This window comes from Plectrocnemia conspersa, unplaced genomic scaffold, assembly GCF_051122295.1.
Source record: "Plectrocnemia conspersa isolate PC_06_02 unplaced genomic scaffold, ASM5112229v1 ptg000005l, whole genome shotgun sequence".
Taxonomy (NCBI): Eukaryota; Metazoa; Arthropoda; class Insecta; order Trichoptera; family Polycentropodidae; genus Plectrocnemia; species Plectrocnemia conspersa.
In genome coordinates, this window is record NW_028277169.1 from 6,173,407 (window position 1) to 6,311,122 (window position 137,716).

At 35.9% G+C, this 137,716-nt stretch overlaps 15 protein-coding genes across 20 annotated transcripts; 10 read left to right on the plus strand and 5 right to left on the minus strand.

Moving 5' to 3' along the window:
* Positions 1-1,004: 1,004 nt before the first annotated feature.
* LOC148234696 (uncharacterized) lies at positions 1,005-2,912 on the plus strand. 2 transcript variants are annotated; one of them, XM_088186997.1, is made up of 6 exons: positions 1,005-1,065; positions 1,187-1,245; positions 1,309-1,387; positions 1,448-1,512; positions 1,582-1,606; positions 2,621-2,912. In XM_088186997.1, exons 1-6 carry the CDS (start codon positions 1,047-1,049, stop codon positions 2,653-2,655), a joined length of 282 nt encoding a protein of 93 aa, XP_088043123.1. In that variant the 5' UTR covers positions 1,005-1,046; the 3' UTR covers positions 2,656-2,912. The 2 variants fall into 2 exon arrangements, with proteins under 2 accessions (XP_088043123.1, XP_088043122.1); XM_088186996.1 differs by lacking the exon at positions 2,621-2,912 and having other exon boundaries at positions 1,582-2,609.
* A 3,336-nt stretch (positions 2,913-6,248) lies between these two features.
* On the minus strand, positions 6,249-10,446 carry LOC148234697 (uncharacterized). Its single transcript, XM_088187000.1, has 2 exons — positions 10,243-10,446; positions 6,249-6,729 (listed from the first exon to the last, which is right to left on the minus strand). Exons 1-2 carry the CDS (start codon positions 10,373-10,375, stop codon positions 6,269-6,271), a joined length of 594 nt encoding a protein of 197 aa, XP_088043126.1. The 5' UTR covers positions 10,376-10,446; the 3' UTR covers positions 6,249-6,268.
* A 1,731-nt stretch (positions 10,447-12,177) lies between these two features.
* LOC148234698 (uncharacterized) lies at positions 12,178-25,906 on the plus strand. Its single transcript, XM_088186994.1, has 10 exons — positions 12,178-13,090; positions 13,147-13,521; positions 14,451-16,489; positions 16,567-16,700; positions 16,776-17,088; positions 17,152-17,198; positions 17,266-17,519; positions 17,586-17,719; positions 22,392-22,552; positions 22,618-25,906. Exons 1-10 carry the CDS (start codon positions 12,539-12,541, stop codon positions 25,602-25,604), a joined length of 6,996 nt encoding a protein of 2,331 aa, XP_088043120.1. The 5' UTR covers positions 12,178-12,538; the 3' UTR covers positions 25,605-25,906.
* A 2,698-nt stretch (positions 25,907-28,604) lies between these two features.
* LOC148234699 (uncharacterized) lies at positions 28,605-31,016 on the plus strand. 2 transcript variants are annotated; one of them, XM_088186998.1, is made up of 5 exons: positions 28,605-28,667; positions 28,798-28,841; positions 28,905-28,983; positions 29,044-29,108; positions 29,177-31,016. In XM_088186998.1, the coding sequence occupies exons 1-5, from the start codon at positions 28,649-28,651 to the stop codon at positions 29,969-29,971; spliced, it is 1,002 nt and encodes a 333-aa protein (XP_088043124.1). In that variant the 5' UTR covers positions 28,605-28,648; the 3' UTR covers positions 29,972-31,016. The 2 variants fall into 2 exon arrangements, with proteins under 2 accessions (XP_088043124.1, XP_088043125.1); XM_088186999.1 differs by having other exon boundaries at positions 28,616-28,667; positions 28,768-28,841.
* A 1,718-nt stretch (positions 31,017-32,734) lies between these two features.
* LOC148234700 (uncharacterized) lies at positions 32,735-37,752 on the plus strand. 2 transcript variants are annotated; one of them, XM_088185512.1, is made up of 5 exons: positions 32,735-33,194; positions 35,254-35,403; positions 35,459-35,626; positions 35,886-36,050; positions 36,884-37,752. In XM_088185512.1, the coding sequence occupies exons 2-5, from the start codon at positions 35,295-35,297 to the stop codon at positions 37,462-37,464; spliced, it is 1,023 nt and encodes a 340-aa protein (XP_088041638.1). In that variant the 5' UTR covers positions 32,735-33,194; positions 35,254-35,294; the 3' UTR covers positions 37,465-37,752. The 2 variants fall into 2 exon arrangements, with proteins under 2 accessions (XP_088041638.1, XP_088041637.1); XM_088185511.1 differs by having other exon boundaries at positions 35,271-35,403.
* A 130-nt stretch (positions 37,753-37,882) lies between these two features.
* On the plus strand, positions 37,883-39,979 carry LOC148234701 (uncharacterized). The gene is made up of 2 exons (XM_088185513.1): positions 37,883-38,120; positions 38,498-39,979. Exons 1-2 carry the CDS (start codon positions 37,883-37,885, stop codon positions 38,860-38,862), a joined length of 603 nt encoding a protein of 200 aa, XP_088041639.1. The 3' UTR covers positions 38,863-39,979.
* Positions 38,875-42,541, minus strand: LOC148234702 (uncharacterized). Of its 2 annotated transcripts, none has more exons than XM_088185509.1 (3): positions 42,165-42,541; positions 41,400-42,102; positions 38,875-39,864 (listed from the first exon to the last, which is right to left on the minus strand). In XM_088185509.1, exons 1-3 carry the CDS (start codon positions 42,534-42,536, stop codon positions 38,900-38,902), a joined length of 2,040 nt encoding a protein of 679 aa, XP_088041635.1. In that variant the 5' UTR covers positions 42,537-42,541; the 3' UTR covers positions 38,875-38,899. The 2 variants fall into 2 exon arrangements, with proteins under 2 accessions (XP_088041635.1, XP_088041636.1); XM_088185510.1 differs by having other exon boundaries at positions 40,359-42,102.
* Positions 42,542-43,320: 779 nt separating this feature from the next.
* kud (oligosaccharyltransferase subunit 5 kud) lies at positions 43,321-43,896 on the plus strand. Its single transcript, XM_088185514.1, has 2 exons — positions 43,321-43,479; positions 43,551-43,896. Exons 1-2 carry the CDS (start codon positions 43,408-43,410, stop codon positions 43,788-43,790), a joined length of 312 nt encoding a protein of 103 aa, XP_088041640.1. The 5' UTR covers positions 43,321-43,407; the 3' UTR covers positions 43,791-43,896.
* Positions 43,897-47,281: 3,385 nt separating this feature from the next.
* Positions 47,282-69,163, minus strand: LOC148234704 (cadherin-AgCad1-like). Its single transcript, XM_088185840.1, has 29 exons — positions 69,010-69,163; positions 66,117-66,275; positions 65,819-66,054; positions 63,354-63,584; positions 62,041-62,236; positions 61,897-61,973; positions 60,881-61,078; positions 60,553-60,726; positions 60,305-60,498; positions 59,525-59,744; positions 58,926-59,095; positions 58,424-58,596; positions 58,191-58,365; positions 56,922-57,102; positions 56,714-56,855; positions 56,456-56,650; positions 56,273-56,397; positions 55,135-55,368; positions 54,832-55,078; positions 52,999-53,096; positions 52,709-52,841; positions 52,496-52,606; positions 52,164-52,432; positions 49,257-49,446; positions 48,876-48,985; positions 48,362-48,516; positions 48,090-48,299; positions 47,484-47,654; positions 47,282-47,423 (listed from the first exon to the last, which is right to left on the minus strand). Exons 1-29 carry the CDS (start codon positions 69,080-69,082, stop codon positions 47,354-47,356), a joined length of 4,917 nt encoding a protein of 1,638 aa, XP_088041966.1. The 5' UTR covers positions 69,083-69,163; the 3' UTR covers positions 47,282-47,353.
* Positions 69,164-74,732: 5,569 nt separating this feature from the next.
* Pxt (chorion peroxidase) lies at positions 74,733-81,795 on the minus strand. The gene is made up of 16 exons (XM_088185960.1): positions 81,734-81,795; positions 81,541-81,673; positions 81,319-81,477; positions 80,543-80,721; positions 80,331-80,475; positions 80,122-80,265; positions 79,409-79,588; positions 79,141-79,334; positions 77,962-78,154; positions 77,328-77,525; positions 77,119-77,269; positions 76,900-77,053; positions 76,675-76,833; positions 76,055-76,259; positions 75,865-75,979; positions 74,733-74,808 (listed from the first exon to the last, which is right to left on the minus strand). Exons 2-16 carry the CDS (start codon positions 81,668-81,670, stop codon positions 74,733-74,735), a joined length of 2,382 nt encoding a protein of 793 aa, XP_088042086.1. The 5' UTR covers positions 81,671-81,673; positions 81,734-81,795.
* A 1,975-nt stretch (positions 81,796-83,770) lies between these two features.
* LOC148234706 (synaptic vesicle glycoprotein 2B-like) lies at positions 83,771-88,532 on the plus strand. Its single transcript, XM_088185961.1, has 11 exons — positions 83,771-83,774; positions 84,376-84,426; positions 84,493-84,654; positions 84,711-84,855; positions 86,434-86,573; positions 86,633-86,868; positions 86,931-87,154; positions 87,213-87,336; positions 87,396-87,525; positions 87,596-87,883; positions 88,417-88,532. The coding sequence occupies exons 1-11, from the start codon at positions 83,771-83,773 to the stop codon at positions 88,467-88,469; spliced, it is 1,557 nt and encodes a 518-aa protein (XP_088042087.1). The 3' UTR covers positions 88,470-88,532.
* Positions 88,533-95,061: 6,529 nt separating this feature from the next.
* Positions 95,062-100,919, plus strand: LOC148234707 (synaptic vesicle glycoprotein 2B-like). Its single transcript, XM_088185800.1, has 10 exons — positions 95,062-95,222; positions 95,287-95,487; positions 97,652-97,814; positions 97,879-98,060; positions 98,123-98,307; positions 98,369-98,526; positions 98,692-98,848; positions 98,909-99,183; positions 100,574-100,701; positions 100,787-100,919. The coding sequence occupies exons 1-10, from the start codon at positions 95,168-95,170 to the stop codon at positions 100,840-100,842; spliced, it is 1,560 nt and encodes a 519-aa protein (XP_088041926.1). The 5' UTR covers positions 95,062-95,167; the 3' UTR covers positions 100,843-100,919.
* Positions 100,920-103,204: 2,285 nt separating this feature from the next.
* On the plus strand, positions 103,205-112,546 carry LOC148234708 (uncharacterized). Its single transcript, XM_088185798.1, has 10 exons — positions 103,205-103,389; positions 106,296-106,505; positions 106,674-106,836; positions 107,374-107,552; positions 107,885-108,069; positions 108,133-108,320; positions 108,386-108,536; positions 108,595-108,869; positions 111,347-111,474; positions 111,533-112,546. The coding sequence occupies exons 1-10, from the start codon at positions 103,314-103,316 to the stop codon at positions 111,604-111,606; spliced, it is 1,629 nt and encodes a 542-aa protein (XP_088041924.1). The 5' UTR covers positions 103,205-103,313; the 3' UTR covers positions 111,607-112,546.
* On the minus strand, positions 111,876-124,642 carry Dad (Daughters against dpp). The gene is made up of 5 exons (XM_088185801.1): positions 124,511-124,642; positions 115,054-115,606; positions 114,816-114,941; positions 112,758-112,955; positions 111,876-112,234 (listed from the first exon to the last, which is right to left on the minus strand). The coding sequence occupies exons 2-5, from the start codon at positions 115,388-115,390 to the stop codon at positions 111,909-111,911; spliced, it is 987 nt and encodes a 328-aa protein (XP_088041927.1). The 5' UTR covers positions 115,391-115,606; positions 124,511-124,642; the 3' UTR covers positions 111,876-111,908.
* Positions 124,643-130,751: 6,109 nt separating this feature from the next.
* put (activin A receptor type 2 punt) lies at positions 130,752-136,012 on the plus strand. 2 transcript variants are annotated; one of them, XM_088186584.1, is made up of 6 exons: positions 130,752-130,906; positions 131,169-131,968; positions 134,580-134,843; positions 134,906-135,027; positions 135,149-135,293; positions 135,382-136,012. In XM_088186584.1, exons 1-6 carry the CDS (start codon positions 130,843-130,845, stop codon positions 135,583-135,585), a joined length of 1,599 nt encoding a protein of 532 aa, XP_088042710.1. In that variant the 5' UTR covers positions 130,752-130,842; the 3' UTR covers positions 135,586-136,012. The 2 variants fall into 2 exon arrangements, with proteins under 2 accessions (XP_088042710.1, XP_088042711.1); XM_088186585.1 differs by having other exon boundaries at positions 135,397-136,012.
* The last annotated feature ends 1,704 nt before the right edge of the window (positions 136,013-137,716 follow it).

Genomic DNA, 137,716 nt, shown 5'->3' on the forward strand with positions numbered 1-137,716 from the left:
TCCATTATGAGCTAAAATGCACGAATGCTTATTTTAGCATAGACAGTGGGAACTGAGATATCTTTAAATATAGTACACGCTGGTCCCATTAAGTCCCATCAGTAGATTTTTTGATCAAATTGTTCACATTATAAGATATATTAAAAATGTCCATGTCATTTTCGCTTTCAGAGTTTTAAAAAATACGCTTACTTTTTCTAGTGAAACGTGTAAAAATATTGAAGAACAAATATGATATGAAGCTTCGTTTTGGAAAATGTAATTATTTTAACGATCATTTAATAAATTCTACTGCATCGGCTAACTCGGTGTGTATTTGTCACTCGTCGGGCAAAAACTGATGCTAATCGTACAATATCAAAACTTATTTTATAGTTATGACGCGTTGATCTAGCATTAATAGGGCACTGTACACAGTGGCGTAGCTACTATGCTAATATTAAGGATTGCAAAATATGTATATATTAATAACTAATTGTTGAAAGAAATGATCTAAGCAAAGATATTTTTTGCAACTTAGGTAGTACTGTATAAAAGTATTTCTTATTTAATTATATAGCAAGTACACATTTAGAACGTTGTTTCCTTGCTTTTAAGCTTGCAAAGTTTTTAATCTCCGATACGTCTAGTTTTGGGTTATATCATTTTCTATAAATAAAATTGTTCATTTCCCTTTTCTTATACAAGCTTTTATTACCACGTTGAACAGGGTTAAAAAATAAAATCGTTCGTGTTTTCCACATTTTTTCAATAAATTGATTAATTTTACTTAAAACTAACCGAGGATGAGTAAATAGCGCTCCTCTTTAAAGTTGGCCCCCCATTTCAGGCCTAGCTGGGTGAAAGCAAGGAGTTAGCAGCCTTTATAAAAGGGTCATGATTTGGTGCCGAACGAAATCGCCTTTCAACTACGAGGTTATTGAAAAGGAGGTTTCTTTTTTTAATTTAAATGAAGCGTTTCAAATTAACCCATTTATTGCCATGCACGAAATTTTTTTGTATTTAGACCAAACGTTGGTTTCAAACTGTCAGCCAATTCGTTTAGAATGGCGATCATCAAAACTGGTACGATATATTTAATTTTTGCTATTTAACCGATCGCATGACTTGAATACATGAATTTAAGTTAAAATCAAAACCATTTGTATTAGATATTCCCTTGAAGTAATCAACTTAATCTTTACAGAAATAGACATGGAAGACGACAAGACGACAGAAACTGACAGGATTTATTGTAAAGTAGAGGTATTGAAACGTAACATTAAAACTGTTAATGCATATAACCTTAAATTGTGTTTTTTATTCAAGTTTTTAGACGTAAAAGACGAATACGACGCCAGCGAGGATACTGCGAGGATAGGCGACGTAAACGACATGTTCGAAATAGGTTAAACAAATATAATACAACATATTGATATACTTTTTAATTAATTTTAATCGATTTCAGAAATGCACGACGTTAAAGATATACTTAAGGCGAATACTATTCAACAAATTGACAATGTGACCAAAGTAATAGTCCAAATATATATTCAAATTTCAATCTATAATATAATATTAACGAATTAAACTTATTTTTAGAAGTCAGAAAAAGCAAAACTTATAAGTAAGTGTGAAAAATGTGGAAAAACGTTTAAACGTAAAACAGGCCTTACACGTCATATGATAACTCATAGTGATGTTTATGACTTTGAATGTGACAAATGTGGAAAAGCATTCAAAACCAAAATATTACTTTCGAGTCATACGCTAACTCATAAAAGTGTTTATGATTTTGAATGTGAGCACTGTGGAAAAGCATTCAAAACTAAACCCGTACTTAAAGCGCATATTCTAATTCATAGCGATGTTTGTAACTTTAAATGTGAAAAATGTGGGAAAGCATTTAAATCTAAATATTTACTATTAAATCATATGATAACTCATAGCGATGATTTTAAATGTGAAAAATGTGGAAAAACATTCACAGCTAAACGTTTACTTTTAAATCATACGATAATTCATAGCGATGTTTATAATTTTAAATGTGAAAAATGTGGAAAAGCGTTTAAATTCAAAAGAATACTTGCGCGTCATATGATTACTCATTATAATATTTATGAGTTTGAATGTGAAAAATGTGGAAAGGCATTTAAAACTAGATATGCACTTTTTACTCATATGACAACTCACAGTAATATTTGTAACTTTGAATGTCAGAAATGTGGAAAAGCATTCAAATCCAAAAAAAGACTCACAAGTCACATGGTTACCCATAGCAATTTTTATCAATTTGAATGTGATAAATGTGGAAGAGCATTCAAAACTAAACCCATACTTAAAGGGCATATGAAAATTCATAGCGATGTTTGTAACTTTAAATGCGGAAAATGTGAAAAAGCATTCAAATATAAAAAATTACTTTTACAGCATATGATAATTCATAGGAATGTTTGTGAATTACATAAATAAATAATTGTTTTCGTTTTCGAACATTTGGCTTCATTAAATTATATTTTGAAAGTCGTTATTGTAAAACACAATGTAACATGCAGTATACCTACTATTTTATTGTGTAAAGAACAGTTTGTATCTATACGCGGAGACCAAATAAAGTGTTTTATTATTAATCTCGCTACAGATGCGCAATGTTCATCGTCACCGACTCCTGTCTGATTGTATTCACTGAGACTGGTAATCGTCTACGTAAAACGGTCGCTTTCCCTCTGTCGACAGAAAGAACTCACCACTATTCCTCAAATGCATCGTCCCCTGCCTTCTCAACACCTTACCAGATAGACCTTCGAGATACAAATCTACATCAACGGTGAAATCTTCAGTGCTACGACCAACTGTAATCTATTAAAAACACGTCGTTTTCATTTCAATCTTGGATAATAATTCAAATAAAAACAACACTCCTTTGGATCTAATCAGATATCTTACTAATCGTCCCCTTGAGTATACCATCTGATACAAAATATTAATAAATAAAACTCAAATGTTTCATAATTCAGTTATAATATATAATGCTCATCAGCCAGTTCAGTATCTAAAGCTTCGTCATGAGAATCTTGAAGTTCAGAGTCGTTAACCATATCTTCGGCGTCTGAGAAATTAAGTGCAGTGTCTGCTAAAAATAAATATTTAAATTAATTAATAGTTATAACTCCAAATTCTCATAAATTATAGTTACCTCTAGCAAGAGACTGAACCGATTGATCTGACAAGAGACAGTATTGTTTCAGGAGTTACCAATGTTTCATCAAAGATTTAATCGTTCTCGTCGGATAAAATATTGTTGGATTCTGTTCTAGTAATTCTTGAAATTTTTCAATAGTTGGTTTTGATGACCAAAAAAATATTAAATATACCCCAAAAGTAAGTGCAATATGTCATAGTCAGTATAATAAATCTGATTCATTTAATCACTAAAGAAATAGATTGATTGTTCTTCAACCCTATTTTCTATACATTTGCGTTACAGCAGCAGTGGGAAGACTGCGATTGGTTAAAAAATCAACTTGAATTGTCTTAGGATCTTTATATTTTAAATATATAATAATATGATTACTTTCATTTAAACTACAGCTGCTTTTCGGTGTGAATGTATGGCAATTTTAGAAAAGCAATAAAAATACACCTGCATATGCAAAACATTTCCAGTTGTCAATGAGAATTTTTTGCCATTACTAATTTTTAAAATGTCTGATGGATCAAGTTTCGGTAAGTTATCCAAGTGAAAAGAATGTTTTGGTTCAAAGAACTCTTTCCATCATCCAACGCCAGAGATACCGGCGATTCGAGCCATGATCGCCAATAGTTTGTTCGTCATCGAAGAACGGTGGACAATTGGGTTCAACGCTGGGGCATTGTCCATGGCTAGAAGAATTGCGTCTCCTTCGGCCCACCTACATATAATCTCGAAATACTTTCATTTTATAAATATTAAAATACTATATCAGGGAGCTTCAGAAAATTTGCAACAACCTTCGTAATCACTTCATATTAATCTATCTAGCCATCAGCTGGCCACACACGTACGGATTTGCCCGACGTACACCCGGACAGATCCGGGCTTCGCCTCCCATTATTATTGGCTGGTATCTTTTTATTTTTAAGTTGTTAGAACATTCGCTTCATAATCATTTTATTACATCAATTGATGTCTGAATTCACAAAAGTCATTTTTAAAGAAAAACCACCATAACCTTATACGCAGTGTTAAAAGGTTATAGCAGTGAACGTCACAGCTTCCACTTTTTATCCAAAACACACATACATATATTATGTTTTTATTTATTTTGTGCGAAAAGAGACGAAATATTTATTTTATAGCCGGAAGTGACAGACGAAAAACCTTAAAATGAGCAGTGCCGCTTCAACAACAACAAGCGAGACAACGAATATTCTTACGCGCATGTATCGCTTCTCCCTCGCATACATCTGTATACGTAAACAATGCATTCACAAAAAGAATGCCGATGCACTATTGCAGTGCGAATTTTTAATGTATCACGCCGAAAACATTGAAGCTACTACCTACGACCAGAACGCTTCAATTGTTTGCTTAATATTTTTTTGTAGATTTTCATATAACATACTCGTACAAAAATAATAATAATATTCTAAATGCTTAGCAATCCAGGCACTTTATTACTTTGTGTATTTTTTACACAGCTATGTGACAAACAAAACATAATAAACGCGTAATTTTCAGAACAAAAGTTACACGCACGTCTTCGTCCAATATTATGAGTAGTACTGGGCAAAGACAATGTAGGAAGACCTTCGGAGGCAAAAGTCTTCACGAATAATTCTATCGTTGACTTTTGTGGTTTATGCAAATAAACGTTTTCCTATCGTGCAATTACACTTTTTTTTACCGAATCTACCGATAGGAGGCGTTTCGAACATTGCAATCACGTTTTTGTTATCCAAGAGAAATTCTACACCTTCAAATTCGAGATCGTATTCATCGGAATCATTATATCTTTTAGCCATCGCTATAAATATTATTTAAACTTAAGTTAGTTTATATCAAAATTATTTAACGAAGTAAAAATATTGAAGCGCAGGAATATTCTGAGCTAACAAATACTGACGCATGATTGAAACGCCGTTTGATGCGTGCGTCAGAGCGTGAGGCACCTTGCTCTAGCTGTCACACGCACTTGTGCATATCGCTCGTACACGCACAAGCGAATCCGTACGAGAGAAAAGGGAATATACTCACTGTCTGATATACTCACCCATCTCTCTTTTGCGAAATTTTCTGACAAAGTTGCATAACATGGGCGCATAAAAGTTAAAAAGACATGGCATATGCGTTTACTACCGTTAAATCGATACCATTAATAAAAAATGGAAAATACCTATTTTTATTGAATTTTTATCCTATATTTATTTATGCTCCAATATAGTTTATACACACCTCCCATTTATTTATTAAAGTGGTTTAAACAGCAAGGCTACGGGATTTCTTCTCAGTGTTCTACTTACTTTTTCTAATGGATACCTTCATACCTTCAAGTCGATAACATTTTATACATAATTATTGTCATTCCATACTACAAAAAATCTGAGAGTCAAATTTATTTCTTCATACTCTTGGCATCTTTTATTTGACAGTTATTCATTCGATTATATCGCACTGTGCTATAGTATATTTATTTTCAAGAGTCGTGTGATTGGTCGATTCATTGGGAACGACCAGTCACAAGGCAGAAATTTAAGAACACATTATGATTACATTTTAATCTACTCGAAAAATGTAAAAAAGTTATCGAAATTGAATATATGGTTGGTTGAATTATATTTCTTATTAATCTCTTGGTAATCCCCCTCTTGTCTCCCTTAATATAGTTAAGCATTTTAGCAATATCCAGTTTCGATACAACATATTGCCCATTGCTTAAATTCAAAACGTATTAGTTTTCCCTTTATAAATTGTTTGAGATAATGATGGCCATAATATCAAATTATTTATTCATCGATACTGATAATTTCTGAAAAAACTCAAAATTTCATGAAATGTTTGTTCATCCTATCAAGTAATGGAGTCTATTGATTAATTCGGCATGGTCATAAAAACAAGGAAGATTGAACGCATCCCTGCCGGACTCCGCGAAATATATCTAATTATATCTGTTATCAATTCGTCATTTACACAAAAAGTCGAATCTCTCGCATTTCTTAACTCGTAAACCTAGAGAATGAGACTTTAGTTTTCGCAGGAATGTGACGGGAGTTGGAAAATAAAAGGCGTATTAATTCGCAAAAAGTTCATTTATTCAGGATCGTTGACCTCGCACTTGATGTCGTCGAGCGGCGAGAAAAGTTCAGGGGAGAGGGAATCGACGGCGGGGCTCGTCGCGAGTCGAACTTCGGCCTCGCTTATCGCCGTGTGCAAGTCCATCTTGATCCGCGCCCTCTCCGCCGCTGGCAGTTTCTTCAGCGACTTGCTCATGCTCAGGAAGAACAGGTCGACTTCGTCCGCCACTAGCCGGTCGGACGCCAGCTCCGCCGGCTTCGACCTCTCGATCTCTTCGCGAGCTTCACCAAAGAGATCCACCTCTTCTCTTGCCGTCGACGGGACGCTGTGAACGAAGGGCGAGAGGAAAGACATCTGCTTCTCGTATTTCCACGGCGCGATCTTCTTACTTGTTTTGCCTCTCTTGTTGCGGCGTCTTTTCAGCGCGTTCGTGTAGCAGTTGCGCAGTTTCGCCCACGTCTCCTTGCATTGCGCCGCTGAAAATATAAACGTCCTGATTCAAGTCGATCGGCTGCATTATTAGCTATTATTGGGCATCCCGGAAAAGACTGAAGGATATAAAATATAAATAACTTAAGCAATTATTTTCAGTTGTGAACCATACACATAAGGCGATTTTTACGGAAACCTGAAATAATACATGAAAGTGTCGTTGTGAACAGAAAGTTCCAGAGTGAATGGGAAACAAAGACATTGCAAATGTCTTTGTTTCCCATTATATATGTATATATATATATATATATATATATATATATATATATATATATATATATATATATATATATATATATATATATATATATATATATATATATATATATATATATATATATATATATGTGTGTATATATAATAACATAGAGAATTACATTTTTAAGATATATTTAGATTATTATTATTCTCAAAAAATACTGCAATAAAAAATATCTATAAATTTTGTTTAAATTTTTATTGAAAAAAACTACAAAAATCGTCCCACGTGTGTACATAAAATAGAGTTTTTTTAATTTATTATTTTATTTATAAATTTAAACACATTGAAAGGTTCCTCCGGTTTTAATTGTGAACATTTCAGCACTTTATAGCATAGTCCTGAAAAGACGAGCAGAATAATCGTCGTTACAATGACTTTCAAATATTCTCCGGATAGTTCAACTTCTTCGATCTGGGGTTGAGATTCCGTTTCAGGTTTTGCTAAACTTCTACGTCCTTCTTCCGACAGCGGGCATACTATCAACGGAGGCATTTGGAGCTCTTGAGATTTTTCTTTCTTTTGTTCTGATTTTGGCTTAGTTTTTATTTGGACTTTGGATTTTTTCTGAACGGGCTTCATCTCGATAAAACAATATAGATGATCGGCGACGAAAATTTCCACTGACGTTTGATTGTTAATTAACGGTAAGAATAAAAAACAAACGAACGCCGATAATAACCCAACAAACAAAACAAAATGGACGCCGTGTTCGAATTAGCTCAAATAAAATTCACGTTTAAAAAAATATAAATAACAACAATTTAACAATGTTTTTAAATGCTATTTTCTGAAACGCGCTGTTTCGATAAAATAAAATATTGTAATATGTTTAACGTTGTAGAACGAATGTGCACAATGATTTTTTTGTATAAATTCATATTAAAAAAAAATAATCGTCAAAGTTTATTAGGACGCGCGGCGAAAATCAGTTAATTGTTTTTTGTATAAACTGCTATCTGAGCTATATATATATATATTAGGAACTGTGAAAAATCGTTAATTTTAGATCTAAGAAAATTCTGGAAATTCGTGAAACAACATAAATTTTGAAGGTTCTGAAGAGATTGCCTATGGGTTTGCTAGATATTTTCAAACCGCTGTCAAATATCATGACGCTGGGTCACATTCGGATTTTACTTCTAATAATGGTGAGACACAACGTTCATGGTCATCTACGGAATACGGATTTAGCAGGCTGAAATCCATTTTTTATTCAGGACCAGATTTTATCCCAGACTACATTCTTAAAGGATGCAAGTACATATTGTATTTTGAACCCTCTTCGGTTTATATTTAATTTAATTTTGAGATCCTTCTGTTTTCCAGAGTTGTGGAAATGCTCTAAGGTCACCCCGATTTATAAAAAGGGTGTCAATTCTCAAATTGATAATTACAGGCCAATAGCGTTGCTCTCAGCACCTGCAAAATTATTTGAAATTATATTACATAAATACATTTTTAACCATAGCAGGTGTATGCTTCTCGAGCAACAACATGGTTTCCGTCAATCTCGATCCACTGTTACTAATCCTATGTTTTTTTTCTAACATTGTTTCAAGATCATTGGACTCTGGTGTACAAATGGACGTCATATACGCATATTACGAAAAGGCATTCGATATAGTTAATCATGACTTACTTGTGAAAAAATGATCAAATTTCGTGTTTTCTGGAGGTCTTATAAACCTATTCTCAAATTACTTAAACAATAGATATCAGTTCGTCGAGTTTGAAAACTCAATTTCAGAACGATATAAGACCTCTACTAGAGTACCTCAAGGATCCAACTTGGGTCCATTGCTGTTTCTATTGTTCATTAATGACATAGAAACAGCAATGCATCGTTCAATTTTTTTTATTATATGCAGATGACTTGAAATTTTTCAGGAAAATGCAGTCGATTTCCAATTTCCTCGACCTGCAGGAGGTAAAGAAATGTCACAAACATTTATTTTCGAGGTCGTCGATACCGGCGGAATATTCCTACCATCTCGGTCGATATATTCTAGACAAGTCTTCTTTTACTAAGAATTTAGGTGTGATTTTCGAAGAACGTTGGAAATTTACCCAGCACATTGTAGAGACTCACAGCAGATTTTTGAAGTATGTTACAAAACAAATTATTTCTTGCTGGTACATTGAGGGCCAACAAAGGGCTTATTGGGTCTTGAGTAGGAAATGCGTTTGTGTGCGTGCATAAACAATGACAAAAAGGCATAGCACGATTAAAAATATTTCGGTTTCTCTCAACAGTTAATGCGTTTGATAGCCATTCAAACATTATTTATCTCCTTAAATGAGCTCTACTTTTTCTACTTAATATTTTTCGTCCTCTAAGTTCATTTAAAGAAATGGATTTTTTGTTTTTCTGATGTTAAGTTGCGTATGGTAGGAAAAAATGGATATTTATTATACGCGAGGATCCGGCTATTACTCATGGGACACGTTCAGGTACATACATACACGTCAGACATACCAATTGATTGTGATTGATAAAAAAAACAATCCCGAAAGTTTCGGGATTATATTTACTAATTCCGGGATTCGTAGGTATCGGGATTGGAATCCCTAAGCGTATTGCTTGCTCTTGTTGACGCACAATCAAGATTTATTATGATAAGACGTTGGGGCACTTAAAAGGCGTAGAAGTAAAATAAGTTCAAAAATCATTCATAAACAGTGCAAATTTTGAACCTTTTTAATGACTTTTTTTATTTTATGTATGTATGTATGTTAATAAATAATCTAATCAAATAAAAAACTTACATTAAGCGTACAAATTTCGCATGTATTTTTTCAATCATAGAATGTAAATATTTTGGTCATTCTGAAATAAGGATGGAATCTTTCATCTTCGCTCTCCAGTTCTTTCATTAGTTAATAGAATTCGCCTCTACTTCCTCTTAACTTATTAATCGAATATATTTTCCTTTTTGAGTAGTTTAAACATAATATTTTGTTCAAAAACACTATCCGAGTTGGAGGAAAACATTTTATACGCGAAGGCCACGGCCGTATTGACCGACGCGACATTAGTATGCACACTCGCCAACACGTCAGAACGCGTCACGACAATATACGCCTCGATAATGTAATTCCGCCTTTAGTTGCGTGTTGCGTTTGAAATTGGATAAATTCGTAACAAATTTACGATAGATTCGCGAATCGATAATACACAGACGGAAAAAAAACCGCGCTAGATTCGCCGACCCACGTCACGCGACGCCGCGCTCACCGGAGACGCCGAGCTTCCTCGAGATCTGCTCCCAAGCTTCGTTCCTGGCCGAGTGGTCTCTGTAGCCCGCCGACTCGGCGTCGTACAGCGCCGAGTGCCTACGAATCAGCTCTACGAGGCGCTCATTAGACATGGCCCCACGCGACGACACGCGCCCATGCTTTCGCGCATCGCGCGTGCGCAAACGCGATACTTTTCAATTCCGGTGTGAAAATAAACGCTTCGATTATGCGATCGAATTTTAATTTTCTTACTGCACATAATATCTTTTTTTTACTTACTAATTCTAAGCCAGAAATTCTCGGGTTATCCCTCAAATAAAATCTAAAAAAAACAGTCACGGATCTATTGCAAAAATATTTTTTAAATATGTCATTACAGTGAAACCATATCGGAATTAATTTTCAACTTAAGATATACAGGAGTGAGACAAAATAATCAGACCGAACGTTATGCTTCATATTTTTGTAGTTTCCACATACTTGAACGAAATTTAAGAAATAAAAGCAATATTTTTACACAAACAATATATTTTCACACATTTTTAATTTAAAAAAATATTATCTAGTAACTCCTTTCTCGTTTATTACTAAGAGTACTCTCTATATTCGCCATTACAGTTTTTCTTTATTTTTGGGTCGTTTAGCCGCACGTTTTCAATGTATTTTTTTTAAATATCTAATTTTATATTTGTTTACGATGGATTTAATAACTGCTCGGTAGTTTTCTATTGAATTTAAATTAGGTGAATTACCTGGAAAAAGGTAAAATTGTATAATTTTTGGTTGTTAAATATTTTTTTTATGATTTTTTCCGTGTAGCAGAGAGCTTCATCGTGCATAAATATAAAATTATTGTTTTTAATGGTTTTGTCAATAAAATATGAGTAAAAATATCTATCTAAAACGTTTTTATGAAAATCTTGATTCATCGTTCCTCAAGAAAAAATAACGGGAAATATCGCCGCTAATAACAGACCGTAACATCCCTGAACGAGAAAATTTCACGACTCTTTTTATACATTCTTCCTTATATTTCTCCGAAGGTTGCCTATGCTATAATCGCATTGTCTAAATTATTTACCATGAACATTTGATTATTTACCATAGTGTGAATTGAAAAAAATTAAAAAAAATCATTTTACAGCATAATTTAAAGTTATATTTTTTCTATTCATTAGCAGTTTAATCTCGGCGTTGCTTGGCATATTCGAAACGTTTGTTTTTCATCGCGTTCGTTAGTCGTGACTTTTTCACTGCGAAGCTGCTTTTAACATCCACCTAGCGCAGGGGTCGGCAACCCTTTGAGACGGAAGAGCCAAAAGTTACAATTTATAAAAATTCCCAGTTTTTAAAGAGCCACTAACAGGTCGCAGGTTGCCGACCCCTGACCTAGCGTAATCGACTTTATAAAGTTATCTTAGATATTTCGCTTCCTTTCTCATTTAAAATAACCATTACACCTTCGTTTGTAACCCGCTTGTTTCGAAATTCAATAGAAACAATTTTTCTGTCTGTCCAAAGGGTCGTTTTAAATTTTGGTCCACATTTATGTCGTTGTGACGTATAGGTAACAGTTTTTTTTTATTCTCATCACTGATTGATGAGACACGTTGAATTTTTAAGCTCTTTCTCGATAAGCATGAGTTTCTTTACTAAGTAAAGTACAAGTAGAATTTTTTTGTTTGAGCAATTTTATAAAATTCACTGTTTTATACAAAAAAATATATTATTTAATACTATGGTAACTTGGCGGCATTCTGGTAACACTGGCGTGACGGATTTCTCTCGACTGACAACCCTCGGCGCTTTCGTGCCCCGTAATTGTATAAATAACCATGTAAACAACTTTAATTCTCAATAGAACACTACTGCAGCGGCTGAATCTGTGTCTAATTGCCACCCGTCATCACCCGGTGCCAAACTATCAAATTAATCCACAATTTTTTTTTGTAATATAAAACATGTTACTTCATATACTTTGAATAAAATACTACTAAACAGTAAAAATTGCTGCACAACTAATAGTCTTTTTTGTTCAATCTGTTCAATGAAATGTTGGAGTGTAATTTTAACTTTTTATAAATGTATTTTTTTCAGTAAAGTTATATTTCAGTAGATACCTACAATATATATTGTATACATGTTTGTACTACTACCTAGTAGCGAATGGAAAAAGCATTTGTTTAGTGATTTGTAACGGCTGTGGTGCGGTCGGTCGCATTGTGGAGGCTTCGACTGTTGGCGGCGCATGCGCGGTGGCAGTGCGTCAGCTTTCTCTTCGGAGATGGAGTAAGATGTCGGCGCTGCCGCTGGGCCGCTACCGGCAGCTGTTGCATCAGCTGCTGGAGCTGAACGAGCAGGCGGCGGCGCTGCGACGCGAGCTGACGGCCATGGTGGACGCCGACCGGCGCACGCCCACCCCGGAGCCGCCGCGCCACTTCCTGGACGGAGCGGAAGAGGGCGAGGGGGAGGGTGAGGGCGAGGGGGCGGAGGAGGGCGAGGAGGCCGGAGGCTTTGGCACCCCGTGCGACGTGGCGAGCGTGCGCAGCTTCTCGTCGGCGGGGTCTTCCGCGAGCGTCCGGCGGTCCGGCGCCTCGTCCGGCGGTCGCTCGCTGCTGGAGCTGCTGTCCCGCTGCGACGCGGACGCCGACGCCGACGTGAGCGACTGCTTGCTCGAGATGTCGGCGTCGGCGTCCGACTGCGAGGCGATGCGGCGCGCCGGCTGCGTGCGTCTGCTGGTGCGGCTGGTGCACTCGAAGCGCTCGGCAGCCTCCAGGGCGAAGGCTTCTCGCGCGCTCCGCAACCTGGTGTGCTCGCAGCCCGACGACAAGGCGGGGCGTCGCGAGGTAATTGTTTGTTGCTTTTTCTTTTTACATTATATTTTACTAAATGGCGATTTAAGGTGCGCGTGCTGCGGCTGCTGGAGACGGTCGGCGAGTACTGCCGCGAGCTGGAAGAAGCGACCGAGGCGCCTCCGGAGCACCCGGCCGCGAGCGTGGCCGCGCTCATGAAGCTGTCGTTCGACGAGGAGCACCGCCACGCCATGTGTCGGCTGGGGGCGCTGCAGGCGCTGGCCGCCCTCGTGGCCGCCGACCAGAAGGCGCACGGCAACAACGACGCCGACCCGCAGTGCGTCACCGTGCGCAAGTATTCGGGCATGGCACTCACCAACCTCACGTTCGGCGACGGTGACAACAAGGCGCTGCTTTGCTCCTTCCGGGACTTCATGCTGGCGCTCGTCGACCAGCTGCGCTCGCAGGACGACGACATGAGACAGGCGAGTGGATGAAATGTTTCCGACTCAAAAAAGTTCAATTTTATCAGCATCAGCTTGTTATTAATTATTTATTTTAATTTATTCATAAAAACAACATTGCTTCTATTAAATCTGTATTCATAGAAGCTTGGCTTGGCGGCAATGCTGTAACGGTATTGCCATTTTAACATTTTCAGTAATATTCATTTTTAAATTTTGTCTACTAGATTGGGACTCAAACGAGGACGTTTTATTTCCTCTTGTTCATTGAGATATTTTTCAAAATCGTCTTCAGATTCAGCGGTTTCGAATGAAGATGTTTCCCACTAGAAGGCCTTTAATACGATTGGTTAATTCAAACAAATTTGTTCTTCCGTCAATATGGATCGAACCATAGGGTCAACATAAATCCTAGCCAATAGAATATCATTGTCCAGTAAATGTTTTTCTCTGCATAGCATGGCGTTTTTTATTCCTTCAGTAGTATTACTCTGAATTTTAGACAAATAAAAAATAATGCTCTTCCACTCATTGAAAAATTTACCAGGAGTTTTCTGCTTGCAACACTTTTGTAACGATATAAGGATAGCGAAGCAAGACTTCAAGTTCCTCTACTTTTTTCCATTGCATTTCAGTCAGGTAAAATTTAAGTTCAATAAGTCGCTGAATCATTAAGTATGTACCCCATCTAGTAGCTTGATCCAAAATCGCCACCTTTCCAGCTTTTCGCTTTATTATGGCATGTATTTTTGGTGTTCTTCTGCATGTTTAATATTCATACGCTATACACATTTATTATTACGCAATTAAAATTTCATAAATTTCGTAATTGAAAAAATGGTCGGAGTCGCTCATTTTTCCCGACTGGCCAAAACACCACGATTCCGACTCTGACTCACAACCCTGGTTATTACTTATTTTTTATATCAAAAAATCATTTTAACCTCCAGGTGACGGCGGCCGTGCTGCGCAACCTGTCATGGCGCGCCGACTCCGCCAGCAAGCAGATGCTGAGAGAGGCGGGGGCCGTGAAGGGACTGACTCTGGCCGCCATGTCGAGTCGCAAGGAGGCCACTCTCAAATCGGTGCTTTCTGCTCTCTGGAACCTGACCGCGCACTGTTCGCTCAACAAGGTGGACATCTGCTCGGTGGACGGCGCACTGGCTTTCCTGGTGCGGATGCTCGCGTACGACGCGCCGAGCAAGACGCTGGCTATAGTCGAAAACGCGGGTGGCATTCTACGCAACGTGTCCAGCCACATTGCTGTGCGCGAGGACTACAGGCAGATCCTGCGCGAGCGCGACTGCCTCAAGGTGCTACTGCGCCAGCTCGAGTCGCCCAGCCTCACCGTCGTGAGCAACTCTTGCGGCACCCTGTGGAACCTGTCGGCCAGATGCGAACGTGATCAGCGCTTCCTTTGGGACCGCGGCGCGGTGCCCCTGCTCAGGAGCCTCGTGCGCTCCAAGCACAAGATGATCGCCATGGGCTCCGGCGCCGCCCTCAAGAACCTGCTCAACTCCGAGCCGGGGAAAGACCGGTTGGGGACGTACGGTGGCGTCGCGTGTCCCTCCCTTCCGACGCTGGGCGTCAGAAAGCGCAGAGCGCTCGAACACGAGATCGACCCCGGTCTGTCCGAAACGTGCGAGAACATCGAACCCAACGCCTCGCCCGCGACCAAAGAGCGCGACGAGAGGATGCTGCTGACGGCCGCCGAGAGGCGTCTCTCCGCCGGTCGCATGTCGTCTAGCTCCCCGCTGATCGGACAGCTCGACTCTCGGGCGCACCGGAGCCGGAGCGGCCGCTTCGACGATCGCTCCGGATTCGGGAGCGGGTTTTCGAGAAACTTCGCCGCGAAAGCGCACGTCGGCGGATGCGGCTCGGCGATCAGCGCGCAGTCCGACACCGCCTACGAGAAGGCGTCGAGACGAGACGGCCGCGGCTCGGACGACTCGGTGGCCTTCGAGCCCGAGACGCGCGCCGCGAGCGAGATTCGAGCTTCTCCCGAAGTAGGTGCGACCGTAAGCGACTTCGCCGACGAGGCGGAACGGTACGTTCGCGACAGACCGATCGACTATAGCAAAAAATACGCCGAAACGCGAGTTGTCGCCGAGATCGTAGTCGAACCGGACCGCACCGCAGGAAGTCCCTTTCTCGACGAGGAGGCTTCCGGAGACGACCCGATAGCGACGTACGGCGACTATCGAGAGACCGATCTGGACCAACCGACGGACTACTCGTTGAGATACTGCGAGGAGCACTCGGATACGGCATCGTCCGCGTCCGAGAGCCGACCGCCGTCCGTTCACCAAGACACCATTAAACACTTTTGCACGGAGGGCACTCCTTACGAGACTCCGCTAAACTTCTCGACCGCCACCTCCGTGTCCGATCTCAGGGGGATCGGGACGACCCCGGACAAGTCCGACGTCAAACCCGCCGAGGGAGAAGTCGACCGGCGGCGCAAGGAGGCCGTCGAGATCATGTCCGGATCGGACGAAAAGGACTCTTGCTCTTTGGAAGAGCGCGACGACGCTCCGAAAGTCGTCCGTCCGAGCGAGCCGAAAGCGGTCCAGTTCGACGGAGCGGACCCAGTCGCCTACGACTCCGAGTACGCGTCCGGCGTCTCGAGTCCGGAGAAGCCGACCAACTACTGCGAGGAAGGCACCCCCGGTTACTTCTCCAGAGTTAGCTCTCTGAGCAGTCTGGAGGGCGTGGGAGACGTGAATTTGAGCGAATTCGAAAAAGAGCCAGAGTCCGCCAAGTCCGTCGACTCTTCCGAAAAGGTCGACGACGAAGAAGACGCAAAAACTGATCTTCCGCCGGAAGCTACGGCGCTGGAAGCGACGACGGAGACCCCTCCGCCTCCGTCGGCGCAATACGCCGAAGAAACCCCGCTGATGTTCTCCAGATGCAGCTCGCTCGGTTCGTTATCCGAGTGCAGCGTGCCCGAGCCCGCAGACGATGTTGGATCGGTCCTTTCCGAATTCAGGTGAGTGTTTTGCGCTCGGGGTAGCGTCGGTAACTCGACGATGGCGTTATTTTGTTTTTATGTTATTATTATTTCAGTCGTCTACCTTCCGGCGTCGTGTCTCCGTCCGAACTGCCGGACTCGCCGACGCAGCCTCTGTGCTCCAAGACGGAGAATCCTAACTTGCCCTGTCGGAGCGTCAAGATTTTTAAAACGCAGATTCAATCGACGAGTGAGTTAGATCTAGACCTAGATATATGACGAAAATCGAAATTAGCGCCTTCTATAGGAACCCATCCCATTTTAGATAAACTGCGCTCCGTTTTCGAAGACGAGGTGGCGACGTTCCACTTCGACCACACGCCGGCGGGCCTCTCGAGCGGAACCAGTCTGAGTTCGCTGACGATAGACGACGATCCGACCGCTAGAGCGTCGACGTCGAGACGTTTTTCTTCCGGCGAGAGATCGGAGGGCGTGGGATGCAGCCATCCGGTCGAATTCGGTCGGAGCGACGACCGAGCCGAAGCGAGAAAAGATGACCTTCAGCCTTTTCCGAGCGTGCGGAATTACAACACCGATCGCATATTCAAAGAATGCATAAAGGCCGGAGTTCAGTCGAGGTTAATTCTTTATTTTTTATTTATATATTATTTTATTTTACTATGTTTTTGTTACGATTTCAGAATTAAAGCGAAGGTCGACGACGAACGTTTAAATCCTGCGACGTCAGGTAAGACACTGACGAAATTGACTATCGTAATTACTAACTAATCTCGTTTGTATGACTTTTCCCGTAGGCGGCAGGGTTCACGAAGACGCGTGTCTGACGTACTGTACGGAAGATACTCCGGCCCAGCTTTCGAAAGCCGGGAGTCGATCGGATCTGTCGGTTCTGTCTGTTCCCGAAATGGACGACATTGCCGTGTGCGTCACGGGGGAACCCGACTTCCGTAAAAACGACACCGTCCCGCAAGAGAAGAAAAAACCCGATACCGGCTCGCGCGTCGGCGACGATCTTTTAGCAGGGTGCATACGATCCGGAATTCACAAGGTAAACTCGATAATTACGCTTCTGAATGAATTTATTTCGCTAACGAACAAATATTGCTCTACCCAGACCCCTTACCTGCCGGCCGTCGACGAATTCGAGAACTACGCCATCGAAGGAAGTCCCTTCCGACACTCGCTGTGTTCCAGCCTGTCCGATTTGACCGTCGCGAGTGGAGATCAAAAAGCCAGATTAGTTCGCAGGTAAATATATTTTCTTTGTGTAGGTTACCATATAATAACGCTTAACCGGTAAATCGGATTTCTGCGTGTTATGTTCGCCGATTGTAATCCACAGAATTTTTTTTTAAACGGTGGATTCTGTTGTATCTATCCGTAAAAACTGCCATCTACGAAATTATCGTTTATACTGTACGAAAGAAAACATTACGACTTTATTTTATTTTTTCAGTGCGACAAAGACGATAATATGTAACAAATTTAATTTGACTCGCATTAGCTCTGTTCTAACTCACCGAGGGCCGAAGTTTGAGAGGCTACCAAATTTCTTCGTACACAATCCGTTGATTGAAAATGATGTACCGATGCATAAACAAAATATCATTTTGAGCAAATTTTCGGGGGCTGGTGGCCAGATCATTTTATTGGCTGTACTAAATCACTCAATTTTCCACCTCCATTTTTTTGACGAAATACTTTGTTCCAACTTTACGGCTTCTTGAAATCTGTGCACTTTTCAAACAGCTTGACAAACTTATTCTCAACGTCGTGTCGCAGCCTATAAATGCAATTAAAAACAAGACGCGTTCTTTACTCGTAGGTTTTATTTTTTGCGCTTTAGAAAATGTATTTCTCTGTCGGTAGGGGTTAAAGCTGTTAATAAAACTAAAACGTCGATATCTTCGCCAATGACGTTATATTTATCAATTCGATATTAATTGCCGTTTGTACAATTAACCCTTTCCACTCGTAAGGTGCGTGGGACTCACCAGCGCTTGGCTTTATATTACTCGTATGGTGCGTCAGGCGCATTAATGATATATAACGTCGATTTTTGGGTAATTCCTATGCATGTTTTGAATGGCGTTTTTGCAGCGTTGTAGACAAGAGTTTCAAGAAGCATATCTTATCAAAAAAATATAATTTTTATTTGAACCAAGTCAGGGAGAGCTCATTTATCACGATAAGTCGGGGTTTTTTTGATGACTAAATTTAAAGGCAGATGTGCCGTAGATTTCTCCCGTAGACAATTAAGAATTATTAGCTTGAATATATAAAATCACAAACAAATATGTACCATAAAGCTGCTCATTAAAAGTTTTGTCTATTTTTAATTAAGAAATATATAAAATAATAACTGCAACGTTTCATTTGACCTTCGATGGGATGTATTTTAGTTTTTAAAAATATACCTAACTTCAGTTTATATAAACTTAGATATACCTTGTGGATTTTTTAACGGTTGAAAAACGGTAAAATTTTGTATTTCTGCGATCAATGTAAGCTTTATTCGTTCGCAGGTAGATATATCTAAAAATGAGCGGCATGTCTTTGTTATTTGTGTATATTTATTTATTTATAGTTAAAACATTTTTTGGTTCCATAAATATTTTGAAATGGGTCGTCGCCCTATTGTGTTAATTTATTGTTATGGATCGTCAACCAATGGTACTTGAGTGAACAAAAAAAATTAAAATGTAATCTAGAGAAATACAAGTATTTGTTCTTCGTTTTCGGTATTAGTTTATTAATATTTATGCTCTACATATATAATTTTAATTTTTAAAAAGAATTTACCATTTTTAGTTTTTCCCGAGCTGGCGACTTACCTAGTAAGAAAACGATTACGAGTGCAAAGGGTTAACACGTCGGCATCGCTTTCCGCTTGATAGCTAAAAATATTATTCTCAATAAGATGTTTTCTATAAGCATTTGAATTAATCTATTTTTATTGTTGCTATTCGAATGAAATTGTTCTTAAAGAATTTTCAGATGTATGACTTCTTGAAATATCAAATCGGTTTAGTACATCCTTTAAGGCCTATCCAAACAGAGAGCGAAGCGAAGGCGTGGCGAGGCCTTTTTATTTTGTAATACACCGAGTCCTTCGAGTCTCATTCATAAGATTCAATTATGCAGCCTATGATACTCTCCATAGTCTTCCCGGGTTTTATTTATGCCGTGTACCCAAATTCTTTGCCCTTTTTCTTATTTTTTAATAATAAAACAGTCAAAAATAAAATATCGTCATGCCTTCGCTTCGCCGCGAAAACGCCGTGAAAATGCCTCGGAACGCTTCGCGTCCGCTTTCTGTGTGACGAAACTCGAAGGACTCGATATATTACAAAATAAAAACGCCTCGGAACGCTTCGCGTTTGCTTTCTGTGTGACGAGACTCGAAGGACTCGGTGTATTACAAAATAAAAATGCCTCGCCACGCCTTCGCTTCGCTCTCTGTTTGGAAAGGCCTTTATTGTAGCCATCAAACACTACAAAAACATTATTGTCGTAATTATTTCTCAAGTATTGTACGTAGCGGTTACATATCGTCCCAAAGTTTTCTTCCAGTTGCCATTCGCAACTGTGCAATAGCATTCCTCCATCGATAACATCTTAATTCGCATTAACCACTTGACAGTTTTGCCCGAGCGTGACTCGGGCGCGGAGTTTGATCGTGTATTGACTAGCCCGAGCGACGCTCGGGCTAAACTTGTTTTGACTTGTTTGTTAGTGATTTCCCCGAATGACGTTCGGGCTCATCATGTTTTGACTTGTTTTAGTGGTGGGGATGTCCCTAAGCGGAAAAATATGTGCATACCAGAGAGGGAAAGTTTCTATAATGAAGTGGAAGGATAAAAAGGACGTAAAATTATTATCAACAGTACACAATCCAAAAATGGTAGAAATCGAGAGAAGGGGAGATTCGAAAAGAATTCCGAAACTTGTTGGGGGACTACAATTTCATGGGTGGTGTTTACAGAATTGATCAATTTAAAAAGAGAGTAGATATTATTACCCGGATTGTGATGTAGGGTTGTGTATTGAATGTTTTAAAATTTATCATACAAAAAAAAAATATTGAATAAATTGTAACTTTTTGGATTTTTTGGTAATTATTTTCCCTAAAAAATTTTTTTTTTTTTTAAAAAAAACCTGACAATTTATGGACACTCTTTTTTACCAAAAACCAACTGTTAAGTGGTTAAACACTGCTCGAAGAAGGCTAACTCATATTTAATTTAAATTTGCAGTTCTTCAGATTTTTTTAATACGCAAATAAGTTGGAAAAGTAATAATGGATCTACTGGAACCGGTTCATCGTTAATTCTGATTTTGCTGTTTTCTTTTCTTGATAATTTTAATTGCTTAAGATTTTGTCCTTTTATTTTTTGCATGGTTTTTAATACCTTCTTCACAAGCATTGTAGCAATTACCTTCTTCACCACCAGTTATTCTGGTTGCAATTGACACAATAGCGTCTACATCAGGGAAAGGGTCGTGTTGAATGAAAAATTCTTTGATCCATTTATAGACAATACTTGCTGTAACGCCACACTCGAGGATTTCATCATTATTTGTTCAATCGTTACGGGGATACCAGCAAAAAATTGCCACTATATATGCGAGTATATTCTATGTTTATAAAAAATGTGTAAATTAAAATATTTATACTTTTTTGGTAAAAATTCTTTCTTTTGTTTGTGTATTTAACACATTGTTGTCGGGACACGGATTTTTCCGTTTTTGCGGAACTGCTGCTGGATTGCGGGACCCGTAAAAATCCGTTTTTTGTAGTCTGTTGCTAGAAGTCGGCTCATGTGTTTATCCGTGTAATTTGAACTGCATTTTTTTTTGTTGTCAGCAGCTAGATATCACTGCTTTGATATTCAATAAAGACATTATTTTATTCGTCATCGCATTTATTACAATTCCACCAAATGTATTGTACTAATTTTGATATTGATTTTTCATACCGTACAAAAAGTTAAATAACGAACTATAAAAAATTCCTGTTATCCCAAATATCTTCCATTATGTCACAAATCTATTCAAGATGCTTCGAAGAATTACTTTCTACCTGATGTAAAAGAAGGGATGGTCGGGAGTGAGAAAAAATAACAAATTCCAATGAAACTTGACCTGGGGTAGATAACAAGCAACGGTCATTGCGACATCTGTGACTTGTTATAAAAAAAATACATCATTACAGTTACGCGTAAATGTTCGGTTGTCTAAAAAATAGTTTTACACCCCGAAATGTTTTCACCCGATGAAAAGAAATCTGACGATGAATTTGTGTGGATAATTTATCTGATTATTGATGATTGGACCAAAAGTGTGGTTATGTACCTTTTGACATACCTCTACACAGAGGTACGTGTTTTTAGAGATATCATACTTTGAAAAACTATTCATAAAAACAAATTGTGACATATTTTAGTTTTATTTAGTGTTTAATTCGATTTTTTATTACATACATTTTTATAGTACTTTTATGTGCAAAATAAACGCAAGTTTCCAGTGAATATAGAAGTGTCAACCTCCATGTTTCTTCTTTATTTGATAGTACTGTTTATGGTTAGTCTGGGTTTAAAATTTCATAATTTTATATTGTATAGTATAAAAGTTATGGCGAGTTTCCGAAAAAAAAACGCGGAAATTCTTCGTTTCCGATTAATTCCGCGGCTGCTAAAAAATGGCCCGCGTCAGGCTTAAGACAATGCGCGAAATCACCCGACAACAATGTGTTAATAAAAACAACAAATTAAAAACATATCAACTTGATTGTGAAAAATAACAAAAAAACTTTTCGTCGTGAAGTAGGTGGCGATCGATTAAGCGTTAAAAACTAAACCTCAGATTCTTAGTAAAAAAATCCTTGGTTCGATATTGACTACTGAATCGACTTTTTTAGATTCGATACTGAAGCGTTCGTCGAGAAGGAGACCGAGAAGGAGTCGAATTCGCCCCGGCGACAGAGATCGCCGGCCGGCTCTCTCAGCTCCGTGTCTATATGTTCGGACGACGATCGCTTACTGAACATGGCGATTCAAGCCGGTGTGCCCCGACCGAATGGTATTAAATCACTTCTGCGTAATTTACGTTTCGATTCGTTTTTTCTCATTTTTCGATATTTTCAGGTCACCCGATGGAAAACGCGGACCGAAGCGAGGACGAGTGCGACGGAAACGACTCTCTCAGCTCTCTCAGCGTGGACTCTGCAGAGTCTGACGACTGCGAGGAGGCACTGTTCGAACAGTGCATAATGTCGGGTCTGCCCAGGATCGACCTCGACAAGTGGGATGGGGTTCGTTCCAAAACCCTCGACAAGAACTACAAGACGGGGTCTCGGCCCGCACCGCCGGACGAGCCGCGAGACTCGGCCGAGAGTCGCTCTCTCGAGAAGTGCGACGACGAATTCGAGAGTTTAGTCGCGACGGGAGCTTTCGGAAAGTGCCCCGCGAGCGAAACAATACCGAAAAAGCAACGGACCGAGATCGACTCGAACGCGGGTTCAAAAAACGGCACGGCGACGTCTGTAGTTGCGACCGACATTTGCAGTGCCACCGAAGGCACCCAAATTGCAACTTCAGACGTAAACGCGACGAAAGAAAGCGAGGAGACGCGGGACACTCCCGGCGAGTCCCTTCGATCGAACGTCGACGCGTCCCCGAATTTGTCGTTCGGTACGACGAATGGGTGTGAGGGACTCGAAGCGGAGAGATCCGCTCTCGGGTTCGCTTCGCAGCGGGACGTCGATCTGACGGTTTCGAGCGTTTCCGCCGGCGAGAGGCCGAATGACACCTGGAACGGTAGTGCGCTCTCCGATGACGCCGCTTTCCCGACTGTCAGCGGGTCCGCACCTGCCGTGCCGTCCTTTCGAAGCGATGTGATCTTTCCCGACGACGAAGTGGAAAATCTCGGGAATCGGTTCTTTCGGTTTGAGCCCTTTCGGGGGGCAGCCGAAGACGATCGACTGCGGTGCGCTTCCATCGACTCCGCCGTTATCGAGGACGAAGCCAACAGGCTGGCGACGCTGATGGACGAGTGTCGCCTGGAAGAGAGCGGACACTCTTTGCTCTCGCTGGACTTTGACAGTGCGAAGCTGCCCTCGCTCGCCGACAGCTCGACATCCCCTCCGCGCGGAACCCTCGACTGGGACGACGGTTCCGATAGCGACAGGCTACCCGGTCGCAGAAAAAAATCTCTGCCGCGCTGCATCGTCGCCAGAAAAGCGCTGGGTCTGTCTCTCTCTCAGGGGCGCTTTTTCGAAAGCGACAACTTGGAGAGCGTGAGGCCTCCCTCGGAAATGGACGACATGGAGAGCAGCATGCTGTCGGTGGCGAGCATAGCGTCCGAAGCGGCCGAAGCCCCTTCCGTCGAGGAGAGGACCACGCCCGAGAAGGAGAAAAAGAGTCCGCTGACGCCGAGGCAGAAACGACAGGTCTCCGGCGAACGTTACAAAACTTACACCATCGCCCTCGAGCCCGGTGCGGAAAACGGCGGAACGGAGATCCCTCCGAGGGAAGATAAGAAGTCGAGTCCCAAACAGAAGCGCCAAGAAGACAAAGCCAGGTATCAAACTAGAACCGTGACCGCAGAGGACTTGCCTTCCGCTGTAATGTGTGAAAGTCCGTCGTCTAGAAAGTCTCTCAAGCAGAAGAGGATCGAGAACTCCGATCGCTACCGAACGCAAGTGCTGGAGGCCGACTGCCGATCTGCTCTCGAGGCGCAGCGTCGGTCAGATTCGCCCATAGAAACCGACTACTTTCGATCCGAGCTGATGAGAGACGCCGCCGAGGCTCTACTCGCGCTGCGGATTTTGCCAGCGGACGAATCGTCGACGGTAGATCTCGACTGCGAGACGATCAGTCTCGTGTCGGAGGACGACTCCGAGTTGAACTCTCTCCGCATGAAAACGTTCACGAGGAGCTTCCGTAACTATCTGCCGGTCATAGAGAGCCCCACGTCCGTCGACAGGTGCATCGAGAAGAACCTGAAAAACATCGACATCTGCGCGCTCGCCGATCGTGTGGAGATCGAGCGGCCCGAAGACTTCAACAGCCTGGAGTGCGATCAAAACTCGGGAACGGAGAGCGCGGATCAATACCAGAACTCCGACTCGGACCCCGAGGCGTCAAAAGTTAAAGGAAAGCCTGCAATCCGCAAGCCGGAGAACGTCAAGAGCTCCGAGGGATCCGTCGACTCCGAAGAAGGGGTCCCCAAGGGGATCAGAGGCCGACGGAGAGCGCCATACGTTTCGCCCTACAAGCGCACCGGCGTTCCGACAAAGAAGAGTCCCGCTAGGAACGGTGCTGTCGCATCGAAGCATTCCAAAATCGGTGCGATTCCCGCTAGAAGCCTCAACGGCTTTGCGAGAAAGCTCGTCGACCCGGTTGCGGAGATCGACCAGATTCTGTCAAAACGCAACGCAGCAATTCCGCAGAAACCGGCGACTCGGCCGAAACCACCGCCGCTGGTTAGACAGGGTACATTCACCAAAGAAAATCACTCTATTCCGGCGTCGCCCGACGCCCCGGAACCAGCGGGTCTCCCGATAAACATCGTTCCGAAAGTGTCTCAGTTGCAAAAACCCGCTTCGGTCAAGAGCTACGTCAGCAAATTGAACAAGCGGACGATAGAAACCGGCGCGGCTAAAGTCAGGAACGGAAGAGGGCCGGCGACCCCGGACCCGAAGAGGACTCTCTGCGACCCGAAGCCCTCTTCTTCCGAACACAGTCTTCACAGCGACGACAGCGTTAAAACTGTGATGCCGTCTCGGAAAAATCTCAGCGCGGACCCTCCTAAATCCATAGCTAAGAAGGACGCGACCAGCAAAGTGGCCAGCCTATGGAAGCGAGTGGAAGAGAGCAAGAGAGCGCAGCCCAAACGGGACGCGAGGGTTTGGATAAAAGGTGCAGTGGACGAAGTCGCAGCCTCGCCGGCGACGTGCGTGAGGTCCAAGCTGATCAGGAGCTCGACCTTCGAGGGCTCCAAGTCGTCAGCGATACCGACTCCCCTCAAGCAGAAGTCCAGCATCAGCATAAAGGAGACTCAGCAGACGTCTCCTCCCTACAAGTACGGCTCTAGAGTGCCCGTGATGAAGTCGCTGTCGAAAGTCAGCTAGACCGATTCGGTTATAGACTGGTAGGTTATTGTCGGCTTCCGGTATTTTCTACTTATTTTCTTACGCTTTAACGAAGATCGAAATAGACACTCGGATGCCTGTGTATATTAGGTTAGTTTATGTATGTACGCGCGTACATTACGTACGTATTTATGTGAGGGTGCTAAGCTTATTGTTATCATATTAAACAAATATATCGTTATGTACATCTCCTCGAAAATCTTCTAGTCATAATCCATTATGTACCTATACAATGTAACGAATATTATCTTAAATATATTTACAATCATTCTATATAGCAAGCGTTGTTTTATTTTATGGCTGCTCTAACATTTCACACCCGAATGAAACATATTTACTCAACCGTATGCTTCTGCTGCATATCTGCGCTTAAAAAAGCCTTCGCGTTCAGAGGGCATTTCACGAAATTTAAAAAGTACAATTTCAAAGGAGCGAACAGTTGTAGGAAATGTTTTATAGTAGGTATCAATAACAGTATTTTCATTTGAGTTTTGCTTAATTAAATTATTTATTCGGTAGAACAGTATCGACAGATCCGTCTGTTCGTCTTCGCTACTGTCGCATACTGGAAGCTGGTTCTCGTAAACCGGCTGTTAAAAAATTGGGAATTCGTAGAACCTGTTAGATTGGTTAATAATTCAAGTTGTATTGATTAATGTCAGATTAACAACATATTAAAACACGGGTTATTTTATTTCAGCAGAGATAGCTTACAAAGTATATTTATGTTATGTCGAGCCATTAAGATTCAAATTTTGTTTTACAACCTGAACATTTCTACTTCGTCAAACGTTTTTATAGGCTTAAAAGTTTTTTATTCGACAAATGCGGTCGCTTTTGTTTCAAATCCGTTCAACAGCTCTGCATAATATACTCCTGTGATCGTTTTCTCTTTTCAAGGTAACCGATGTGTATTATACCATTCGCATCCTAAAAAACTGTGGCCATGATTTTGTTGGCCGACAATCATACTGCTTACAAATCTGCCCACTGTTTCGACTGCTCCTTGGTCTCTGGTGTGTTATGATGTATCCATGTTTCGTCCACGGCTACGAAACAGCATAAAAAGTTCTTATTGCGGTTGAACCTGACCAAACACTCCTTCGAAATGGTCAGACGATCGCGTTTGCTGTCAACAGAGAGTAAATGCGGCACCCATCTGGCAGAGAGCTTCCGCATTCCCAAATATGTATGCAAAATGTTGAGTACCCATCAAGTACGCGCGGCTTCTCAAACGTTGACAATAAAACTAAAACATACATCTATTAACATATAATATTCAAAAATATTAAAAAAAAAAATTTATGCCTAACCAGGCATTTTAATTATTTTATGCGTTTGACACACAGCTCGGTGACAAGCAACAAACAATACACGCGTTTTATTTGATTACCAAAACAAAAGTTACACGTACGTCTTCCCCCAGTATTACGAGTACTACTGGGGGAAGACGATGTAGAAAGATCTTCGGGGGCAAGAGTCTTCACGAATACTTCTATCACTGACTTTTGCGGTTTATACAAATAAACGTTCTCATAATTATAATTTTTTTCACTTAATCTACCGATATAAAGCGTATGAAATACTTTCGACGGCGTCGATCGTTGATTCGCCTCTCAGAATATTTATGGATCCATATCTTATAGAGCATATATAAAAAGCCATAATATCGATGAGCTCCATAAACATTCTGAATGACCACCACCGTGTCGCCCGTACGCAAAAATATTCATGAGCATTTTGAGCATGCTCATATTCATGAGCAATTTTCATTACACTCCGATGAAGCTGACATATTTAATATGAATAATAATGAAAATTTATTATTATTGCTTTTATTATAAATAATAATTTTAAATGTAAATGTGAAAAGTACTTACTTCGTAATTGAATTGCAATAATTTTCGTCTGATTCCGATTCGAATATTATCCGAGAGAATTACGTTATTTAAAAGAAATTATATACCTTCAAACTCGAGATCCGATTTATCGGAATCATTATATCTTTGGGCCATCGCTATAAATATTATTTAAACTAAAGTTAGTTTGTATTAAAATTATTTAACGAAGTAAAAATAATAAATATACTCGTCAAGTCGAAAAATAATTTAACAGTGCAGGAATATTCTGCGCTTTGACGTAAATCTCCCGACGATAGACAAACAAATACTGACGCACGTTTGAAACGCCGTCGGATGCGTGCGCCAGACAGGGCAAGTCAGAGCGTGGGGCACCTTGCCCTAGCTCTCACACGCCCTTGTGCATCTAACTCGCACGCGTACAAGCGAATCCGTGCGAGAGAAAAGGGGATATACTCACCCTTCTCTCTCGGCGCCAATCGACCACACGCTGGAGTTCGCCGTTAACAGTGTGGGAGAGCGAGGGACCTATTTGGAGCTTGAATTCCCAACCTCCTTAGAAGAAGTAAAACTCTTTGAACACCCAACCTAGGTAGTGTCCTTTGGACTACCAATGACGAGCAAAGCATTGCATTTCAACACCAGTTGGCCAATAAGGGCTCGGCTCTTAGAGACCGAGGGCTAAAGCTGGAACTGAGGCATCACGTAAAGTGATGTACAAGGATGAAGCGCGGAAATTCAATAGCATGCAAAGTTAATGCTATGCAATAGATTTGCAGGTGGTCAGGAGAGACTCTAACAAAGAATGTGGTACTACTGAGACTCTTAACAAATAATGTAGTACTACGGGGGGGGGGGGTAGATCCCTCTCATCCGGCCCTTAAAAGCCGGATGCCGCCTATTGGGTTGGTCTCGTAGGGCCCTAGTACTGGTAACGGCAGTGGTTCTTGCAATGGAATAGGTAGCACAAGGTCTCTCACCCATCTCTCTTGCGAAATTCTCTGGACAAAACGGAATAGCATAGGCGAGTGAAAGTTAAACTACGAGGTTAAAGGAATATACACATAAATATAAAATTTCTTAAATTTAAATTATTTTTTGTCATGCACGATAATTTTTTGTATTTGGACCGAACGTTGTTGCTAAGCTGTCAATTCGCTTAGAATGGCGCTCATCAAAACTGGTACGATATATTTATATTTTAGTCATTATCCGATCGCAATTAACATATGAATTTTAATTAAAAACAAAACCATTTGTATTTTCATCAATTTGTTTGTTAGTTAATTAAGTTATCAACTTGATCTTTACAGAAATAGACATGGAAGACGACATGGCAACTTATTGTAAAGTAAAGGTATTGAAATGTAACATTATAACTGTTGATGCATATAACCCTAAATTGTGTTTTCTATTCAAGTTGTTAGACGTGAAAGACGAATACGACGCCAGCGATGATACAGCGAGAATAGAAGACGTTAACGACATGTTCGAAATAGGTTAAGCATACATAATACAACATATTGATATACTTTTTAATTAATTTTAAATGATTTCAGATATGCACGACGTTAAAGATATACTTAAGGCGAATACTATTCAACAAATTGACAATGTGACCAAAGTAATAGTCCAACATATTCAAATTTCAATCTATACAATATAATATTAACGAATAAAATTTATTTTTAGAAGTCAGAAACGAAGTCAAAAGTTATAAGTAAGTGTGAAAAATGTGGAAAAACGTTTAAACATAAAACAAACCTTACACGTCATATGATAACTCATAGCGATGTTTATAATTTTAAATGTGAAAAATGTGAAAAAGCGTTTAAATTGAAAAGAATACTTGTGCGTCATATGCTTACTCATTATAATATTTATGAATTTGAATGTGAAAAATGTGGAAAGGCATTTAAAACTAGATATGCACTTTTTACCCATATGACAACTCATAGTAATATTTGTAACTTTGAATGTCAGAAATGTGGAAAAGCATTCAAATCCAAAAGAAGACTCACGTGTCACATGGTTACCCATAGCAATTTTTATCAATTTGAATGTGATAAATGTGGAAGAGCATTCAAAATTAAACCCATACTTAAAAGGCATATTCTAATTCATAGCGATGTTTGTAACTTTAAATGCGGAAAATGTGAAAAAGCATTCAAATATAAAAAATTACTTTTACAGCATATGATAACTCATAGTGATGTTTATGACTTTGAATGTGACAAATGTGGAAAAGCATTCAAAACCAAAATATTACTTTCGAGTCATACGCTGACTCATAAAAGCATTTATGATTTTGAGTGTGAACTTTGTGGAAAAGCATTCAAAACTAAACCCGTACTTAAAGCGCATATTCTAATTCATAACGATGTTTGTAACTTTAAATGCGGAAAATGTGAAAAAGCATTCAAATATAAAAAATTACTTTTACAGCACATGATAACTCATAGGAATGTTTGTGAATTAAATAAATGAGTAATTGTTTTCATTTTCGTACATTTAGATTTATTAAATTATATTTTAAAAGTTGTTATTGTAAAACACAATGTAACATTTTATTGTGTAAAGATAGTTTGTATTTGTACTCAAAGACAAGATAAAGTGTTCTTCTAGTATTAAACTCGCTACAGACGCGCACTGTACATCTTCACTGACTCCTGTGTAATTGCATTCACCAAAACTAATGACGGTCGCAGTTTCCACCTGCCTACAGAAAGAAGTCGCCACTCAAATCTACCTGATGAGTCCCGGGATTATAAAACATAATCCCGAAATTTTCGCGATTGATTGATTGATTTATCAAGCACAATCGAATTATTATTAACAAAATCGTTATATTTCGTGTACATTCTTGCGCGAATTGCACGTGCCTTCTGTGGAATACCGGATGCTCGCGGATAATAAATTATTTACTGCATTAGGCATTGATGATAACATCGAATATAAAAAATCATTGTATTTAAATAATTTCAAGGGTGAAAAATTTAAAATAGCAAAACTAGAGCTCATTTAAGTTGATAAATAATGTTTTAATCAAAAGAAAAGAAAAGAAAATTCCAACTAAATCTTTGGAATCATGCTATGAAAAAAATGAGCCACTAATAACGTCATCAATCGAATTTACTTCAACGCAGTCGTCCCACATAAAACCCCCATCAATTGAACAAGAAACAATAGTTACAGGATGAAATAGCAAAAAGTTTGAAATTTCACTAGCCTCATGTCCATTATAAACCAAGAAATGATGTTATTTGAAAATGGAGGATCACATCGAACTGGTATATAAATATTTAATGACAATACCCCCAACAAGTGTAGAGGCTAAACGTGCTTTTTCAGCAGCAGGCTGCTTAGGAACCAAAATCAGATCTAGGCTAAATGAAACGCTTGATGCTTTGATGTTACATCGTGCAATGTATTAAAAATAATGTTTTCCATTAATTATGTCTATGAATGTACATATGTACATACATTGTCAAATGTTCATTTTTTAAGTTCTCAAATAAATATATAAAACTGTTTCACTTTTTTATTTTCTATTTTAAACCCAAATCTAAAATTATACGTACTTTATAAAAACATATATTTTATACATTTTAAATTATTTTTATCGATAAAATTACATAGCTAATATTAAATAAATATGAAAATTATCCCGGGATCAAAATTTTGGCCCGGGACTGGAGAATCCCTAGTCCCAACTATAATCTATTGAAAACACATCTTTTTCATTTCAATCTTCGATTATAATTAAATTAAAACAATACCTCTTTGGATCGCATCAGATATCTCGCGATCTCCTCACAGTATACCTAAAATTTGTTTGTCAAAATCCGGTGAACTTCCACTTACAATAGATATGACCAATATCTTCCATCTACCCGTCAAATTCTTCATTAATCTGTTATTTTTTTAGTCCATATATTAATAAATAAAACTCAATTGTTTCATAATTCAGTTATATACAATATAGTACATATCGGCTATGGCCAATTCAATATTTAAAGTGTCGTCATGAGGATCTTGAAATTCAGAGTTGTTAATCATATCTTCGGCGTCTGAGAAATTAAGAGCACTGTCCGCTAAAAACAAACGCTTAAATTAATTCATAGTTATAACTGCAAATAATTGTAAATTATATTTAACTCTAGTAAAAGGCTGAACTAATTGATTAGGCAAGAAACGGTATTGTTTCAGGAGTTGTCAATGTTTCATCAAAGATTTAGTCGTTCGTGTCGAATAAAATATTGTAGGATTCTGTTCTAGTAATTCTTGAAATTTTTCAATAGGTTTGATGGCTAAAAAATTTTTATTAAATATTAATACCCAAAAGTAAGTACAATATGTCAATAGTCAATCATAATCTGATAAAATACAATTAAAAATGAATGTTACCGATTATATAAATACAAGAATTGAATTAGTAAATCCATCAGACAAGAAAATTTTAAATGATATTTACTAAATGTTTGTACATATTCACAAAATATAGTAAATAAGCGCACTGGTTTTAAAACTTCTTCTTTCATCAGAACGAGGTTTAGTGGTATTTTGTCGCTTGCCTTTAAAATAAACTAGGGGGCCTATTTATACATGTATTTACTTAGGTTTATTATTGCCAAAACTTGGTGGCACTTCGTGACGGCCGCTCTTCTCGTGTTGACTCTGGCGGTCTCGCACGCCGGTGCGGGCCCCGCGCACCGTTCACTATATGTTTATAAATAACATGTAACTTCAAATCTTAAATAAAATACTACTGTAGCGGCTCAATATGTGTCTAATTGTCTCCTGTCCCCAAAGTAGCATATAATATTCTTATTTTATGATTTTTTGTTCGCTTATTTCTATGTATTATTTTGTTGTGTATTAATGTCTTTAAATGAACAAATTCCATATTTTTTAATCGTCCCGCATTCTAACAGCAAATCTAATCACAAAATTCCCCCTCAAAATAAGGGCTGATTTACACGCTGCCAGTTGCTGGCATGCCAGCTAGAAATTGACTGGCGGGTCTTAAACAAATATTAATTTATAAGCATAACAAATATTTTTGTTTTGCTGGCACGTCAGCTCCCCTTTCCACCACACTACCGTACTGGCGCAAGGTGAGTAGTGCTTTTTCGCAACAATAATTCTTTCAGTTGCTGGCACTGTGAAAACGGTAAGACAGGGCAAAATTTCAAAGTTTCTTCGTGTTCGGAAAGTTATGACATGAGCGGCGTCGCGTGCGTTATGGCCAACTTAAAACGCGATAAATTATTTTGACAGGTGTCATCTCGATGGCAAGATGGATCACAAAGTCTGTTTTCAATGTCAGAAAATGACCAACAGCACTTACAACAGGCTGATATGCGACAGCTGCGGCCACTACAAGTGTCGACTTTGCCTGCTGCAGGAGCTCGATCGTTGCAAAGCGTGCGCGACCGAAAAGGGCGATACGCCGGAGATTTATTCCCAGCCGTTGAGGTTTTTCTCCCGGAGCATCGAGCAGAACGCCAATCATCAACAGCAAACGGACGTCGCTCCCGCCGACCTTTCCATTAAAAAGAGCAGCGCGGAGAACGAGAGGATGCAACTTTACGTAGACATTTCCGATCCTCCGTCTCGCTGTTCCAAATGCGACGAGAGAGTTGCGTCCGATTCTCCCCACGTTTGCGATTCTCTCAACGCACCCAAGAAATGTCCCCTGTGTGAAAACGTAAGTCGTCGACTACTGAAATTCTCTACCAAATAAAGCCTTTCAGTCGATTTTCGAACTTCGATTTACTTTTTTCTTATTCGCTTACGATCGCAACTTAGATATTGGGTTAAGTCAAAGAGAGCAAATATCGAAGTTATATGAGCACTTATTTATAACAGTGATTCACATATGTCCCGGAAGATTAATTTAGTTAGTCCCTCCCCCTGGAAAAAAGATTCTAAACCAAAAATTCTCGGATTATTTCTCAAGGAAAATCTAAATATAAAAAAACAGTCGTATCTCTCTTGATAATATTTTACCAGTAGATATATAATTCTTCTGGTAGTTGCTAGTAAAATTATATGACTCCAACTTTTCCATATGTAGTAATAAATATATATTTACATACTTATCAATGTTTATTTACATGCAATTTATAAATGTGATGTCCCGTCCTTTGCGCGAATTAATAAAATAATATATATATATATATATATATAGTATATTTGTTATTAATTCGTTTTAAAATCTTATTAAATATTTTCAAATCAGACTAATATTTCAGTACTTATATATTAAATGATTTTGGTTAGTTAGAAAGGTTTTGGGATTTTCTAATGTCAGTACGACGTTTCTTAAAAACTATTATTTCATCGTTATATTTTAATCCCCATTGGTTCTTCTTCACTTTCATCCTCATTCTCTTTCTCTTCTGGTTGAATGATATTTGAAATTACATCTGTATCACTCACCGATCACACAAATCGTATATTAACCACTCCTTAATGTTTTATTAATAAAAATTTTAAGTCTTGTAAATTTTTTATTAGTTCATATGTTTTACGTATTCGTTATAAACAAAAAAACTTTTTACCCACAATTTAGTACTCAAAATTGAAATGAAATAGTTATATTCATACGAAATATTTTTCTAAATTAGATAATTTTGATGATTAACTGAATTAACATTATTATTCAACATCATTTGTAAATTCGGTTTTCATTATATATTTTTAAAACCTTAACTACCCTTAAATATATAGTTCCAACTTTGTTTTATATTTTTCATTTTTAATATATCTTATACTATCATATATAATATAATAATACTTTTCTCGACAAAAATAATATATTTTATAAATATTTCATTTATAATTCTGATAAAAAAATAAAATATGGTGCAGGGCACATATGAACTAGGATCGCATTTGATTAATGTGTTTTTTAACATTGAAAACCAGATTATTAAATCGCATCTAAATCTTGTTATTTGTGAAACATCCATTTGCTGTTCATACCCAAACCTAACCTAATGAAAGTTATAAAACTATAATTTTTTAGAACCCATTAGATTAGGTTTGGGTTTGAACAGCAAATGGACGTTTCGCAACCGTCAAATTGCATTTCATAGACATTTAAAAGCAGCATATAATTTCACTAGCGCCTATAATTTCATTGGCGTCAAATCCAAAACACAAACTAAGCCAACTCATCTCTCAGGGGAAAATAAGCGGAAGAAAAAGTACAGACGTCGCATTTCACATATTGCTCCATAGTTTGTCTGCACTTGGATATTCCACTTGTGTTTTAGAAATATGATTACTATTATTATTACGGACTTCTGATATGAGAGAATTTGTCAAAGTGTATTCAAACCGAATTTTGACCAGTAGGGGGGGTTTGGTTTAGATTTGTTTCATGCGATTCTCACAATGTTAATATAAACGCTAGATAATTGAGCTTTTTTACTGTGACGGCGACGGCTCCATTTTATTGCTTTTGACGTGTATTTTTGACTTCTGAGAAGGGATAATTGTTTTTTGCGCTCTCCTATTGGTCAAAATTTGGTTTAGATATGTTACATTCGATTCTCACTTATTGCTAGTCGTAATATTATTATAAAGAACGTTAAATAAACGAGCGTTTCTATTGCAATAGCACGATTTTATTACTTTTGGCGTAGATTCTAAACAAGTTATAAAAATGCATGTCATTTAATAAAATAAAATATTATAAATTTTAATGAAATGAAAATATTAAAAAATAACCACTGACTAGCCAACTTTATTTATGATAGACAAATATTGTCTTCAGATCTTCGACAGACTCTCTTCTTTCATGAAACACATCTCAGAACACAGCGATCGAAAAGCTTATTTCTGCAATGTCTGCGGAGCTTACTTCGGCACAAAATCGAAGCTTACCAGACACCTGCTGACGCATTCGGGTAAAATTGACTGTTCTTTATCGTATCGTAAAGATCTTAACTGACAATATTGCAGGTGTCAAATCGTACGGATGTTCTCTCTGCGATGCCAAGTTTAACAACGCTCATTCGCTGCGGAAGCACGGTTTAATTCACTCCGGCCTCAAACCTCATAAATGCGAGACTTGCGGAAAGGAGTTTCGCGACTCGTCCAACTTGAAGAAACACGAGCTGAAGCACAAAGGTATACTAATGCAGAGGAGAGATAGAATACATAAAAAATGCAATAAGTACTGTAACTTAAGGTGACTAGAGTCCTCAAAAATTTTGTCCATTGTCCTCCTTGAACAAAAATTTCCATGATGACCATATTTTTTAGTCATTATTTCCAATATGGCATTTTTATTTTTTGTGTCCTTTGATATTTTCAAAATCTGGTCACCTTATGCTACACTTTTGCTTTTTTTTATCTCGCTTTTTTAACAACGATTCTTTATGAGCAGGTTTTAAATACACTTGTACTGATTGTGGCAAGCAATATAAAATGCGATGGTCGCTGGTGATCCACGCCAAGAGTCACGTCAACGATGCTCCTTGGACTTGCTCCAAATGTCCCAAGTCTTTCTATACCAAGAAAGACAGAAACCGACACGAGATCACTCACACGGGTATGAAGTTTAGCGAGTTTAATGATTTCGGCTCTTTAAAATGTAATATTATATATAGTGATCAAAAATATTACACAAATGCAGCTGTATAAATTATAATACTAAAATCGACAACTGTGCAACCTCTGTATATGTTACAATTCGATCATCTCGATACGCATATTTATAAAATCCCACTGTGACGAAACCCATATTTGAAGTTAGATATAAACCTATAAATTGTAATAAAAGATATGGAAGTAATAACTGGAAACATAGTTTTTGATAAAAAAAATGTTGTAACTTGCTATTTCACTTCTGTTGAATTATCATTAATTCAACAGAATTAATAACTATTATTCTGGCTCTTGTTGAAAAAAATGTAAATTTCTTTATAAAGATGTAAAGCTAATTCTTTGATAGAACTCATATCATAACTTATTCTTCGTTTCGTGTGACTAAAAACTTAACCAGTTCTTCTACCATATAGACTGTATTTATTATTTAATTCACACTTACCAAGTTTCCATCTGGCCGCTTAGAAATGCTTTAAGCTTATGTCTATTCTTTGTAAATCTTTATAGCCGGTACTTATCAAAAACGTAAACTTTTTATTTCGCTCAACGTCCAAAGGATTTTTCAGTAATGAAAAATAAAAATAAATTGTATTTAAAAAATTGCGTTTAACTTGACATACTTTTTTTTAGTTTACTAAACTTTATAAAAATATTTGTAAGACGTTTATTTATTTCATGATGAACTTGAAGTTTGTTTTATTAACGTCATAGCATGATTTAAAATAATTAAAAAAATATTCGACGTCACCGATAATGCTTAAATTTGTTTGATTTCAGATTTGAAGCAGTTTACATGCCCGTGGTGCAAACCTGCGACGCATTTTAGAAGAAAAGACAATTTGGATAGGCATGTTCGCAATGCGCACGCTAACGCTGAAAGCCAGCCGACGAGCGTTCCCGAGGAAGAGCGTCCCTCGCAAGTCAGATCAGCGTGCCGAGTGGACGGTAGCGCCGAAGAGAACAGATTGAAGATCCTGGAGGCAAACAACGGGCGGGAATCCGTGATAATCAAGTCACGGTCGGACGATAAAAGAGCCGAGACTGCGAAAGTCGAACCTTGTCCCGTGAATTTGGTCCTAGTTCCCGAGACGGAGTTCATTCCCAAGACGTTCGCTAGCTCCGCTTCGAGATTCGACTCGGACACTCGGTACATACATAAAAAGGTGCATTACGACATCAAAAAGTCGCTGCCGTTTTCCAAATATTCGGACTTTGATGACGAAAAGGCCAGGAGGTGCATCGATAGATTTTCGTCCAACAACAAAAGCGACGGCGGCGACGCCAAAGTTTCCTTTTCGCCGGACACCATCGAGCTCTATAAGAAGATATTGTGTCCGAGTTATAAAAACGATGGTTGATATATTTAGAACGTTTGAGAACCGGCGTCGCGGAACAAAGTAGAAAAGTCAATTTATATGCGTCAAATTTAGACGGAAACAAATGACCTAGGTATGGATATATTTATAGTCGGTCGAGCCTTGAATATTAGCCAAAGATAGTTTCCCAAATTCTTTCTCGGAGGCGGATTGAAAAAATAGGCCAATTATAATACGAGAAATTTATTATTAAGACTGGAATTTTTACGAGCGACGCGAGACGATAGACTGATACGTGTATAAAAAAATAAAATCCGATTTCGACGAATATATTTTTGTATTATTTTTTAAGTAGTTTTTTTCGAGAAGACTACTCGTATGACCCTCTCCTTGTCGTCTGGCGAATTTAAATTCCTTTCTTTGCCATTTTACTTTGTCGAAGTGCAAAAGCTAGACTACTATGGACGTCTCGAGCGATATGACGAGCGACGTGAGTCGATTATATAAAGAAGGAAATTGGAGGGAGATCGTCGAAAAGTATCACAACGCTCCAGATAGAAGCAAACTGCTTTGGGTGTTTCTGAGCGAAGAGAACCTCGGCTTCATAGACGACGTGTTGAAGATCAACAATCTGAAGAGCATCTTGAGCATCGGTTGCGGCAGCGGACTGCTCGAATGGATTATATCGCAGGCGTTAGGTTAGTCATCGTTCTTCGATAAAATAAAATAATATTTTGCCATAAAGATAAAAATAGTTCATGCTCGATAACATTTTTTTTTAATAATACGCATTAACATGGGTGCGTTTTAACAGAAAATAATTTTAAGAGATAAATATGTACATTTAAATAAATACTTTGTTCCATAAAACGAATTGTTTGTGCATTTATATAAGATAAATATTTTAAATATGGCTCATTTGACATGTGGATGATAAGGGATATTAAATTTTTCTACGGTGTTGAAAATCAGACGAGATTTCTCCTTGTACGTTTGGCGAATTTGGCGAAGCGCATCCGACTTCCTTACATTTGAGAAAGGGAAACTTCATATGATATTTTTCATGTTTTTTCAGACGTTCCAGTATTAGGCGTCGAAGTAGACGACGCTTGGTGGAACTGTAAATATGCGCCTCCTACGTTCATTCCTCTCCATATGGCGAAACTGTCGTTAAACGACGACGACGCTACGAAGAAACTTCTAGAAAACGACAGTGCGGCTTTGATGTTCTGCTACTTCAACAACCGTACGGCGTTTTTGAACTATTTAGACAATTACAGAGGCTCAACGTTGATCATAATCGGGCCGGGAGAAGGCAGAAACACTCACACGGATCCGACGCCCTTCGAACCCGAGATCGACGAGTCGTGGACGCTGTCGTCATACTGCGAAGTTCGCAGCTCCAAAGACTATGTCGCCGTTTACGCGAAAACATCATAGAAACGAAAAGGCGAGAGTTGCGATAATTTTTATTTATTTATAATGCATAATTGCCGAAAAAAGACGATTTGATATCGCACGAGGTGTCGTCTACGATGATGATCTTGGGCAGCTCGACGTCCTGCGCGAATTTGCCACGATCAGGTCGGATGGTCTCGTAGATCGGAAGACCGAACTCGCGCTGGATCGGATCGTTGGAAAAGTCGAACTCGGGCGAATTCGACTCGCCCGATCTAGTGTCGTTCATCTTGTTCTCGCACTTTAAAAACGCTTCGGAGTAATCGTCCGAGTAAGCCTTGTCTTCGTTTTTGGCGTACGTTGGCGCGAGGAATTCTTCCGTGACCGCGAAGGCCGCGTCCGAGTAATTATCGTTGAACGCCAAATAGGGAGATCTACCGTCGAAGAACACCATCTCCGACTGAGACGAACTACCCGAGTCGACGGTGACGATCGGCAGGAAATTGGATCCGGACTGCTGCAAATTGGGATCGACGAACAGAGACGAGACGTCGCAGTAGTCCAAGTTGCAGTCCGCAGTCGGCGACCCTTCGGACGGATCGAACAAGGGATAGATGTCGAATTGTTGCAGATCGTTGGAGCCTTTCAGTATCAGATTGCTCTTGACCGATATCTTGGGAGTTTTCTCGGGCTTGGGATCGTCGGGAGAATCCGGCTTGTTGAGGTCGACCATGCTCTTTACGGATATGATCTTGGCGCCGCCGGATTCCGCCGTTTGATTTTTGTGCGTCGATAAATGGACGTTGTAGTTCTTCTCGCTGACCGAAACGTACGAGCAGACAGAGCATGCGTGCAGAGAATTCATCTTCAGTCCGGGGTGCTTCAACTTAACGTGCGCTTTGATGGACGACGCTTGGATACATTCGTAGGAGCAATGGTCGCATTTGTAGGGTTTCCGTTCGGTGTGCTGCATCAGGTGGCGTCTGAGAGTGCTCTTGTTGGAGAACTTAGAGTTGCACTCGGAGCACTGATACGGCTTTTCGCCTGAAATTAAACAAAAAATGCATAAAAAAATATTATTAACAACTAATAAAAATCTAACAATGTATAAATAAATACTATTCGTGTCGTAACTTTCTAATATAATTTATTAATCTTTTTTAATGTTTTTCTTTTAATATATAATCACATCGATCATCAAACGGCAATTGTCATTTGGATGAAACATTTGTTTTTGTGTACTTTATAGTTTTGTGATGCAAACATATTTTAAATAATTCAATTTTTAAAGGAGACACTAAAAATATTTTTACATATATGCAGGAACAGCATTAATGGGGGAGGGGGGGTGGGCAGGTGAATGCATTTGCCTCTCATTGAATTTGGTCAAAAAAATGCATGTCATTTAGTGAAATACTATGAATCTTAATGAAATATTTAAAAAAACAATCACTGACGGTCGAAACTGAAATGCCATCTTGTGAAAAATTATTTCTATTACACTTTTTTATCTATACTATAAAATAGAAAATACGTACGTTCGTCTGTCGTGATGACAGAATGATGAACAGTAGCGACGTGACATTTGCACATGTCACTTTGGCTGCCGTCAACTGTACTATTTTCAACTTTTAAGTTAAAAGTTTAGCTACTGCAATACGCGAAGACAAGGACTAAAAATATTGTATATACAGGGACGTCATTTGGGGGGGAGGAGCATTTGCCCCCCCCCTTGAATTTGGCCTGAAAAATGAATGTAATTTAATGAAATACTATGAATCTTAATGAAATCGAAATGTTAATCAACGACAACTGACTGGCTAAATTTTGCCCCCCCTCCTTCTGGAAAAAGCTGAAATTATCGGATTATCCTCTAAAGGAAATATAAGACAAATCAGTTTCGAATCTATTTCGAAAATATTCTTTTAAAATATGTAATATCCATGAAATCATATCAGAAAACATTTGTTAGACAAACAGTATTATACTGTAAATGTAAAAATAGATGGGATTTAAAAAAAGTTAAAATTTTAAAATAGCAAGTGCTACCTATGAGCAGACATTTAAACATGCCAGGTTTTATTTAATGAATAGTTAAAGCCGTTGTTATCCAATAAGGGTAAATTTTTTGATGGAAAGGCAATTAAATGATTTTTTGTTACAAAAATACTATTTAAAATTGTAATTTTAAGTTTAATGATAAATATGTATTTCATTTATGTAATTTATATTAGGAATATCAAGAAAAATAGTTTGGTCTTTAGCTTTTGACCAGTAGAGTACATTAAAAAAAATTTAAATTCATATTCTCTAAAAAATACACATGTCTTTTGTTTGATCTATTTAAATATTACATGTGATTAACTTTAGAATTACAAAAGACGCATAAGTGCGTCAATAAAATATTTATTTAATTGTAATTTAATAAGTAACACTCAATTACAACAATGTAATAATCAAATTGTCGCTTTATGTTGATCGCTTTCTTAATGCGTTGTTACTTTAGGATATATATACCGTTGGAATTGACCGCTCACAAGTCGCGAGTCATTATAAGAGGCGCGATACTTGCGTAGTACCTGTGTGCGATCTGACATGCAGCAGAAGGGAGCTCTTGGTGTAGGACGAATATTGGCATTGGTTGCAGTCGAACAGCTTGACTTTGTCGTGGACGTTCCTCTTGTGCGTTTCCAGGTGTCTCGGTGTGCTCAGTTCCAATTTGCAGACGTCGCAGGGATACTTTTTTAATACGCCTTCTTTCTTTTTGTGTCTGTTCCGGTGGTTGGCCAGCTGCTTGCTGTTCTTGAAGGCCATGGAGCAGGCGTCGCATTCGTAGTTCTTCTCGTCCGAATGTATCTTCTTGTGGATGTTGTTGAGCCGGTTGAGGCTGTACGCTCTGTAGGGGCATCGGTCGCACTTGTGGAGCTCCACGTCGATCCGATGTTCCTTCCACAGGTGATTGTGCAACGTCTCCAGGTTGACGAAGCGCCGTTCGCATTCGCGACAGCGCAGCTCTTTGGTGCCGCCGACGTGACACGCCTCGTGATACTCGACGCTCTCGGGCAGGTTCAGTCTCACTCCGCAGTCTCGGACGGAGCATTTGTAGCCGAAGTTTCGAGCGACGAAATTATCGTCGGACGCGTTTCTGTATTTCGAGATGCCCGAACTCCTGGCTCCGTTCGGCCGGCCTGTTTTGGAGTACGAAGTCTTCGAGGACGCTTTTTTCTTCTCGTCTCCGTCGGGCGTTTGATCTCGGACGTTTAAGGAAGCGTCGCCGTTCACCTGCCGATAGTGAAAAATAAGTTATCGATTCGGTCCACGGTGGCGGAAGAAAACGGCGGTACCTCGCTCGCTTCGGGGGGGCGATCGCTCGCCGCTTCGGAGGGGGTCTTCCTTCGGAGCTCGTCGACGAACAGGGCGAGCAGCAGCCGGGCGTCCGCGGGTGTGGCTCTGTGGTGATAGTGGAGGTGCGACTGGAAGAAGTCGACCGTGAAGAATCGGTCCGGACAGGCGGGGCAAGACAGAAGGGCGTCGGCCGCGGTGAAGGGGGCCTTCGAGTGCACGGAGGTCGAGTGGCACTTCATGTCGTCGACGGACAGGCAAAGAAACGGGCAGCGATGACACTTGTGCAGGTCGAGGCCTCCGAACTTTTCCGACGAGAAACTGAGGGTCTCCATTTCGGTGACATTTCTCATTTGACGTTTGACGTTTGACATAACGTAAATAAGTTGCCATAACGAAAATGTGCAATTCGAATCGAAAACATTTCGACTGAAAAACATCTTTCTAGTGCTAAAGTAAAAATCTATAGGTGTTAAATATTTTATAGCGACCCCAAGACGCAGCACACGCGAAAGTGATGTCGTGTGATGAAGTGTGGGCCTATGCGCACCCGAGCCATCTTAACAGACTGCAGGTTGCACAAAACAAGATGCCCCGTGGTTCGTCAGAAACGTTGACATCCGCAAGGACACCAACACTAGGCTGATCATGGAGTTCGTGAAAGGGCTTTCCGTCAAGTTCCATAAGACACTACCCTTCGTACCGAACGAGACCATACAGAGGTTAAGCAGCACTGGCGACCCTTACGATGGACATCCTGAAGTTCAAACCGCCGCACACCAGCTAAGCAACGATTCAAACATGACAAGACAAACACATACCTCAAACAATTTTTTTTTTCATTTCAGGCAGCACAGCTGACGACCATCAGACGTTCTTGAATTTTCTAGGATTTACTTTAAAAAGAAAGATAACAATATTTTTATGAAAATGAAATTTATTGTATTATTGTGTTTCGAATAATGTCTAAACTCGGAAAAAAAACCACTTTCCGACCAATTCAAAGAAATAAAATATAATGTCTAACAAAAATAAATAATATTCTGAGCGAAATTGTTTTGACCCACAATATATACTGTACACTTTTTACATAATTTAACAATACAACATTGTTCGATGTTACCCCGTATAATGATAAATAAAAATAATTGAGACAGATTAAACATAAAAGAGATTTGCAAAGTTGATTTAAAAGAACGTTGGATCAAAACGAACGATTTATAATTATTTTTGGGGTGCGGCAACATGGCAACATGGCAGCACCAACGCCGAATAAACGTCAGTAGACATTGCGTGGCACCGGCCGGCATCATGGGGGTGAGGCGAAGTTAATGCGAACGGAAATTGTCGATTTGTACGCGCCCTGAACGGATTCTTTCGCTTTTCAGATCGAAGTAGAGTCTATGTCTCGTTACGTGTCGCCGGTGAACCCGGCGGTGTTTCCGCACCTGGCTCTGCTGCTGCTGGCCATCGGCGTCTTCTTCACCGCGTGGTTTTTCGTCTACGAGGTGACCGCCACCAAGAACTCGAGGGACGTCTTCAAGGAGCTGCTCGTGTCGCTGGTCGCCGCTATATTCTCCGGCTTCGGAGTTCTGTTCCTACTACTCTGGGTCGGCATATATGTGTGACGGACTCGAACTTATTCATAGGTCACAAATTGTACATGTATCGTTAAGAATATACTTATAGTTTTTTTTTGTTATTCGTTTCAATAAATTACAAACCTAATTCTAACTCCTGGTTGTGATCTTTTGTATCGTAGGTTGGGAAAGTCTCCGCGAATTATAACCATATAGAGATCATTCGAAGGTCAAATAATACAGAGTTGCATATTAAGTATTTTTTCTGTTCAAAGGTTCATTCAGTGTCAGTTTATTGTGTTGTCGTTTTGTCAAGATACATCTAGTAGCAAGTTTGAAAATAAAACAACTTAGAATTAAAATTATATAATAAAATAAAAACAATACTTATTTTTGTTATTATTAATAGTTGCTATTTATAAAATAATAAATGCTACTTATAAAAGTAATCTTATCCATTCATCCGAGTTCAAAGGTGCTATATAAAAAAACCTATAATATAAGTTGAAAATCTTAGGGGATAAAATTTAATAATCTTATCTCACTCCTTTGTATTTCCTTATCTTTTAATGATTCGTAGATTAATCTATCTTTTTGTTACCAGTACAAATTCGCAATAATTCCGAGATCCTCACTGTCTATTTGGTAAATTTCAGTATTTTCATTATTCTTCCATGTCAGACTTTGTCTACGTTATTATCGTGACAACATTGTATCGAAACTAATGCATCAAAAAGAGTTATTACCATTCCCAAACCTTTGCGGGTAATTTAATATTATTATTTACTTAATCTTTTATTTATAATAAATTTGTGCAAAAGGCAATTTATTTCCCAGTACCATGTCAGCAAAACGGCAATATACCTCACCCGAAGAAAAGCCACATGGTGTTCTTCACAATATACCCCCGCCCTATATTTGAATATACTTACAAAGTTTAGTATGAAGCAATGTATGCTCGAATTTAAACAATAGACGACAGGTCGAGCATATTAGGATATTGAGGAAAGTCATGGACATAGTTTGTCAGTAACGTTGATTCACACTCAAGGGACATCCTAAACTACAAACCGTATTAAAACTTCATTTCACGTAAACGCCAACATTAATACAACTTAAAAGGACTTCTCCAATCGTGGATTTTGACCTCGCCTAAGAAAAGACACCGTAACATCTACCAGCAACTTCTTTAATTATTTTTGGCTCTATTCCAACTTTAAAGTTTGAAAATCATGCATATATATGTATGTACATATATGAAAATTCATTATGAAAGATTTTGGGTTGTGTAAAAGGAGACATCCCTGCGATACCAAAAAATGGTCAATATAAATATATTTTTGGTTAGTGTAAATATATAAAGGTTAGTATTTTTTTTAAACTTGGTTAATAGCCATGATTATAATGTCATAAAGGAGCAAAAATAATGTTCTAATTCACTTATTGTAATTATTTTATTTTTTTCATTTGTTGTCTAATAAATATTTGAATTAATTATTTACAGTCGAAGCAACGTCTAGCGTTCGGCCTCCGTTCACAAATCCCACTCTGATTCTCCTTCTTACCAGTGGGTCGGGCCTATTTATACGGTTACATAAAAATTGAGAAATATCCAACGATAACATAAACAATAATATATATAAAAGGATATTTAAGTGATAACATTATCTGTATATTTATAACAATAATATAATAAATATTTATAATACTTGCACTTAGTACAACCTAAACTTAAATGATTATATATTTTTTGAAGTTTGGTTTATATGTTTAGGTAAGGTTTTGGTTTGAACATAAGATAGACGTTTCGCAACTGTCAACATGATAATGTTTGTTCAGTGTTGAATTATTTTTTTAGTGTCGAATAATAGTGGAGTATTTTATTTTTCGTGTAATATTGTTACAAGGTATTTAAATTGAATAGTAGTAGTCGTCGCGTCGTTCGTCAGGTTAGCTACTGCTCAGGCACCGGCCAAAAGCGCGAGTGTTGCCACTCTCTGCATTGCGGATTAGGGGGCTTAACAATATACTTGTGATTAGGGCACGTTATTTTTTATTAAAGTTAATATGATCTAAACTAAAATGCAATTAATTGATAATGTAATTCTAACAATGTTGCCAGTCAATTAAATTAGTCAAAAAAGTATTTGATCTTCTGTCAAAATAAAACTGATAAAATATCGATCATTTAAAATAAATACTAATCAATTATTATTTGTATCAACCAACCAACCAACCTTTAAATATAAAAACTTACCATTTAATAAAAAATACTTTGGCGTCGGGTGGCAATTAGACACAAATTGTGCCTGCAGTAGTATTTTATTGACGATTATTACAATTACATGTTAAAACTTGTGTGAGCGGACAGTGCACGAGGCCCGCACCGGCCGTGCGAGCCCGTCGAAGTAGTCAAGAGAACAATGTCCGCCACGCCAGTGTTACTAGAGTGCCACAAAGTTTTGGCCATAATAACCCTAAATAAATAAATATATGTATAAATAGTCCCCCTACAATATATTGACTATCTATATCAAAATACCGACCAAAAATGTATTAAAATAATGACCCAGCAAAGACAAACAAAAAAGAATGCGTGTAAGTATCATACTATTTAAAGAAAATTTAAGTGATCGCTAATATTATTTGATCCAATTTTCTTAAATGCTCGAAAATAAGACACATATTTTTTATCAGCATGAACTTATGTAAAACGTTCTTAGGATTCATTCGTTTATTTATATTTTTGATATCTAAAGCATATTTTTATTTCATAATAATTTATAAAATAATAAATCTGTTTTTATACTTGAGGAACTATACTTAATGTATATTATATGTAATAGAAGAACATTATGCGATCAGTTAGGTTGCCTCGTTCGTTTCAAACCACTTTTTGGGGGTTTCTTGGATAATAGTCGTTTATATCTAATATTTATCTCCATTACATATAATTTGTAGCTATAAAATACAGTTTTGATTTATTTAGGACTAGCCCATTACAAACTTTGTTATGGCCAAGTAATGCTCGGACCAAACTGAGCAGGTGACAGTCCTTCTTATACTGTTGGCTTCCGTAATGCGTGGACGCGGTGGGGAGATCACGTTACATAAAAGATAAAATAAACTTATTATAACCATCCTAAGAATTTTGATGATCGTTCGATCCTCAATAATGATAAGACGGCCTTCTCGCATGCATAAACAATCGCTGGCTTCTCGAGGGAAGAAGTTAAACACACTCTGTGAAAGCCCCTTCAATAAATATGTCAAATTCTTTTCAGGTTTTTTATTTCTTTGCGTCTCTGTTTTAACAGTTCCCTCTATGTCCCCTATATAAATACATATATTACTTTTCAAAAACTGCTTAAAACTTTATCAGATCTACAATTGTAACGCCATATATAATATGAGTTGAAAAGCTAAGAGATGTGCTTTTTATTTGTTATATATTATGAAGACTGAATGTTGCTAAAATAAATTAATGTGCATTATTTCTTTCTATTTATAATCGGCCCTCAAAAAATAAACACAGAAAATAAATTGAAAAATATTTATTACGAGTACAAATAATAACCAATAAATAACTATACAAACATAACTATTAAACTCTACTTATTTTCGTATCTGAACTGAGGATCATCTTCGATGCCGATGAGGTCGGAGTCACCGGACGCGATGCTGCAATAGGCGATTCGTTAAAAAAAAACACAATTAAAAACGAGTCGAGAGATAGCTCACCTGACAACGTCTAAGTTGTTGGTCTTATTGTCGTCGTTCCACACCGGATTTGAGCCTTCGATAGCATGCTTGTTGGTTCCGGGAACGCCGGCTCCGAGGCCTATCCGGTTCATGTTCGAATCCATAGATCCGAAGTTGGCTTCGGATATCACTTTCAAACGGTTTGACAAACTGAAATAACGCAAAGTGTCAGTAGTTACCAGGGGACAGAAAATGGCTACAGAAATCATTTAGCTTCAATAAACAGATTATGTAATAAAGGGGGAAAAAATTAATGACATAATATTAATCTTAATGAAATCGAAATATTAAATAAACGATAACTGACCGGAAAACTTTTGCCACCTCTGGAAAAAATTGAAATTACATTCCTGACAAGTACGACCGTTATCTAGTGGGATTTAGGTTAGGCCCGACCTCCTACCCGGGTTGTCGCGAGTGACAGACGAGGTCGGGTAAACCGTAGCAAACTATTAACAGTATTCAACGTCATTATTAAATTTAAAGAAACGGATAGGTAGTGTACTGAATAAATATTTGTGAATTTTAGACAACGAATACAATTTTTAACTGCTCAAGCGTGATAATTTTATCAAAGTGATTCACCTCTTAGTCCTAAAATAGTAAGCCAGTAAGAGCGCCAAGCACATGACGGTGAGCACAGTAGAGACGACGATGAGCGCGATCTTGAGCATCTTCTCCGCGGACTCCGTCAGCGAGGGGCCCGGGCTGTTCGACGAAAAACCCTCCAGCTTCAAATCTTGCTTTTGGAATTCTGCCTCCATCGCCTTCATCAAGAGCATGTCCGCCTTTTTCCTGTGAGCGCACATTTTTGTTTAAAAATCAAGACAGGAGATAGTAGGAAAATTGCGCCTCACTCTTCAATGACTTCCGGTTGCACTGGCAGGTCTACGTCCATGAAGTAAACCAACACTTCCGTCTTGTCTTCCAGGGACGGGCCGTCTTTGTCTGCTTTCAGCACATCGTCCACGTGGCAGGTGTACTCGAACGTTCGTGTAAGCACGGAAGCGATCTGAAAGAATACTGCTGTGATTCTGTTTGATTGCTATATAAAGCGCGACTTTAAACAGGCATTTCCTAATTGGGGTAGTCCGATAAATCTCTTTTAATTTTTAATAAGATTGTTCTCACTTGAAAAATTATAATGTTTCACATTTCGACATTATTAAATTTATATTTGTGACATATTTTTTGTTTTTAATTTTATTTCAAATTTGCTAGAGAGGGAGTCCATACCGCACGCTTAGCGATTCTTCACGTCAGAGAGAGAGAGAGAGTTTATTTAAAAATATTTAGAGGTTGTAAAATGTATGAGTTCATAAGTTCGTTAATTAAATTTAATCGTAAAACGCTGCTTTAAGCTATACTAACGTATTCCTCTTTTTCCTCCACTTCTTGCACGTTGTTGTTGAACGTGAACAATATCTTGATGTTTTCAGCTTTAAGGAAAATTTTCACCTCAGTCTCGTCCGACTCGCCCTCTGAAAAGCAAAACAATGATTAAATTAACTTACGGACACAGATTATATTAAATTTGAAAAAGTTCTTTTGACGTGTTGATTGATAACGGATGTTTTTATTACATCTTTCTGCGTCATTAACGTTACTCCATTGCTTTATCTCAGATCGCACATTAAAGCAGTTGGAGCAAAGCAATCAGTACTCGAAACGAACGTCTAGTTCGAATGTCACAAAGCGAAAGCAAAACGTTAGACCTCTAAATATGACGAAAATGAATGAAAACGAACTAACCGTTGTCAGTCGCCGAAGCGTTGAATTCTATCATTCCTTCCATGGAAGCTTTGGGCTTGAAATTTAATAAGAGTTCTCCGGAGATATTGTTCAAAATGAAGGGTTCCTTGATGCCCTCCATGCTCGGGTCAGCTTTCATGGTATCCGTTAAGATGTTGTAAGCGATGGGCAAGTCCTCAGTGTGACTGGCCTAAAATAAATAATTTATTATAAATACAATTAATGTGTGAATCGACTGAAAATTTTAATTAAAGCTTACTTAAACTTACACGAATTGACTATAAACTGACTGACCTATACTTGTTGTCTGGCAGCACATATGTGTAATATGTGTCACTGTCAGATTCAAACGGACAAGATCAAAAATTTTGCCATCCAACAAAATAAAACTCAACCTATATACAAGCTGCACCCTACCTTTTATCATTTCAATCGATTAAGCTACAACTATATTAACGCGAAACTAAGCGGGGTACATTTGTACCCCAAGATTCTTGATATTTCAAACAGTTGTTAAATAATAATAATGCCTATCTGATATATATTGTTTTCTATGAAAATATCATAATTAATGGAACACGAAAAAAATTAAAATGTGCTAAAAAGTAAAAATGATCGAAATTTTGAGATTATATATAACTTTGTATTTATTTTAATTTTTTTACGTTTCAATGTTTACCCTTGATAATTAATTTTAATTTATAGTTTGATTCGAATATAAAATATTATAAAAAATTGTATTATTTTGCGTTGTAACTTGTCGAACACTCGCTGATTAATTGGCACATACTGAACGCATCGTAAGATTCCCTATCAAGCTCGACGGTTTACCGTTACATTCTAATTAGAATCCAATACTATTTGCCTCTCAGCCATACACCGTGGGGGTGTTACCCTGCGCTTCTAAAGAAATATTCACCATTTTATTTTTATTATATAATAATGCTCTTTTCTTATAATAAATACAAATATTTTATTGCTTTTGGAAACAAAGTAAGAACACAAATAGTAGGAAAACATTTAATAATGACTATAATAATTATATTTATTTAAAAGATCGTTGAAATTCTGCGCAAAATTAAAAAATCAGATACATAAGTAGTAAAATTATGGAATGAAGTTAGTGGTATTGTTGGTTAACCAAATTTATTCATTTAACAATCCAGAACTGACGCCGATCCCTTAGAAATAAAAGTGGGAGGGGTATCGCACGCAACGAAGAAAGAGATAAAGCATGCTATTTCGTGTAATAGACGACATGGAAATCATATGAAGCAAACCGGACGATGCACAAGAATACATCAGTTGGCTACTGCAGTTAGGGATTGCAATAACGGTAGTACAAAATTTACATCTTTTTTTTTAAATCCGTACATATTATTTGCTGAAAACGATATCTATATGAAAATAACGACGCCCATATTGCTTGAAAGAAAAGGGTAGTGTAAAATGATGCTTATTTTATCGGGGTAGGATATACAACTAAAATATGTAAAATAGACCTACCCTAACTATGCAAAAAAACCACCGGCTTATATTTAGGTACAAATTTAAAAAAAAAAATTTAACATGTTCGATATTTTTGTATATGCGCGACGCGTCAACATTTGCTTTATCTCAGGAAAATCTATCAGTATCTAGCAGTGCTCAGTAATTCTGTTGTGTAACAGAAATGACCACGCCTTTTTATGATAGGGATGGCTGGTGAAGTTAAAACAAATCAGGTATTTTACGATTTTTTTTCTACTATTTGTTAAATCTTATCTCCATTCAGAAATATTTTTACTCAAATAGTCTACGTATTAAGTATTAGAAATAAGTTAGTTGCAATATTATATTTTAACAAAAAACGTATTCGAAAAAAAATTGAGCGAAATATGTGATTTAAAAAAAAAACTTTTTCATAGAAAAATAATGCAATGATATATATTTTCTGTTACCAACTAAAGATAAGTTGTACTAAACGATATACAATAATTAAAATAAGTAATAATTAATATGTGTAGATGGGTTTTTTAAAATCACGAGTGAGTCCACGGTCGTTAAGTAAATAAATATGATTTTTTTATTTTATTGTTGTAACAACTAAATATTATGGCTTTTTATCACCTTACATCATTGAGAGTACACAAAAAAGTTTTAAATTTTTAAAACACATGTATAATAAAATTTATTTAAAAATGCAAATCAATTGTGGTATTTACAAAAAAAAATATTCAAATATGTTAGCCCAAATTGTTCTATCCCTCCACAGTGGGAACGCTCATTACCGAGCGTTCCCATTGCAACGGCACCGATACGATTTTATTGCTTTTGCAGTGAAATTTTGACTACTGAGAAGTGATAATTGTTTTTGCGCACTTCTATTGCCCAAAATTCGGTTTGCATACTCTTTTAATATTTTTCTGCTTAGTTCTCTATTTTTTATTAATTTTAATAATAATATTAAGCATGATTAAAATTATTTCTTTACTGCATTTTTTTACTGATATTTACCGGTAAAATTATCTGTTATTAGGCAGTTCATAAGTTAAGCTACATAAACTGCTCTTGTTTAAAATTGAGGTTAATACAAAATAAATGTACATAAGATATGTTGGGATTCGAATCTCTCGAGTCGCGTTGACGCGTATAGCTAGAAAAGTACTTATTTTAGCTGCCAATTGAGATTTAAAAAATTCAGAGATCTAGAAAGAACTCTGATTTGTATGCACAATAGCGTTTTAAAATATCGTCTGGGAGTATAAGATAATTCTCAGATAAGCACAGCTATCTAACTTTTTAATCAATTATCAAATAGTGTTAATCCGCTATGAACCGGACATATTTTATTTTAGATTTGTAATTTTATTATTATTATTATTTATCAGTAGATCGGGGCACCTGTGACGTCACATAAAAGCTTACCTTCAAAACAAGCAGCGGTTTGCCTAAGTAATCGACGGTAGAGATACCGTCCGCGTAGAGTGGTTTGGCGAAGACGGGCTTGGGATGCGCCTCCCTGACGTGCACCGTCACCGTCAATACGGTGTCATCTGCGATGACCTCTGGTTTTGAAAGTTTATTCGAAGCCACGATCTTCAAAGTGTGCGTTTGTTGCTCGGTTCTGTTCAACGCGCTGCGCAAGCTCAGAACGTTTTTTCTTACATCCACGTCGAACAGGTCGTCGTCTCCTTCTAAACTCAATTCAGATCTCTGAATCTCAAGATTCCGGTCGAACTAAAAACAAAAATTCTCACCCATCAAATGGTAGAAGATGTCGAAGCAGTTTTCGTTCGGTGTGCAACCGTCGTTTTTGTAATCTATGGCTTCCTTCAACGGGAACGATTCCTGGAGGCCTTGGTCGAACTCTGAGGACCAACGATACCAAGTACAATTAATATATATAAGTCAAATAATAACTATGGCTTTTTTATCTGGAATTTTTAAGGCAATCTATCCGTCGAGCTTACCTTTGAACCTAGCGGTGTCTGTCTTTTCTGGGAACGTCGGATTACCGGAGGTGGAGACGAAGGACACAGTAAATGTCACATTCGAACTCAGCGGTCCAGGGTCAGTTCCCTTATCGGTAGCTAAAGCAATGATCTAAAACAAAGATGGATAATGTTTAGCGAAGTCGTAATTTCGGAACATATAAGCAACAGTATTGAAAAAATGACATAAGAAACGAGACCTTTTGAAAAACAAAATGATACAAATTGAACGTGTATTTTTATCTATCTTATCTTTGTGGCGAACGTACCTCAAACTCTCTCTTCTCTCCAATTGGTTTCAGAAGCAAAAGTTGCGCCTTATTGTCACCCAAATTATTCAACAGCGTAAAGTACTCCACTGCCTCCTCTGGAAATGGAAATTAATTTTACTCAAACTCCAGATTAGTTGGAAGTAAGTAAGTCCCTGGACTAACAAACCCAGAGGGCATGGGCTCAGATCACCGCAGCAGACTAAATTTTTGATTAATAAAAATGCGCTACTATTGTAAACCGAACCATATCTATTAATTGTAAATTATAATACCTGATATTTTTTAATTAATTAAATTTTAATTATTTACGCCTCTCAGGTAACAACAAAATATTATAAAAAATAGGGTATTTATAATATGTTCATGGCCCTCACAATAAAGTTGGGGGGGGGGGGGATAAAAAATATAAATCGATTTATAAAATTATTTTTTCACTATTTTTAGTTTGTTTGTCTTCGTACTACGCAGATAATTCGACTTTGGTAACTTGTCGTTGTACCTGCTATGACCAAACTTCATAGAATTTTTTGCCGCAATTTCAAAAAGGTTTGCCTATATATAGTATTGTCAATATTTTAACGCTTATTTATTGTTTTGTGTCGCAAGTTTGTATTACATTGTAAACTTAAGATGATTTTATTTTGTTATTTTTTCAATAACAATAATTTTAACCTGAATTTAAAAACTTAATTTTCTTAACGAATACAAATGTGCACTTTCGGTGAAACCTAACTATGGGAATAATTCATAATTAATAATTCATAAACCATGTAAAATATTTTGCAATCAAAATAATACGAATTTAAGCAATTTAGCTAAAGATGGATTTTCACACAGAAATAAACAAGTTGTACGATATTTTGCCATTTCACGAAAAAGTGCTGATCATAAAAAATAATATTTAAATTAGAAATTTCTTTATGGAATCACTAAAAAGACGTGGTATCTTTAAACATTTACAATTGCAAATTCAGTGTGAGATGACCAAATGGAAAGCAATTTTACAAAGTATTTTAGACGTAGTATGATTTTTATCATTTAGAGGTCTAGCATTAAAAACTTGCTAAAATACAAAAATATCAATTTGAAGATGTGGAGTCATGCTCTTGACACTCGCGTTAACGACTGTGACCAAAAATTATCATTCATCAATAAGGATAAACTAGACAATAATCTAAAGAATGGGACCACACAAAAGCCCTCGTTACGACTAGAAAAAAAGGGTTTCACATAAATAACACACAAGTATTCTCCGGTGCATTGAATAAATATTTTTTTTTGTTACGAAAGTAAGCTTTGTAAGCTTTGCAGCTCTGAATACTTAAGACTGGTTTCCAATGAGGAGAGGGCAGACACTAGCAGACACTGGCAGATTCGCCCCGCTCGATTCGAAGGCACTGTCCGCTCGTGGACAACATACGGTCAAAGACGCTCACATCCTGAGAGGAAATCCACCATACGAGCACCGCAGCAGAGAGGGATCAACCTCTGCTATACTGTCGCTACCATACCAATCAGAACTCAGAAAGGATTTTTCACTGACATCATGCCTCCGCCAGCTTCTCCAGCAACGCTTGGAAAATAAGGTCTCGTCCATCATAGTAACTCAATATATGTAAATTTAACCAATAACATTCTTACTAGTCTCCAACTGCGTCTTTCTGGCTGCAAAGTCTCACCCCTTAGGGTAAGAAAACCCGAAAAAAATATTAAAAGACAAGCACATTATTTGTCGTGTGATTCTCAAAATGAGTTTATTAGTCTATGTGCTGAAAAAGTACTTCAAATTATTCTATTACAAAGAAAAAAAGCGAGTATCATAAATAGTACCTGGACCGTATATTTGAAAAGTCACTACCCCTGCGTCCAGCCCGTCATCGTCTTCGGCACTGAATAAATCCAACGTTTCTTGGTTAGCGTACAGCAGGTTCACGCCGGGTAAGGCAAATTCCTTGGAGAGACGAAGCTTGGCTCCGGCGGTGGGAAACATGATACGCGGCTCCATGTAGTTGTAAGGGGTCACCGTGAGATCGTAAGTATTCGTAGTGTTCATCGAAGGCACGCCGTGATCTATGGCCTGAAAGCAATGTTGGTCAATGGAGGGACAGAACATCTCGCGTGCAGAAAACTCACCATCAGCTCAATCTTGTAGGACCCATAGTGTCCCTTCAAGTCTTCGGCTACGATCAAGATTCCGGAAACGTTGTCTGGCGATTCTATATCGATTATGAACTTAGAAAAATATTTTCCTGAGAACATGGGCGGATCTGTGATGCTTAGGCTCAGAACTTCGTAGCGAACTTTGGCGTTGTCCGTCGTAGGATCGTCTTTGTCTGGCGCTGTGATGTTTGGAAGTATAACGAATCCCTAAAAAGAAACAGAATTTGGAATCATATGTTCAAGACGATATGCAGACATACCGTCTTGAACATATGAATATGTATATATATATGTATATGTGTGTATGTGTATGTGTATGTATATATATATATATATATATATATATATATATATATATATATATATATATATATATATATATATATATACATACATACATATAAAATGAAAAAAAATTGAGGCTTGGGAAAATAATGCAAGGTGCTCAAGATGTGCAGGTACTTTGTGGGAAATATCTCAATCTATCATGTGTCATTGAACCAGTTATGTCTGTTGTGCTTTTGTTAATTTAACCGTTGTCTTAAGCTATTAGTATTGAATACTAAATGGCGTTGTAAATCAGCCTTACGAAAATGAACGAGCACTTTGGAAAAGCTCTTTGTTCCAACATAAAAACAGAAACGATGTCCATGTCGTATGGTTACGGATAGAAAGTAATTTAAAAGATGGAACTAAACCTATCATGGAATTAAAAAAGATAAACGAGAACTTAATGTCAGACACACAGCAAAGTAAAAAAAAACGGATTCTATAAAAACGAGTAATGGCGATTCGGACCGACACACACCATGAGAATTTTTTGGTGCGGGGTGCGATCATTTGCACATACCTCGACAGGCGTGGCCTGTGCTAAGACAGGCCGTGGAACTCAAGCTGTCACGGCGGCTTCGGCGATAGCTAGAATGAGCTAAAACCATTCGTGTGACATGCTACAGAAAAAAGTAAAATGCCTCCGATTGGGTACTCCAAGAGTCGAAGGCGAAGATAAACCGGCGCGGTGATAGAGACAGCCGATAAATGAACGTTATATTTGAAACATAAGTAATAAAAGATTATTGTATCAGTTACATAGCGTCGCAGTAGTCCATACCTTTTTTTCGTTCTCCGACACTTTCCATGAGGTAGCATCGGACGGCGGAGGCAGCTGCGGAGCATTGTTATTGATGTCCTTTATGATGATTTCGATCACTGTGACGTTAGTTTTGACGACCCGATCTAATTGAAAACTTCGTTAATCTGCTCATATCTGGTAACGGTAACTAATAGATCTCACCTCCCAGCAGGTTGTAGTTATCCGAGAGAGTGACGTAAATTGTGTACATGTTGCTTTTGTCTATGTCCCATTCCAGCATCTGTTCCGTCGCGTAGTCGATATACAAAGAACCGTTATAGAAGTCGATTTTGAAAAACTTGCGCAATTCTTGGTCTCTTTCGTGGTCGATCGCGTATGAGACGTTATGGTAGATTTCTGAAAAGTATTATTCGGCTGCTTAGTCGTTTAGTTTTTAAGGAAAAACGGATTGAGACCCACCGTCCCTATCTAAGTCCTTGCTCCTAACGTTCACGATTGTATAGCCGTCCTGCTCCCATTCCCACACTGGTATTGGGTCCGCGGACGGTTCTCCTACGACGAACGGAACCTTATTGTTGGTATCCGTGATGTTGATTGCGATCTGTCAAAGAAATTTGTATTATGAAAGGGTTTGAATGCCATATTTAAAGGTTTAATTATGACTTACGGAGCCGGGAGTGTTGAAGCAGGGAACCCCTGGGTCCAGTCCTTCGCAGTCGGTCGCCGTCACTTCGTAATACAAAAAGTACAACGGAATGTCGGCATCTATCGCCTCGTTGGCGTCAACAGTAATTTGACCAGAATTCTTGTCGATCTTTACCAAGTCTTTAAAAGTCCCATCGATCGGACTGCAAAAGCGGGAATAAAAAATCAATAACTGTAGGATCGACACATTCGGGCGATTGACAGATTAATTTATGTGTCACTGGATCGCTTAAGACATCGAAACGGTATTTAAATTAGGTTTATTTGTTCCTTATTTAATTTGTAATATTATTTTAAAAGTTGTAGTGTGAACGCCAGGTTTGCTTTTGCCGTGAATTTTTGACTTCTGTGAAAGGATAATTAATTTTTTGCGCTCTTATATTAGTCAAAATTTGGTTTAGATATGCTTCATTTGATTCTCACTTGATATTGTTATAACACTAAATAACCCGATATAATGTGGTGAAAGTTGTGACTGCTGTTGTGAACTTTATTTGGAGCCAGTCATCGTTAATTTGTATAATTCTTAGATGATATTGAATCTTCATGCGAAGATTTAAAAAAATTGAAAATGTGTTGTTAAAAATATACTATTTTCATACAACGTGGAAAAACCTTCAGCAAAAATTTAATTAGAAATGATTTATTGCAATGCTAATTTTAATGATGACAGATTTGAGTATTTAAGAAACCAAGCAAAAACATGTTTTGTTTCACGTACCAATGCGAAACATTTTTTTCTGTAATGAATTATAAAAAAATCAAGATAACACTGATGAAAAGTTACACTAAAATTTATTCATTTAAACCAGCGACTTGCTTCGGATTTTAAAGAAATGATTAAAAATTGACATTTACTGAATTTTCATGAATAATTGAATTTTTTGCGCTAATTATGGTATAATTGCCATAATTACTTAATGTAAATTACAGAAAATTCTTATTAATTTATAACTTACTTTTATTCAAAATAAAATTGAGATTTTACGATCAGACTCGTAAAACGTCTACCGTCAGGGCTTCGCCCTTGGCATTCAGACTAATTATTTTATCAATTTTTAAATACCAATGATTGAATGGGAGCACGCGAGCCATAGTGGAACTGATATTCTGAGTAAAATGAGCGTTTTAATATGCTATAAATTTTGTTCTCGCGTTTCGATCGCGTGTATATGAACATTTATTTTATTTTTGAAAGGCTCGGAACGCCCTGCGTTAGATTCTCACTCACTCTATGCGATATGTGACTCTGTTGAAATCCGGTCCGTCGTCATCTGTGGCCAGAACGTTTCCGATTACGGTGTCCGTCGAAGCCTCCTCTCGCACGTACCGCAAAGTTTCCAGCGTTCCAGTCACCCACTGCGGAGCGTTGTCGTTCAAATCCACGATCGTGATGGTGACGGTTCCTGGAATTAATCAGGTCAAGCAATCTAATAAGACGAAGAGCGTCAGATGTCGACTGACCTTTTACGAAACCGTCGCCGATCTCTTGCTTGGTGTCAGTCAAACCCACGGCGAGATACAATACTTCGAATTTCTCGAAGTCGATCGTGACGTTGTGCCTTATCTCTTTGGCTTTTATCACTCCTTTGGCAACTCTAAACTCTTCGGTGTATTCTGTTTCGATTTCTACGCACCTGAAAACGCAAAAATAACTCAAGTTAAATGCTGATTTTAACAACGTGATTTTCGATACGCAGGATTCCGCTTAGGTTTGGATACAAGAGTAGCTACAACGTTGTCGAAATAGTAACTTTATGTTTCATCGACTTTGAAAAAGTTCAATATGAGAGAACGATGAAAATAAAAACTGTTCGTCAACGAAAGAATTCAGAAAACTGATATGCGACGCTGTCCCTATCTACCGAGTGCGATTTACTATTAACTTTTAGCAATATGCAATTCTTGTTGAAGTTTTGCTACTGTGTTGTTACTTCGTAAAGGGCGAGATAGTAGCGCAACTTACCCTACGTATTCGTGCGTATCAGTGCGGCGTCCTTGTTTGGTAGCATACGATTCATCCCAGTCGATGGAGAATACGATAACAGCATTCGAGTCCGGATCGCTGCCTATTATCTCATCCGTGATCGTATATCCTTCGGGAACGTTTTCATCCACCGACGGCGTCATTTTGGGCTGTCAAAGTTCACAAAATAAAAATCAACGTACTGAAAAAGAACTTTACCGAAAACATATTATTTTGTAAATATGTATTAAAATATAAATATAATATTATTTATGTTAACAATTGACTCAATAATAAAATATATTAATTTATGGTATTGCAATTCATATTAATTTCACTACTGTCACGCAACAGACGTGTGCATACGAAGAAATACTTTTACGAAGATTTCATGTAAAAATATATCATTAGGACTAACGTACGAGGCGCAGCGGCACATAAAAAATGATATTGCATGGAATTTCACCCCTAGAAGCAAAACAAAAGTCGAGTATAACACTGTAAGAGGCGCTATGATAGATCCATCGGTAAACAAGCAATACAGAAAAATAGTCCATTCTCACATTTTTATTATTATTACATAATTGAAATAACTATACCATTCTGATTTCGGGCGGTTTGTTGTTGACTTCAAAGAGTTGGATAGTGAGCTGCGCGTAAACGACGTTAAAGGGAAATCCCAAGGTGTCCTCGGCTTTGACCTGTACCATAATTTCTCTCTGTCGTTGGTAGTCGAAAGCGTCGTCTTTGGCTACGACGATCTCACCGGTCGAACTGTTAATGGACAAAATACTTTCGGCCCCTCCGGCCAAGGAATGCCTGCAAGTACATCATCGAGTAGTTATTACAATTTCAATTTCGATCTCGCGAATTACGAGATGTGATAAAAAAAATACGATGAATGATTTTTTATGGCAACACCTGCTGACGCTACATTCATTTGAAATAATAAGTTCGATTGCCTGATCCGTTAAGATAGTCAGTGTCAAGTTTGAATACGTTGTGACTTGTCAGCAGGCTTCCAGAGCTAGGTCGTGCTTACAATGTCTGTCGCATTAACATTAAATTTTATTTTAAATTACAAAAGATTTCAGTCTGTCCACATCCACCTTACTCTCCGGATTTAGCACCATGCGACTTCTGGTTATTCCCAAAAATAAAAACCGCACTAAAAGACAAACGTTTTGCTACCATTACCGACATTGAGAGCAATTAAAGGCCCTTCCAGAAATGCTTCTAATCATGGAATCAACGTTGAGATAAGTGGATTGCTATCTTTGAAGAAGATTAGTTCAAATTTGATGTAAGCTTATTACTTAGTTCATAATAAAATTATTCACCGTATTTTTTATCACATCTCGTATGCTACGATTACTCACACGACTCTGTCGCCTACGTCTCGATCGTTGGCAATCATCGTGGCGACGGGATAGCCTTTTTCTACGGTTTCGTTGAATTTAACCGTGATGGAATTTTCCTCAAATATAGGCAGCTCGTCGTTCCAATTGTTCAGATTTATCGTGATCGTAGCTTTTCCGGTGTGACTAGGCTCGTAGATCTCCGTCGCTACGATCTTAAATCATAAACGTGAATCACTCGCACATAAATCGAAGAAAAAAGTGAATACCTCTAATCTGACGACTTCCCAGCCTTTGGTGTCAAAGTCCAACATAGAAGCGTTCATGATGGTTATTTGAAAGGTTTGATTTTGGTATCCTTCTCGCGGAACCACCAAGAAGGCGTCTTTGGCTTCCGGTGGCGATACGCTCCTCAATTCGACCGTGTACTGTGCGTTTTCTCCCTGTTGAAACGTACACCGACACACAATGAGAGCCTTTTGTTTATTATAATTTATCAGTAAGCTTAGTCTATAAATAAAGAGTTCGTCTGACGAGCTGGGACGCGGTATCGTTTCGTTAAAAGTTTTTAGTAAATATATTATATACTATACGTACTAAATCAATGTCTTCGATAATTATCTCCGGGTGAAAATCTAGAGACACGTATTTCTCTTCGTCGATGGTCAGCGAGAACGCTTTAGACTTGACTATCGGCGAGTTGTCGTTCAAGTCTTTGACTATTATAACGACGCTCGTCATTTCTTGAGAGCTGTGGTTGTTCGCTTTGTATGCGACGATGTCGAAGTTGAAAACCTAATATCAAAAATAATCAGATTCGAGTCAGAGGTGTAGCTAAAGTATTTACAGGCGCGTACGGAGAGATGCATTCCCTTTCGCTCGCTCGCGTGTTAGGGCGTGCGTTACATGCGTTCCGCGCGCCCACTTCTTCTCACTCACTCTCGCCACTTAAGATGCGAGCGAGCGAAATGAAATGTTTCTCACCGTACGCACCTGGGGACGCCAAGCAAATGGCGCCCTAATTTTAAATATATTTCACTATTTTCAAATACATATATTTACATAAAATAAAATTGTTTGTGAACGACATATTTTAAGAAACTAATAATGTATTTTTTTATATTAAATATTTATTTCATTTCTCTTATTAATTATATATACACAGTGGCGGTCAAACGAATAGGATATTCGCAAAATTATTGTGAAACGCCATATTAAGTTTAACTTTTGGACAAAATTAACGTCACCGTCCCACTGCGACGGCGACGGCGCCTACACAAGTTTATAGCTTTTAACGTGAATTTTTGACTTCTATAACATAAGTCCGTAGTGATATCGGTAATTATTTCTTCTTTATTATAAAGAATAATAAGCTCTCATATCAGAATTCCGTAGTAATATCTGTTTTATTATTTTTCTTCATTATAAAGAATGAGGCTTAACATTTAATATTTTTTTTCAACGATAAAAAAAACACGAAATGAAAAATTAAAACTATGATTTTATATGCGGATTAAATTAAAATTATGCCTTAAAAAATTCACATCATAATCCATAAAGATGTCATATTAAAACGGTACATTTACAATGTAATTAACATTAAAAATAATTACCTCTATTTTGAGTTCATCTCGGTTTATGGCTTCCACGTATAGAGTACCGTTTTTTTCATCGATTGAAAATAAATTAGCTGCACATATAATAATAAGTTTTTTTAGTATTGAAGCAAAATGTAAGGCATAATATTGTCTGCTTACGAAAATCAGTCTCCAGGCGGTAGTTGATCTCTGTATTAATTTGAGTATCTCCGTCGACCGCCTTCACGTAAAACACTTTCTCAGTTTTTTCGTCGAACGTCTGTATGGCGAACACTTGCTTCCACATCGGAGGCATGTTGGGCATGTCAATCACTTGTACTATGGCCGTAGCAGTTCCGATATTCGGTCCGGAATCCTAAAAAAAATTAATTTATCACAATTTCTTCAAAAGCCGATGGGAAGTCGAAGCAAAACTTTTTAGATTTAAAGGAATTGCCAAGGAGGGAGTTCCTATCTGGTTTGGCGCGCACGGGAGTCATCACAATATTTTTATTATTTTGACGCAATACAAAAGAAAATATTAAGAGATACAAATTAATAAGTACGCTATATCAACTCATTTAAAATTTTGTTGCTTTTTAGAGACTGCTTGATTTTCAAATAAAAACGATGAAGCTGGAATGCTGCTTGTCTGCCAAAGCACGAATCCGAATCTTCCGAATATAGAATTTTAACCATTTTTGCTGACAATGTATTATACTTAATATCGGAAGGGAAGAAAGACTCTCCCGCTTATTCGTACTTTTCTTCCGGTGTTCGGAGCTGACTAGGCGTAAATAAGTTTATACAAAAATGTAATCTATTTTTATTTAAAACTATTTTAATTGCCATAATTTAAAATATTGCTGCTCAATAATTAAAATAAGGCAATATTATACTTTTGTAATTTTTTTCGTATTTATATTTCTCAACCTAGATACTTATTTTAATTATATAATTACAATTAAAAAAAAATTATTTGTAAAATTGTACAAAAAAACATCAGCATATGAAAAATGACATTCATCGTTAATTCGGGCTTTTATTTAAACAATTAGGTATGCCTGAGCGTGAATAGAATATGCAGAAAATCCATTTATAAAAAAATGATCACACTCGAGCTGTGTTTATTTTTCAAAGATAATTTGTCTAAATTTCGCTGTAGACTTTACTCAAAGTTTTAGAACAGTTCTTTTGATATTGTATTCGCTCTTCCCTTAGTCGTATTTTATAATCTACAAACTGTTTTCAAATAAATTTCTAATGTGAATTTGTTTACGGGCAGTCGTTTTTGATCGAATATGATGTTAACTTTTATCGAATTCCTTTTGTCGAATTTTATTATATTAAGTAGCGGAAATTTTAAATTATTTTTAGTCGATAGATTTTTATATATGTCTAAAAAAATAATTTTCGACAAGCTATGGAGAAAGAGAGAGAGAGCAAGAGAACGGTATTGTTAATGACGAAATTCAAGAAGAAATTGTACTCACGATAGCCACAATGGTAAAGATGTGGATCTGGCTCTTGAAAAAGTCCAACTCTTGCACCGTATGAAGCGTTATCAATATGTTGTACTCGTTTCCTGCAGATTCTTGTTCTATATGAAAAGTTTTTTTGTCCTCTTCGCTGCCTTCTATTAAAAATGTCATGTTGTTGGTACTGATGGCACCATCTGCGTCGAAAACGTTGTATGTGCAGTTGCTCGGGCCGATGTACAGTTCCTGCGAAAAAGGATAGATTATTATTTTCACCGCACGTATTTTTCTGTACGCGTTCATTGCATCTTTATCTAATATGTTCATCTGGGTATTGGCGTTGTCTATTTGTATGGAATTTCTTTCGGGCTGGAGTTACCAATATGGTACAATAATTTGCCATAAAGATAAAATAAATATTTTATATGTATAATTAAAAATATCAATTGTAAGAATTTTTGTAATTGTTTGATTAATAAAAAAACAGCTGATCTTACTGATAAATATCAATACAAATAAACAACATAAATCATCCTATTTCTACCCTACCATATAGCACATACTCACAACATAATTTAAATATATATTTTAGTCAATATATATTTACCACAATTGAATATTAAAAATAGTTTAAAAATGAAGCAAAAATAAATTTTAAGCGTAAAAGCTTAGCGTCCAGTACCCACACGCAAACCGGCTGCGAAACCTTGCGATAGTGAGAGACGGACAGCCTGTCATTGAATATTTGTATATGTTACAAAGTGTGAATTTTAATAATGAATACATTAACTAGTCAATGTATGCACTGTCAAATCACCTTAGTTACAGTATACACAATATAATTTATAAACATTGTAACTAGATGCTCTCATAATGTTTTGTCAAAGTATTCAAAATATAATAATATATAATAAGGTAATCCTAGGGAAGATATAAAACATAAAAAATCATGATTGTATTTTTAATTACATGTATTAAAATGAAAAAAAAAACATTTTGTTAATTATTTTCAGGAAAAATAAGTAAAAATAGAAAAAAATATATTGTTTTGCAAAATTTCAGAGAATATAAAAAATATTATTACTGTGATTGTTTTAATAAAAAATGAGCATTAAATAGATTAATTTAATCTAAAGAAATAAATATAATTCTCATTTTTAATAGTTTCGTTGTAGAGTTATTATTGGGGTGTTCACTGTTTTGACCAACGCTAATTTTTTTATTACCTCCTCAACATTTTTTGGATAGACAGGTGATTAATATGTTGCATTATGTGTCATTTTATATTTTCATTTTTACATTTAAAGCAAAGGTTTACCACATAAACTTCTACGTATATAATGTTTACTATATTTATTTCTTTTTTCAATATTACTCACAAAAATTCCTAGATGTATGTTGAAAATCCTTGCCACAAATGATTGAATCATACACATTTTTAAAATATATATTAAATATCCTGATTATTTTGTCTCTATTTCATTCTTATTTACCAATAAAAAAGAACATCGTGTAAACTTAATTTCATAAAGTCATTCAATCAACAGAAGTACAGCTACGTGTTATCAGTTACCAATACTAAGACCATATGAGTCCAACCCTTACGGGCGGACAACCAGCTTTTGACGGCCGGATGAGCAGGTTCCCCACACCCCGTAGTATGTATGCATGTTATTGGAGTTACATTAGTATTTCTCCCGAGCGCATGAGAAGACGCGCTCTCGTTGGCGATCTTCATTGCTTTGCACTGCATGCATTGCGTATCATCCTAGTAACAGCATCACCCCACAGATCCACGAGAAGTGTATATGCTGACTCAGTCGCAGCCTCGGCCCTCGGACAACATAAGGGGCCGAGTCCTTTGCGTTTGATTGTCATAAGTAGAGCCTCGCGCGCTACCTCAGACGGCCAGCCCGACGGCCAGGTCACTTCCCCTCAAGGGTTTGGGTTTTAACCTCAAGAGACTTTTCCACACTGATGGATGGTGTACTCCAGCGTGTGGTGGACTGGCGCCCAGTTCAATCAACAACTGTAAAAGCTGTTCTATAAAATCATAATGTCTGAATCACTGCAGAACATCTTCAGCAATTGTAAGATGCCTTCGATTTTCATCCCACTTTAAATTCATAGACCAAAATAGATGCAACTAATAATTGAGTAAATATATATTTCATGTAGGAAGGTAACACGCGCGTATGTCAAATTTTATTCGTTGACGATCTGACTATCTCACGTCAGAGAGTGCACACACTCACAAGTTGAAGCATACACAATGCATGCATTACCTAGGGAAAGTATACACAAAATGTATCATTGTAAGCTTTAACTAAAACTATACTTTATTGATATTTAACACTTTAACATATACATAAATTATGTATTAAGTTGTGCATAAATATAAAAAATATTCGTATTAATAAGTAAGCGTTAAATTGTATTAAACAACAATAATACAACGACTAAAAATAAAATTTACATACCGGTATCGAGCAAGGTTTGATTTCAATTATCGGAGGGTTGTCGTCTATGTTTATTATATTAAGGTAGATTGTTGCGGTTTTAGAACCGATTTGAACGACGATTTGGAACTTTGGATTGATCAAAGTCTCGTAGTCGTGCACCTTCGTAATCACGATGTAGTGCTCTTCTCCCCTCTTTTGGTAATAAGCTCCGGAGCTGGCCGATACAGCTGCTGCGATTTTCGGCTCTAGATTGCCTGCAAATATATTTCATTTAGTTTTCGAAAAGATCTACTTGTGCAAAAAGACTTTAGCTCACCTTCGTAGTTCAACTTAGCTAAGTACACCGGTTCGCTGGTGCTCGCCGGAACTTCTTCGTCCATTAAAATAATCTGCCCATCCGCGATCGATTCGTCCTCCACAAACTCTATCTCTGGTATCATAGGATCTGGCTCTAGAAAATACGGTTTTATCCAATCTGAAATATTATAAAAATAAGTTTTTATTGATATTTATGTAAGTTAAGCGTCTTAATACCATTGCACATTAAACGAAAGTTATATTTAGGGGCGATCAGCCATAATGATTCAGTGGCTATAAATACTTGTACTATTTTTTAAAAGTAACGAGTTATTTTTGTTTTTTTTCGAGCATTGTTGTGACCCGACTGCTGAACTACTTAACTTAGAACGTCCAAGACTGCGTAAAAAATAATATAATATAGTTCGAAATTTTTGTCCGCTAATAGCAGCTTCGTGATATAAATAGAACTATGTGAAATGTATTTTGATAAAATATGCTTAATTGTAGATTACATTTTTTTTTATGTAAAAATGAAAAGATCATCACCCCGAAATGGAAGTCAAAAGTCGCATCGCAAGATATCTAAAAATCATATCTAATATGAATCACATTACACAAGCTATTGCATTTATACGATAGTGATAACAATAATAAAAATAGCGTACGTATGTATTGTTCAATTACAATAAGCTTGATGTTAATCAACATTTTATCTATCGTTTATGAATTGAATACATTTTTGTCACTTTATAAAAATAAGATTAAGAACACATCATTTAAATTTAGACGCAATAATTTAAAATTAAAAAACAATTACTTAATAAATCAAATCAACAAACTCAAGATAGCTGAAAAGCAGAATCTGAAAAAAGAAGAAATAATCTTTCTATATAGAGATTGTAAATCAGTAATTTATTTTTCGAATTATTTATTTATTTATTAAAATTATGACAATCGTGACCTGAATGTGCAGGGCACCGAGAGCGAACCCGGGCCTTGTGAAAACTATGATTCCGGGCCTCATTAACACCGTAATATAATTTCTTAAATAAATACTAATAAGTACGTGTTAATAATTTCTATGCTACAAATAAATATAAAAAGCCACCATTTTTTTTATTTTTTAGGCATTAAAAATTATTAAAAAATCTACTAATAATATGTATCTGATAGTCGTGTTTTTTTGCTGCTCAGTGTTGCCATATAGTGAACCTCCAGTCCAAGGCAAAAGCAATGAAGTCGTGCCATCGCGGTAAAACCTTCTCAAAAGTAAAAAATTCACGTCAAAAGCAATAAAATCGTGCCGTCGCCGTAACAGTAACAATTAGTAACATTCATTGAATATTTCCGCTCATGTCTAATATTTTTAAACGCTCAAAAAGCAATAAAGTCAACTATAATTTGCAAACAAACGAAGCCACGTCAAAAAACTACAATCTGTCCCTTTGAATAATAATGTTTATTGTGAAAGTATTACCCAGAAAGTGCTTTTGAAGACAATGTTCCGCTCCTTTTATTTCACGTATGTATAAAAAGGGCTGAAGGAACTTACATACATCTCAAACAACTGTAGTTTAGTTCAGAATCATTATTTGAGAGCGATTTTTATTTTTGTATAAATATATTCTTGCTATGATTCGGGCCCCTCAAGAACCAGTTCCTGGAATTTGCTTCCTCTCGGCAGGCCTGGCATGCAACGTATAATTGACCATGATAAAAACATGGATTGTATGTTGAGATCATTGATAAGCGTGGAAGCAGCACATCTCCTTTGAATATGTCAGTTAAAACTATTGCTTCGATGAAATTTTTAACAATTTATTGCGTGCCAATCTGGTACCATTGCAAAGACAGGGCGGATCAACGTATCTAAGAAGAATAATAGGAACACCAATATTCAAAAGTGATATTATAAGCGCACCACTAAATGGCGGTTCGTTTCCACGTACATCAATGCAATTTACATTTGTGTGACGACCAATATTTTGTCGTTTTGTTGGCATTGCTATGCAACGACTATAATAAAACAATTGAATATCAAAAAAATCTATTACTTTTAAAATCAGAGGTCAGCTTCGCCCGATTGACTAAATGGTTCTGTGTTTTATTCAATTTATTACACCTTACATATGTGATGACGAAAGTGTATGATGTCATTATACCTGGTATGTTTTTTTTTTGTTTATAAAAAAAAATCTTCTTATGAGATATTAAACAATTTGTTTGCTCGTTTGGTGGCAGATAGGTGAGTCGCTGATCAGAGATTCACTTCGCAACTGAATAAATCATTTTAGTCTTTACTTCATAATATTTCTTTCCTGAAGGATGGTTCGTCAGACTTTCTTTATATTTTATGTTTGTCTTGTAGATCTTTTCTTTCACCATTGCCATATTCAGGTCCCGGTGAATGTATGAATGTGGAACAAACCATGGGCCATCCTTAGCATTTTATTTTGATATCTTTGAATTGCTGAACCCAATAGTTGTACCCGTACATCCAAATCGGTTTTATATGGCCTTGCATACGAGCAGCTTACTGTCGACTGACAACTGAGAGTTTCTCCCTAATATTTAGCCAATAGTATTTAGAGCAAATCCTAATTGCTTGCGGTTGGTCTCCAGATATTTGGCACTATCTGCTTGTGCTAATATACTTGACTGATGGGCACGTGTCCTCTTTCTTGGTAAATGTCACATGGATGGATTTTCGCTCGTTTGCCTTGATTATCTATAATTGTAGCTGACCATTTAGAACAAAAAAAATGCCGAGCCCTAATCTAGAGTGTCAAATTTAGCTTGAAATATTGTAATTATAAACCAATGTAATAAAATAAGTTTGTCGAAAATATATCTGAAGAGTATCATAGGAGAAAAAAGGATATGGAGAAATAAACGGTTTTCAAATGCACCTTGACTGGTCGCTGTAGATAAAGTTGCAAGCACCACAGCCAGGTACAGCACCAGGCCGGAGTCGAACCTCATTTTTTCAAATAACTTCACAATGGATATACACTGAAAACCACTGTCGACGCAATAAAGTGTCGTCGATCACTGGCAATGCGGATCAGTATACGAACATAAATCGAACTAGATTACCATTTATTAAATATTTTTCGCGAACGTTTTCGATTAACGCCTCTATTGCCTGCTCTCTTCGTTTCATTTTACTATGTCATATCTTATCTAATTTTCAGATACAGTTCGCTTTTAGATGACTCGATTCAATAATATCTCGGATAGTATATTATCTAATCCGGAATACAATAATCGACTGGGATTTGCAAATTTCAAAAATATAGATAAAATTTAAAATGGAATAAATTAATATACAACTTGCATTGTAAGATTCAGCGGCTTGTAATCTTTGACACGGTAATATGTCAGTAGAAAAGAAAAATTCACAACAATTCTTAACAGTTGATGTGTCGCCATAAAACTATTTTTTAAAGCAAAATTTTCTAGTGGCGTACAGGATTTAACAAGTCGTGTGTATAAGTATCAGTTTAAAACGGCAACAAATTTAATGGTCAGAATAAATTTATATATCGGACATAATTTTATTAACAGCCTGGTTATAATTATATTTTTTGGGTTCAGAAAAAATATTAAATGGTTAGAATAAAAATAGCATATGGTCAGAATGATAATATATGACGACCAGAATTAAAATAATGAATGATTATAATTGCATTATTCAGGGTCAAAATAAATATTAAATTCTTAAAACCAAAATTGCATTGTGATCAGAATAAAAATATAGGACAATCATGTGAATTAAAAAAATAATATATCATTTATTATTATATATGGAAAATATTTATTTTTTTAGAAATATCTTGTAAAATATATTGCTCGCGCCTGAATTGATGGATAGGTTAGATGTGAGCGAATCAGAACAGTGAATATGCAACAAATCTATTTAATTGCATGTAGGAAACGAAGGTATCTAGAGCGACGAACGAAGCGGGAACAACGACAGAGCGGCGGTAAAGAGCACGCTTCGCTTGTTGTTGTTGGCCCTAAAGCACATTGATAATGACCATGTATCATATTATTATGCTGACCATTTGTTAGCATAACACTAACCTTGAGGTTAAAATACAGAACATATAATATTAATACTGAGTATTTTTTATAAATATTGATTAATGAACTGTAATAAATACTGACAAATAATTTATAATTATCTTATATATAATTGTTCTAAGCCGCCGTCGTCGCTTCCGGACGCGCATAACTTTCAATGAAACATTCTCCGTTCAATTCTATACTCTGTAAATCGTATCGCTTTGTATGAACGGTGTGTAACAATACACGTAAACAAAGGAAATATATTTAATTATAATAATAAATAATAATAAAAATTAAAATTGTATTTGTTCTGATTGATTTTCGAGCCGCCGGTAATGCGTTCTGTTGTTTCGACCAATCAAAAATAAGCATTCAAATATTCAAATAGCGTCGACCAATGAAAAATAAGCATTCAAATTCAAATAGATAGTACCGTGACAACACTTTTAATTAATTATTATTTAATAATAAAATTTTGTTACGCGACAATAATTTTCATTAATTCGTCATTTGACTGAATAAAAATGAAATATATACATAATGTGTTGAGGATTAGAAGAATACATTGATTAAACTAGATCAACAATCATAAAATAATCTTCGTAATGAAATTTTCAAATTTTGAATTCCCGGCGACGGGCTCCGAGGCCTAAAAGTGAGTTTTTACTTTTAGAAATAATCGGATTGCAAATTAACTAGGTGTGTTATAACTATGAAAATTAAATATATACATAATGTGTTGAGGATAAGAAGAATACATTGATTAAATTAGATAAACAATCTTTGTAATGAAATCTTCAAATTTTGAAATCCCGTCGCCGGGCTCCGAGGTCGAAAAGTGAGTTTTACTTTTATTTTACATAAACATTATCATTGCTTTCCGATTTAATACATATATACGTTAGATTTTAAGAATTTTAAATTAACCAGTTATGTTTTAAACATGAACGTGTAATATATTCTTAGTATGTGAGGATTGAAAGGTAATGTCGATCAAATCGGCGCTGTCGGACAGCTTATAAATGTGTACTTTCTTGGATGTTATCTAATAAACGACATTTTACAATGATTATAAATATGTGATTGCATACCTGGATAGGTATGCAATCACATATTTATAATCATTGTAAAATTTTGGCTATCGATTGCATAATCGATAGCCAAAATATCTAAGAGTGGGTTATTTTTAATTCCGATGTGGCAAAATATGTACAATTTTTGTTCTGTGCCATCATTCCTCTTTCTGAATAGCCAAATTTAAGATATTCAGTTACATCAAACTTATGTAGTATGTTCTTTATAAAAAGATAATACTTGCTGACAGTGACTTCAACATGAGAAGATTAACTCTTTGTTTATATATACCAATTCTACGTTGTAGCCATTTAGGTCATCAAATTGTTCCATCATTGCTTCTGAAAAATAATTAAAAAACAATAAGACTCCTATCAAGAGTAAACATTGAACACATTATTACTACTAATATAATCCATAAATTAAATTTAAACGACAACCAAAGAACACAATTGATGGATGTACTGTAGAGGATTAAACATGTAGATTGGCATCTTTTCATCTTCTACAAAATTGTCACAATATGTCATATATTTTTTATTATTACTAGCATTGTAATATGTTTAATTAACTTCGGTATGTATACCTTTAATTGCCAAATCACCGCTGTTTGTCTTTTAATATTAGATCCTGGAAAGTCAATAGTAATTTTGTTAGAATAACCGTGTTATATTATTCATTTATAACTAAACACTTACTGGCACACCCACAATTTATAGTTTTGTCTATAATTTCAAATGCTCCATCACTTGAATCATCTTCAATTGTCACTTTTTAACAAAAGTGCCGCGATTATAACATATTACGCAGCCGGCACAGCGAGCGCTTGCCAGATGTGACAGAACTGTCAAAGCAAATTTGGGAAGTCCCGCGCTTGAGAACGAACTAAATTGATTTTAACGAGCGAAATTGATTTTAACGATTTAAATTGTAAAACATTTATTAAAATATGTATAAAAATCATCAAATACTAAAAAAAATGTTTTTTAAAATATTTTTTTAGTTTATAGATTTAAAATATAATATAAATAATGTGGATATGTATTAGCTTCTCTATACGGAAAAAATATGTACCAAAATTTTGGCGAACGTTGGCAATTTAAAGTTTTAGTTTTTAGAGAATTTTTAAGACTTTGCTTTAAAAAATATTTTCAACAAAAAGGGGCAAAGTTTAAAAATAAGTACTATTCATTACCAACCAACTACTAAGCGCACAGTATTGCAAAAATCCCTCTTACTGACGCCTTTAAAAGTAAACTACACAAAAATGTATAGCACTAATTTAAATATTTTTTAAATTAAAAGTTTCAGAATAAAATTTCAAGATTTATTCAAAATATTTTTTTAAACATTAAAAATCTTTTTTATTTTATTATGGATTTTAAATAATAATAATTTATTATAGATTTTAAATATCTTTAGTTTATTATTAATTTTAAATATAGTGAAAACTTTTTACACTCATTAATTATTAAAATATATAATGCTACGCAGAAAAACATTTACTTTAAAAAAGATGTAAATCAAAATATTTTTTGATCAAAAAAGACAAAGGTTTCAAAATTATTAATATTTTTAAAGCGCACTTTTGGTCTAAAGTAACAGATTAGATGCTTGATATTTTTAGTTTATTGTTTCTTTCTAATTAGTAAATGTAATTAAAAACTGACTTTTATATTTACACATAAAACATAGAAATATTTTTTTTTATTATAAAGTAACTTATGGTGTCACCAAAAAACTTTTTTGTTACGAAAATTTAAATTTATGATAAAATTGTGTTATGTAGCGTTAAAACTGACACTCAAACACCTAAAATACGCTAAAACACAATCAATGACTTATAATCACTCACATTGCACTAACTATATATGATCGATTGTGTTGTTGCGTTAGTAACGTGTAACAAAATATTTTTTCATATCAGTAATATTTTTGAGCGGATGTGTTACCGATGCTATTTATTATTATTATTTATTAAACTGTAAACCTACTTTTAAATGATACAAAATGTTACGTTTTAATATTATTTTTTATGTTGAAAACATTTTGATATTTTTTGTTTTATTAATATTTAGTAAAGTTACAAACCTATTTTAAAAAATAATACAATGATATTTTTTTGTACCGAATACCAAAATAACGAAATTCCCAGTTAAACGAATCTTTAATTTGTCCCCGAAAAACTGTCATACAAAATGTTTTCATTGTAATGAAGACTAATCTCAGTATAACAAAATATTTTGCTCCGAATTTAAGAATGACGTTATAACTTGACAAAATATTTCTAAGAATTCAGTTCATCATTGACTTGGGGTGTGCCAGATGTGTTCAAAAGCGACATTACAGGTGTTTCGTTGACCCTCAAACTTTTTTATAAAACATTTTTTTCACAAATTTTATTGTGTTTCATACATTTTCCTTAAACAAGGAAAAAAACGATCTGTCAACCTTATAAGAGGTTATTTTGATGCTGTAGTAATATAGTAATTAAAAATAAAATAAAAATATATCATCTTCCTTACATTCAATATAACGAATTTTCAGTACACCAAAATGTATTCATTGGTTCCGTGAGTTTCGCTGTATTGAAATTTCATAGTACAATTTAAAATTTATTTTTATATAATAAAAGTTTTAAACCTATTCATAAATGATATACAATATTTAGATTTATCATTAAATATCTAAGTTTCAATATAATGATAAAATCTAACGTTGTAAATCTAATAAATAATATAAAATGTTTTCTTCTAGAAATATTTAGTCAAGTTGTAAACCTATTTTCAAATGAATTGAAAATTTCAAGTAGTTTTTTATAGATTGAACTATTTTGTCTATCATTGAAAATTCTAAATAGTAATGTCCAATTTGAACCATTAAATTTTAAAAAATATTTAAAAAAATCAGAACGAAGCAAAAATTATATTTAAAACCCAAAAAGTTGAGGGTCCGGTATTCGCACACTCGCTAGCTATCGGTACCTCACGATAGTGAGGTACCGACAGCTAGTTATTATAGATGTCAACAATTCCCAGACTTTCATTTTGGTGGTTATTACTTACTTGTAGATATTCATTGTCTTATATACACAATGAATACCCTCAGTTGTAACACATTGGGCTTATGCCTATCAAGTTACAACGAAAGATTTAATAATAATAAAATAAATAATAACATTCTTCGATAATCTTACATATATAAAATTATTGATGTATTTAGTCTATTAATTTAGTGTTTTTTTAATCTGACTTATTAGTTCCAGAGGATTATATCGTCAGCCAGCACTTCCGCTTGGTGAGTCTCAGGAGCAACATGCATAACCGCGCTCTTCCGCAAATAACAGTATAGTACGATATTAAAATACGCGTCTTTTGGTTATGACTATAGAATATTAAACTTTTATTACGTTGTGTTTAATGAAACAAGCAGCATTTTGATAATTTTTTATTAAAAACAGATATATTTTTTTAATAAATTAATAAAATTACATTTTGAAATCTTTCCAGGTAGTGATATCTACGAAAGGTATGGACGGACTCTGGCAGTGTACTGGATGGTTTCTGTTTAAAAAAATGCTTTATCTATAAAATTATACATATAATCAATACGACAATTGCGAGTGTACACATATAACACATAAGTGTTTATTTATTAATACTTAAAAATAAAATACGCACTTATAATAATAATATAATCTCCAGCTTGACGAATGCTCATTTTTTACATCATTTTTAAATTAAATTAAGAAATCTGCTTATACTGTATTTGCGTTAACACAGTCAGTTCGAGAGCTATCCATTCCATCATCTTATATATAATTGTTCTAAGCTGCTTCCGCTTCCAGACGCGCATATTTTAATATGAAACATTCTATGCTCAATTTTCTACTCTGTAAATCATATCGCTTTGTATGAACGGTGTATAGATTAATACACGTAAACAAAGGAAATATATAAAAATAAAAATTGAATTTGCTCCGTTGCTTTCCGAGACACCGGTAATGCATTCTGTTGTTTCGACCAATGAAAAATGAGCATTCAAATATAAAACAAAATGGCCGCCATCAACGTGACAACAGTATCAGTAATTTTGTTATGCGACAAAAATTTTCATTAATTGTTCATGTGCGTTGTTCGATTCGTCTGAATATAAATAATCGGATTGCAAATTAACTAGGTATGTTATAACTATGAAAATAAAATATATACATAATGTGCGTAAGGATTATAAGAATACATTGATTAAACTAGATCTTCGTAATGAAATATTCAAATTTGGAATTCCCGTCAACGGGCTCCGAGGCCGAAAAGTGAGTTTTTCTTTTTACAATACATAAAAATTATCATACCCAAACTTTTCATCTTTTTCTAAATTATGCATAATGATGAAATATGTAGCTTTAGAACTGACTGTGTTAACGCAAGTATAGTATAGATAAATATATGTTTGAAAACATTTTAAATTTGGGTGTTTGTTGCTAGGTTCTCATATTTACAAAAATATACAAGGAATAAAATATATTATATTAAAAAAATGTAGCTATTTTTTATCTAGCATATTTGCATTGATTTTATTGATTTTTATAACGTGAAGCTCAAAAATATTTTTATGCTTACCCTGGTGCGTCTCTTTTGATGAAGGCATTTGGTGATTGGTATTGGAGTTCGATGTGATCGCTATTGTCGCATATTAACCTCGCCATTGTCACCTTTTTGATTTCACTCAGTTGAGCTGTCGACAATATAAAAAATAGAATACTTGTCTTTAGTCTTCATGAGCAATATTAATCTAAGGATAATAACGAACCTGGTGTAAAGTGTCCAGGATTGAATGATGGGCTGTGCTCGTAGAAATGTCTATCCCCGCGTTTGAACCTCGAAAACTGGTCTGCTATAATCTCTCTAAAGGTATACCCGACCAATGCTTCGTCTTCCGGAGCTTCCAAAAGACCTCCTATCCACAGATCGATATCGTCGACGTCGGCGTAGACTTGTGATAAATGCTCTGCCACCTAAATTCACCAAAAAAATATAAATCCTAACTAATAGGCTGAATTATTCATAGAAAAAAATCTGTAGTGGAGACTTTTTATATTGATAACATATTGTAAGTAGCTGTTAAAACTGAATCTCTATCTATTCAGCATTTGGGAATTCTTCAGATTCCACTTCGTGAGTTTTTGACGAGTATTTAGTCATCTGCTTGAACCACTCTCTTTCTCAAGAATATGGAAAATCGTTCAATAATGAATGCCCTAAGAAGATTATTTTTCACGAAGAGAAACAGACAACTTCGAAGATTGAAGATGAAAGAAAAATAAGAAGAATATGATCCTTGCGATGGAGCTACTAGGTAGAGAAGTTACACTTTTAATAATGAAGAAACGACGAATCGATTCGAGACGTGTCATTTGAAAATAAACATACCTTGTCTCCAAACTCTTGGAAATGCTTAATCTTAGGCAAACCGACGAGCTGCCTGTAATCATTGTAGCCTCTCAATCCGTGATCCCGACCTCTCTGAATATTGATAGAAGCCAGATCCAATCCGAAGGGGCTTCCACCTCGGAACATGTATTTGGTCAACTGAAAAAAACCTATATTAAACGCACATTCAGAAAAAAATGTTGTAAGGGCAAGAAGCATCCGTACCATTTTGGTGACGGAAGGATCAGTTTCTTGCATCGGCTGCGAAGTCATGCCAATAAGCAAACGATCGTAGAAATCTTTGACCCTCATTCTGGCCGGTTGGAACATTACTTCTGGAAGTGAGATCTTCTCATCCAACCCTTCGGCATCTGGAACTCTATTATGGTCATATTTTAACAGAAAGCTCTTCAAACTCAATCGATCTAAATCGACAATGCTCACTCTAGATGGCCGTCGACTGTAGAATGTCCGAATCTAAACGCTGCGACGCCGAATTCGTTTGTTAAACTAGGATTTGCGTGTCCGTCGTAATCTGACGAATACTGTTCTAACGGTTTGGGCTTCAGTTGGAACTCGACCATAGTTTTTTCGCCTGTAAATATTTCAAGAAGTGAATTCTAGCCTCTAACGCCGCTCTGCTGAACACTGACCTAAGATCAACGGAAGATATTCGTTGTAGATTATGTGCTGGAATTCTGCTATGGCTATTCTTCTGGCTTCTAAGAAGAGAACTTGGTCTGGCCAATGGGGGTTTATCTTAAATAAGGTGTCGGCTATTCTGTTGTGCTCCCTCGTGAAGATCATGTGAATTGCCACCAAGCTTAACATTTGGTTGACGTGTCCGTCGCCTGCAACGTAAAGCAATTTTGCATTTTTTATCACAAAGATAATGTAAAACCATATGCTGATTTCAGAAAAAAATTAAATATCTCCCGCTTCTGGCTGCCGTTGAGACGTACGCTCTTGATCTTCCTATGCCTACCAACGTGCGTGGTAGGGATAGAGCGGGCCTACACGATACAAGTCGAATAAGGATAATCTACTATCGAAACAACTATGACCCATACGCTTTATATCTAATTATTTTAAATTAAAAGTTTCACGAAAAATTTAAATTATGGTTTTTAAAAAAAGAAAAGTGCGATTTATATTTTAAATGCTTCTATACAACTGCTTGAATACTTGAAAAAATCCATGTGCTACGAATCTGCTAAAACTTTTAAAATATTGTTTTACAGATTTGTACTTAGAAACGAGAATATAATTTGTTAGACAAAAACGTACCGGATTTAAAACAAGCAGATCCTTGCTCCATAGTGATGCAGTCGTTTTTATCTTCGCTCAACGGAAGCAGGTCTCTTCCGAAATCGTTGAACATTTTCATGCGACCACCGACGGACTCTCTCAAGCTTTCCAAAGTGGACGGATCAGACCCGTACACCTGCGATAGATCCAAAAAGTGGGTAACGCCGTTCATCTGAAGTCAAAAATTTAATTCAATTAAATATTTTTCCTTACTTGGACTTATTAATATAGTGATCCGGATTAAATCTACATGAGCATCGACTCTCTAACACTTTGAGCGGTTTCGCCGTACATGTACGGTGGTCGATCATTCACTGTTTTGAGGTATCTCATATAGGTATATATTATATTTGCATATATAACCGGAGAAATAATGAATAGAAAACATTATACTTATATAATAATGAATAGAAGATGTTTTAATACAATTGTGGAAGATTATAAACACTTCACGGTCAATATACCAGGTATATTGACCGTGAAGTGTTTATAAATATTTTATTGCTATGCGATTCAAAATTTGATGGTAATATAAAATATATGGGATATAATCATAGTACATCATTTTTTTTACCCGAGTTTTGAGCTTCTGGAATTTAGGATAACTATTTTAATTAATATTATTCTAGGACCATCTGTGACTAAAGCGATAAATAAATACGTTACGGTAATTCGCAGTTTAACGTATGTTTTTATTATATAAAGTTGAAATGACGGAACGCATAAATTTGTGCACACGGTATCTAAAGTGTTAACGCAATCAATTATACTAGATGTCGGTCTCTCACTATCGCGAGGTACCGCAGCTACCGAGTGTACGAATATCAGACGCTCAACTTTTTGCCTTTTAAATTTTATTTTTGTCTCGTTCAGATTTTTTCGAATATTTGTTCTTAATATCTTGAAGTATAAATAAGATAAAAATGCATTTCTAGTTATTTTTATTATATTTCACCCATCTAGATCACTATTGAGCGTTGCATGTTTTCTTAGAGCAATACAAACAAAGAGAAGTAAAAATTGATTATGTGAACGTAAGATTATTAAAAGCTCGCGGATGGATTAATATTACGATGTTTACAGTACAGTTTTAATACTTGTATGAAGTAGTGCTTTGAATCAATGCAGAAAAAGAAAGCTTTAAATTAATATACTTGCCTGTTTTGCATATCCCATTGCGCAATCGTGATCTGGTGCTAGCTGAGTTCTGACAAAGTTCATGCAAGTGTGGCGAAATTGGGAGTAGAATTCGTCACCGCTAGTATCAATGGGGAAGCAGCCGAAATGTTGCATATTAGCAGGAAGCTCGAAGGAACCGTCATCTGAACAGCAGGAGATAGCTTTGCCGTTTTCTGGAATTATATGCATATTTCCTTTAGGGACTTGTTGAAAGCAGCGAAGAGGAATGCGAGACAGTTCTACTTACGAAACGTTAAAGTGACACTGGATGAAACATCGTGAGTTATGAACTGGCCAAACTCCATGGCGAACAAGTTGGCGTAGGGGTGTTTTCGATCACGATCTGGAAGAAGTCTACTAGACACGAAGCGGGCCGACTTCAACGGAAGGTGCTTGCCTGCCACCGACATTCTGGGGGACCATATGCCTGTGGAATTGAAAAAATGTAGAAGCTTCGACGATAAAATACCCTATCTGCTTTCTGCGTTGAATGAGTCTTTATGTCAATAATAAAAAGCAAGTTAAATCGTGTCTGAATTTAAAGAATATTTAGAAGGAGAAGAACAGCAATTTGGTCTAACGTTTGATGTTTAATCTCCAAATAAAATCTAAAAATACAGTCTCAAGTTTACAACAATTCGAAAATTAAATGAAAAATGGATGAAGTATTCTATGAACTGTAATTACAACTTAAATATTTCACTTAAAAGTTTATTTCATCAATGTTTATGTTGCTTGTGTGTCACTATGACACTAATATGCTTGCAGAAAAATAATATCACCAACCTCATGAGTCGATCAGATTTTCAGGGGTTAGATATCGACTAAAGAAACTTTCGAATAATTTAAAACATTGCATTATAAGAAATAAGTAAAAGAGAAAGGTGAAGAGAAACAATTAAGCATGCAATGGATCAACCGGTCCAAATTGCACGAAGGAGAGGAATACTGAAATAATACCATCGTCGTAATTAGGTGGCAATAGTCTTTCAGTAGCAGTTCTTGTAGCTCCCCAAGTAGGATGAAACGGATTATTGCAAGAGCCATCTATAGTTCTATATCTGAACGTTGGGTCGCACGTCGGTTGTGGTGGACAAGAAGCATCTGGAATCAAATTTAAATTATTATATAACTCAAAGTTCCAACGAAGTATAAAAAAGTATATGTACCGTTGACAGAAGCTCTCGCCATCCCCAAAGATATATCATTTGGTTCGATGTTTTGCCTCTCCTTCAACATTTGCATGGCAAATAAGTTTTCGAAAGCCAAAGAGTTGAGAGTAATGGCTTTATCGCTTTCCAAGCTTCGTTGCAACTGTAAAAGTATTACATTTGCACTTTTTTGTTGCAAAAATCTTATTGTAAAGAGTTATTAAAACAACCTGAAAATGTCCGAATGAAGGTTTTCCTCTGGACACTGTAGTGTTGTATTTGTTGTTCGTGATTATTTCATGTTCTGCCTCTGCCAACTTTTTCATCTTCAGTTTGGACTTGCTCTTTGCATCTTCTAGAGATTTCTCCTCAAATTTAACAGCAGAACGCGCTTTAAGATCTTCGGCGGCTGTTAATAAAATAATGGTTTATCGTATTAATGTTTCATTTTAAAGGGAATATTTAAATCTGAATTCAGTTGTATTATTAAGATCGCTTCAAATTGAATTCAAAATAGAAAAAAGTGTAAATTATTACAAATTACACAAAGCACGTGACGAATAAATGAGCAGTCGGTCGGTAAAGACTCAAATTTTTTCCTTATATGTGTGTTCGTATACAAGTGCAAGCGTAGTGGTGGCAGAGATAAAACCGACTTGTACCTTAATAGGTCGCAATTTAACTCAAAATTATTTGTATAATATATAGAAATTTCGGAAATGTTCTAGAACTTACATAAAAGTAAGAATTATTAATCTAACAAAATGTGCCAATAACTGCGACGTATAATCGCCGCATTAATCAACGGAAAAGGTTCAATTTTTGTGCACGACAATGCACGATCACACGTCGCAAAATTTCCTATACATTTAAAAGTTGAATGAAATATTTCCTCATCCGTTTTTGGAATAAATGTGCCGATGCAATTAATACAGATTAGCCGATAAAAAAATATTTGATTTAAAAGGTTGAAACCCGAAATAATTTTTCAAGCAATAGTACAAACTCGTATGATTCTGTCCAGTCGAGCAGCATACTCCAGATCTGGTGGGAGATACGTGGCACTGGACTATCTTGGCTTCCGGTCTCGTCAGCGCAGGGCATAGGACTTTGGGCACGCACGAAGATCCTCCGGGACAAGAAGAGCAATTTTTTTGTCCTTCGCCTACGATACAATCGAGATGATGAAGATTATCCGGATTACCCTCTTATATCTCTGAAGACTCACATTCTTCATGGTGCTGTGAAGAATCTTGCCTCGGGTGCTGTTCTTCCAGATGAGACCTCTGGAAGTGGACATGGCTTTGGACTAGGACGCAGAACAGCAACAGGCACGCGAAGATGCCTCCGTTGGCCATTTTCTGCAAAATTAAAGATGTTGCGTAACAACAGTAGAATGGAGGAATAGAAGACTGGTATACCCGATCGACTGGCAGCCACCAGGGCTAGCACCTGAGTAGTACAAAGATTCGGTGGATTTGTGACAATACTCGAAGTTAATTGCGTCATAATTACTTTTCAAGTAATCGATCTCCCGCGATAAAATTTGATGAACGTTCGGATATTTAGTATGGTAAAAATAATACCTCAGGGAGTGGCCGTCTTCCAAATTTGACTATGCATTGACTGCGTGCCAGAATTATCAGTGGCTCGTGGCTGATTTATTTGCTTTATTTTTTTATTAGTGATAATGCATGTTTAATGTTAAAAAAAACAGTTGTAGCTAGTAATATAAGCTAAATAAATACAATGAGATTTTTATTAATAAAAATTTGTATTAATAAAAACAAATATTATTTATTAAAAAAATAAACTATTGATAAAATTTCCCAAATCACAAATATTGAAATACTAATTATTTTGTTTCTTATCTCAATCATCGCGTTCTTAGATTAATTTCACGCGGCAAGCGCGTGGAGCCAAAATAAATAAAACCGTTCATCTCAGACCACTCTTTGCGCGGCGTGCGATTCTAATACAATGCCAAGCGTCATCGTTTTTCGAACGTTTCAAATTATTATAGCATATATTTTTAGTAGCTGATACAAAGTCTTTCATACATTTATGATCGTCTTTTTAATTATATGCTGTGTCTGACTCATTAAAAAATATGTTTATTTTTCATTGTACTCATACTACTATCTACTGTACTATCTAACTTAGACTGGTCAAGATTTACATATATAATATTAAATGGTAAGAATTATTTTGACATGGTTAGAATAATTTTTTCAGTTAATATTTATTGTTCTTTAGTCAGTATTTATAAAGAATAGCCAGTATTTATATTATATGCTCTATATTATTTAACCTCAATGTCAGTTTTATGTTAACAGCTGGTCAACATGGTCATTATTAAGGTGTTTTAGAGCCAACTTCTTTGGTTGGGCCCGCAGCATTGTCAGAAGTCATTACAACACGCCAAGCGTGCTCTCTGACGCCGCTCTATCGTTATTTCCGCTTCCTTTGTCGTTCTGTATACTTTCGCGTCTTACATACAAATAAATAGATTCGGTGCAGATTCGTTGAAAGTTATTCATGTTAACCTGTTGTGCGTGCAAGATATTTGATAAGATACTTCTAAAATAAATCTTTTTTGCTCATTTATATACATATTAACTTTATAATATTTTATTAATTTACGTTTTATTTTAACGAATTAATATTTCTTTTGACTCTGAATAATATAAATATGATCATTTATTATTATAATTCTGATCTTCCTTTATTTTTATTCTGACCTAATGCTATTTTTATTTAGTTTAGTTTAACAGCTTAAGTGCGAATTAAATATTTCTAAAATAAATAATTTATTGCACATTTAAATTTATGTTTTCATATTTTTTTTTAATTCACATGATCGTCCTATATATTTATTCTGACCGTATGCTATTTTTATTCTAACTAATTTGATGTTTATTCTGATCCTGAATAATATAATTCTGAGCGGAATTTGATTTTTATTCTGACCCAAAGTTCATTTAAATTTTTATGACGCATTGGAAAAACCTGACAATTTAAAATTGTCAGATTTTAAATAAAAAATAAAATAAACATTATAAAACTAGGAGGGAAGTTTTCATTTCGAATCGAAAAAATCTCTTTACACGACCCAAAATATTTTTTTTTTAAATATGAATTTATTATTAATATCCAAGATTTGTAAAAATGCTGGCCATTGATTTGGATGGCAAAGTAAACGCGTCGCCAATGGCAAAATTAGAATCATATTGCGTCGGCGATCGAAGGGCAGTCGATTTGTGCATTTGTTTCTGTGCACATTCAGATTCTGCAGTACCTACCGTCTACCTTCTACTCATCTTCGGCGAACAACAATACAAGAAAACAGTTCGCATGTGATATTGGAACAATATGTGCGTCGAGTGCAAAACCTTCACTCTTATGTCACATGTTCATAGTGCGAGAAGACACTTCGACCCTTGAACGACACAACAGAAATGGGTGAGTTCTAAATTGAAACCCTGAATCGTTTCATTGACTGTGTTGCAGATTAGGCACGACCATACCAATAACTTTTATTCTTTACCTTCACTCTTTCAATAACAATCCTGATATTAAGCCGATTATCTATTTCATCTTTTAATTTAAATCTCTAAGTCCTCTAGTTCTAATTGATGAAAAGCTACTTTTGATCTCATGCTTTCACTGCTCATATGCACAATCGCAGGATAATCAATATATTATTGATGAAGTGTTTAAAAATGTCATATATGAAATGAGTACTTCACATACAGCATCGTGCCTACAACCGTGATTAAATAGCTCTAAAGTGTATTTGTTAACAGCTCTATTAATCACACTTTTAAAACTCAAAATAATACACAAGCGAAGGGTTGATATCGCCAATATTATACACTTTACTTGACACAACGATCATATGCGATTTCCGCGATATCTTCGATATATTTAAGCAGAATTTTACTTTATTTACTCGAGAAAAAATCTCGTGATCGTCACCAGGATGAGTGGATTCGTGCAGCGCATTCTAGTGTCGTAATAATCAAGTGCACGTTCATTGTCGTCTATTTTTGGTGTTTGGCAGACGATGACAAGTTCGAGCGGGCTGACTTTGAGACGGCCATCCAGCATGCGGGTAAATATTCTACTTCTACTTCTTAGGTCTGCTACTTTCGCGATTTATGTGAAATTTTCCTCTCAGGCTATGGAAGGTACCAGGCTCGGCTTCTGGTGGTGTGCGGCATCATCTATGCCACTTGCGCCATGTCTACGACCACCCTGAGTTTCGTTTTGCCTTCTGCAGAATGCGACTTCAACCTCACTTCCAGCGACAAGGGGAAACTGAACGCGACGCCTCTAATAGGTAGGATATAGCTAGCATCGTTTCGAAGCATATTTCTATGGTGTGTTTTTTTCTAGGCATGGTGACTGGTTCCTATATCTGGGGTTCACTAGCCGACTCCAGAGGTAGACGCACTGCTATTCTATGCGCGCTTATTCTAGACTCTGCAGCTGCTGTGATATCTTCCGTTGCTAGCAGTTTTCCCCTATTCCTCGCTTGCAGGTAGCTATCTATTCTGTCTCTGTTAATGTCGTTTAAGAACGGTTGTGCCATTTTGTACTGATATTGTCAGAATGTGGTATGAATAGTGGCTTTCATACTTTTCTGCTGCTTCCTGCTCCCTATAAATACAAGCTATTCTTTATACTCAACTAAATAAAAAAAAAATTTCTTTCCCCATTTTACATATCTCTGCTTTTGAAGAATAACTAAAGTAGTCATTTATTTTTTGATTGGTGAAAGATTTTGGATTGTGCAAATATTCAATTAGTAACATCAATGTCTAGTTTCTTCGATTATATAATTTTTCTTTAATTTTTCGTTGAAATCTTGATATTAGCGCTTTTTTTTCAACCGTTTTAACCAAAAGTATATGGCCCTTTCGGCTGTCAATAATAAATGAGAGACAATTGTCAATAACAATATTTTTAGATTATCGATTCCCATGCGTAATTTATTCTTATCGTAGCGGGTTCTTACATCACTAAAGCAAAGATAAAGCCGCCGGCCGGTTAAAGTAATAGAAAATAGCAAAAAAAATGTTGATCATTCAAATACTTTAAATCTTCCGAAAAAATATGCATATTTTCAAACAACTGACACAAACACCTTCGGATAGATTTCTTATCGGGGTGTCTTCTTTAATCTTTGATTATATTTTGATTATATCATGATTATATTCTCTAGGTTAAATTCATAAATCCTTATTTTTATCTTTCAGTAACATGTCCGACCTTTATTAATAAGGCTCAAATTTAGTCTTAAAATATTATAAACATCTTAAAAACTGAATAACAAATGAAATATTCCATAATGTATTCCAAATTTCTACGCCCAAAGGGTGTAACTTCGCAGCCAGAAAGACGCCGGAAACTTGTAACAAATTTTATTGTATAATATTACATATATATTACAACAAACTATGGTGGGCGAGTATCACTTTTTTCCGAGCACTGATGAAGAAGCTGGCGAAGGGATGATGTCTAGTGGATGATTCTCTGATGTCTCGTAAACTGGCGTGTTTCCTCTTGCTATTCGCCGATGTCCTCTGGCCGTCTGCTGTCTCAGACCGTCTACCATTTGGAGATCGGCCTTAAGTATCATATGTTTGGAAAGCTGTCGGACGAATCATGATCATGCTGCGACCAATTGTTGCACTCGTTTATTCGATCAACGAAATATGTCCACACCTATAGAAAGTGACATTTGCTTGATGGACATATTTGAAGGTGGAATTGTGCGACGAGTTAAATGTAGATAAACAGTGCTTTTTGTTGCCGATGGTATATTGTTTCCGAACCCATTACGCAACAAAGAAATATTTTTTCTCTGCATCGTTTTTGTTTTAAAAAATCATTGTTTCTGATTTAAAAAAAAATATTATTGCGCCTATCCAGTCTTTGAGATTATTGTATGTGGCTCATAGTGGCAGTATGTTTAGCCATCCCTGTTATATAGTTTGAGCAATTATTTTATCTTCGCATTGAACAAGTATTTGCTAAAATTGGTTCTGTCTTAGAAACCCAAGTGAAAACGAACAAGACTGGCATATTTTTTTGTAGTTGACGTCTTTCCCCGCAGGTTTTTCAACGGATTCGGCGTCATCGGTGCCACCAGCTTGGTGTTTCCCTATTTCGGCGACTTTCTCAGCATAAAGCACAGAGATGTAATGCTGTGCAGGCTGGAGGTGTTCTGGACCATGGGCACCATCCTCCTACCGGGTTAGTTCCACGAATTACTCCCAGAAGCTCTCGGGACGACGTTGCGTTTGTGATTTCAGCCGTGGCTTGGGGTGTCATACCGAATCCTTGGTGGTGGTTTGGAAGCGAGAGTCCTCCTGTAGCACCGTGGAGAGCCTTCGTCTGCCTCTGTGCGACGCCGCCCTTGTTAGCGGCCATAGCTCTGACGTTTCTACCCGAAGCTCCTAGATTCCTGCTCGTCGCCGGAAGGAAGGAGAGCGCCCTAGACGTCATAAAAAACATACACTTTGCCAACAAGAACGTGAATGCGTTTCGAGTGAGTGTAATTTAAAATCAACACATCTTCATCGGCTCATCGTTGCGTTCTCTGAAAATCAGGTGACATCATTGAGCAGAAGCAACAGCGATGGAGCCACCACTCCTCCGTCACCGCCAGAAATCAGTCCTCAAGAAAATACAACTCCAGTCTCCAAACCGAGTTTTGGTGCACGTCTGCGCCTCAAAGGTTCAGTGATGTTCGATCTGGGGAAGCAACTATTTAGACCACCTTACCTCCAATATATTTTACTCATGTGCTTCGTAGACTTTGGATTGATGTTTAGGTCAGTGCTATTAATTATAATTGCGATGATAAATAGTACAACGTAACTGCCTTTGCAGCTACTATACTCTAATGATGTGGTTTCCGGATTTATTCGAGAGGTACGGTCAATATGCGCAACTGTATCCTAATGCATCAGCAGGGGTATGTGAAGTCACGTCGATAGTCAGCTTAGATGAAGAGGTAGGTTTTCTGAGCCCTCTCTCGATTCCGCAGATATCTAAATTTACGTTGCTTGCTAGCTTTCCAAATGCGATTCGCCAGTGAACCCTGACGTGTTCGTCCACACGCTCATCGTGGGACTCAGCTGCTTGCCTACTTCACTAACGGTAGGTCTCACCATCAACAAGTTGGGAAAGAAGGTTTTGTTAGGTGAGTCATATTTGCAGTTATCAAATCACACAATTGCACAAAATTGCTAAAGGGTTTTCAACATTTACAGTGTTCATGCTGATAACTTCCGGTTGTGCTGCCGTGGGACTGAACTGGGTGCACAGCTTCGAGCAAAATCTCATACTGTCCTGCATATTCGAATCCATCATCAGCTGCACAGAGGCTGTGCTGTTTTGCGTAATAGTGGAGATCTTTCCGCCCAACTTGGGCGCCACGGCCATGTCGCTGACGGTGACTTGCGGTAGGATAGGTGCCATCGTCGGCAACGTGGTGTTCGGAGCTCTGATCGACTTCAATTGTGTCATTCCGATATACACGTTTGGAACGCTGCTCATAAGTAAGTAGCGACGTTCCATGACTGGAATGGCAATTTTTAGTATGGAAATCTAGGACTTATTGTTCCAAAACTCATTCACTAGTTGGAAAACTTCAAAACATTAGTTTGAATGTTAACTTTAAATGCGAATAGTATTGGAACTGTCTGGAATTCTAAATTTGGCAATTGGAACTTTTGTCTGTCCTATGGCAATTCGTTATCACTCCGCAGATGCATCAGGCTCGGGAGTTTCGGCTCGTGAGCAACTGCAATCCTTACCCAATCGGGGTTTTACGTCGGTACGCTGCGCGTACCGATTGCCAGAGAACACTAAAAAGTTCCAGTCGCCAAAATTAGAGTGCCAGGCAGTTTCAGTATCATCCACATACAAATTTAAGATTAAAACTAGTGCTTTCAATTTTTCTATGCTATCTCAAACCGTTTGTAGTGATTGGGTTTGGATATGAAGTGAGTCGCATACTCTGCTGCTGACTACGACCAGCAGTATAGAACTAAACGCTTGACTTAAATATGCTTTTATTTTTATTTTTCAGCGAGCGGACTGTTTTGTCTGGCGATACCAAAAAGTGAAAGGCCGCCGTCTTGAGAACGAAACAAATATAGTATTTTTTTAATGTATCACGACATATCACTTCATTTTAATTTATTCATCCATTTTAATAATTGTATCGTTTGGAATATTATAGTTATTTTTTACCAATAGATTTTAATATGCACTTTAATTTTAATTTGTGATTTTTAATTATTTATTTATTTTATTTATTTAAATATATGGTATAGTTATGAATTTTATCGTATGTGTTATTATTGTCATATGTATTTACGAAAAATAATACATACAACTGAGAATCTTGCGTGTGAGCAATAGATAGTTTATGTGACCAAAGATCACATACAATGAAAGTGTGAAATGTTTTTAAACAATGTATTTATTTGTTTAGTAAATGTGTATATTTTATTTAAATTATATTAATAAAATCTTAAGATGTCCTTCATTTCGTAGACTTACCTCTTTAATCTCACTGCTATATATGGTCACGTCGTTCGATTCGGCGTAGCTCAACTTAACTCTCGTATACTTCTAGTCAAAAGCAAAGTGGTAGTTTGGAAGTGATTAAGTATGACAGCGTTTTGCCTTACATACCATGTACCTTCCAGTCTTCGATCCACTGATCAATGCAGATGATTCGATTATATTTGTTTAAAGTAGGCGGAATTCGTTCGCGATGTCGTAAGTCCGGCAACAATGGGTAAACTCTGGAATGTGCTACTCGGTGAGATATTCGGTGCTGACCGTTTTGGTGTTTTTGGGTCTTGGTGCATAAATATCCATTGCCTTTTCGTTACAATTCATTGATTTTTTTAAGTATAGACAATTTATCGATACTTAACAATTTTTAACTGCAGACTATAGTGTTTTAAAAAGTCGTAATTGCATCCCTTTTTCTTAGCTTCAGGAGCCATACATGTTAAAAATACGTAGCTATTGCATAATATTATTATAATTATAATAGGCATTTTATTTTCCGCTACTGCTTTTAAGCAATATGGGCATCCTCTTATAAGCCATGGAGATATCGTTATCAATAAATAAAATGTACGGACTTAAAAATTTCGCCCTAATACCGTTATTACCGGTATTGCAAACCTTTGACCCCTGGTATAAGGTTTTGGTTTGTCCACCCCATAAAAACGCAATTGAAAAAATGATATTTACATATATGAACGTATGATTCCATGAATAAACAGAACATGATAAAACACAAGATGAAAAAACAGAACATGTCGAATCAGAACTGTGAACAGCGAAAAACGGAACCACGACAATTCTAAACAAATTAAAAAATATATTTATATATTTCCATATATGACCAGTTAAAAAATAAAAAAGTGATCAATTATTAAAATAATTAAACACATTGTGGCGGCGTTCTGACAGTTCTCAGTGTTGCCACACCACCGCTCAACTTGAAGCGGGTGGTTTATCAACAACTGGTAATATATACATTCTTCCCCTCTCTCTCGCTTTGACTACGGTCTAACACCCCGCGTCCCCGCCACCTCTCCAAAAAGGTCGTTTAATTAAATAGCGCTCAAAAACCACATGCGCTACAACATAAATAATTAAAACAAAATGATCACCATTTAATATTAAATGATCGCCATTTATTAGATAATTGTTCGAAGCCGTCGCTTCCGGACGCGCCCATTTTAAAATGAAACATTCTATAATACATTTAATTTTCTAATCTGTAAATCGTATCGCTCTGTTTGAACGTTGTATAATAATACACGTAAACAAAGGAAATATATTTAATTATAATAATAAAAATAAAAATTGAATTTGCTCCGAATAATTTTCGAGCCGCCGGTAATGAATTCTTTTGTTGTCGACCAATGAAAATTAAGCATTTAAATATTAAACAAAATGGTCGACAGTAACGTGGCAACAGCTATCAATAATTTTGCTACGCGTCAATAATTTTCAATATTTTCTCATGTGCATTGTTAGATTTGACTAAAAATAAATATATTCGGATTGCAAATTAACTAGGTGTGTTATAACTATGAAAATGAAATGTATAAATAATGTGTGTGAAGATTAGAAGAATTAATTGATTCAACTATATACATAATCAAATGTTGAATTCCGAGGCCAAAAAGTGAGTTTTTTCTTTTACAATACATAAACATTATCATTGCTTCCGATTTAATGCAGATATTCGTTAGATTTGACTGAATATAATTACTCGAATTGCAAATAAACCAGGTTCGTTTTAAACGTGAACATGTAATATATATTATACTTAGTACGTATGAAGATTGAGGTTAATGTCGATCAAACCATATAAATGCTAATAAAACGTATCTTTTTATCTATTGATCTTTGGGGTACTATCTTTCACTTTCAATGATTGTGATGTATTCGGTTATTTAGCTGGAGAAATTAGGTTCCATTTTTGCGTAGTTATCTTATTGCTCGCTCATGGCTTCTAAAACATAATTATGAACTCTAAAAATATAATAATTTGACGAGGATGCAAATATTTGCATATGTTTTTTTTTTAAATTAGCAAAGCTATCTGTGTCCAATTAATTATATTGTAAAATGAGCATATTTTTTCACTATGATGTAAATATTTTGAATTGTTATTACACTATTAACTAAAAAAGCAATTCTTCTTAGAAGATTTGATCTTCTAAAAATCTTTTATTAATACATATTAACTTGATGATAAAATTGTCAAACTAACTGATTAACAACGAAACACATGTTTGTCGGTTTGCCGGCGAAAATATTGTATTGTTTCTTCAGTACCTACCTAGATGCTGGGTCGTAAAAATTCAAAACTTTTCTAAATAGTCATTCAATTTGTAAATGCTATCTTGTTGCCACTCTTTTATGACGTACATAAGTAATACTTTGGCAAGACGTGATTACAAAACCAGCTTGAAATGTTTTTTTTTAATATACGTATATATTTTATTTAATTTTGGTGCGGGCCGGATCCGGCCCGCGAGCCGCCATTTGACCAGGCCTGCGGTAGACGATGCACATTTCTTTTATGCATACACCACTATATATTTTTTTATTTTATCAAACATTTCGTGCACACTTGTAATATTTTGACGTATTGGGAAAACCTGTCAATACTAAGCTATAATTAAATATGCAATTTTCAAGATAACAATTTTAACTTGATATTTTAACTATATTTTAATTTAAATAAAATACACAAATATGTATGACGCACAACGAAATGTTATATATTTTTCCTATTGAAACCGCTTATATCTGCTAATGAAATAGAGAGCGAGAAAAGAAGGGGAAGGTCTTACGTTCGCTAACTACAGTCTCAATAGTCAGCAGATAAACAAATATTCGCAGAAATCACGTGAAGAATAACAAATCACAAACCGGTGACTAATTCTTTGCAGTACAAAATAAAACCTATATTACCATGAGTCTGAGGGATGGATAAAGCGTTGATGCTCTCATAAAATATTGTTATATTATATATGAAGCTAAAAACCGCAGTATTGCGTTTGTACCAGATAATATAATTATTGTTCGCGCGTCAGAGCGTACGGGCGCCGTATGGGGAATACTAACTTTCGACCGCCCTCTACCCTTGACCTTACATTTGTCATATTTCAAAATAGCACTAGTTGCTACACTAGATAAATTATCAATTATATATTTTTACCGCGATTCAACGACTTATGTCACGCGATGTTTACACAGAATAAACACGACAGTACCCATCTTTCCAGACGATGGTGTCACATGGGATTACTACAAACATTCCCACAATTCGTCAACGTTTGATGATATGCTTTTTTTTAAGCATCGCTTAAGCAAAGTAAATAAATAAGAGCATCGCGAATAGCCCGTACGTTCGCTAATTTATAACGTTTGACAAACAAACTGAGCGAAACAACGTTGATTTATATCCTAGCAAACATAATCAGATCGTAAATTAATATAACCTAGTGTTTGCACTTTTTATTTATGGCGACACTTTTACTGTCATTATTTATTAATTAACACAAAAATACACCAGATTCACCGGTAAACACATTAAGCATTCATATAATAATTGTATATCGCAATAAATGTTTGAAAAAGGAAATATTCCCCGATTGCCAAAAAATGGCCAAATTAACTCCTTTATACAAAGATGACGATAAAAGGATCACTAACGATTATCGCCATATATCTGTTTTACCAGTTCTATCAAATTATTTTGAATCAATTCTAACCAATAGATTTTTTTTTTAATAAAAACATAGAGCCTATAAGTATGTATGAAAAAAAACCTTTCAATAAATGCATAAGTAAGATATTGTTCACACCTTAATAAATCACCCTCAAGTGAAACTGTTATTTAATACTCGGCTTGTTTTGAAGCAAAAAACTATTTTTATGACATATTTTATATTTTTAGCGAATATTACGAGTCTCATAAAAGCTTGTTCGGGGGTCCGATCAATTTAATATAAAAATTGAACGGACTTGTTTTAAAGCAAGAACCTATTTTTTTACATTTTATTTCGATGCACGTTTAGCTTCTAAACGATTTTTATTAAGCAAACTTTTTGTAAGACTTGATCTGACGGAGCTTTGAATTTGTAAGGTATTAAATTCACTACCATTTTGCAAAAAAGTGACATATTATTTTTTTTAGCAAATATTATAGGGTTGCTTAAGAATTGTTTATTATTACAAAAATTCAATTTTTTGTCATTAACATTTAGAAAATTTTAAGTTTTATAAAAGTTTGTTTGAAGGACCGATCGACTTAAACCAGGGGTCGGCAACCTTTTGAGACGGAAGAGCCAAAAGTTACAATTTACAAAATTTCCCAGTTTTTAAAGAGCCACTAACATTTTTATTTCAATATTATGGTATTTGATTAGGATTAGGTATATACATTTGATTTTTGCTTTAAAATAATAGCTTTAAATATGAAATAATATTTATTCATATAATACCATTCATATGCACCAACAACTAAACAAACAGAACAGTGTTGCCACTTTTCAAAAATGTCAGCTGTTCGTATACTATCTACTCCACTTATTCTCACTGTTCTCTGTTGAGTGTTTTTATCCTGTTTAAAGTTTGTTTTGCAGTATAATCTTTTTTATGAGTTTTGAAAATAAAATAATTATTAATATTTTCGCATGGAACTGGAGAGCCGCATCTTGACGTCAAAAGAGCCGCAGGTTGCTGGCCCATGACTTAAACAAAACCGCGATATGAATTCACCCAGAATTAGAGATCATCATACTTACAGGTCAAGATTTTTAATATAATTGTCCTATTTAAACGTGTAGCTAATATTTTATATGTTAATTTTACGCTCGAAACAAATATTTTTAATCTAATAGCCTAATTAATAAAAAAATATTATTTTATAAGTTGTCATTCTAAATATTATTGATTAACCAGGGCCAGTTGCACAAGCGTTCACCTGGGGCGCCACTAAAAGCTAGAGACCTCTCAAAATTATCCTGTAGAACTATCGAATATTATTTTAAAATAACCTTTATATATTTAAATTTAAAAATGCTGTAACACACCTATTTATAATTTACTTTAAAATTATTTTTGACAAAATGTCAATTGTCCTGACATTCCAAAATCGAAAAAATTAAGTTGTTTTATTATATTTAAGATAAGTAATTGTTAAATATATTAAGACAGTAATGTTACATTCAATAAAAAAGGATTGCACTATAATTTAATGTTATATGTTTAATGATAAAGGGTTGAAAACAATTAATACTTATTTATATATTAAAATTAAATTAAGATAAACGTGACAGGTTATCCCAATACGTCACAATAGTCAAAAATAATTTATAGTATTATAGCAGTAAGCAATCATATATATAATTAAAATACAAAAAAAATGCATGGTAACATGCAATTTATATATTTTACCCTATGCACCTCACCGCTTTACTATGTACACTTTTGATAACTAGCGTTGTATTCTTTGTTCTGTGGTTACCATACAGTTGATTTCACCGCTGATATTTTTTACCTTGATCTTTTAGGTCTGAAATACGAAAATTTATTGAATATCTGTAATACCATAAACAACCATTAAGTAGATTTTAATTACTATAAATCTTATAATAAATATTTAAAAACTTTTATTTATGTGCGACACATTAAAAATTATTGAAGAAAAAGAGGAAACGGAATAGTAACAAAACGAAAATTAAAATAATATATTATTTTTTTGAAATGAGTCGCATATAATAAAGAAGATAGGAATTTTTAATTTATATATTATATTGTATTATTTTGTTTTTACTGATATAATATATCTCATAGATAACATTTCATATTTATAGTTTGTCATTATTTTTCACCATAAGAAATACACACGCATCCAATTCGACAAAATAAGCCCTTTCAACATACGTCAAAGTCTCTCGCATTTATCATATAAAAGGGTCCGCAAAGACCTTGACTCACTATTAAGTGAAACAAAAAAAAAGATTTAACGAACAAAAACATTCTTTTACAGATTTTAATCTAATGAGAGTCCCTCGACTATCGGCGCCCCTGGCGACCGTCAAGTGCTAGCGTCTCGCTACGCTACTGTCTTAAGGATTTGAAGCTTCGCGACCGTTAATATATAAAGAGCGGCGCTAAAGTGCCCTTGCATTGCCAGTGACGATGCACTCCAATCAGATTCACCCGTCGACCTTGACTCTGACGGCGGACTATTCGCTTTATCTTGCAGTTTGTCAGCGAGCAATGTCATGTTAGCCGAAAAGACCCTGGATTCGGTCAAGGTCGAAAAGAGTCAGGAGAACGGTAAGAGATCGACGTGAGCCCAGACGGTCAACTGTCCGAGAAAAACTCGAACCTTTATCTTCAGGAAAGGCGTTCGACTTCGAAGAGGCGATTTCCGCTTCCGGTTTCGGCAAGTTTAATATCCTGCTCCTGCTATGCGCTCTTCCTGGATTCATGACGGCGGTTTACGTCACTTCTTCCCTCTCGTTTGTCATCACGAGTGCAGAATGCGATCTGGGATTGAACGTGACGGACATGGGGACTCTCAACATCGTCACATACACAGGTTAGTATTGTGTTTTTTTTTAATTTTTCCTCAGGATCTCTCGTTAAGGACTAGGGCATTTGATACCCATATGTGAGTCTTTTATATTAGTTATTTAGTATAGAAATATTAGAAATAGAATATAAAAAGTACATATTTAATACATTGTAATAAAAACAAGTATAGATTTATTCATATGAAATATGAAAACTCAGTATGAAATACCCAGAGAGTCTCATAAAACACCTTTGCTCGTCTTTATTGTAATTCATAAAGATAATTGTTGAAGTTAGCGCTGCACAGAAAAATAATTTTTAATTATGCTAAAAGTTATTGATCATTAGTGCCTTATAATTATTTTTAATTGCCTAAGAACGAACGAAATACGTTCGCCTACTAACTAAAAGGGCACTCCGATTTTAGCGCCCCGACATTAGCGCACCGATGTTAGCGCGCAGTATTACCTCGACTATAATGAACAGGACATTAGCGCGCAAAATAAATTTATTTTATATTTTTTAATACACATTTAGAGAAATCTACATACCTAATATAACTTTTCTGCTAAAATTACATCTTATTTAAGATTAATTGATACTTTTAAAAACCCATCCATAAAAATTTCATCGATTTAAAATTTTAATGATTTCCAAACTGCTTATGGTAGCAATTTAGATATTTATGAAAAATACACGAGAATACCTTTTTGACATGTAGTTTTGAATTGAACAATTGTTTATATAATACGCAAGTACCTTGTCATGTATGTGTTTTAATTTTGTAGAATAATTGTTTTAAATTTATTAGTATTGTATTTAGTTTCTTAATAAATATAAAAAAAACAATAAATCGCGCGCTAACGCCGGTGCGCTAACGTCAGCCGCTAACGTTAGCCGCTAAAATCGGCGCGCTAAAATCGCCGCACCACATAACAATTTAGACTTACGTATATGGGGATTATTATCACGCACTTAAGCACCCCATGCTTAGTCAATTTCTATCGTATTAGATTTTTATACAATAATTACAATACTGATTGATTAACTTAAATTTTACCATCTCTATATTACTTATTTATCATTATGAATGATGAAAAATAAAAATACATAATGTTAAATAAAATATATAATAAAATCAATATTCTTATAAAAAAATCATTGCATCGTCGCTAGAGGGCATATAATATAAATGCAATTTTATTTTATTTTATGAATTTATTTAGTTAATATAGCTACCTGTTTTTACACTAAGCAAATATAATTAAAACATACATGTAAAATATAATATAAACACAAACAGAATATAAAAAAAATATTATAATTTATGTGTTTTTTCAATCCATTGAGAAAGCTAACTACATTTTAATTTTTGCAGATTGCCTTATGAGTAATATTATGAAAATTCACACCTCCATACAATATTCCCCTGGCCGTACTTCATTTCTTATACTTATCTATCTTTCAATTATATATATTTATTGTATTAAATCTTATGTTCATCTTTATTTATTATTAAATACCCATAAAAATACTCCGGTAACTATTTTTATATTATCTAATATATCTTTATAATTAATAATCGTACATATATATGTATATTATGTTTAGCCTTATTTATATTATATTTAATTCGTTATTAAGTTTATCTACATTATCGCCAATAAAATAAATTAAAACAGTTCTATAATAAGGGTGGGCCTTATTTTGATTTGTTCAAAGAACGAATTCTGCGAATTTCGATCATAGTAGATACCGCCGATTAACATTATATTCATAAACGAATTTCGTATGGGTAAATTCATTTTTTTGTTGAGAAGAAGCGTCTCATTTTCCCACATTTCGAAACAAAATAAAGGACCACGGATTTTGGAGCGGACTAGCTGTGTTGTTAAAGTACACAAATAGTTTATTCAGTGTTTTTTCAAACGAATATTTTACGAATGTCAGATAGTTGATAATCGGGCAATTAATTCGAATAATTGATTGAGAACTCTAGCAACAACCGATCATTTATCTTATAATGCAGTTTCTGTGAAAAGTTTTTTCTCTGAATTCCGATTGTGGTTTTCTCAGAATGTTTTTTGAAATAAAAAAACTTTTCATTTTTCACCTTTCCTATACAAGGCAATATGCTAATTGATCGTATTTCCTCAACCTTTTCACTATTTTTTATTTTCATATTAAAGGAATGCTGATGTCTGCCTTGATGTGGGGATTTTTATCAGACACTTTGGGCAGAAAAAAGATCATGGTATGGGGATTTCTAGGATTGGCACTATGTGAAGTGTTCGCTTCTCAAAGTCAAAACTATTGGATGTTAGTCATGTTTAAGTTTTTGGCGGGATTTATGTGAGTTATATCTATTTTATATAGTACGCATAATGATAAAATAATTTAATCTAAAATATATCAGATTCAACGGTCCGTTTGCGGTGCTCATCTCGTACCTGTCCGAGCTCCATTCGTCGTCGCTCAGAGCCAAAGTACTCTTATACATCGGAATATTTTACGGATTCGCAAACATTAACCTGCCTCTGTTGGCTTGGAGCGTCATTCCCAACGAATGGAACTTGTCGCTATTCGGCGGATTTTACGGTGAGCTCTTCGAATCGACTAAATCGGTATAACTAATCTGATAAGATGCTCTTGAATTTTAGAACTGCATTCTTGGCACGTGTTCCTACTGTTGACTACGATTCCGCCGTTGGCCAGCGGACTGGGTTTCGCCATGATGCCAGAGAGTCCCAAGTTCCTCATGTCTAGAGGAAGAAACGATGAAGCGTTGGAAGTGTTTAGGATCATCTACGCCAGTAACAGCGGAATGCCTCCGGATACCTACCCGGTAGATTAAAATATGTCCATGTATTTTTATATTCTCCTCTGAAATGGTTCTCTGTTCGTAGATTAAGCGGTTGATAGACGAAACTTCCGGAAGAGGAGAATCTCCCAGAGGATTAGCAGCTCTGAAAGCTGGAGTTTCTCAACTGAAGCCTCTGTGCCTACCGCCGCATGTCTTTAATCTACTCTTAGTGTGCTTCATCAATTCCATCACCATGTTGGGGTATGGCGCTTTATTCTTAAACTGTCCTTTTTAGCATAATACAAGATCTTGTTCAATTCAATTCTAGAAATCTTGTTTTTGGTTTGCCCTGGTTTTTATTTCACTTCCTAGCAATGTTTAGCAATCTAGTAAAGCATATTATCTTAAATCACGATTACATTTCAGCGGTAACACTCTCAGACTGTGGTTTCCTCAAATGGCCACCATAGTAGAAGACTACAATTCAAAGAATGCAGAAGGCACTCGCATGTGCAGTATCATTGACTCTCATATATACAACAAAACTTTCACTGTCGAAGCTTACGTCGAAGACTGTGTCAAGGTTTGTCCTTCTGAGATATGTAGCGGATTTTAAAATATGCATCACCATCTACGATTACAGCTGGAGACTGGAGCTGAGACGTACGTTAACAGTATGATAATCGGGGCTGGAACTTTGGTCACTTACATATTGGGTGGTTTGCTTATAAATTCACTCGGCAAGCGGAAACTATCATCTATCGGTCTCATCTTGGCCAGCTTCACGGCCATGGCTCTGTACTGGTCTACCAATCTGTTGGAGATAGTGTCCTTGTTCACCATCTTCGTATCTGCTTCTAGTTTGAGCGGCAGTGCCTTGTCCAGCGTGATTGTAGATTTGTTTCCTACTTCAATAAGGTGATGTATAATGTATTTAAACACTAATTATTAGGAGCTCACTCAACAAAGGCGCAATTCAAAATAATAAATTAAGAGCACATTGAGCGCATGGGTCTTGTCGTTGTCAGGGTTCGGTTATTGAATGGTGGGAGTAAGGGTTGCAATAAAAGCGGTATTGTTGAGAGACAAAACAGTCAATATTGGTATCACCGGTATTGACATTATTCTTAATATTTTAATTAATTGGTAACAATATATAATCCGGGTCATTTAGAGGGAGAGCAGGTGAGTATTTGCCCCCCCCCCCTTAAATTTGCCCAAAAAATGCATGTCACTTAATGAAACACTATGAAACTTAATGAAATAGAAATATTAAAAACGACCACTGACTGTCCAACTTTTGCCCCCCCCCCCCCTCTAAAATCTAAAAAAAGAGTCTTAAATCTATCCTGAAAATATTTTTTTAAATATCTCATTTTAGTAAAATTGTATAGGAATACATTTTCACCGGTAGATATGTATTTTTAACGCAAAGATAAGTTATATTTGTGCTCACTGAAATTAAACCATCTCTATATATTTTATAGCCGTATCAAATAAATTATTTTGTTCTACTTTAAACCGCTTTTAGCATCTAAGTTATTCCAATTTTGGACAATTTCATGAAAATTTGGTTTATAATGAATATAAGTTGACCTGATTTTAAAAATATCAAAGGATGACACTAAAAATAAAAATGCCATATTGAAAATTTTTGTTCAAGGAGAACAAATTTCTGCGGGAGTTAAAAAAGGATAATTTCGTTAATTTTTGCGTATTTAAGAATGCTTCGGGAGCTAAAGAATGTTACTTCGGACATTTTTGTTCAAGGAGGACGAAGAAGGACAATAAAGGACAACATTTTTGAGAAGAACAATCATCCTTAAAGGAGGACGTCTGGGCAATTTACATAATAGCATTCATTCTTATGCTCAATCAAGGACTTACATTACAATATTCATAATTTAATGTACATCAACAATCGTAACATTAACTACCTTGGAACTTTTTAGCGTTGATTGAAATATTGATTATTTACAAATTTTACACACGTCTCTTAAAACACAAAAGCTGGGAATTGGTTGTCAACTTCGGCGCGCACACTTCGAACGTTTGGATAAAGTCGCGTCCAGCGACAATAAGCGTGCAACCAAGGTAACCAGACGTCCTTATTTAAGAAAGATAGTCCTCCTCAAAATGTTTATCCTTCTTTGTCCTCCTTGACAAAAAAAAATCAAAATGATCCCTTTATATTGCAATCCCTAGGCGGGAGTATAAGAGCGCGTCGCGTGTTGAGTTTATCTTTATTTTTCGTATGTTTCGATATATATCCTGCCGTAATTTTTAAATTATGATACTTTATGAATAGAGCAATGGCTGTAGCAGTATTCCTGATGCTCGGAAGATTGGGAACGGTTACTGGAGGAATAGCTTTTCCCTATTTGCTAAGTTTGGGATGTCTAGCTCCTTTCGTTTTTATATCGTCGCTAATGTTAGGTAATCTAATGAACATCTTTTTGTAACTAATGCATCATCCCAAGAATGAGATAATATATATATATGTATATATTTTTATTTTCAGTTACCAGTCTTCTGTGCTATGTGATACCAAATACGACTATGAAAAAGTTGGAGTGAATTGCTCACTGATTTATATGACAAGTAAAATAGTTTTGTAATTATTTTTTATAAATATATTAATATTAATTAACAAATGTTATTTCATTATTATTCCTTTCAATAAATCCCATTAAAGATACGGTTAAATCGAATTTACCGTAAATCTGAATAATTGATAACGGTAGCAATAATTGACATTGCCTCTCGTAGATTATATCTATTGTCATTTATAAAAAAAATATGTTCCGTCGTCTTCCTGAATTAATATTTCATTCACTGTTAAAATATTAAAAATATCAAATTTATCATAAACTAGTTACGTACTAGTTAAAAAATAACGATTAGTTCATAAAATTAGCATAAGAAATCGAAAGTTTTTTCATATTGATTAATTATTCAAGATTAAATTAAAAAAATAAAATTCGCCTATGACGGGTGAGAATAATATTTTTGTATTTTAAAAAACTAGACAGTATGTTGTGAAATAAAAAAAACCTTTTTATCAATTTTAAAGCATACATTGTAATTCTTTATCATCTTGTTAGTAATGCGTCATCAATTTTCTACATATTTGCTTATTACCATACCATAAACGTCTCGACAGATAAACATAATAAATTAATTAATAAAAGTAACATTATACACAATAAATCTGCTTAGCAATCAAACTTAAATAAAGAGAGAATACGGATATGTTTGTCTGTCGGTGTTCGACAAGGTTACATATTGTCTCTGCGATATTTTAAAATACGTTTTGAAATAATTAAATCATATGACAACAAAATAGATAATTAAATATATTCATGTAGTAATATAATTATATTCATGTAGTAATACAAAAAAAAAACATGTTCATGAAACAGCACGTTCCGGTGCATTCCTGCCCCATTACACCACTGATCAGGACCTCTTCTAGCTATTTAGTCATAAAACAGAAGTCTAATTCGTCACGGAGTCTATAACGCATTTAAAAGCAGTCGCTGTTAACCGTTTCTTTACTGTGATGTACACTAAGTGTACATGTCATCTTATTAAGTGTATATCTCTATAAATATATCAAATAAAATGTTATTATTTTAGGTATCCGTCCACAATAAACTTGCATATTAAATCAGACAATTATCGTAAAGCGACAAAAATAAATATAATGTAAATATTCAGAAATGCAGTCAAACTTACAAGTGTTGCCAGTCGGAATTTTCTCTTCGCACTGTTTGCGCTGTTCGCGTACAGAGCTTTACAGTACTATTTTTTGTAAATAAATATTTGTACGTTTAATTCTGTATTTATACAGAATAATTGTGTTGCTACTTAAATTACAATAGTTGTTTCAACTTCGACTATAATTATAATGATTAATTCGGAATAATATTTGTGTTTTTCTAATTTTAAACGACTAACTTTTACCCATTTTTATATGTACACATAGCTCACATCACCGGAGCTCGTAAGGAGAAGTCTACGGCAAAAACTATATATCATTATAAAAAGTAATAGTTTCACTCGCGTTAAATTTTTTTTACTGTTAAAGAAAAAATGGGTTTCTGCGTTTAAAAAGAAACACCGTAGAAGTCTACTTAACGGATTATATACGCGACATAAATCATTAAGATTAATGGCCTTAAGAGTAGATGACGCACGTAACCGTTTTCTATTTGTCTTAACGGCCAACATCAATATATATTTGTAGAAATTCGCCACCATTCTCAGATTGTCCCACTCTTCAAGGCATTCAAACTTCAAGAAATCTGCAACTTGGATCGCAACCGTGAGGAGGCCAATTCAACTTCGGACCAGCAAAGATCGTTTTTCTCTTCTCGTTTGCTAGTGCAGCTCAACGTGCGATATACAGAAGCGTACTCAAGGGGGCTGAAACATTTGACCTAAATTTCTACAATAAACCCGTTCACTATTCGTCAAAGCTGCTCTTATCAAGCATAGAAAAGGGTTTTCGTAAAGACTTGGACTCACTTTTTACTTTAAAATTACAATACAAAGCTCAATAGCACGGTCTTAACCCTTTGAGTAGTGAGTTATTGAAGTGAGTTAATTTTACATATTTTTCCATAATTATTCTGTTATTATTTATTACATCGGCATAAGAATGTCATCGTTTTGTAATGTTATTAAGTTGTCCAGTGTATTTTTTTAAATATCTTGAGAATAAATATGAATGACATTTGCAAGTATTTTGTATCTCTATTTTTTCAATGGTTGAACATTAGTGACGTAATTACCTTTGCTTGCTTTGCTTTAAAGCAGTGAAGGCAAACAAACTAAAGTTGATTTATGACAGAATTTTAGTCATTGGTAATATGGCAGAACGCATCTGTAATTGCGTCATAAATGCTTCTCTCTCGAATGATAAGACGATGGTTTGTTGCAGAGCACTATCATCAGCAAACGCGGTGTCATTGTCATTTTGCGGCCCGCAGAATTAACATGGCCCGTAGGGTCAGCGCCACTTAATCGAAACTATCACTTCCAAGATGGTGTTCGCCGGACTTCGGTCGCTTTGGTGCAAGATTTCTGGAAGATTTGCCAAAGATGACCAACATTTTGAGGGTGAGTCGTTTATATGTCTAAACTTGATGTTCCACTTCTTTAAAGAATGAGAAATTAAGTCAATTTGTTTACAAAATTATAAATAGCATTTGTTATCTGTTCTCACTGAGACATTATGCATACATATTATACATATTAACACAAAAAATTATGTTTATTTTAATTTATTAAATAAAATAAAATTTATTTATATTTTTAATGAGCATACAAAGTACACTGGATAGAAAGGATTCGCCTTAAGCGAAAGTGATTCGATTCATCAACGAGGATTGGAGAGCTTTCAATTGACCATAGATTTTAAATTTTATTTACATAGATATATAATTTTACCAAAATAAATATGATGACAATATTAGAGGTTATATACATATATAACATTTATTTTCCTACCTTTACACTAAAGACACTACAAAATTATTCAGATATTAGCTATAGTATTCTTGTCAGAAATAGAAAAATAATTACATTAAAGATAAAAATACACATATTGATTGTTTTTAGCATTGTATTTATCATATCCAGCAGTGAATTTAATTAATCATAAAAATACAGATCTGAATATTTATGATATAGCCACGGAGACTGCAAAATATCATATATAAATTTAACTCAATTTTATTTATTTTTTGATAACAAGGATTCCAAAAGTGGTCGATATCGACACCCTCAGGGATCGATACGGAATTAAGGGTCGATATAAAAAAGTTAACATTATAAAATTATTTATGTAATATGTACAATTATTTCGTCATGTCACATTTTTTATTTATTTTTAATATACGCAACATTTGTTTTTAAGAAGTAGATTTAAGTGTATGAAATACATATATCAGTCTTAAAAATAATATATGCAAGAAGGGGTGGGGTCGATAGAAAGGTAAAATTTTTGGTTCGCATACTATGTAGTAGGTGTTGATATAGTACAATCGAGCTACATCAACATTCACTATTATACAAGGCCGAACAACACACTTATGACGTCATCAGGGAGAGGGGTTGCTTAAATGATTTTAGTAATTTTATTTTTAAATAAATATTTTTAAATATGATTTATTAAATATGCTCACTATATGTTGAGTATTTTAAAGTAAAAGTGTTTGTTTAACCGCGTAAGTCAAAGAATAAAAATAACTTTCAATATAGTGTTTATAAATTAAAAAATCTTTTTTTTATTTATAAACACAATATTGTTAAGAATTGTCTACAGAAATGTCTTTTATTTCAATTAAATTGTCAATTTTCCTAAAAAAAAAATGTATTATATATGTTACAGTTAGTACTAAATTTCGGTAAAGTATACAATGACTAGCCAAAGTACGCACTATAAGTTTTAGTTAAAGCTTACAATGCTAGATTTTGTGTATACTTTCACTAGATAATGTATGTAATGTATGACAGGTTAGGTGCGAGCGAACGTTAATCAGAACATACATACGTTACAGGCAAATATAAATTTTGAAAATGCATACATTAACTAGGCAATGTATAAACTGTCAACTCACTTCAGTTACAGTACACACAAAATAATTTATGAACAATGTTACTAGTTATTGCATGTTCTCACTGTTCTGTGTTTGTCAAAGTATTCAAAATTAAATTATTTATATATTACACCATTTATGTGAGGTTCATTTTGTTGCTAATTTTATTAATCCTTTTAAGTAGATTTATTGCATAGTTATTCATGGGGTGTTCACTGTTCCGACCAATGCTATTTTTTATTGCTCTTACGATTAGGTTAGTATTCAAACATGCTCGTCTGACAAATTTTGTTCGTTAACGATGTAACAAGTTCACGTCGGAGTCACACACGCACAAGTTAAAGCATACATTACCTAGTGAATGTGTACACTAAATGTGGCATTGCAAGTTTTAACTAGTGATTTTACACTTTAACTGTAATATATCATATATACCTACAAATTTTGCAATATTCGACTTATGCATATTGACAATTTATTTAAAATAAAACACATGTTTGCAGACAATACTTTAAAATATAGTGTTTTGAAAATTTATATAATTCATGGAATACAAATAAACTTTTGAATAACAGCTTTAAAATAAAAACAACATAATTTTATTAAAAAGGAACTGGAAAATGGGGAACATGTTTGCAAATGTCTTATTAGGAAACTAAAAATATATTAAAAACATTTGCAAACATTTTTTTACTGTCAGAAAAATTTGATACTGTTGTTATGTCTGTGAAAGTAGAAAATCCATCTTAATTTTTACCACTTTGTAATGTTCAGTGTATGCATCTTTTTTCTCCCTCCGTGTGACACATGACGACCGCCATAACATTAATAAAAATCCGAGTCTGAACTACAATTAATAAAAACAGCTTACTAATTATTATTATTATAAACGATGTAACGAATATTTACAAATAAATAAATATACAAGTATGACTGCCTTTCCTAAAGTTTGTATTATTATTATTGTAAAAAAAGGCGTTAACCTAAAGCGTTCAAGCGTGTGTCAACTGTAAATCTTAAATTTTGCAACCACACAATTAATTTGAGACAGATGACGTTAATATTTTCTCTACTTTTATAATCGTGTATCAGTGAATCAGCATAATACATCGTTATCAGCGCAATTTTTTGATTCCATGACAATTATCTTCGATGAATATGAAATTGAATTCGAGTACATCAGTAACATATGCAATAGCATCATATAAACAGTATTGAACTTGACTTATCGCAATCTACAACCTAATTTGGTACACGTCACACGAGTTATATATACAATATATTTTTAAAGGTTATGTATAGTTTCCTTTGTAAACATGGAAGAAAGCTGCTTTTTAAAACTGAAAACAAAGAATGGTAAAATTGTATGATCTAACGGGGACTTGACGTTTTCGTTGAAAATAATTCTTATTTATTTGTTTACAGCTTCAGGCGACGAGCCAGTGGAAATGGACGACGCCATTTCAGCGACCGGCTTTGGAAAATTCCACATCCTGCTTCTACTGTTCGCCATTCCGGCGGCCATCGCTGGTGTATTCGACACCACAGCAGTGTCTTACGTGATCACCAGTGCAGAATGCGACTTGCAGCTCAGTCTTCTGGATAAAGGCATCTTGAACGCCATCGTTCACAGTGGTGAGACTCTAAATATTGTTATCTAAACGTGATGTAGCATTTTTGGTTTCGTTATCTGGCGTTGTGAAAAGACTTATTTGCAAACTATACAAACAGCTTCATACGCTTACATTTATCTCTGTTTACAAAAAAGTTGCAGTCATAGGAGTAATCGAATGCTAATTACAGGAATGATCGTCTGCGGACTCTTCTCCGGATACTTGACAGACACTTTGGGTCGCAGGAAGATTCTGATCTACTGTTACCTCCTGGACTTTTTAGTCAACACAACAGCAGCGTTTAGTCAAAATTTTGCAATGTTCGCAGTCTTCAAATTCCTTTCTGGAGTGTGGTCAGTATTTATTTTACTCTTATCACATAGCTATTTCACATACATGCAAAGTTATATGCTAATATCAAGTTTGATTATTTTATTAAATAATACACATTAAAGTATGTACAATATAACCAAGTAAAGTTTTCAAAATAAAGAGAACACCCAGAATTAGAAATCGCCATACATTCGAAAATATTTATAAACAATGACGTTCTACAGACGCAGCTTTTTGTCAAACAATAATTCCATACCATTTGTCTCGCTCGAACAATAACAACGGTACTCATTTAAATGCGTGGTTAAAATTATATATGCTATGCTTTTATGCTCAAAATAAATACCATTTTCCTCGTTAATCCGCGCGTCTATAAAGCAAAATTTGACCAGAAAAATACATGCTATTTAAGGAAATATTTTGCATCTATTTTTTAAAAATGAGACATAAGAATTGAAAGTCAAAGGACGTCAGCTTGTAATTTTTATAATTGTACAAAGCAAACTATCTTATCTTTGCGGCACAATTCTTGTATTTTTAAAATTATTTTATTTCAGCATGAGCGGTCCAGTCACCGTGATCTTGTCTTGTTTGGCAGAGTTCTTTTCTACCAAAGTTCAACCGGTGGTGGTGCTCTACGTAGGCTTCTGCTTTTCTTTGGGAACGTTTTCGATGCCATTTTTAGCATGGGGTATCCTTGCGAAACCAGTCGATACTGTCATCTATGGATCATTTGGTGAGTTGTGCATTTTCTTCCGACAGAAGCGATCTGTCCCTATCTACCATTGTTCTGATTGATTTTTTTGAATATTTGTTTATAATGTAGATAATAATAATACTACATATATTTAGATGTATCTTATAGTGGATGGACAGTTGGGTTTAGCAAAAATATTGAAGTTTCTCTTCCTATTCTACTAGTTGGATCAAATTTATTATCTTCTTATTCAGTTATTTTACATTATACTAATCTCCCTTCTAGACAAAAATAGTCCTGTAGTTTTAGATCTTCCGTATTTCCAAACCTAGTGTTTTTTCTTATGTAATCTTTTTAAATCTCGATTTTAGTGCTTCACTCCTGGCAGAAATTTATGGCAGCGGCCGCTTTGCCATCTTTGATGACGGGAGTCATGGCAATATATCTACCGGAAAGTCCTAGGTTTCTCTTATCTAGAGGCAGGAAAGACGAAGCTCTGGAAGTATTGAAAAAAGTCTACTCCGTCAACAACAATCGTCCGGCTGATACGTATTCGGTAAAAATATACACTCAGAGATAACAAGTATCGAGATCAAAACAATTCTTCTCGGCGTTCTAGGTAAAAGATCTTAAATACGACATCGCCGAGAACGAATCTAAATCTGATAAGAACGTAGAAGACGGACAAAAAGAAGGATCAATGTCTGCTCTCAAAGGAGGCTGGAATCAACTGCGTCCACTTCTTCACAAGCCGCATTTATCTCCATTAATGCTGCTAGTGTTTTTAGAATTCTGCTGCATCATGGGGTAATTACTAAATTTTCTTTATCTATTGTAAATATTTTTATTAAAATATACGTTCCATTATTTAGATGTAACACTCTTCGACTTTGGATGCCGCAGCTCTTCAAGATGATGAGCGAGAACAGCGGAGAAGATCGATCGTTCTGCGCGACTATCTCCATCGGTGAGAATGCGAGCGTTATCGAAGCACCCTCGCCAGCATCGGGAGTTTGCATACCGGTCAGTAATCATAAAAAATCTATATCTATATATTCTTCATGCCGTTATTAAATTACAGACGAACACAAGTACAGAGATGTACATAAATTCTGCTATCGTGGCAGGAGTGCAAGTCGCCTTTTGCTCGATCTCTAGCATTGCGGTGAAGCTTTTTGGTAAGAAGAACTTGCTGGCGTCGATGTTGTTCATCGCTGGATTGTGCTGTTTGGTCATGTACTGGTCCAGTAATCCCATCCAAGCTACAGCTATGGCCGCTATCGCGATAGCCTTCAACGCCATCAGTTCAAATACAGTGATATCCTTCATTGTCGACGTATTTCCGACTAGTTTGAGGTAAGAAAAATTATCATTTGAGAGTGAGTGCATTTAAAGAATTTTGTGGATTTCATTATAAACTAATACTATACTTAACAAAAAAATATTTTAAGCATTCATTTTAAAACGTGGGTTTTTTTGCCATGCAATTAATCGGTCACCCCGATGCGGTACCGCTATGTAGTTTGTAAAATATTATCTTATCGCCCCTTTTACTATTGTTATAGTTGAATATGTTTTATTCATCTTTGCCTTTCTCTACGCGTACTTTTTAATTTAATTTTAATTGTTCTATTACGTGAATTCTACATATATTTGATTTTATGGACAGACTAAAAATAATAATGTAGTTATAAGATCAATAGAAATAATGGATATAATTTAAACAATTACTTACATTATAAAAGTAGCATTAACTCTGAATCGAAAGTTGAATCAATTTTTTACATTCATAGTTTTTTCCCATATAGTATTGCAAAATGCATGTTATATATAATACAATGTCCAACATTGGTTCTTAATCAGTGGCTGCCCGTTACAATTTATAGTGGAGGAGCTGCAGCAATACAAATTGATAGATTGAACAAAATATCATTAATAAAATGAAAATATGTACTATATAAGATATTATAATAATATAAGTCATACATAAAAATATTTATATTGGGAGGACTGCAGCTCCCACATCCCATATAGACGAACCGCCAGTGTTCTAATATGTATGGTTAAAAAATCGCAAAATAATGAGCACAAAGCGAAATTTTATGAGTGTACAGTGCAAATTTTTAATTAAATTCTAATTCAGCTCAAGTAATTTACTATCTCATAAAATTAAAATATAACCATATATCAATTTTTTATGGTTTAGTCATAAAATATTAATTATTTGGTTAAGAAATATAATAAAATATTATTAAAATTCATAGAGAAATTCAAATTTTTTATAATAAATAATTATTTGTTTTTTCAATTCTCAATTTAAATTAATTAAGAAGTTGGGCTAATTATATTATTCGGCCAGTTTTTAAAACAAATGAAGTTATATTTTGCCAAAGGTATGGTATTTTATTAGCAATGACTAAAAATTTAAAATAAAATATATTTTTTAAAATTCATAAATAATCCTTCGAATAGAATAACGATTTCAGTACGAGATTTCAACATAAATGGTGCTATTTAACAGGGAATTATTTTAAGAGATATGTGCATTTAAATAAATAGTTTATTCCATAAAACGAATTGTTTGTGCATTAATGCCTGAATTGGCTCGGAAATTTGTATTTTGTGAATTCTCATCTCAAAAATCAACAAATTTCGAGAAAATTATCATAGTTATTTTTTTGTTTAAAATTAAATTTTTACGAATATTTTAAAATGTTTTACAATGTCTGCATATTTGTTCACCGCTTCGTAGGAAAGAATGGGTCTGTGCAAAGACTTTTTGAATAATTTAAAAAAATTGATGGAAGGTAAATTCGGATTTTTTTCTTTGGAAAATGACTCGTTGCAGATAGTTATTCGTAAGGTATTCACTGTTCCTAAACAATAATGCACAAAAAATTCGTTTTATGTAACAATTATATATTGCTCATTTAAATGGTCCCAAAATAAATTAATTTTGATATTATATTTACATCAAAAAGTCAACGATTAAATATTTTTATTAACTTAACATATATTAATAAATTTAATTTGTTGCCTTTAAAATTAACACACTAAAACTTTTTTTACACTATTTCTCAATTGCAACAAATTAACTTTCAGTTTTTCTTTAACATTAGATTTATGGGTATAAGCCCGTCAATTTGCAGGGTGTCATTAAAAATAGGTATATAGTGACTAGATTTTAAAAATTGTGCTAACATATCAGCATTGTTTAAATATAGTCGGAAAAAATCCAGATAAAATACTGTCTGATACAAATCAAATCAGAAGCCCGTCAATTTGATGGGTTCTGTAAATCTAATATTAAAATCAATAAAATTCAAGGTAGTAAGTATCGTCTTTGCTACAATTCCAAAACTAATTTATTTTTTCATTATATTCATCCCGCTCAAGATTGTGATTTTTGTATAAAAAAATTTTGATTTTACTCAACATTTAATTAAATTTACTGTGAAAAATAGACCATATAATATAATTACTGATCAATTTCTCAATTCTAGGAGATCGTAAATTTTTAGAACAATACAACTTATATAATATAGATAAATATTTTACAAGAATACTTATCTCGGTAATTGTATAAGGAATAGATAATTTTTTCTATTTTTTATCATCTACCTTTAGTCCATATTTTAATTAAAAATATCTTTATAGGAGTTACTGAGATATTCATTGTATCCGTCAATATTTGGTTAGCATTCTGTATTAAAAAGTTGCGATAGTCAGTCAACTTCCTTGTTGATTGAGCGATGACGCGACACTGAACATTAATCAAATAATAACTAATTCTTGTAATAATTTATAAAATGTGTAATGATGTTGAAATTTAGGGCAACGGCTGCCGCAACCGCTTTGATGTGCGGTCGCATAGGATCGATCATGGGAAACGTCACGTTTCCTCTGCTCTTGTCTTTGGGATGCCTGCCTCCGTTTGCTGTGTTGAGCAGTGCGATGATAGGTAATTCGGTGCTTTTCATTACAATGACGTTCTTCTCTCATGCCGCACGTTCTTTCAGGATGTTCGCTCGTCTCGCTGCTGATTCCTAGACTGACGGAGGGACGCAAGAAGGACGGCGGATCGGACAAATAAAAAGACTGCAATTAAAAATAATATTTTATATTAAGCTCGCTGGGGCGCGCGCGCGGGGGCACCGCGCGCACGCCCCCGCTCGCACGCGTATAATTAGTTATTACAAATAATAATAATATAATATAATAATAATAATAATAATAATATATGTAATAATATTTAACAATGACTTTTGGCGTCTCTCACTCAAGGCACGGGGACGGACGGGCGTCCGCGGGGGAGACGCGCGAACGGAAAGGCACTGTCCGCGGGGCCCGTCGCGGCGGCCTCGGGGGGCGCGCGGCCGCCGCGGACGGCTTTCATCATCTGCACGGCGCTAGCATCACCTCCAACCAGCACGGGCAGGCGGTCACGTCCCGCCGCGAGTACTTGGGCCCCCAGCCCTTGGCGAAGCTGATGCGCACCGAGTCCAGGTCGACCGGGCCCGCCGGGGCCGAGCCGCGGGGCCTAGGCCGCAACGGCGGCCGCTCCGAGGGGTCGAACACGCGCAAGCAGTGTCCGGGGGGCACTCGGTACACCAGCAGCGTCCGAGTGTCCGCGTCGTCCAGCGCCGGCGAGTGCACGAAGATTGGCTGCTCGCTGCGGTTGTACGCCCACACGCCGTCTGCCTCCCTGCTCAGCGTGAGCCCTGAAATGAGCGGTCGTTCCAACGTTAAATATAATTTCAAAATTAAATGTGCAGATTTAGAAAATGTTACTAATCGCTTATTCAAATATAAATCATCGGTTAGTAATAATGGCAGTAAACGTCCCTATGCTCATAGGTGACTATAATTTTTTATTTCAGTAGAAGTGGATATGCCAAACGGAAAGCTTGTGGAATCAACTCGAAAAATAAAACAATGTTTCTGAATAATTTAAAAAAATGTGCATATTATCATTCAGTATGCAAAAATGTTTTGTGTTTATTAAATTGAAATAAATAAGGTTTAAAAAAAAATATTATTAATTCAAACTCCCCAGACTGTTTTTATTATCAAAAAGAAACCAATTTTTTAAGGTGAAAAAATTAAAAATTAAAAATATTGCGCCATCAATTCACATGTATGAGAAAAACAGAAATACTAATAGCGTAAATTTTTGTTTTAAATTGTTAAAATTCAATATTAAAAATTCACAATTTGTTATCTTTAGAGTATGGCGTTCATTACCTAGACCGATCTTGGCTCTGGTCCTTGCGACGCTCTCGGGCGCAGAGCCGTTCCTCTGCAGCGCGTCCAGGCAGAGGCCTTGGTCTTTCGGCGAGTCGCCGAACACGTTGACGGCCGGCTCGTCCACAGGGTACATCCTGCCGACGCGTACCGCCATCTCCCAATAGGCGAGTCGGCACCACGTGCCGCCGGGTCCTCCTGAAACGAAACGAACAATATACTATGTGTAGCGTTCGCTGAGTCCCAAAATTCTCATATCCATCGAATGATTATACATGAAGTTTTTGACTCGCAATATTTTTTTTATGATGATTCAAATTCCTCGTCATAATTCCTTTAAGTAGTTTGTTAATTTTACGTATGATTGAGTTAATTTTATGTATTTTTCCATAATTATTTCTGTTGTTACAGGTTTTTTATTTAAAATTAAACCTTTCACCAATCAAATATAACTTTTTTGAACAATGGAAATATATTAACACTACTTATATATTTTCGGAAACTTTTTATTTTAGAAAATATGGACACCGATAAAATTGACAGTTTTATACCTGTAAATCTAGTTTAAACAATTAGATGTTGGATGAAATGCTTTATACTCCAAATTAAATAGTGTATTTTTATAGTACGATATAAGATGCTGTAAGTGTGAAGACCTGGTAGCAGATTATTGCAGAATTTAGCAGAAAAAAAACTATAAAACGTTTTCCACTATTTTTCCATATTCGCCAAGCTTTTTATAAATTAAATTTTCTACTAGGAATTTTCTGGCGGATCAATCAAATCGATCGTATTATAAACGAGTATGTAGCCACTGTTACTTAGTTATTGTAATTATTGTAATAAATACTATATGAATATGTACATAAAATTATAAATTAATTGTGATTATGAAGGTTTAATTTGAAATGTAAAACTTGTATTTATTTATTATTATTTCATATTTCATTCATATTATAGTAATTTCAAGAAAAAAATCTAATGCATTGCTTTGATTTATTTTATTACATTTTATTGTAGTATCTTTTTATAATTTATTTTACATATATTATTCAGCTTTTGTGGATATTTTTTAAATCAATATAAATATGATAACTATCCCTACCTTCTGATATAAGAGGGCTGATTTTTGACTTTTGACTCTCCTATTGGTCAAAATTCGGTTTAGATACACTTCATTTGATTCTCACTTATTGTAAGATTGAATATACTTTGACCAATACTCATATTAGATAGTAATATCGGTAAGGATAACTAATATATTTTTAAAGCAAATGCAGACTAACTACAGAGCAATATGTGACGTCTTGAGTTGAGTTAGACCAAACCTAATTTCTAGAACTTTCATTAGGTTTGGTTTGGGTTTGTTTTATAACAGCATATAAGCGCTTATTAGTGCAATTATATTTTCGCTTCGAAAATATAATTTCACTGAAAAATAAGCATTCACGTAACATAACTCGAGCTTTTTTAAACTCATATGTCATATGCTTATGGATTATCTCGCAATTTGGAATCCATTTAAAAAACCTACAATTCGTCAGAAGTAAAAGAAAACATTTGAGATATAACTGTTCATGTATGCACAGCAATGTAAAAATATTAGTTGCTCCATCTCTATAGGTCTTTTACACAAAACCTTTTTTAGCTGACTGACAGAAAGCGAGTTAGGGCAAAATTAGTACTCCAGCATTATTTAATTTAGCACTGCACTCCTGTGGTAACCCATGTATATACTATATGGAAAAGTTGAAGTCATATAATTTAACTAGCACTTCCAATATGATTTCACTGAAATGACATATTTGAAAAAATAGTTTCGGGATAAATTTTTATTTAAGATTTATATTTCAATAACCTATTGATGGCATATTTTAAAAAATATTATGCAGGCAGGTTGGGATATATTTAGCTATCGAGTAAATAAATCGAATAAAAGTGTGTTAACTTATTAAATTTACTCGCCGAGTATTTGTAGTAAACTATAGAATATACAGTCAAAATAGAGGTGGTGCAATCGCGAAGACAACCTTATGTTTAGAACACGTCGATACGCACCCTCGCCGTCCGTGGTCTGCGAGTGAAGGCGCTCGGCGGCGGCTACGGCTGCGGCTGCGGCGGCGTCGTCGTACTCGTCGGGCTCCGGCGGCGGCTCCGTGCGTCTGTACGGCGGCGGCGGCGTCTCTGCGGAGCGAGATAATAATAGAGTTCGCTGCTATTGCGCAACGGGCGGTGGCGGTGGCGGTGGCGGTGGCGGTGGCGATGGCGGTAGCAGTGTCGTTTCGCGCGCGCTCACCTCTGATGCAGAGCCGGCTGCGGTGGTAGGGGTTGCAGCAGTGCGGCTCGGAGCAGGCCGGCGGCGGCAGGGGGCGCAGCTCCTCGCTCGGTTCGAGGTCGGGCCAGCGCAGCAGGCGAGCGGCGGCGCGAGCTTGAGCGGGGGGCGCGGCCACGCAGGGCGAGCGCGCTCTGTCTCGGGGCTCCGCGTCCGCCGCTCCGAGGAGCGCTCGCAGCTGGCGGTCGGGCAAGCGCCGCAACAGCCGGTACTGATCGTCGACGGCGGGGGCGCGGGCGCGAGCCTCCGAGTCCAGGCGCGCGACGCGGGCCCGCAGCTTGTCTCGGGTGGCGCGCCACATGGGCGCGCATCGCCGAGCGGCGGCCTCTCGCCGACCGGCCGCGGCGCCGGACCGAAGCCGACTGACGCCCGAGACGGCGCCTGCCCCCCCTCCGCCTCCGTCTGGCGCCACGAGAACGAATCGAACGCCGCACGCCGCGAGCCGAGCGCCGCACACCGCGCGCTGTTTACCAACAGACTGCCCGCAAATGCCCGGACAGGGCTCTTCAACTGTTTACTGCAAATACAAAAATATTCATCACCATATAAAACAAAATGTAAAGAAATTTGCAACAAAAACACGACCAATATAATTTACATAAAAAATAACCTAAGACAGCTGTTAATAATTACGCGTGTTCAAGGTGTCAAAAGGTTAGGGATGTCCTTTGGGGGGGTCAACCCTTGAATTTGCCCAGAAAAATGCATATCGCTTAATGAAATTCTATGAATTTCAATGAAATCGAAATATTTAAAAACGACCATTGACATGACGTCCTCAAGGAAAATCTAAGAAACAGTTTTGAATCTATGTGGAAAATATTTTTTAAAATATCGCATTTTAGTCAAATCATATCGGAATACATTTTTACCGGTAGATATCTATTTTTAAGTGCTAGTAAAATTATATGATTTTAACTTTTCCATTTATAGTAAGATATACATTTACATTCATATAATTATTTATTTATATGCGATGTATTAACGTTACAGTGAAAGTGTATTTTTCAGTGAAGTTATATTTTCACTAGTGAAGTCCAAATATATTTTTACCATTAAATATATATGTATTTCAACAACTCTGAAATAATTAATTACATGCAATTGGTAACACGTGTTATTCGTTCCTATGATTTTTTTTCTTATTGAATCTGACCATTAGCAGTACCTAATTTGTTGGTCTCAATAAAAGTATTGGTCAAAGAATATTCAAACCAAATTATGGTCAATAGGAGGGCTCAAAAACAATTTTTAATTCTCAGAAGTGAAAAATTCACGGCAAGAGCAATAAAATCGAGTCGGCGCGGTCGCAGTGGGAACACTCGGTAACGAGCGTTCTCACTGCGAAAAATCCAAAGATATCCTTAAATTTGTGTTTTATTTAAAAGTTCGGAAACTAACGTGAGATTTAAAAACAACATTAAATCAGAAAAAAAACACTTCCCGGTGCAGGTGCGGCTAATGATCACAATATTTTTGTTGCCAATATAAAAATGAGGCTTAAGTATAGAAAAATCATCAACTAAAACAAAATTCAACTTACAACTTCTAAAGTACAAAAAAATATTTATCAAATTTACAAATTTATTAAATCGGAATTTTAATAATTTTTTTAATAAAATTGCAATGAAATAAATAGGGGAAGAAGAAAAAATAAATTCGAAATGCTTAAGAAATAAATTTCTCGAGAGTATGAAGTTAGTTAAAAAGCAACAATGGATGACGGAGGAAATATTATAACTAATGAAATTAAAAACACTTATCAAATAGAATACAATAATATTCATCGTCTTGCAGAAAAAAATCAAAAAGCCAATGAAGATTGAATACATGATTATCTTATAGATGGCCTGAGTTCTACCGGGCTAGATGGCAGAGATGTAAGACTTTTCAAAAATCTGTATTGGAATCAACAACAGTAATAAACGTTGCTTTGCAAGCCTTGGCAATCCTTTACTTAGTCATGTATAATAAGAAGATATTGACATGCTATTACTATTGCAAAAAAATATTACACTTTATTAGCTCAACATTTGAATCATTAGTATATTGGAAATAACAGTGGCGTAGCTATGGGGGGGGGGCAGAGGGGGCGGGCCGCCCCGGGCGGCACTTGCTTGGAGGCGACATATTCGCGATGGGATCGTCTAGTGTGGTTCTTAGCCCTTAATGCACTAAAACATATATAAATTCACGAATAACAAAAGTTTAATAATAACCAATCCATTGTTTTAAGAAATGGTGATTTTATGACCCTGTAAAAAATGCATGAGGGGGGGGGCAATTTTAAGGATCGCCCTGGGCAGCACATACCCTAGCTACGTCACTAGGAAATAATAATCCTCATAATGGTAACCACTGGATCATATTAAAAAAAAATTTTGAAAGAGTTGAATTTGAAATCTCATAGATCTCATTTTTCATCAAAATTGTTGGTCGTATTTTCGACTAAAAATATTGTCTCTTGAATATAACGACGCGACCACTGTTCTCAAACAGCTGCGTAACGAATACATTTTTTATTTGAATTGTAATAATTTTTCCATGTCGATAAAATTTTATTATTTTTTTACAATTTTTTGGAATGAGTTTTTATTTACAAAAGAGTCTGGTTGACTTTCGCCATATAGCCGCATAATCAAGTTCCGCGAGACGCTGACGCCATCGCAGACTGACGCCACGCGAACGGTGATTCACAACGTCTGGCGATGCAACCTCCCTTCGTGTACTATCTTCGACTGAACGTTATTGAGCAGTTTGGTAGTATAGAAATATAACATAAAGAAGTAGCATTGATTCGATAGATACCTCAAAAAAATCGTAGGGGGACTGGGTTCACGCTATCGCTCGGACTAGGCGACTAAGACTTTCTTCGCTTATACTTTTTGTTTGCTCGCCTACTAGTAAGAGGACCACACGTCTTCCTTTGAAGCGGATGATCTTCCTCAAAAATGTCCTATTTGCCCTCCATTTGTCCTTCTATGTCCTCCTTGGACAAAAGAATCCGTAAAGAGCTTTTTTTTAGCTTCCGTAACAATTTCACTAAAATTTAAAAAATAGAGAAGGTCTTATAAAAAAATTAATTGAATGCAGGCAGGCAAATGAGGGCATTCGACTCCCCCCCCCCCCCATTAAATTATGCCAGAAAAATGCATGTCATTTAATTAAATACTTAATGAAATCGAAATATTGAAAAAACTACTTTTTGCCCCTACCCTAGAAAAAACTGTCTTATACTGTTCGACTCACACTAAACCATAAATGTTTGGGTTATCCATAAAAGAAAAACTAAAAAAAAAACGGTCAAATCTATCCCGAAAAAAAAACTAAAAAAAAAAAATTCAGTGAAATCATATCGGATCATAAATCATTTATCTGGCATGTGGTAGGTAAATTACATGATTCTCACTTTTCCATATATAGTAATATATACATTAACATACTTATCATTATTTATTTACATGTACAAATGTTACAGTGAATGTGTATTTTTCAGTGAAGTTATATTTTTACTGGATATACATATATTCTACGAGGACAATTTAAATGAGCAATGTATAAAATAATTGTTCCATAAAACGAATTGTTTGTGCACTACTGTTGGACAAATTAGGGGAGAGCGAACATTAGTCAGAAGAGCGAACACCTTATGAATAACTCTCGAGTACGCAAAAACAATTATCACTTCTCAGAAGTCAAAAATTCACGTCAAAAGCAATAAAATCGTGTTGGAGCGGTCGCAATGGGAACGCTCGGCGGCGACAACACGATTTTATTACTTTTGCCGTGAATTTTTGACTTTTGAGAAGGGATAATTGTTTTTTGCGCTCTTCTATTAGTTAAGATTCGGTTTAGATGTGCTTAATTTGATGATCACTTATTATAAGTCGTAATATTGTTATAAAAAGACATAATATGAAAGCTAGATCACCGAGCGCTTCCACTGCAACGCCGACGGCACGATTTTATTGCTTTTGGCGTGGATTCTAAACAGAGACCCATTTGAATTTGGCCAGAAAAATACATGTCATTTAATGAAATACTATGAATCCTACTGAAATGAAAATATTAAAAAACCGACTGGGGGAGGGGCAACTTCCCCCCCTCCTCCATTGAAAAATGTGAAATTACGTACCTGTCGAAATTAGCTATTTTTACCATCAACAGTCATTCATTATCCTCCTCGAACAAAAAATTCCAATATAGTTTTTTTTATTTTTAGTGTCCTCCTTTGAAATTTTCCAAAACTGGTCACCTTACTATTAGACACTATCCAGTCGAAGGTAGCAGAGGTGGGGAGGTTTCACCGCCAGACATTAAGATGTTATGAATCACCGATGGTCATGTCCGTTCGTGCGGCGTCAGTCTCCCAATGACCACTTACTCAGAGGCGTCCGGAAACTGCGTTAAGTTGTCAATTCTCCAGTGTCACCGTATTGAAGTTGTGAAATACCTTCTAATTGTGTTGATCTTTATGTTTTAAAATGTTCAAACAAATTTGCGCCAATTTCATTCATACGTTCACCTACAATCAATCTCGATCGCGAGATTATTGTCATTCTTATCATTATCGCCAAAATTTTAACGAATCTAACAATACGTCTTTATACTTAGACGAGAGGTAAATAAAGCAAACTCAAGTGGCAATTGAAGTCAGGCGTGTTACATCGCGGATCACTTAAAAATTTCAACCAAACATCGGGTCCAAAAAACATTATAATAATGAGCTGTTTCTATCGGACTCGTCAGTGCAATAAAATATACAATATGTAGTAGGTCTACCTTTTGCCTCATGTGTCACTTTATAGGCCCGTTATTTTATTTTTAAAAATATCAAAGATTAGGTCGCTTAGTACAATTTTTTTTGATATTCATTTTTAATAAAGTGTAATTTTTGTAATATGCTTTTTTACAACTAATTTCAGCGTGTCAGGTTTTTAATAATTTCTTAAATATTTCCTCATACACTGTTTTTCTTTAATTAAAACTAACTACAATGTAAATTAGCGTAAGTTCAATTTTTTTTCTAAAATGTTATAATATTGTTTTAATGTTTTTCCCATCATTTAATTCATTTTGTGATGTTTCCTTGAAACTGTGAAGATTTTAACCACCTGCACAATTTATTACAATTTAGAGGTCACCCTAACGACCATTTCATACAAACGAAGAGATAAATAAACCCGTCTCGAAAGTGAGAACCAAACATATATTCACAAAGCAATGAAAGAGAGATCTCTTGACCAAATAATTGCATTAATAAATAAAAATATTGCATCTACAACCTTGTACTACTCTTTATTTGAAAAGGACACGCCCTGGACAATATATTCTACCCACGGATGTTATTTAAGGGGTCGGATGGGGATATTTTACCTCCCTCCCTTTGAATTTGACCAGAAAAATGCATGTCATGAAATACTATGAATCTTAATGAAATGAAATATTAAAAAAAAAACGCCCACTTACTGGCCAACTTTTGCCCCTCTCCCATCGAAAAAGCTAAAACGACGTCCCTGATTATATATATATGACTTTTTATTTATCAAATCTGGAATAGCCATCTGGACCGTTTTTTTAAGGGGTGAGTGAACACATTGTTGTGTGTCCAAGAAGCGATGCAACTGGGTCACAAACATCCTCATCTGCGATTCGAAAAGATGTCTCGAACCAGCATTATAAAAGATGTGACACATGGTCGCAGCAGGAGAAACAGAGACTTCAGGTGTGGGGTATATGTCCCCGTGTGCATTTTTGAGGCATAATTTAAATTTAATTCACATATAAAATCATAGTTTTAATAAAATTACATCTAAATAAATAAATGATAATTATTATTTATATATCAATTTTTCCTTGATAAGATTAGCTATATTATTATATTATTTTTAAATATTAAGATGTATATACATACATAATTTGTATATGTTATGTATTGTGTACTCTATAAAGAGTACTCGAATAAAAAATAGATTATGACGTTTGTAATCCAAACGACTATTATCTATTTAAATAGAACTGCAATCATTTTTAAGTAGAAAAAGTGTTTTACAAAAACGGATATAAAAACAATATTAAAAAATATATTATTTTGAATCAGATAATGGAGAATAATTATAGAAAAAGATTGAGAATATATAATTTAATAAAAGTATTACACGTTTTAATTTCTAATTCATGTAACACGCGCCTTAAAAAACGCAAAGACACAAAACACAATCTAAAAAAACTAATGATACAGTTTAAATAATTTGGCAAACAAGTTGTACTAAAACAAAATCTTCCAAGCCTTCCAATTTGCTTTCGAGTGTGCGTATTACGGTGACTAGATTAGTGCGCAAACAAAAATGGCGCATACGAAAATTCCACACAGCGAAAATTCTGATGATATGTGCTTGTTTAATTATAAAATATATTTCGCTTTTAATTCTAAATGCTAAATATTTTTCTCTATTTTTATGTAAAAAATGTGTAATTTGAGGAAATGTACGTGTATCATACCAATGAAAATTACTGATATAATTGTAAAACATGATTTTTTTTATATTAAAATCATATTAACATCTGTTATATATAATATACTACATAGACACTATTTTTTTATATATATTTACGTATTATTAAATATACACACTACATGATCAGTTTTTAATAAAAATGAATATAAATTTATATTATTAATACAAATTAAAAACTAATAATCTTTGAAACGAAAGACAAAATAAGTTATTAAAAAATAATAACGAAGCATAATATACAATTCTAAACTTTAATATTAATTATTTTGAATATTTGCATTTTTATTATTAAACTGTTTAATACCACTAATAATGAGCGAATGTAAGTATTCAAGTTATATGATGAATAATCGTGAACACTTATAATTTTAAACGCTCTGTCGTGGAAAATAACAGAGGCGCCCTGTGCCGTAGGGCGACCGGACGCAGAGAAGAGCCGATGCGGCACTGCACACGAGGTCTAGTCGCGTGTGCGCCCCGATGCGACTCGTTTCGGTGGCGCCGCTTGTTTTTCCATTTTTTTATCCGCACACTCGCACAGATCTCGTTCGACCGATTCGGAAGTGGTATTTCCCGTTCTGAGCCGATTCTTATTATCGAGAGATTCGCAACCGAGGACGTCGAGGCTCGAGTTGGGCGGCGAAACCTACGCGACATTTTTACTTCTTATTTTTATTATTATTATTATTATATTACTGTTTCGGTCGGGAAACGCTCACCCACGTCCAGAGGAAAAACTCAAACGCTTTTGGAAAGTGCGCGCGTTTTATCTCTCGCCCACTTGCACTAGACGCGTGCAACGAACGCAGCCGTGTCTTTATAGCAGGGGCTCTCGAGCTTTTTCAACCGCGGCCCGCTTTTTAAACTTTAATTGAGTTGCGTATAAAAAGAAACGCACAATGAAACAATAAATTCACATAGAGATTGTAGCTATCTATTAGGTATCAATATTTAATCACGATCATCAATCATCAAATTCGTGAACAATCCGATTTAGATAACCACAGATTCTTTTCATAATAAATAGCTATATATTTGAGAACGCTCCCATTGCACGAGCTACTAGCTTTTAAAAGAGCTTGCTAAGCACTAGGATGTTTTGGCAACACCTATGAAGAGATTGAAAGGGGGGGGGGAGAATATATAATATATATTTTTTATAATGGTCATTCTATCATGACGCATTGAGGAAACTTGTCGAGTCATAATGGCAAAGGGTTTTGTATTTTTTTGCATTAAATTATGATCACAAACGTTTTGTTTTATATTATTATTTTTTTAATATTGAATTTAGCTAATAACTAATTGTAAACATGAAAATTGTTACAAACCAGTAACGATTATATTATATATGTATATTAAGTTTGTCTCTAAAATGATTTATATTATTGAAAAAAAACGTATTTAAAAAACAAAAGAAAAAAGTCATGATGGTAATATTTGCAATGAAAAATAAAAATACACATATGCAAGACAACCACCAAGTACAAAGTCAAGGAGCAAATTATATATTTATTTCACAGAGTGAAGTTAACATGTTCTTCACTTGCCGGCTCTACATATTATGGCTGTGTTCATTTCAACGACACAAGAAAATCCGTATAATATATACTACTTGTTTTGCCACTGTTTCATGAACATTTTAATAAAACAATAATATTTTTGTGACAAAAATTAAAGAGTGTTAATTTAAAAAATCTTGTATTTAAAAACAAAATAAGTATATAAGCGAAATAGGTTGGGTTTCCCTGGACGTAGCGCCGGCGCTAACTCGCAGGTGGCCGGCCGGCGGTCATCCGCGCTACGGAGAGAAGAGAAAAAAGGGGCGGCAGGTGAAAGGGTCAAAGTGGCCGCGCCGGAGAGGGACGGAGAGAGCAATAGGAAGAGGCGAGAGATAAGGAGGCGCCGTCGCTCCGAATTTATCTGCGACGACCGAAGCCGACCTTGGATCTGCGCCGCGGAGAAGAGAGGGGGCGACTGGCGACGACGACTGGCGACCGCCGGCTGGCGACTCGCAGACCCGACGCTGAGGACGCCAGACGCCAGCGCCGCAGACGACGCCGTCGCAAACACCTCGTAAATAACAACACACGCCACGCCGCGTCTCTCCTCCCGCCTCTTACCCTCTCTTCAAATCTGACGTCTATAAACGAATAATACCTATGACGATGTTTATCTCAGATAAATCTGAAAGATGCGTTTAAAATTCCTTTAAAAGTATTGTTCCCAAACTGGATGTCTGCCGGAACCAGGGATGTCATTTCAGATTTTTCCGGGGAAGGGGGGGGGGACAAAATATGGCTAGTCAATGGTCGTTTTTTTTAATATTTCGATTTTATTAAGACTCATAGTATTTCATTAAATGCCATGCAATTTCTGGGGGAGGGGGGATTCTAGCGTTCATATTAAGTCTTTTTATAACAATATTATGCATATCTAAACCGAATTTTGACCAATAGGAGAGCGCAAAAAACAAATATCTCTTTTCGGAAGTCAAAAATCCACGTCAAAAGCAATAAAATCGTGTCGAGGCCGTTGCAGTGGAAACGCTCGGTAAAAAGTATTTCATTAATTGACATACATTTTTCTGGCCAAATTCAAGGGTGTCCCTATTTAGAACCACGTCAAAAGCAATAAAATCGTGCCGTCGCCGTCACAGTGGAAACGCTCGATTTTCTAAAATTTATATTAAGTCTTTTTCTAACAATATTACAAATCGAATGAACTTTTAACCAATAGGAGAGCGCAAAAAACATCCCTTCTCAGAAGTCAAAAATCCACGTCAAAGGTAATAAATTCGTGCCGTCGCCGTCGCAGACTTCACTGTATCAAGTAAAAATCGTACGAAGAGAATAAGACTAGTTATAGGTTAATATGATTATATATATATATATAGATCTAACCCAATAAAGTCTAGGCATGGCTCAACCGTAGTGTGCGAAACGTCACGTCAGGAGATGCGTAGGGAGCGTAGAAGATTGACGAGGAGAACTAACGAGACAATCGACGCGGGCGTTCGATCAAAACGAACGCCATCACTGCTGTAATATTTAGAGTACGTCGTTGTGTAGTAGGCCGTGTACTTTTATTTCTGGCAATTGATTCATTCGGTCGCGGCTCGTACGTGCGCGCCTATGTATATTTAGAAAGAAAACACAAACAGCGGCGCCGGCGGTCCGACCGATAAACAATACGCTGCTAATTGTTTTCGTTTCGATGCGTAATACGATAAAACTTCGTCTGTTTCAGCTCCGAGAGAACTAGGGAATCGACGTCACGTTCGATACGCGACGAGATCCATCTACATTGAAAACTAAAAAGCTGGCTGCTGCGCCCATAGTGGCTTCAACCAGCTGCGACATCGGACTAGACCTCGTCGATTAGTCGTCTTTAGCAATAAACTATTATCAGATTCAGCTAGCCTTAAAAATAATATATTTATCTGCGATTTTAAGGCCAGCGGTGTATACATTATTTGGTTCCAAAACGATTTTCACTATCATATAGGTATATATTTGAGGTAGCAATAATTATTTAAAAAAATTATATTTTCTGTTATGTACAGGAAATTACAATTTTGGTAGCATTCGGTAATAAGACTGTCTTCTTAGAAAAAAAATTATATCTGCTACTTTGTTTAGCACTATCTAGGTCGCTTTAAATTGTTAATGTGCAATGATTTTTGAATCATATAAATAAATCACAATATTATGTAAAATTATATTTATCACATTTATGGATATTGAACGAAGACGCATATTTGCGTCATCGGCTCTTAACACTATTAGTAGTTTTTATTATATGACATCGATAGAAGGGTTATTAACCATGATTTAAAACAAACGAGATTTTTGCTTATTGCTTATTGGGTTTCGTTTTATTGTGCAAGAATGATAAGGGAGCATTTAAAAAATCAGAAACAAATGTAGCGGCAAAATTATTACAAAAAAATATTTAATAATGAAATTTGTTTACAAACAGTTGAATAAAATATATAAAATGTAATTTTCACAAATTTATAGATAATTAACGTTTAAACATAAGTGAAAATTACTATCTTGTAAATGGAAACAACTAGCTAGAATAAATCCTGCGAGAAAATTTAATATTATGTTAAAAATATATATAATAGTAAAATATGTAAGATTTGCATTGCGCGCCTCAACGCACTTCTTTTTTTTTAATATTTTGAAAAAATATATTTAAAACTTTTACGATAAGTTAATAGTTTATAAATTAAGAAAATAGTAGTGTAACAGTAAAATAAACATACCATGCCAAGCGGCGGCTGTTTCATGCATTGAAATCATGAAATTCGCGTTACGTGCTCATAACCTAGCGCGACGCGCTCGAATCGTTGCCCTTTTGTTAGTATAACACATTTTTCAACTAAATTATTAGTATTTATGGCTATTTTATTAATGAGTTTATTAAATAAGACACATATTAATCAGATAAAAAATAATATCTGACATCGTGTTTTGTAAATTTTAGAAAATTATAATTTGGGCCTTTAAATGCTTAATTTAAAACAGTTAAAATAAAGAAAAAATCTGTAAAAAACTATTATTTAAATATAATAAAGTAGATTTACATATTAAATAATGTATCAATCTATAACTATAAATTATAAACACTTGCTCTATTTAAAACTTCCTTAATTATTATTCTCAACTATTTTTGGTTAATTAGTAGTAGTTTTGAATTTCAGTGAATTTTAAGTAGAAGTATTTTTGAGGTTTTGAGACCGAAGGGGTGTGAGAAATGTAGATGCCACTATCAAGTGGTGGATTTGAAATAGCAGGTCTCAGAAGTCGGAGAGTCTTCGTTGGAGTGTCGAATTGTATTATTGTCGGCTGTGTTTTTGTGGAACAGCTTGGATCTATCATGATATGTTCTCGTCTCCGTCAAAGAAATTCAGTATAGTAAAATTATTACAACTAAATGCAAATATTTAATCATTTAAGCAAATAATCCGACTGGCAATAGTCGTACGTTTGATTGTATTTGTTAATTGGTATTAATTTTATTATTTCCGTTAATTACTAATCAATTGGTATTATCTAATTTAATATGTTAGACTGTCGCGGAGAAATTATTAAAATATTAACATTTTATTCGACATATTTATAGAGATATTCACATTATAAGATGACATGTACACTTAGTATACATCACAGTAAATAAATGCTAATATCACAACTTTATATTGTTAATTGACTATATTTAAGTTTAAATGAAATGCACTAATTCTCTTTGAATTTTATTTGTGGGCTCTCAAAAATTTAATTTGTAGATTAGAAGAGTATTTTTTACTTGCCTACAGAATGACCAACGCGTTGTCGAGTTAAATTGTGTACAGAGTCATTATTTGTATATGTTACTATATTTCTATGTTTTGTTTTTAATAAAGTACATATTGTGAGTTTAAGTCATTCAGAAAAATTACACATTTTTCTATACGTAGATAGGGTCAGATAATGTTAACAATGAGACGATGCGACTTGCGGCAGACTTTGAACTTTTATAGAGGAAAGAGGATTTTTAAATTTGAAATCATAACAGATAATGTTGTTGATTGTGTGTGTTTTGTTGATGCGAAATAGGTCATCGCTAGGATTTTGAAGGGTGGGTTTCGGCGCCACCCGACGTTCGACGCCAACCGTCTCTACGATTGGCGCCTCTCCTCCAGTTTGCGTCTACCGTCTGCAATCTGCTCGGACGCCATCCAGTTCCCCTCTTCCACCCCAAATAGGTCACAATTTCGATCATAAATATCTGAATCGGCGGCGTCGCGGCGGCACCGTCCCCCAAATGCACTTCAATTAATATACATCTATAACTATTCAAATACACCCTTATTCTTGTGCAAAATTTTAAGCATTGCTATTAAAGTGTACTTGTAAACGATAGAGCAGGGGTAGCCAAAATTGAAAGTTATAATATAAGTTTATGATTAATTAAATATACATATGTTACCAATTTGCAGACTGGATTTGGGTCTCATGTTTCACTACTTATTTAGTAGTTGTTGATTGTGTTTACACTGTTGCAACGAAATATTTTCAATCAATAAATAAATGAGTTGCAATTAGCCTTCACAAAAGTACCATTATTATCAAAAATACTTTTTCAGAAACATTAAAAATACTCAATATTGGACATTAATATTAAAACATAAAGTTTCAATACTGACAAGTTAGCTAAGGTAATAGGCAATCAAAGTCAGTGGTTCGAATCTTGGCACCGACCGACCAACTGTTATTACCTAGACTGTACTCGGCTATTTATTATCTTACGAATTTGTTGAAAGCAAGTCAAAAATAGAATTTAATAAACTATAAGTATATAGATAGAATCTTAAAGTAAATTAATCATCTGAATTTTTTTATTACTTTTTGATCGATTGTGTTGCTTTGCGTGACAATGACCAAAGATATTATACTCTTAGTATATATGTATATAAGCACAAAGGCTACAATAAAATATTTAGATTTACTTTCTTCTTTCTCTGCGATTACTATTGGGTTGTTTTATCTTAGTTATATTTGTATATGATTAGTATTCATCAATGGATTGTATAATTATTTGCAAATTTTCTTAATAACTAACGAATCAATTATTAAGAATTAAATCAACCTTTTAAATACGGTACGCATAGAACCTTTATCCGTATATTTATAACATACTAGAGATAACGATTGGTTTGAAACTAACGCAAACAAGACGCTTGGGATGTCAAACAAAAAATTCTCAAAGTTTGTCTGTGTGCGATATGATTTTTACAGAAGTGCTAAAAAACAATTTTATGTACATAAGTAACTACTTATTTAAATAACAATAATATAGCACAGAATTAACCAGAAACATCATTTGGAGGGGGTGGGGGTCATTTACCCCTCTTGAATTTGGCCTGAAATTTAGTGAAATACTATGAATCTCAATGAAATTGAAATATTAAAAATAATAACCACTGGCTGGCCAACTTTTTCTCACACCCTAGAAAAATCGAAATGTATTCCCTAATCTTTAACCAGAAAATCTCGGGTTATCCTTCAAAGAACATCTAAAAAAACGAATCAATCATGAAAATATTTTTTTAAATATATTTTTTCAGTGGAATCAAATCGGAATACATTTTACATACTTATCCCTACCACTATTACTACGACTTCTGGTATAAGAATATAACCAATATTCAAAAAAAAAGTATATTCAAACCGAATTTTGTTCAATAGGAGGGCGCAAAAACAATTATCACTTCTCAGAAGGCAAAAATTCACGTCAAAAGCTATAAAATCGTGTCGGTGCCGTCGAAGTGGGAACGCTCGGTAACGAGCGTTTCCACTGAAAAAACATAATTAAAAAATATTTTCTATATTGTTTTTTCTTTAGATTTCCTCAGAAGGGTAGCCCGAGAATTTATGGTTTAGAATTAGCTTTTTTGCAAAAGTTGGCCAGTCATATTTCATTAAATGACATGGATTTTGCTGGCCAAACTCAAGGAGGGTAATTGCCTCCGCTCCTTCCCTAATTTTTTTTCCTGTCGAAAGCGTTCCTCTCACACGAGCCATTTAGTTTCTCAGCGAGCTTGCCAAGCACAAAGATGTTTTCAGTACTAGCTACGAAAAGCTGGAACAATTATTACGGGACATCTCTTTTTTGTTTAATAAAACGTCTTGTGCGCATTTGTAAAAATAATGAGTGTCTTTATATTAACCGCTTAATGACTGATTTTTTGGCAAAAAACTTTCCAAGATCTCAGACTCAGCTATAGGAAGTGGAAATATTACTAAAAATAAATATACAAAATATAACACAAACATATCGAATTAAAACATAATTATTAATTAAATTTAAATGCAATGTACGCGTTTTTTAAACATTTAACTCTACATAATTCAAAAAAAAAACATTTTTTTCAAAGAATCAGTTCAAAGTAACGTCTAAATACCATATATTACTGGATTAGATAGAAACTTAAAATTAAAAAAAAGTCGCTGAAATATGTCCAAGTATATCGTAAACAGGGCCGACTTTAGCGAGTGCGGAGCCTTACATAGAAATATAGCGTGAGCCCCCCCTCACGCCCTCCAAAAAATATTTATGTAATATAAAATTTATTTAATAATACAATATATGAAATTCACTAATATAGTATCGTAATTTCAAATAATTCACAAGTAAATTTTACATCATGCAAAGTAACTAGTCTACAAAACTGCAAAAAATGTTTTTAGTTTCCAAAATTAAAGTAATATATTTATATTATATAAATAGCAACTAACAAATACATTATTAAATCTTAATAAATTTATTCCATGAGTATATAAATGCTAACTTTAAAAAAGGGCTTGACATAAAAAGTCTTGGAATCACTATTAACAATCAACGTATGTTGAAATTTGAAACGCTTATTATTTTTGAAACATGGGCTGTCAGAAGAGAACACCGGATCGAACATGTGTGTGTCTTAACGGGATATAGTTTTTGTGTATTTTCTTGGTTTATGACAAACGTTAAGGAATGATTCATAGAAACGACTCATTCAAGTTGTTCTAGTCCATATTTTTTCATACAAATTGGCGATGGAGTTTTGGTGGAATTTTACAAAAACCGAAAAAATTGCACAATTTTGATTTCATTGTGCTTTTTAGGAGAATGAAATATCACTATATATGAATATAAATTTGACATTGTGTTGAAAATAATATTAACGTCTGTTTTTATTATTGTTTTACTTTGAGCGCGGGGCCCTCAAATCAGTTGCATATAAAAAGAAAGCCGGCATTGATCGTAATTTTTATTTTCATATAGCTTGTCATTGGAAGTTTCATTCATATCGTAAATTACAGCAAATGTTTTTATCGAGTATACTCATTGATGATATATTATAATAAATAAATAACATCTCTAATTTAAGCGGTGGCAGCTGCTCTAAATATTTTTTTACTATCTATATGGTCACACTGGCGCAAATTCAAAGTCACTCGAAAAAAGTGTAAAAATATAAATATTTGTTTAAAATTGATGAACGAAATTAGGTACTCGTATAAGTAATATTGTAAAAATAAAAATAGCGAGCGCATAAAAAAAGAACGCGCTACGTTCATGGCCATAAACGGTGGTGTTCGGGGTGACAACAAGCGCACGGCGGCCGTCGAGCGGGCGAGCGAGGAGCCGAGGAGCTGGTCGTGAATTGCGATGTTTCGGTAGGAGGAAGGGCGCCCCTGACATGGCAGTCGGCAGGTCGTTGTGCGCCGCCGCCGCCCTCGCAGCGCTGCTGACCCTCGTCGTCGGTGAGCCCCCTTTTCGGACCAAGAGTGGAGTGACTCCAGGGTTGCCACTCCAGAATATTACTCCATATTCAGGAATCGAAATCGGCAAACTTATTTATAAGTTGATCTCGTTAAAACTTTTATGTATACATACGTATTTTCATCCTGCCATACTTAACTACTTTACCTACAAAATTGTTTATTATTGTTTTCGAATTTATCAATATTATTCCATCGTTTCACTACTGTGAAATATTTCAATTGCTAATTGATGCATTTTCAGAAGCGACGTTGACGTCGGCGGACGGCCCCGTCGAGACCCGCTTCTGCGAGTTCTACAACGAGACCGCCTGCCTGAAAAACTCAAGCGCTTGCTACGAGCGCGAAGAGTGCGAACCCCACGACCCCGACAAGCGTAACCACTGCTACGTACTATGGAAGATCGACAACGTCAAGCTCAAGGGCTGCTTCATGAACAGCAAACAATGCTACGACCGGCCCGACTGCGTCGAAGACGCTTTCACTCCCAAGAACGATCTCTTGTTCTGCTGCTGCGAAGGCGACATGTGCAACTCCAACTTCACCTGGAACCCGTCCAAGCGGCCCACCGAGCCCGCCAAGATCAACGTGGCGGCCGCTCCCGCAGAAGAGCCGTCGTTGCTGGTGGATATTATAATATACTCGTTTGCCGGGGTGGCGTTCACAGTCTTAGTGTTCGTCTGCGGATATTACCTCTATAAGCGTAAGAAGAGCAACTTTTTCAACGAGCTGCCGACGGCGGAGCCCTCGCTCTCGTGTCCGCCCTCTCCGGAGGGCCTCGAAGATAGGAATCATCTCCCGATAGTCTTGTTGGAGGTGAAGGCTCGCGGCCGATTCGGCGCCGTTAGGAGAGCGTTCTTGAACCAATCGGAAGTGGCCGTTAAAATTTTCCCCGTGCAAGATAAACAGTCGTGGCTGACCGAGCAGGAGATATTCAAGCTGCCCCGGATGAACCACCAGGACATTTTACAATTCATCGGCGTCGAGAAGAGGGGCGATAACTTGCAGGCCGAATACTGGCTGATCACCGCTTATCACGAGAAGGTATTGTACGCCTCGCCTCGATAGTCGCTTTAAAACTTCTCAGAATTAAGTACAGTAGACCTTCTAATAATGCGGTAAATTGGGGACCAGAAAATAACATTTTTTTTGTACACAAAGTAACTGGCATCTAAATAGCAGGTCCCCAATTTACCGTGTTGTTTCTTTATATTTCAAGTGGAATAGTATGTACGTTAAGAGCATTATCATACTTAATAAGCAAGCGATTTATGTGTGATGACATGAGTCACTAAATAAATAACTAAACTCATCTCCCACATCGGTCAACTTATAAACTAGAAGCCAAATAATTAGCTTTAGAACTGACGTCAAAATTCATTCAAAAGTGTAATGCATTTAATCCATTGACTTTATCAAACCTTTTATTTTATTTATTTTAAATAGTTGCGATCTAATCGAAGATGTCAATAAAAAACTTCTTGTAATCAAATTAAATAAAATTAGATAATGCAATAAAGCCAAAATATTGGCTTTATTGCATTAGCCCAAACAATGCATGTCTTTCTGCCGATAATGTGTTGAGATATAAAATAATTGCAAATCAAATAAATTTAAACTAAGCCAAAATATTGGCTTTCCGCCGATAATGTTTCTAGATATAATAAAATAATTGTAAAATTTCCAAATCAAATAAATTTAGACGTATAGCCCAGGGACGTCATTTGGGGGCCTCGCCTCCCCCTTGAATCGAAATACTGAAAAAAACGACTTGACTGGGCAACTTTTGCCCCTCCCCCGGAAAAAGATGTTTCTATACCAGAAATTCTGGGTTATCCCTCAAAGAAAATCTAAAATAAACAGTCAAATCTATCTCCAAAAAATATTTTTCAGTGAAATCGGTTCGGCGATCATTGCTCACACGGCAATTAGTCACGCGCATTACTGCTCACACGAAAATTGGTCACAAATCGATCGCAAAATTAACAGGACGCAAAGTGAAAACAAAATCAATTGATGCGGTTAGTGCCACGCGAGACTTTTTCTCTCGCAATAAACTATTATTTACGCTAAGAAAAAATATTACAAGCCGCGTTGGATTTATAGTCTTCTATGAAGAAGCATAAAAAATTATGATATTTTGAATAGTGAGTTTTAAAACCACGAAAACATTTATTGCTCTTTTTGAGCGAAGCCGTGGCTGTCAATATGTCCATCACAAATAAAATATAAAATAAATATCAAGCTCTTAACTAAATCATTTATGTCATTGAGACCTTTTAGGGATGTGAAGAGGGTCAGCATGTTCTTTCTGAATGCTTTTGCCCTTTTTTTTAAATCTAAAAATAAGCACCACTAAGCACGTAGATATGCAAAATACACATTGCGGCACAAAAACGGTTAAAGAAGAAATTAATAAATATTCATTCACTATTTTATCAATAAACATATTAAGTTATTTAATTTTAATATTAATAGGACAAAGTAAAAAATCAATTGATTGAAATATGATATTAATAAATATTTATAAACTATTTTTAAAATAATTTAATTCGGTTTAAATAATGTTGTGGCAATTAGGTATTTTTAATTTAAATATCAAAAGCATATGGATAATTTTAATTATGAAATCATATGAGTACATTTTCACCAGTAAATATATATTTGCCAGTAAAACATAAAATATCTGGTAGGTGCTAGTAAAATTATATGATTTCAACTTTTCCACACTTAGTAATATATACATTTACATACTTATCGTTATTTATTTACCTGCAACGTATAAATGTTACAGTGAATGTGTATTTTTCGGTGAAGATATATTTTCACTAGTGAAGTCTAAATATATTTTCATCAGTAGATATATATTTCTACTAGCGAAAATACAATTTAACTGATAGGCGCTAATGTTCTGCTTTAAAATATCAATGAAACTCAATATTCGAATTGCTGTTTAAACCCAAACCTAATCTAATGAAAGTTATAAAACTATTTATATATTTAGAATTTTTATTAGGTTAAGCTAAAATACAAACTAAGCTTACTTATCTCTCATGGGAAAATAAGCGCAAGAAGTACAGAATAAAGTAACATCTTGCATATTGCTTCATAGTTTGTCTTCGCTTGTTTTATAAATATAGCTATTCTTATTGATATTACTACAACTGATATGATATGAGAGTATTGGTCAAAGAGTATTCAAACCGAATTTTGGTCAATAGGACGGCGCAAAAACAATTATCACTTCTCAGAAGTATTAAATTCACGTCAAAAGCAATAAAATTGTGTCAAAAACGCTAGGCTTGCTTTCCCCCTGAAAAAAGTTGAAAATGACGTCCCTTGTAAAGCCAAAATATTGGCTTTCCTATTGCATTAATTCAACCTAAGCCAATTATTTGGCTTTCCGCCTATAATGTGCTAAGATATAATAAAATAATTGTAAAATTAATAATTCTAATTAATTTATACGTAAAGCCAAAATATTGGCTTCCTTATTCCATTAGTCCAACCGAAGCCAATTATTTGGCTTTCCGCCGATGATGAGCTAAGATATGAGAAAATAATTGTAAAATCAGCTATAGCATATTCCGAGAACTTTGAGTAGTTGCTGTATATGCCCGACACTACCGTGTTACAAATTATTTCTTAAATTTAGGGCTCGCTCTGCGACTACTTGAAAGCCAACACAATCACTTGGGAGGAGGCATGGCAGGTAGCGTTCACGATGGCCAGGGGGCTAACGCATCTGCACGATGAAGTGGCTGCCTCTCAGGGCGGCGGACGAAAGCCAGCCGTGGCTCACAGAGACTTTAAGAGTAAAAATGTTCTGCTCAAATGGGACATGTCGGCGTGCATAGCCGACTTCGGACTGGCGTTGATATTCCAGCCGGGAATCCCATGCGGCGATACGCACGGACAGGTACGACAATCCTCAAATTGCTTCCTTAAAATCGTTATTTTATATTGTGTATTTATGTGCAGGTCGGAACGAGAAGATACATGGCACCGGAAGTGCTGGAAGGAGCTATAAATTTCACTAGAGATGCTTTTCTCCGCATAGATATGTACGCATGCGGACTCGTATTATGGGAGATCGCTTCCAGGTAACGATCATCAATTGTACAATTCTCCGTCCGCCTATATAGTGACTAGCGTTCAGGCCGATTTGTATTTTATCTCCTTACACATTTGCATAAACGATTCTAACCGAACCTCGTCTTATAGGTGTACGGCCTGGGGAAACACAGGAGAGTACATGCTCCCTCTGGAGGAGGAAGTCGGAGCCCACCCGTCTCTGGAAGAGATGCAGGAAGCCGTCGTTCATCGAAAATTGAGGCCGAACATTCCGGAAGCGTGGCGCGAGCACAACGTAATTCGCAATCTTTTCACTCACCTCTTACCTTCCTGCGAATATATACTCGCGAAACTGTAAAGCTACAGCCGAGACATTGAAGTAGTCCGTTTGGTTTCAGGCTTTGTACGTCTTGTGTGACACCATGGAAGAATGCTGGGATCACGACGCGGAGGCGCGACTGTCCGCTTCGTGCGTGATGGAGCGCATCGCCGCACTGAGAGGCGTCTCACGCAGAACCGCAGCGGCGGCGCCCCTGCTGATAGAGAACGCGCGCCCCTTGCCGCCCTACTCGAGCCGCGACGATTAGCCGTCGCCGATTTAGATTACATACTTTATAATATATTATATGTAACGTGTATAAAGAAATCACACCGTCAGTCTCACCAGTCTTCCTCCCAGAGCGACTATTTATTGTAAAGAAGAGAATCGACCGCCGACAATTTTTCATATGCGAATAGATCATTTTTTTATTATTGATTATTAGGACTGGAGCGGTCCTTGATTTTTTATACAATTTTATCAATCGACTAAGTTTTTTATGTTGCTGTTATCATTATTTTGTAGTTATTAATATTTGTATAATCATTTCAGAAATAAAGTATCGACTAATTTATTTAATGAAACATTTGATATTATTTAACAACTAAAATAGAAGCACAAATATAAACAATATATGAAGTGAATTATTTTAGAAACGATGAATTTAGAAACTTAAAATAAAACTATTACAACAATTTAACACTGTCTTTCTCACCTCTCTTAGTTATTTTCTTCTTTGAACTCTAAATATATAGTTTGTGCAGAAGTGCTTTTACCAAAAATGCTTCCATCGAATACTCGAGAGTAAGGATTCCATCTATTTGTCATTATCAACTCTTCAAATATCGAAAAGTAAAACTAATACTATTCGAAAATAATATTTAAAATTCAAATTTGTCGCACCCCTCTACATTCTATACGGAATGACATACATACGAGCGAATAACTAAACTTTTTATTATTAGTAATTCTTTATGGCCAAAATTTGGCAGCACCCTGGTAACAGTGGTGGGAGCCTGCACATTCTTTTGGTGGACCTCATCAGGGATACAACGGCGGTGGCACCTTGTGTACCGTTCACTCGTATATATTTAAATAACAAACATGTAATTATTTTATACTACTACAGCGGGTCAATCTGTGTAATTGCCACCGATCACCACCGTTTATAAGGATCGTTTCCTATAGGGGGCTCATTTATATATATATGTGTGTGTGTGTGTGTGTTTATTATGGGCAAAACTTGGCGGCACTCTGGTAACACTGGCATGACGGCGACACATTATCTTGTGAACTTGATATATAAGCAAGACCGGTGTTGCCTCATGCACCGTTCGTATTCCAATATTCTAACATGTAACTATATTTCAATAAAATACTACTGCAGCGGCTCAATCTGTGTCTAATCGCCTGATCGAATTATTATCACTTCTCATAAAATGAGTCCAAACTTTCGTTCGTTTTGACATGGCTAAAATTTTGCACAAAATTAATAGACTTATAAATATAATGTTGTATAAATGATGATTCAAAAAATATTTTGGTGACGGGAGACGGCGGGTTGCAATTAGACACAGATTGAGCCGCTGCAGTAATATTTTTATTTAGAAATAATGAAGTTACATGTTTGATGATAAAATGATGTTGACAGTGCGCGGGTTTGGCGTATTTGCATATGGACTTGCACGCGTATAAAATTCAATAAGCACAAGAAAAGAGTCCAGAGATCATGGAAAGCAAAGAATTTGTGTAAATTGAATGTTAAAGCAGCAGGAAGTTAATGCTGATTTTTCAAAGATTTTTTTTTCTCTGATGAGACATTTCTACCTTTCCGCGTATGTCAAATAAGCAAAATGTTCTCATATGGGGCAAAAAAAATTTTCATATGATTCACGAAAAACCATGACATGCCCAAAAAGTGACTGTTTGGTACCAATTGTAGTCAGGCGACTTCATTGGGCCATACTTTTTTGAAAACAATGAAGGTCGAACTGTTGCGAGGAAATATAAAAAACAGCAATAGCCATCAAGCGAGGCTACAAAGGCATGCCAACGAAGAGGCTGTCCGTCTCCTTGACTTTGAAAACCGAACAAGAAGACTCAATAGAGTTAAGCCACATGAACTTGTTCGGTGATAAGTTTTTGTGACCCAAAAAAACTTTTACATGGGTCAATGTGTAATTGTGTATCACAACATAATATAATGACCATCAAAGAAATAGCGCTCAGATCTTAGCTCAGGCTTTAATAAATTGAAGACGCGTTCTTTTGGGCCTGATTTGATTCCTGATTTAATTTTGAAGGGTTGCGATTCAGTCTCGTTGCTACTTTGAAGCGTATTTTTAATTCTCATTTTCTGACCTATGTAAATGCACAAAAGTCACCCATATTCATAAAAA

Bases quoted from the DNA above. Each gene is read 5' to 3' on its own strand.
- LOC148234696 (XM_088186996.1), top strand. The intron at 1,246-1,308 runs GTATTGAAACGT...TTTTTATTCAAG, and splicing joins GGATTTATTGTAAAGTAGAG to TTTTTAGACGTAAAAGACGA. The intron at 1,513-1,581 runs GTAATAGTCCAA...ACTTATTTTTAG, and splicing joins AAATTGACAATGTGACCAAA to AAGTCAGAAAAAGCAAAACT.
- LOC148234697 (XM_088187000.1), bottom strand. From the start codon at position 10,375: ATGTCTAATGAGCGCCTCGTAGAGCTGATTCGTAGGCACTCGGCGCTG. The intron at 6,730-10,242 runs GTGAGCGCGGCG...TTATATTTTCAG, and splicing joins GAGGAAGCTCGGCGTCTCCG to CGGCGCAATGCAAGGAGACG.
- LOC148234698 (XM_088186994.1), top strand. From the start codon at position 12,539: ATGTCGGCGCTGCCGCTGGGCCGCTACCGGCAGCTGTTGCATCAGCTG. The intron at 13,091-13,146 runs GTAATTGTTTGT...TGGCGATTTAAG, and splicing joins ACAAGGCGGGGCGTCGCGAG to GTGCGCGTGCTGCGGCTGCT. The intron at 17,720-22,391 runs GTAAATATATTT...CGACTTTTTTAG, and splicing joins AAAGCCAGATTAGTTCGCAG to ATTCGATACTGAAGCGTTCG.
- LOC148234699 (XM_088186998.1), top strand. The intron at 28,842-28,904 runs GTATTGAAATGT...TTTCTATTCAAG, and splicing joins CAACTTATTGTAAAGTAAAG to TTGTTAGACGTGAAAGACGA. The intron at 28,984-29,043 runs GTTAAGCATACA...AAATGATTTCAG, and splicing joins TAACGACATGTTCGAAATAG to ATATGCACGACGTTAAAGAT.
- LOC148234700 (XM_088185511.1), top strand. From the start codon at position 32,784: ATGGATCACAAAGTCTGTTTTCAATGTCAGAAAATGACCAACAGCACT. The intron at 35,404-35,458 runs GTAAAATTGACT...ACAATATTGCAG, and splicing joins ACACCTGCTGACGCATTCGG to GTGTCAAATCGTACGGATGT. The intron at 36,051-36,883 runs GTATGAAGTTTA...GTTTGATTTCAG, and splicing joins ACACGAGATCACTCACACGG to ATTTGAAGCAGTTTACATGC.
- LOC148234701 (XM_088185513.1), top strand. From the start codon at position 37,883: ATGGACGTCTCGAGCGATATGACGAGCGACGTGAGTCGATTATATAAA. The intron at 38,121-38,497 runs GTTAGTCATCGT...ATGTTTTTTCAG, and splicing joins GATTATATCGCAGGCGTTAG to ACGTTCCAGTATTAGGCGTC.
- LOC148234702 (XM_088185509.1), bottom strand. From the start codon at position 42,536: ATGTCAAACGTCAAACGTCAAATGAGAAATGTCACCGAAATGGAGACC. The intron at 42,103-42,164 runs GTACCGCCGTTT...CACTATCGGCAG, and splicing joins GCCCCCCCGAAGCGAGCGAG to GTGAACGGCGACGCTTCCTT. The intron at 39,865-41,399 runs GTACTACGCAAG...GTTTAATTTCAG, and splicing joins GCATGTCAGATCGCACACAG to GCGAAAAGCCGTATCAGTGC.
- kud (XM_088185514.1), top strand. From the start codon at position 43,408: ATGGCAACATGGCAGCACCAACGCCGAATAAACGTCAGTAGACATTGC. The intron at 43,480-43,550 runs GTGAGGCGAAGT...TTCGCTTTTCAG, and splicing joins CACCGGCCGGCATCATGGGG to ATCGAAGTAGAGTCTATGTC.
- LOC148234704 (XM_088185840.1), bottom strand. From the start codon at position 69,082: ATGAGGTTCGACTCCGGCCTGGTGCTGTACCTGGCTGTGGTGCTTGCA. The intron at 61,079-61,896 runs GTAATTATTTTT...TTTTGATATTAG, and splicing joins GAGATGAACTCAAAATAGAG to GTTTTCAACTTCGACATCGT. The intron at 56,398-56,455 runs GTGAGATCTATT...GTTTTCAATTAG, and splicing joins TAACTACAACCTGCTGGGAG to ATCGGGTCGTCAAAACTAAC.
- Pxt (XM_088185960.1), bottom strand. From the start codon at position 81,670: ATGGCCAACGGAGGCATCTTCGCGTGCCTGTTGCTGTTCTGCGTCCTA. The intron at 78,155-79,140 runs GCAAGTATATTA...TTTTGACTTCAG, and splicing joins CAATGGGATATGCAAAACAG to ATGAACGGCGTTACCCACTT. The intron at 77,526-77,961 runs GTACGTTTTTGT...TTTACGTTGCAG, and splicing joins ATCTGCTTGTTTTAAATCCG to GCGACGGACACGTCAACCAA.
- LOC148234706 (XM_088185961.1), top strand. The intron at 84,427-84,492 runs GTAAATATTCTA...TTTTCCTCTCAG, and splicing joins GACGGCCATCCAGCATGCGG to GCTATGGAAGGTACCAGGCT. The intron at 87,526-87,595 runs GTGAGTCATATT...CAACATTTACAG, and splicing joins GGGAAAGAAGGTTTTGTTAG to TGTTCATGCTGATAACTTCC.
- LOC148234707 (XM_088185800.1), top strand. From the start codon at position 95,168: ATGTTAGCCGAAAAGACCCTGGATTCGGTCAAGGTCGAAAAGAGTCAG. The intron at 95,223-95,286 runs GTAAGAGATCGA...CTTTATCTTCAG, and splicing joins CGAAAAGAGTCAGGAGAACG to GAAAGGCGTTCGACTTCGAA. The intron at 98,308-98,368 runs GTAGATTAAAAT...CTCTGTTCGTAG, and splicing joins TGCCTCCGGATACCTACCCG to ATTAAGCGGTTGATAGACGA.
- LOC148234708 (XM_088185798.1), top strand. From the start codon at position 103,314: ATGGTGTTCGCCGGACTTCGGTCGCTTTGGTGCAAGATTTCTGGAAGA. The intron at 108,070-108,132 runs GTAAAAATATAC...TCGGCGTTCTAG, and splicing joins GTCCGGCTGATACGTATTCG to GTAAAAGATCTTAAATACGA. The intron at 108,537-108,594 runs GTCAGTAATCAT...ATTAAATTACAG, and splicing joins CATCGGGAGTTTGCATACCG to ACGAACACAAGTACAGAGAT.
- Dad (XM_088185801.1), bottom strand. From the start codon at position 115,390: ATGTGGCGCGCCACCCGAGACAAGCTGCGGGCCCGCGTCGCGCGCCTG. The intron at 112,956-114,815 runs GTGCGTATCGAC...GTTTCGTTTCAG, and splicing joins GCAGACCACGGACGGCGAGG to GAGGACCCGGCGGCACGTGG. The intron at 112,235-112,757 runs GTAATGAACGCC...CGCTCATTTCAG, and splicing joins CAGAGCCAAGATCGGTCTAG to GGCTCACGCTGAGCAGGGAG.
- put (XM_088186584.1), top strand. From the start codon at position 130,843: ATGGCAGTCGGCAGGTCGTTGTGCGCCGCCGCCGCCCTCGCAGCGCTG. The intron at 131,969-134,579 runs GTATTGTACGCC...TCTTAAATTTAG, and splicing joins TCACCGCTTATCACGAGAAG to GGCTCGCTCTGCGACTACTT. The intron at 135,294-135,381 runs GTAATTCGCAAT...ACATTGAAGTAG, and splicing joins AAGCGTGGCGCGAGCACAAC to TCCGTTTGGTTTCAGGCTTT.